General features: G+C 42.5%; 5 protein-coding genes across 7 annotated transcripts; 3 read left to right on the forward strand and 2 right to left on the reverse strand.

Annotated features, from left to right (window-relative positions):
- Positions 1-33,477: 33,477 nt before the first annotated feature.
- Positions 33,478-39,557, reverse strand: gdf6a (growth differentiation factor 6a). Of its 2 annotated transcripts, XM_071527478.1 has the most exons (3): positions 39,197-39,557; positions 33,925-34,460; positions 33,478-33,861 (listed from the first exon to the last, which is right to left on the reverse strand). In XM_071527478.1, the coding sequence occupies exons 1-3, from the start codon at positions 39,555-39,557 to the stop codon at positions 33,478-33,480; spliced, it is 1,281 nt and encodes a 426-aa protein (XP_071383579.1). The 2 variants fall into 2 exon arrangements, with proteins under 2 accessions (XP_071383579.1, XP_071383578.1); XM_071527477.1 differs by having other exon boundaries at positions 33,478-34,460.
- An 8,612-nt stretch (positions 39,558-48,169) lies between these two features.
- sybu (syntabulin (syntaxin-interacting)) lies at positions 48,170-55,168 on the forward strand. Its single transcript, XM_071527479.1, has 7 exons — positions 48,170-48,193; positions 48,402-48,588; positions 49,312-49,509; positions 51,543-51,639; positions 51,842-51,991; positions 53,498-53,653; positions 54,016-55,168. Exons 1-7 carry the CDS (start codon positions 48,170-48,172, stop codon positions 55,166-55,168), a joined length of 1,965 nt encoding a protein of 654 aa, XP_071383580.1.
- Positions 55,169-57,140: 1,972 nt separating this feature from the next.
- ebag9 (estrogen receptor binding site associated antigen 9) lies at positions 57,141-64,817 on the reverse strand. Of its 2 annotated transcripts, none has more exons than XM_071527466.1 (7): positions 64,532-64,817; positions 63,709-63,803; positions 62,972-63,053; positions 61,999-62,154; positions 61,471-61,581; positions 60,148-60,239; positions 57,141-59,190 (listed from the first exon to the last, which is right to left on the reverse strand). In XM_071527466.1, the coding sequence occupies exons 1-7, from the start codon at positions 64,532-64,534 to the stop codon at positions 59,073-59,075; spliced, it is 657 nt and encodes a 218-aa protein (XP_071383567.1). In that variant the 5' UTR covers positions 64,535-64,817; the 3' UTR covers positions 57,141-59,072. The 2 variants fall into 2 exon arrangements, with proteins under 2 accessions (XP_071383567.1, XP_071383566.1); XM_071527465.1 differs by having other exon boundaries at positions 61,999-62,163.
- Positions 64,818-66,431: 1,614 nt separating this feature from the next.
- On the forward strand, positions 66,432-78,374 carry ttk (ttk protein kinase). Its single transcript, XM_071527468.1, has 25 exons — positions 66,432-66,512; positions 67,414-67,501; positions 67,610-67,832; positions 68,026-68,132; positions 68,247-68,390; positions 68,573-68,687; positions 68,782-68,863; positions 68,970-69,079; positions 69,565-69,652; positions 69,960-70,068; positions 70,212-70,434; positions 70,791-70,897; positions 71,674-71,817; positions 71,939-72,111; positions 72,745-72,890; positions 73,119-73,239; positions 75,154-75,246; positions 75,373-75,530; positions 75,715-75,866; positions 75,984-76,108; positions 76,646-76,720; positions 76,809-76,985; positions 77,456-77,552; positions 77,661-77,746; positions 77,855-78,374. The coding sequence occupies exons 1-25, from the start codon at positions 66,510-66,512 to the stop codon at positions 77,939-77,941; spliced, it is 3,033 nt and encodes a 1,010-aa protein (XP_071383569.1). The 5' UTR covers positions 66,432-66,509; the 3' UTR covers positions 77,942-78,374.
- Positions 78,375-79,581: 1,207 nt separating this feature from the next.
- Positions 79,582-120,352, forward strand: bckdhb (branched chain keto acid dehydrogenase E1 subunit beta; the record flags this gene model as incomplete). The annotated part of the gene is made up of 9 exons (XM_071527463.1): positions 79,582-79,786; positions 81,797-81,874; positions 82,644-82,712; positions 84,456-84,589; positions 89,892-90,047; positions 92,940-93,048; positions 96,261-96,358; positions 97,843-97,953; positions 120,266-120,352. Coding segments are annotated over exons 1-9 (1,038 nt in total), but the record flags the coding sequence as incomplete, so codon positions are not given.
- Between the last annotated feature and the right edge of the window lie 5,771 nt (positions 120,353-126,123).

Here is a 126,123-nt window from a genome sequence, read left to right on the forward strand (position 1 = left end):
CACCGTCCAGCCGGACCCATCGGGGAGCAGGCAGCAGCTACAGCCCGGGCCTGGCCTGGTCTGGTCTAGTCTGGGTCCGCAGCACTACTAGAGCAGGGAAGGGGTGGGGATGAAGCGGGTGAGGAGGAGGCTTCTGCGAGGGAGAACGCATGGGTGCCTATCTGGAAGCTCGGTGCAGAAAGATGAGGTGAGAGAGAAGGCAGAGGAGCGGTGAGCGATGGAGCTACAAAGGAGAGGTGAGAGGGGTCTAAAGGGAGAACGGGATAATCTCTCTCTCACAGATTTATGGACCCCTCACTGAATCCCATTGCAAGGCCAATAATAAAAATCATAAATAGGGAATCCTTTCTTTTCTGGCTAACCACTTGAAGTGATGTCATTTCTGTGAGCAAAATCTACTGTGCTGACTTGTGTAGACAGATGCAGCCTGTGAGCTACAGCTTGAGCTGTCGTGCCACTGATTTTTTTTTCTCAGAGTCGACGCATTTGGATGAGCTGTACTGCACTTTGTATTACACATAGTCTGAGGGGACAAACAGGACATCACAGGTGAGAATAATGCTGTGATGTGGGTGAGGCACGGGCCATTACATGACAAAGTGCTATTCATCATCCACTAACTCCATTCAGGTTAAAGCCATTAATAAAAGACAGTCTGGACTTTGAAACTCTGACTCACTCCATCTTTGTCTGTCTCACAGAAGAGAAGGCACAAGGGCACGGAGATAGTCGGATGGGTAAAACAAATCACAGAAAAATAGTTCAGAGTGAAGGAGAACATAAGGGGGAATTTTTTTTTTAAAACTTTTATCCCCCAAAGAAAACAGAGAGAAAGAAAGATATTCGAGCTCAGACAGAGATAAAGAGGTTGTGCTGTGGTCCCCCAATCGAGCCCTCGCCCAGTGAGTTCATTCCTGAGATTCCAGCGAGAAGCAGGAGCAAGTCCCACCAGTGGCTCATTTGGCATGATTGACATTATTTGCTACCATTAGCCACTAGTATGCGGTTGCCCTCTGACCCCCCCAGCAACCACGTTGTTTGAAACAACTTTAAACAGTACGGTTTAATCTGCATGGGAAAAAAGCCTCTGGAACTTGCCAACCCAGGGCCTCTCAGATCAATCAACAATTAGAGGTGAGATAATAGCGGCCGTATCTCCAGGGTCAACGATTGTACTCTCCTCCCAGCCGAGTCCAGCCCGCGTTGCTGGCTCCCTCCTGCTCCATCACCACAGCCATAATAACGACCGTGAAGGTTATAGATGCAGGGTGTAGTAGGCTGTGTGTTTCTTTTACCACTGCGGTTTGACAATAAAAAAAGCAGAACCTCTCTCTTTTCCTCCAAATGACAGACAGAGCCGTTGCAGCCAAGAAGTTCCTGCCTTTGCCTCATCAGACTGACGTAAGTGTGAATGAACCGGCGCAACGCAGAGGCAAGGCACAGCGGGCTTACAATATGAGTTATGGGCAGGAGCGTTTTGATTGACAATTTGATTCCCGAGTTGAAAGCATGTTTACCATCTACTGTGCACGGTCTTTGGCAGCGCTGAGACATTTATGCTCAATAAAAGAGGTTGCAGTAAGGTAGTGGTGTTTCGGTGAAATGAGGGATACTCCAATGACCGTGACAGATTTACTCAGCTACACAGTCTGAAAGTTTTAAAGCTTTATAGAAGACTTATTTTATACTTTCAAACTTGTGGTATTTTGTACGGTGTATATAATGCACAATATGGGATTCAACTACCTGTACAAGCATTTTTTCCAACAATATTTCCTTGTTTTAAGTGTAACATTTAGAGTGACCTCTTCTGTGCCCTCCCTCCCTGCTGTAACAAAATGCCATTATAGAAACATGGTCACAGTGTGGCCAGTGTATGTCCATGTTAAAGGGGGCCGGCGGTGTAAAAATGAAGAACACCTGAGGTATATTAAGTTTGCAACAGGCTGAACTGTGACCCTCCCGCATTGAGCAGCTGGTGTGAAACAAGGGTTAACAACATCCACACCCCCACTTGCCTGCCCTGCACCCCCCCCAAAAACCCCGTATTCAGCCCCCAAAAAAAGACTGTGGAGGTGGTGAGGGCTGTGGCCCACATGAGGCGAGGAAAGGGAAACATGGAGGGGGGCACAGACGTGGGGAGGTCCCGCGTTAAAAGCAAACAATAGTTGAATGGTATAGGTACTACAAGGTAACCGCTACAAATGTAATTAGAGGTGATTTCTCACAATAAACAAGTGTTTCAACTCAGGGAGAGACCATCCATCCAGGTAAATGTATGTAGTAGGAAGGCTTTCTCTGACATGTGATATCGATTTGCTCTTGTCTGTCAGTAAAGTGAGTCATTGTTTAATTAACTTCCTCTCCAACACCCAAAACCGTCATCTTTCTCCAAGGGATTGGGAATGTTTGGATGTTGAGTGTTAGGAGTTCTACGGTAGATAATCCACTTCTCTTTGTTGGGCTGAAATAGCACATTAGATTTATACATTTATCACACTGATGACAGCTGAAAATCATGTTGAAAGGAAAGGAAAACCAAGGCACTCTTTCACTTGGTCAAAACTTCAAGCAATTTACCAGCAAGGATATTTAAACACGTCCAGTCAAACCTGAGCATTATGGCTGTGAAGCCCTCATCAACAATAAATGAAGCCAGCTAGCATCTGATCACCAGTATAAACATGACTGTTAATAATATTAAACAAGGCAACAATAAACATGTAGTTCCCTACTAACGATGCAGCCCTAATCTGGGCCAATCAGTAACAAATATGGCACCTTGTTTTGACCTACAGTTGTAGCACCCTTTTGAGCCCATCAGTGTAATTTTGAAAACACTTGAGTGCAGTGGTGAGATGCATCATTCCTCCAAGTTTTGTCAAAATCTGATTAGTGCGATATTGCATGTGACACATGAACCAACAAACAAATGAACAATGTAGCAGTCAGTTTAACTTGAAAATGTCAAAATGCAGTGATGAGATGCGTCATTCCCCCAAGTTTCGTCAAAATCTCATCAGCGGTGTCTGGGAACGAACAAACAAATGATGTAGCACCCCACTTGGACCAATCAGTGTCATTTTGAAAACGCCACAACACAGTGGTGAGATGCAGTATTTTGTTTGCTTGTCATTTTGCCAAACAAACGAACAAACAAACTAACTACAGGAAGGTTCGGCGAGTTCCATAGTCCTCGCCTCGATTTCATCAAACAAACCGCAGCTTCAGTCCCGAGGGATAAGCTGGTGGAGCGACCGCACTGTCACACTGCACCACAAGGAGAGGGAGAGAGGAGCCTGAGGTGGTTATTTATGTCATGCTCAACATGTTCCTTCCTTGAGGCATCCGCACATTTTCTCGGACAGTTTAAGCACTGTAATTTAGGACGCGTCTTTGTGCGCCATGAACATACAGTAGCCTGATAATTGTTTAAGTCTGTTTTTTCCCCAGTGAGCCCTCTGCCTTCTGTGTGTGTGTGTGTGTGTGTGTATGTGTTTCCGTATTGTAGGGAGGTTCATAAAATCCCGTTTCCATACTTCGGGGTAACATTCCCCAGTCTAAGGAAGTGTTAATAAGAGCTCTTAATGCCGCTGTGGAGCATTTCCCAGGTGATGCCAGGCAATCGCTGAGCATTCACCAGACCCTGCGCAACAACCCTTTGCTGTGCCTTTTCTTTGATGCTAAGTTGTCTCTAACACATCAGTAATGTTTCAAGGATTTCTCAGAAAAGATTTTTAGGAACATACAGTTGATTCTCCTAAGTTATGCTTCGAGGACAGCAAAGCATCATCAAGACACATACAGTACAGTGATAGCAGTGTGTCTTACAGCTGATATGTCGAGTCATATACAGTAGATGTGGATAGCTGCTGGGAATACGGCTGTGTGTCCCGCTCCAGACATGTTTGTCTCCTCTCTCTCCGGTGCCAGATGCTGTGCTGATGTGTTCTTCCATATGGAACCACTCGGCTAAGCAAACAGAGAGGAGGCTGGATCACCACAGTGGGAAGGGAACCGTCCCTCTGAGTAATAATAATGAAAAGTAGGCTAACCATACGTCAACTATCGCACATATACTACAGTCTCCTTCTCTTGAGCCCTCCTTTCTTCTCCTCCTCCCCAGCCAACCTTCATCTGAAAACCTCCCTCTCTTTTGCCCCCTACCCGCCATAACCCATAACAGGTTCATAACAAGTGTAGCTCATAACTATTAGGGTTCGACTGACGTGGGTTTTTGAAGGCCCATGCTGTCGACAGCTGCCATTTTTTGCTGATTGTCAATATCTTTAAATATGATTTAAATTTGATTTAGATTAGATTTGATTAGATAAGAGGGATTTTCATGACAAAAAAATCCCCAAAATGTCCCAAAATCATGTTTTTCCTGAGAATTTCTCTCTGAATGAGAAGAACATTAGTAAAACATATTTAGGCATACTTGAATGGAATCTGATCAAAATGTCACAACAGAATCAATTAAGGACCTCCCATAGACAACCAGTGTAACATTGATCCATTATAGCTTACAATAACTATGTAATCAAACAAACTGCATCATTTTCATCATATTGTAGGTGGACGACAATGACTGACATTTTTAACAAAAGACAAATATCAGTCCAATGTATCAAACTAACCCTACTGTCTGTCTATCTGTCTATTGTCCTCCAGTATTTAAGAGATCAGTGTTCTCACACACATATCAAAAAACGGTAATGGTAAAAAACAAAACAAAAAAACTTGCATCTCCAATATGTCAGCTTTCAGACTACAAAATATTTTAGTTTATATTTTTATCCAATATGGGTTTTGAGAGGGTTTCATAAGCCCAAGGGTTGTAGAATTTCTCACTCCATAGAGGAACATGTAATCCTTCAACTGAAGTTAAAACAGGAAAATCCCCAAAATTGGAGCTATGACGTTTTCACATGACAACAGTAATGCACACACACACACACATACACACACCACTGGCTATATGAAATGTCCAGATGAGAATGTTTATATCATAATAAATGATGATACAGTAAAGCAAAGTCAATTCCCCATGGCAGCAGCTCTTTGATCAGAGGATTGGCCTCTCGCAACCCCTGGTGACACACAGGTCCCCCCTGTCTCTCTCTCTCTCTCTCTCTCTCTCTCTCTCTCTCCATCTGCCCCAGTGTCCCCTGGGGTGTAAATGAGACGGCCTCATATCAAGACCCCCCCTCCCTCCGCTGCACTCCCAGCCAACGGTCCCCCTATCCGCCTATATTACAAAAGATGATTTATAGCCCCTAAATACAGCCATGAGGTGCTTTAATAAGACAGGGAGCTTATAAAGAAGGACATGTGATTAAGAGCAGATCCCTTATCCTCTCGGGTCAATGAGGAGCATATAATGTGGATGGGGGTGGGGGGGTGGGGAGGGGGTAGACCCAGCAGAGTCTCTGTGCCCCAGATGTACAGAGGTCCCGAAGGTAAGGCCATGAGATCTGGAAGGCTGTCGGACACAATCCAGCCAGCGCTCTGGGTTTCTGAGCTCTGCAATGATCCTCCTCTGTGGGAGAAGATATTACAAAATAGAGAAGGAATTCTCCTTTTTCATCTCTGTTGTACAATTGGAGCGGTAGTATTTATCTCCCCATGTAATGAACACAGACATAGAATAATACGCAGGGTCAGGGATTTCAACTAGACCGCTGAGAAATAACTAAACCTTCTCTGTGCGGCCCCTCCTGACCGGGCCAGTATGGAGCTGTTTAGAAACCGAGGCTGCGTTTGCCGCTCAACAATTACAAACGGCCCTCGTGATGTGATCCAGGCTGCACTTGCACTAATTGTGGCATTTTAGTCAAAGGGTGGGGTCTCGCTGGGATCTTCAGAGCGGCTTGAAACACACGCACACACACACGCACCGATCCCTCCCCCTGCTCTATGCCTATTGGGAGCAGGGTCTGGCTCTGGCTTCAGTCACATGTGAGAGAGTGTGATGTGGCCATAGAGCTGGACCAAGGCTGGAGACGGCACCCTACCTGTGCTGTACATAAAGAGACAAGAAGGTAGAATGGAGGTTAAGTGCAGATGGAGATGGAAAGACATGATCTGAGCCAGCCAGTGCATAATGTCATTCTGGTTGTCAGAGGTCCAGCAGAGAGCAACAGCATACAGTAATTATAGGACTGGGTGGGCTTGGATCTGTTCTGACTGACTCACAACACTTCCAGAAGGATCAACAGTAAGGTCTGACATCCCAGAACCAACCCCTTCACACCCGCTCAACACTAAACAAATGTATATTCACCTACACCGTGTCTGTACACTGAGGCTTATAACCAGTTCAAAACATTATTCAGTAGTTTCTAAACTTGCTATCTGGTGTCAACAACAATAGGCTAAAGGGATGGCTGACCCTTATGGCGTGAAAAAGCCCGTTCAGCAGTTCAGAAGCCAAATTCTATCAGCAAATAGTTTTATTATGAAAGAGAATTAAACCAGGAGCTGATAATGTTGTATGACAACTCACTGCTGCTATCATAGCTATGCCATAATATGACAGTAGCTACTCCTGTCTTACTCATGGGATAGATTTGGGATAGATTTCCATATTTTGAACAACATGATAGTAAAATATTGAAGATGGTGTGTAGCTTCTTTAATTTGTCAAAAACTTTATACAGTTGAAAATGCTTGCAAGTAAAATCCGCCAATTTCAAAATAGGGCAAAGAAATGTTCTTCATGTTCAGGTCATCATGCTGTTGTTTTATTTAATCCTCCAGATCCTGGTTTTTATGTCCCTCCACCATGATACATGGTATGCGGAACATTATGTTGTCATGGTGACATCTGTCTGTGTAGATACATTCTTAACTCAATAACAATACATGATAGAAACTCCATACTTACACCACAGGTTCCCCCTATAGAGTAGATGCTCTGATTAGATTTAGGAGCACCTGCTGCATAAATCTGCATATAAATGAGGAAAAACTGATTTTCTTGAAACTATTATAACTCTAATGATTATAACTTAATGTTTTAAGATATGGAGTTCACATTAATACTGCCCATCTCTTGTTTAATTTTGTCTCCATCTTTGGTGCTAAGCGCTCATTGCTGTGGTGTTTCTGCACTGCAGTTCCTAGAGATCACCTGTCAATCAAACAGTGTGTCCAGTACTGTGGCGTCTTTTTTGTCGAGTTTCTGTAGCCAGCGCTCTTTTCTTTGTCTGTTCAGCCATGGTGGCTATCACAGCTCATGCTAACTACCCAGTTCTACGTCTGTTTATTCCAAACAAATTGCTGTTGCTGCTGCCAGAAACATAAAACTTAAGCTTAATAAACCATCTTAATATAAAAGCTTTCATGAGCTAGCTATAGGTTGCATCACTATTGTGTTATATCAATCAGCGATAGATAGTAGGAAAACAAACATTTATTTATATGAAAATGTTGCAGATTATTGCTTTAAAACAAACATTTGAAATGCTTTCAGCTGCTATTTTGCCAGGGATGTGTGCTCTGTCCCAGTTCAGTCTAGTCCCAGACTGTCCATGCTGCTCAGCTGTGGAGCTGGGGAAGCCATTAGCATTAGAGGGACTTTAACAGAGACGTCCCTGCAGCTCTGAGGGCTGTTGCGGTCCAGGCTCTGACTGGGAGTCGATCGAGGCGTGTGTCGAGCAGGCATGGTCATATCATCACCAGCGCTCCCTCACTCACAGCCTCACTCGATCTCCCTCTCCCTCTCTCTCTCTCTCTCCCTCTCTGTGCGGTCCAAAGTGTTGACCATCTGGGAGAGATGGAAGAGGAGGACAGGGTCCCAATCCAACTAACTCTGTCAGCGAGGCAATGCATTTTCCCCCCGTCTGTCTGGGTGAAAGACAGAGAGAGGAAGAGAGAGAGACAGACAGACAGAGAGAGAAAGAGGGAGAGAGAGTCTGTCCTTGCTATGACTAACAGTGTCTGCTTACTGCAAACCTCCCCAGGTCCTGCATTGCCTCATCCTATATGAGCTCAAAATGGGCTGGGACCCATGTGTCAAGGGTCGCACTGTGGGGACTAGGCTTGGCCTGAAAGCCTGGGAAACGTGTAGATATTTGGCCCTATACAATGTAGTCGACAAGAGCAAATACTGCATGCATGCATGCTTGTGCACAAACACGGAGACACACGCACGCATATAAAACATATGGAAAAGTAAGTGGGTGTAAAACTGCGAAAAACGGGAAGGAGGACCCGCTATAGGTAAGCAGGTTGGGAGCATCGTAGTTCTGCAGAGGGGAAAATCCCCCTGCACTCTCCCATCCCCCCATCCTCCTTCCACCACACACACCTCACAAATCATAGCAGCTTCTCACCAAAGTCCACATTCCTCAAGATTCAACTTCATGAGAAACATATGGCTGACGTGAATCACATTATTCCTGATTAAGTGAGTATTGGGGAAAAGCATCCATAATAAACATTTTAGGTATTAGACATGAATTCATTAGATCTTTATAGTACAGTGTATGATGAAAATAATGTCCTGCCACAGGTTATGTACTAGCGTGGGGATTTGCATTTCCTGGCATGGGATCTATCCAGCCATCCCAATATGGCGAGATATATGTGAACATAACTCTAATGAGGTATTTACTTCTAAGGCATGTAAATGGCAGCTGATACTTTTCCTGAGTGACTTACAGCATGAAAGAGTGGAAGAAAGACAGCATCTGCATTTCACCATCAACATAAGGAGCCTGGGTGAAAAAGTTCAAGAGACAACAAAATAAAACATAACTGAGAAGCCACAATCACAGGGACAAAAGGGCTAAAGCACCCAGGTTTCTATTGGTATTTTTACTGGTATGAAAATTATGCTAATGTCAGCGTATAAGAAGTAACTCATTTAAAATTTAATGAGGGAAAAGTTACTGATTTATTTCATAATTCTACTTAAAAGTGAGTGAGCCTATATTGTTACCTTCCCTATGCAATGTAAAATCATATTGCATGTTTTTATAGACTATTTTGAATGTTCTAGAATTGTCACCTTTAAAAAATAAAAACACATAAAAAGTAAAATGCCCATCCCCATTATTCAGTAACATTAGTACAATGAAGTTTCTTTTGCTAGCTATCCAACTAGCTAGAAGGGCTAGCGAACTAGCTAGACAACAGCCAGGCTAGCACAAACCAAGAATACTGTAGCTAGATGGATGCTAGCTAAGCTACTAACATACATATGAGCATTTAATGTTACTCATTGGTTAACTTAATGTTACATCTACATTTTTGTGCTGGTTTGATGCAGATGCAGTTCAGGATTGGGCATTTTCTGATTCAATGCTTATGGAGAATCTGCAATATTTTTAGGCTACTCTGTAATCGGCACATGATTGACAGGCAGCAGGTACGCCTCCTCGCAGAGAGCTCGCCTGATTGGTTGAGGCCTACCGGGAGCGATGAGATTTTGGAGAGCCTGAAAAGAGGCAGGGGCGATCACAGAGGCCTGATCTTCTCTCAGATCATTTAAATTACTCATAGCTGAAAAGGTGTTATGACATTTTCACCAAATGATACAAAAAGAAACTTTAAGTAGGGCTTGGACAAAATCCAGACAAAAATACAGGGTCAGGTCATGGCTGCCATGCCAGGCCAAGAAAGACGGTTCTTGGCAATCTGGGAGGGTGTTGCCCTGGTGTTGTGAATGGTGATGGAGAGGTCAGACTGGGCAGGGTTTGCTAGGAAGGAACAGTAGTCAGACTTGCTACGGTTGAGACGCATGCCTTAAAATATAATCCCAGTGTTTTTGGTAAATTTGTGCCAGTGGTCTAGGTTGCCCCTCTCCTTTCCATTCCTCCTGCTGCTGTCTGCACACAGTCAGCATAGTTGGCGATATCAGTGCTTGTTTTCCTGCCTTCAGAAGAACCCATTCGCTGCCATTCATTCTTGTACAGTATGAAAAACAACTTCCACAGAGCGAGAGAATCCATCACAGCAAACATGAAGATTTCATTTGGTTTTGTCAAAGTTTCCGTTTTATCCTCATTTCATTGTGCCAAGTTTAAGGTTTTCATATCAGCACTGCATTACGTTCCGCTCTGCTTACTGTCAATCACCTGACACCCACAGGAAGAAATGGAAGACTCCGCCAGGAAATAATCCGTCAAAAACATGTAGCCTTACTAACTTCTGTCTTTTTATTTAGGGTGTCTTTGTTAGCCAGGACAGCAGTTGATTTCAATCTAGGTTTGATATTGTATTTTAAAAACAACAACAAACAGGTAGCCTAAATGTTAAAAAAGATGAATTCCACAGTATTGCATGCATTGCAAAATATTGGGGGGAATGTTAACTAGACATAGATACCAGTAAACTCTAAATGACACAGATGTTCTCCTTTAAACTGTGTGTCAGAAAGAGTTGTATTTTTTGTGTCTACTGTACTAAATATATACCTATATAGGGTAACAGTTTCAGGCTTGTAACTCAAAAAATAATATATTACTAATGACTCGCTAATCATTTCAAAACGAATGTTATCACTTTACTTAAGGCAGCAGTAATTTGTTACACTACACAACACGATAATCCCACAATTGGTGGTTGCATCCTCTCAATCGTTGATGTCCAATATTCTTGTCATCCTTTTGTTCCATTAAATCAAATTAATGAAAATACTTGTATCCAAAGAAAATGTGCTTTTCTGCCATTTCACATCTAAGATAGCTGACTATGAGAGGACGACTAATTATGAGGAACATGAATCAGGAGAGGGGGCTGGGATATCGTTTTTAGATAATTCAACTTCAATCTGATTTAGACAAAAGTAACAACTTTTGTTTTTCTTTATTATTATTACAGAAAATGAAATAGTAACACTACTCTTTACTGGGAAAAGTAATAACATTTCTGTAATGCATTACAAGCTAAGCAAAACTGATCACTACATCCATACCTGTATTTGTTGTTTCCACACTTATGGTTGCCTATACTCTATAGTGGATTCTCCACTGCTTATGCTTTGACTTGTCAGATATGAATCATACAGATTAAATGGAAAAGGGGGTAGGGGGGGTAGACAGAGAGATAGAAGGAGAGTCAGTGGTTTTGTGCCTGTGGGGACGTGGATGAAGGCTTGAAGAGTCATTACATGGAGAAGAGAGTGGCGTGTAAGTGACGGCATGTCATTTGGTCATTGAACATGCTCTACCCTCAAATTCACACCGTCCCACAATCAGCTGAGCGTGCAGATGAAAGGAGTGAGACAGCGACAACCCAGGGAGAGAAAAAATAGAGATAGAGAAAGAAAAGAAAGAGAGAAAAAAAACTGCCCCAGCAAAAATTGGCGGTGGATAATTAGAGGGCAGGATCTTGTCATGCCATGCGATTACTCAATTCCTGTGATATCCCTGAGAAGCTCCAGCCGGCCAGGTCTATAATCTAAGACGCTGCCGTGGAAGAAGGGAGCAAGCAGACAGACGGATGCATCGAGAGGAGGGCTGTGAGTTCATAATGTCATGAGTAAATCATGACCACAAGAGGATATGGGGAGGTGTTTTTCCCCACTTTCAGACGCTCATTATACATCCTGCAAGTTCATATTTACAGCAATATTGTGACAGAAAACAGTAAACCAGATTCGCAAGATACAAAGATTTGTATCCAGCTTTTATGAAATAAAATGATTTGAAGCATCCAAGTTCAAAGGTGAATACCAAAGTTAAAATACAAATCGCTGAAGGAGTCAAACCACAAAAAGTATTCAGTGCATGAGTCATGTTGCCTGGGGGAGTATGGGAGTATGAAACCTTGTTAAGAGCCCCGTAAATCTGGAACATCTAAATTACACCTTTGATTATTAATTACCCAAAAAGAAGCCATCTATTATTGAAACCACGTCATCCTGCTATTGGCGGAGCAGCCAGCCAGTGATTCAGAATGGTGAAGCACAGGAAACTACTCTGGCAAATTACACACAGGGCAGGAAGAGTGTGAAGCATGCAAAACAACGAAAGCCCCAGTCACACAGACTGGATGGAAACAGGAGGGCTGTGCTCTGTGTGTGTGTGTGTGTGTGTGTGTGTGTGTGTGTGTGTGTGTGTGTGTGTGGAGATGTAGCAATGTAGCATTGGCTTCATTGGCTTCGATTCTACAATAAATATATAATCAATGACTGCATCATATCCATGATATCAGAGGTGGATGACACTGACTGCACCATATTCTATTTTTAATAAACGGCCTATAATAGCAAACCAATATATCTGTCTAGCCCTAGTGTGTATAGTTTTAGTTTAGTTAGTTTATTTTTATTTCTGTGTCATGCCAAACATCTGGCCCATCCCACATGGGATTACAGGACACCACCATTTTACAAAACATACATCTTCCGGTGATAAATTACCACATTATAAAGTACTACTATATTCTTTCAAATAACATATTTGAAATGATAGGTTTCAAATGAACAATACACTGAAAAGAACTGCTACAAACTTACAGTTTATACTGATAAAGAGCTTTTTTTCTCATCTTCCAGGCTTTCTCCAGGTAACTAGCTAATCTAAATGTTTCATAAGCGAACAGCCAACTCAATCTTTGTGCATCATCCATATTTACAAAATCAATATGTGATTGATTATATGTGTATATATGTATTGTATATGTGTATTTTTGTGTGTGAGAGAGAGAAAACAGAGAGAGCGAGAACAACCTACATCAAACAGCGCTGCTGCTAGTTTGCCAGTGACAGCATCTTATACACATCTGCTGGTTTGATTCAGAACGGCCCGACTTCTGTGGATCAATTAGCACTTTCTCTGAGTAGCTGCATCCGCTCCGTCTGGCTAGAGATTTATGCCTGGGAGAGAGAGAGGGAGAGAGAGAGAGAAAGCGCTCTCTGATTTCAGCCTCTCTCGTGTTTTTTTTTCTTCTTTCCTCTTCCTCCTCTCAGACCAAATCCCACCTCCTCTACCTTCCTACCGCCTTCCATTTCGGCGGTGATCTATGAAAACATACAAACATGACACTGAGCCTATGATAAACACCAGGTCTGTATTTCGGGAGGAGAGGAAATCAACTCCAGTTCAGGATGTGACCGCTACCTCTGCCCAGATCAATCATACTTCAGCAGACCTGCATGTGGGGGGCAACCATATCAGTATAGGCGGGGGGGGGGGGGGGGGGGGGGGGGGGGGTTGGGAGGTATACACACACACACACACACATGCACACACACAAACAAAAGCTCTGGTATACACTTCTCTGTGCGGTGCAATGCACACACAAACAGTTAACAAGTCTCCCAGGCAGGCAGGTAAAGAATGAGCCCGCTGCAACTGGATTCCAGGGCCACGGTGCTCCGTTTACACTTTCAACTCCCCCTTCCTTATCTCCCAGATTAGCTCGATAAGAGAATTATGAAGCCAGACGGACATCTAAAGCTTCCTGGGGGGTCAACGGCGTGATGAGAGACAGCCAGGGAGGGGAGACGGCCGCCTCTGAAACGCTTAACCCACCCACAACATACACGCGCACACACACACACACACACACACACGTACACTCGCGCACAGACCCCCACCCAAGGGCCCTACTCATTCCTTGCCCCGTCATCCCTTCTCTCCTTTATCAGAAAGAGAAGGAGAGGGAAACAAAGCGGCGGGTGAAAGGAGGAGGGAGGTAAAGGAAGGGGGTGCATGCAGATAGCCTTGCTTCTGTGACTTCCTTCCTGAACATTCCAGGTTTTGTGACCCTACTTCAAGGACAAAGGGCTGAAACCCGCTTCCCTCCTTCTTCTCGAAATCCAGAGGAAAGGGGGGAAAAAATGAGAGTTTCTCTCCAAGTTGCAGGATGTAAAGAACGATAAATCAGGGAGGTCAGGGAGTCACCTGCACACAAGAGCAACTCCGCACTGTGCAGGTACAAACATCTGGGGATGAAATGTCCATGAAATGCATGAAACAGCGGAGTAAAATATCCTTGTGCTGCTTTAGTAGGTCTGTAGTCCTATTTAAAGCACTCAAATGTAGATGAGCGTTATAATATGGAAAACTACAGTAGATTTTTTATTCAAAGATAAACAAAGTAAGAAATCATTGTCTCTAAGAGGATAAACAAATCAAACTGTAACCTATACTGACATAGGTAAAACCATAACAAATAACAAATCCTGGATGAAAGATGAATATCTACATGGCAGTATTTAAAGTTTCTAAAACATGTACTGGGTACATTGGGAGTCAAATCAAGCAGGTGACCGTTAGCAGTTAGTTAGCAGAATAATAACATCTACTGAAACACTAAATCATTTCTGCAACATGTTTTAGATACTCAAAAAAGTATGGCCGACAGTGACATGGTCATCTTCCTGGTCATGAAATCGCATGTCAGTGAAAAGGTTAGCATTTTCCCGACCACAGTGCACTCAAACCCAGCAGAGAGCTACATCTCATCCATGGTTTTCTCCTGGCAGTAGGGAGCTGGTGCCCTCGCCCATCACCCCTCCCTCCCCTGGGCACGCTCTCACACCGTGCCAGAACCCGAGAGTTTTAAAGAGCCTCTGAAGGAACAAACACGTCATGCGAATCGCTACCACCGCAACGTGCGCTGCTACCCCACCCTAAACCCCAACCCCAACCCTCTCCCCCCGTTTCCCCCAACTCAAAAACCAGTGAGTCTCGGGCGTCTGTCCATCCCGTGATTCATCCTCCAGCTCTGTCATCTGTGACTGGTGACGCGCCCTGTTGCCCGGGGCATAATTAAACCTCTTTCAGAGATTGCAGCTGTATCAACACCTCCGGTTTCTGGTCTCCCGCTCTTCACCGAGTCGTCGGTGTCATCTTCGTCCGTCGACCGGGCACAAAGGGGTGCGAGTGCCCCCCTCGACCCCTAATCTCCAACCCTCGTACCTCCACCCCTGGCCCGGACCAGCCACCCACCCATGCCATGCTAATTTAATCCAACAACACTTCCTATAGCAGCCTGTTAATGTCAGAGTGGATTTCCTCTGCGTTCTCGGTGACCCAGAAAAGAGCACCACCCTGCCACTTCGCCAGGAACCTTCCTTGGTTTAGTGTTTCCCAACAAACGGCAAATATGCTTCAAAACCAATAAACCTACCCCTGATATTTATTAGGCTGTTATTCAAGTATTCCCTCCCTACTCAGCCAAATGCCGACACACACATGAATGCACGCACCTCGCAATTGTATGCACACGCACTCACACACACATGCAGGCAGCCGCGCACTTTTTCCCATACGCAAACACCTTTCATCGGCCACAGAAATATTAGTAATTCTAATGAGGGCCAGAAGATTAAAGAGTAGCATTGTCTTGGGTGTTACAGTACACGGCTAGCCTTACTATGAGGAGCAGAGGTCAAGCAGAGGAACACGGAGGGAGGAAATTGAGAACACGGCTTGATTAAAGGCCTCTGGAACATCTAACCTTTGACTGAGCAGAGACTCACGAGCGCCCCGACTGCATATGCTGCCTGGCCCAGGTCATTTATGTGTATTAGGGTACACTAGGGAACGGGACCTCCAATATGACCTGGAAAGAAAAGAGGAGGTGGGGATGGGGAGGATATTCAGGGGCTCCGTCTCACATCCCTTGCCCAGACATCTGGGGACAAACCGGTAAAGGCAGCAGCCAGCTTGGCAGCGGCGGTTATTGTTTGGCTCATGCAACTCTGCAGAATGACATTGGCACGTAGGGAACGTACCGATCCGGTTTTGTATGGAAAGAGCAAGCACACGGTGAACATTGCCTTCCCTCCTTCCCTTCCCGTTGGTGTTTTCCTCACCAATTTGATTATTTAGTTTTTGTGGTATGCAGTTTCTGATGCGTGGTACCTGAACATGGTATTTGTCCCGAAAACATACGAAAGATTATGAATTCTGAAGAAGAGTGGAGACTTCCATGAGCAAAAAAACATTAAAGTGAATCAGAATATAATTTTGACCCCAAAAAAAGTTCTAATCAGCACCATCAGACTCACGCATTACAATTCAATCTCTCTTTCAGCTGACCAAGGTGTAAAAACAAGCAGGTTGCACACCAAAAACAACTTTATTGCGGCACATCTCCACCTCTTCCTCTCATTCAGTCAAGAGACTGTTTCCTTGTGTCCCCTGACCCCCACCCAACAGTTGCTTATCAATCCTCCCTCAGCTCCGTCATCAATCTCTCAGTGAAAATTCCTCGTTTCTACCCGGCGGCAGTTGTTTCCTCGGCTGCCAGTGTGTTTGCTAAGACCCTGCGACAGCTCCCCCTTTCCTGCCGGGTTGGTCAGAGGCTAATAAAACTGTCCTGGTCAGTCATAAGACACCCTGAGAGAGAGAAAGAGAGGGGCGTGGGGGGGGGTCCAGGGTCAAGGCTCAGAACAGGACCAGTCGGACCTGACTGGCTCAGCCGAGGGGAGGGTCTCGCTGCGGACCTCCAAACCTGGAGGATGATAAATGGCATTTAAAGGAGACAGTAAAACACAACTATTGCATAAAGTCATCAGTTAAAGTTAATTACAAAATATATGGGGGTTTGATTGAATGGGTCCCCGGGGAGTGATCAGGGAGAGAAGCCGCAGGCTAGCCGTAGACAGTCGTCCGATGAGCGGCGGTGACTCACACACATTCCCTGGACTGAGACCTGGACTGTGTAAAGGGCTTCAGTGAGTGGGGATGATTCATTCTGGGCTGCCATGAAAGCAAAACCTATGAGCCAATGTTGGTCACTAACCTAGTAGAGTCTTGATGAGCAATCTGGAGATATTCTTGCACTGCATTCAATGGCATTTTTTCTGAATATTTAAAGCTGCACTAGGCAAGATTTTTATGTAAAAATACATCTGTCTCATCAGTCTAAATCACAAAATGGGGCCACAACAGAGAGGAGTGTCTCATAGATTTGCTGTATTTGCTCAAATTTTTACTTCTATTTGGATGCCAGGTATGGTCACCGGCAGGAAATTCTCGGCACACACAAGAAGTGACAAATCGAAACTTAGCAAAATACAACATTTTCTCCTAAACATCAGTGACTGCGCGCTCTGTCCAGAGAAATCTGGACTCACAAATGATGGCTGAACTTTTTCACCACTTCCACCCACACCACACACTAAGAAGAAATTTATGTGGGAGGATTGTGCAGTTTACAGACACGATTTCTGGGTACTGAAGTCCTCAAAATCCAAACAGTTACCTCTTGCTGCCATTTGGGGCCGCCACTGTGCAAAATTACCTAGAGCAGCTTTAAAGTTGATCAAAATTCTAGTGATGCTCATTGCAGACTTGCATCATATGAATGGGAAATGGTCTTCGGCATATTTCAGTTGATCAAAAGCATCTTATCCTTGCAATTGCTTTCAACTGCAAAATTTGTTGGGTTTTTTTTCTGAACATTTTATGTTTATCAAAATTGTAGAAATGCTCGAAGCAAAGCTGTATCATCCAATCAGCTTATCACAGCTGATTACAAGCATCTTTTGATCAGCAGGCCCAGTGAGAATAGATAATGAAAACATGGTAACGATGGCATGGAAGTTTGTGTGTATGCCTTTGTGTAAGTACATGCTTCCGCGCATGTGTATGTGTTTGCGTGTGTGTGTGTGTGTGTGTGTGTGTGTGTTTAGTGTGTGTTTAGGGGGATCTGCTATGTTTCAGACAGCAGGCTTTGTTACTGCTTCTGAGTGTTGGGGTGCAGCCGTGTGTGCAATCAGTCTGCGTTTCTTTCTAATTTTCAATAAGTCTGTTTTTTGGCCTCTTGTAACTCAGCAGCAACTCACAGACACAATCATACATTCTTAAACGCACACACAGAGATAGAGAAACACGCACAAAAAAACTTTTGTACTCCTTTCCAAACCAAATGATTTAAGCCGGATCCACATTCAACCAGTGGGCGCCATGTGTTTCTCATGTTGGCCCGACGGTCCCTTTTCATGAGATCTTCATGTTTTATTTCAGAGTAAAAGGCACAGAAAGTATAATCTCTGTGTATCATGTTATAATGTGCAAATCACGCCGAGGGAAAATGTTAGAAAAGAAAAGAACGAAGGGGGGGGGGGGAAAGGGGGTAGGGGTGTATAAATCTTCCTGGGGTTTTTGCAGGGAAGGAAACTCTTATGCTGAAGAACAAGAAGCACATGTAGCGAGCAAGCTACCAGGAAATTGGTATAGTCTTGTATGATTTTATAGGGATCTTGGGCATGCCCTTCACATTAATTAGGATGTGGAGTGCGGAGGTATTTTTTACAGGAAACTAAGTATGGAACCCCTGCTGTCTGCCTCGGGGCTCAAACTCCTGAGTCAAAAACCTAGAGGACTCTGTAACCAAAGTAAAGCAGGATAATGCAGGTCATATGCACACAAACATACTGACACATGAGCATGCACGCACACACACACACACACACACACAGAAGCATGCATACTGTATACACACACATACTCAAGCCCACATTCTTCGTTGAGGACAAACGAATGAGAGAATGAGCTTTAGGAAGGTTTAGCGGCTGGTGCAGGTACATTTTTTAAGACTTTATAACGTGGAGTTTCTAGTTAATCTCATTTGCGGAATCACCGCACACGTTGTTTGTTTTGTTTTCCGCGTTGTGGTGATGTTGTTAGGGAAATGTTTGCTAATGACAGTCTGTGCTACCCCTCTGTGGGCAGATAAAGACTAAGTTTGTGGTAGAAAATATCCTGAAATTGGTTTATTCCGATTCTAAATCAGTGTGTGTGTGTGTGTGTGTGTGTGTGTGCAAGTGTGTGTGTGTGTGTGTGTGTGTGTGTGTGTGTGTGTGTGTGTGTGTGTGTGTGTGTGTGTATGCATGCAAGTGTGTGTATGTGTGGGTAAGGGTGCTGGTTTTTAATGCTGTAACTCTTAAATTCTTACCCCAGATCCGCATTCCAGCTCTGGTCCCCCTCTCTCTTCTCTTAGCCCTTGGTGTGTGTGTGTGTGTGTGTGTGTATGTGTGTGTTGACTGCCCATTTGCACACTCCTCTCCTCTCTGCCCACCCAGGTAGTTCTTCAAAAGTACACAGTGGTAACTTCATCCTCTGTCTACTCAAATATGGCACTGCTGAAATGCCTGCGTTCAGTCGCAACCTAAACGGAGACCAAAGGGAACTCAGAAAACATGCCAGCGAACCTCTAATTTGACATCTCATTCTGTGTGTGTGTGTGTGTGTGTGTGTGTGTGTGTGTGTGTGTGCGTACATGCTTGCGTATGCACCGTACATGCCGATGTGTATTTCTGCATAAAGCAGTGGCTGCGGGAGTGGAGGGGGTCTTGTTTGACGACAAAGCGCAGATAAAATCCCGCTGTTCCTCCCGTAAATACTTTTTTTTTCCCGTCCCTTTTTTGCACTCCCATGCAGAAGAACCCGAAGGTAGATCCGCAAAACGGCGAGGAGGAAGAGCCGTCGGAGTGTGTAGCACAGTGTCAGGACAAGCTGTGTCTAAACGTCTCGATGTATGTTTACACAATCTAATGCACAAGTTCAAAGGTGAAGGGGAAAAGGGCTTTTAATGTTTCCGGGTTTATTTATTCAGCCTAGTGTCTGGCTAAGAACTCACTCCCCCACTGCCCCTCCACCCCCCCACACACACACACCCCCCTACACCCCAACCCTCCCCCCCGACCGCCTTCACTTCGGGCCCTCCTGGAGGGGTTCCCACCTCGAATGACATCGCAGAGCCCCCGATCCGATTGGTGAAGAGCACAATGTGGTCTGTGTGAGGAGGAAAAAAGGGCCGTAACTTCTATCCACATGTTTTCCAAGGCACGTTAAGTACACACAGTAGTATATAAGGGCAATAAATCACCAAACAGCTCCACCACAACAGTCCCACTCATATCTGAGGGGGGAAAGGGGGAGCGAGGAGGGGAGGGGGTGACCTCTGTTATCGATTTCAAATAGCTCGTGTAATTTTCTTTACATGCAAAGATCACGGCGGGTATAATGATAAGTTGCTTTGTTCTGAAGAGAAGTGAAATCTGAATTATGTGTGGAAACCTGAGCACATGAGTGCATCTGTATCACATATGTAAAAATGAAAAAAAAACAACAACTTTGAGCTAAATATATGTTGCTCTCATTTTGAGCAGATGTTCAAAGTAGCATCCGTGGTGCACGCGCGTGCGCACACACACACACATACTATAAAAATTGCTTTAGGTAAGCAAATACAGTATGCCAAGCCTTAACTGTTGTTCCTGTGAGCACAGTCAATCATAAACAGTTGAGCCATTTTATTTGGCCAGCTAGCTGTTAGTGGATAGTGTTGGTACTCTGGCCAGAGAGTTGTAAAATTGACATGTCTGTAAATCCATGCATTTATTGACACAAATTAAAAGATGCAATGCCTTTCTTCGCTATTTCATTCTACATATTTCTCTGCCTTCTGAACCACTTGGACAGATTTTGGACAAGACTCCCAGACTAAGAGATGTGCTATTTTAAAGAGGCAAGTTTCAAAATCTTCTACTAGAATGTTGCAGCCAGACTAAACAGAAAACAGAAAAGTTTACTGTGCACAGATGCACTCGAGTTCAGTTTGAGTCCAGGAATTCAAGCCAAATAGTCATGGCTGACTGTATATTATTGCTATCAAGGGCCTCTCTTCTTCAGACAAGGACAAACCATTACATTATGCAGTGGAGGGAATATTTTAGAGGGGACAGCTAATGGTCATTACTTCTTGCAGTTTACTGGCTAACATCACCTCACTACCTGATGAAGTCAAAATAACATTACAGTCATAACAAATTCCCACCATGTGCATCTATGAGGAGGACTAAAGTTGACAGATCTCATATACAAGCATAAAGCCAATCCGAGACCAGACACAGCAACTCTGTCTCCAAAGGCTTTTTCACATCTAGAGCAGTGACTCCGAACCCTGGAGCGGTTTCCCCCTTAGTTTGGTTCACTTAGCCATATGAGAACACAGCAATCGGACCGAAACCTTGTTAAGAGGCTGGTTTCTCACTACGTTTCCAAACCAACCTGTGTTTGGAGCATGCTCCGACCGTGATCACGCCAAACTAAAGGAAGCACTGTGCATTATGGGCCAAATGCGGCGTGAATTATGGGTTAAGGATGAGGTTCACCCCAGAATAAAGTCCTTTCACGCACCAAATTTCTGACTAGCAAAGGAAATGGCTGCTCCCATGTGGCTTTTGTTGATGAATAATATTTTGCTTTTGTAAATGCTGCAAAAGCACCAACTCCTTCCCTGATTCGGACAAAAGCAAACGGACTGTAGCTCTGAAATCTAATTTTCTCACGTCCCCCCCCCCCCCAGTCTTCCCCTCCTCCTGCCCATGTTAACGAGATGTGCCAGTCACAGGACACCCTGCTGGCTGCGCAGAGCATCGCCTCAGAGGGACAGATGAGGAGTAGCCTGTGCCGATCAGCCTGGCTGGAATTCAGGAATGCCCTCCTTCTCCACCTCCTCATCCTCCTCCTCCGCCTCCCTTCCTAATAGCTCATACCAAACTCACCAGGAGATCTGTGACCGCACCATCCTCAGAGCATGAGAAGACTGCCACCACCCTCCCCAGAGGTGGAACGCTATGAGTGCAAATGTTTTGCATCTGTGCACTCTCTATATGTGCATGCCACACTACCATTTCTGCATAAGCTGAATGTAATGGGCTGTTTGGTATTCTCCAAGGTTAAAGTTTCATATAGTAGTATGAGGTTTTCACCTTGCAGACAGGAAAAGACAAACAACATTAACTGCTGCATTGTTCTTTCTCTTTCAAACATGTCTGTCATGTAGAGTTCATTCATATTTCATAGAGAAACTATTGATTATGCCCAGTAGGGAAGCCATGCAGCATCTTGTGCCCATTTGTTAACTGGTGTAATTTAAAAGCAGTAAATGGCGCAATGATATGAAACTATTCATTATTGCTTGTTATGAGGTTTTATTAAAAACAGTGAAAAGATGTTTCACTACTGTTCTGGTATTTTTATGATTTTATTTTTATGAGAACTTTATTTTTTCCTCTTTCCGTTTTGCTTCTTGCTTCAGTTTACATCCTCTTTACTGCCTCCTTTCTGGAGTTCAGCTGGAAATGCTCTGTTTCTCTCCGCAAGAATTTTATTACTCTCTTACAGAGTGTTGAGACACAAAACACTTAACCAGTGCTGGAAGAGATGGCAGGACGGGACTGACAAACAGGAACACAAAGCCTTGGAGGAATGAGGGGGAGAGAGACAGCAAGGGAGAGAGAGAGAGAGAGAGAGGGAGCTTGTGTACGGCCAACACATGTGAATGTGATGACCAAGCATAGTTGAATATTTCTTCTTCTATTTATTTTTTTTTTAAAGTCATTGCACAATATTACAGGAAGTATACATGGCCTCTAAAGGACCTATATGGTGTTAAATGTACCTGTTCTGCCCGATTCTGTGTTTTGCTCCAATACAGTTGTGACGAGTTACATCTCACATGGCTAATGCTTTGCAGCGCCTCTGCAGCATCTGTTCAGTGTCTGTCTGAGGGTGGCTGTGCGTTTTTAGGGCCAGTAAGTGGAGAAGCGACAGCGGTGGATGGGATAGTTTGCCCCAAATTAATCAGATTCAGTGCAATAACCCTGCAATCCTAGAAGTTTGAAGAGAAGCTCAAGATCTTAATTCAGACTTGCATTTCAAACCCCTCTGAAGTAGACAAAGAGGTAATTTGTGAAGGCATCTGGATCCTGTGGCAAAGCCGGCGAGGCAGTGGAGTGCGTTCCCATCCCAGCCCTCTTCTAACCCCCCACCCCCCCTGCTCCCCCAGCCCCCTTCCCCTCCAACCGCCACCCTAGTCTGTTTATCATAGGATCTCCAACACACGATCAAACATGAAAGGATGAGTGCTCGCAAGAGCCTTTTTAGATTTTGTGGAAATGTGACATCTCTGGAAACATTTAGCCTGTCATAGCTGCTGCTGCTCTTCAAAGAGCTTGGAGAGGAATAGATTAATGCTGCTTCTGTAACAAACCTTCTTCCTGTCTGTCCTCCCCTCCTACTAAACAGACCGGCTCCCTATATCTACTGTAACCATACAGAGAGATTAGAGACTTTATAGTAATAAGGCAGCAAATCATTTTAAGATGGCATGTGTGCGTGCATCAGCATTGTGTTGGCCGTGGTTTCAAACTGATAAGGCATTTGTGCTTAATTTCTGTGTCACGTGTTGGCTTCTATATTCCAATATGTAATGTAGATCTAAACTAATCTAAAGGTCTTAATTTGATTTTTGCCATCTAAATATGAACAGCATGTGAACACATACAACAAATTAAGTTTTTTTCATATAGACAGTCTATGCCAAGTGTCACACAGTGTTTCCTTTTCCTACTTTAGAACAGTGTTTTATAGACCAATAGGTGTGTGTAGTATGGTTTCTGCATCATTATAGGTGAATGTGAATACATGTAAATGCAGTAAAGTATCTCTGACAAAGTGGGTACAAACTGGGTGACAAAGTTACACAAAAGTTTCTGCTCAGTTTAGCCTTTAACTAGATCCATTCCATGCCAGTCTATTGGAGAAAAAAGTTATTTTGCTCACATCCCAGCTACACTAATTGGTGCAAAGTCTGAGTTAGACCCTGTGTCTGCAAAACACCCGTCCTGCTGAAGTGTCCTTGAGCAAGACGCTGAATCCCCACCAGCTCCAGTGTTGTTGTTCTGCAGCTGAGCCTGACCTCTGACCTCCCTGTGGAGACAGGGAAGAACAAAGAGAATTTCCCTACAGGGATTAATAGAGTGTCACATTATTATTATGTTGACATTTCCTCATATCATCCTGAATACTTGTATACTGTGCTGATGCTGGTTCAACTTGACAAAACTAAATTTTAAGGGTTTCATTCCAAAATGCTATGTATCCATGTTGGGAAATTTTTTTCAAAATCAAATATGATTTTATCCTCAAAAACATAGCTGATTTGTAAGTAAAGGTAAATAAAGGCTCCTGACTTTAATAGTTGCCCATAATGGACATTACTTGAATACCAGCCATCATGTGTGAGATATCTCATTTTGGAATGAAACTCCTCATTTGAACTACTTCACACTGCGCATGCAAGAACCCAATTTTGGTCTCTGGGTGGAGAGAACACCATTTTATTCTTCATGGTAATCTCGTAGCTGTGGACTACCAGGACATTAATGCAGTTCATTGACTTTGAAATTATGTTTAAAGCTGCACTAGGCAACTTTGCACATTGGTGACTCCAAATGGCAACGAGAGGTAACTGTTTGAATAATTTGAACTTTGTGGTTTAATGTGGTACTTCAAATTGATACCATACAATACTGATTCAACCTATAGCCAGTTCATGAAAACTTTTACATTTGCTGTTCTAAACACCTGTGCAGGGATCCTTTTTTCCCATGAAAAAATCTTCTGCTGCACATGAAGTAATGCCTTTTTTTACTTTTACAGAAGACACAACAGCAGTTTGTTTGGAATACATATTAGAAGATAGGTAGAAGAAATATGAGAAGCTGCAGTCTACACTGAGGGTCTTTATTACTACAGTATATTGGACCGGTGCCGACATTGAGTGCGAAACACCAAAGCAATGACCGCTTTTCACCAAAGATGTCGCCAAAATCAAGAAAAACAAGAATCTCGCAGATTATCACTTGAAGTTTAAATTTGTCAGTGATCAATCATACCTGACACCAGAGTTTCATTTGGGCAAATAGAGTGAATCTATGTAGAGGGACGTTGTTCTCGCTTCCAGAACTTACTTTTTGATTTAAAGAAAACGTGTGCATTGTTGATTAAAATCTTGCCTAGTGCAGCTTTAACTCAGACTATTGCTTAAAACGTGCCTATGTGTTTTTTTGGAATCTTGAGAAAATATACCTAACCTAGTTAAATTAATGTTATTATCTTAATGAGGAGGAGGTAGGTCAGTCAGAGCTCAGGTGAGAAGGGTCTAGTGCAAATCAGACACCAGATACAGGCTTGGAGGTGAGTGCTTTTGCTAATACTATAGACAACTACAGAGAGAAAAAGAGACACACACACAGAGATAGAGAGAGAGAGAGTCAGACAGAGAGAAAGGAATGCTGTTTACTCATTGCACTCATCCATAAGAGGGCTCCATCTCAACAGTCAGTCAGCCGGACGTTCCCTTGTGTTCAGCACCGCATCCAGCCAACCCCCCCCCCCCCCAACAACCCCCACCCCTGCCCCCAACCCCCCCCCCAAACCCCCCAAAACCCTAAACCGCTACCACTTTACCAACACAAAAAGATGCAGCACGGCACTTTCCTTTTCACCCTAGCATGCAACTGCTCCCCCCGCACCCTCCTCCCCCCCGGCCCCCACCCCCCCCTTTCCCACCTTTGTATCAGTTGAAAGGCATATGGTTACTGCCATCCGATTCCCCCCGGCTGAAAGTGCCTTTCACTTTACCGCAGTTCACAAAGAGGTCAGACTACGGCAAACAGAAATATTGTGTGAGAGCTCACTTTTTTTGTGCCTAAGCTAAGAGATGTGAGAGACACAAGAATAGCCGGGGAAGGAGAGTCCCTGATAAAGTTACATCTGGTCAAACAAACCTCACTCCATTCCTCATGCCAGAGAAGGAGAATTTATGTTGCAGTGGATAAAGAGCGGTATTTGCAGGAATTGACAGAAGCTAACCTCGGACATGGTCGGCCATACATCATTCACTCAGCTCCACATCCACGCACTGAGTTTTGAAGCCAGGTCGGATTTCCTAACGTAGCGCAAAGTGCTGCCATAGAAATGTTCTGTTTGGAACCACAGCGAGTCGAATGGTGACGAATTCGGGAAGGAGAAAACGAGGGCATCCTGTCTAAAGTAACTGTCACAATGGGAAAATCAATCAGCAATGGGACGGACAGGGTTGATCGGAGCGAGGTGTCAGAAATATCACAGCGGCCGGTGTGTGTAACATGATGAGGCCGTGTTTCGGTCACAAAGCCCTGGGTCCTCTGGGCTATCTAGTCCCTCCAGCTCTCTTTGTGCTCCTCTGGTAAATGATTAATAATGAGTGTTCCTCTGCTGACCTTGTTTGTTAAAAGACTTGTACCTGACAACGTTCCACAGTTTGTGCACGAAAGGAAAACTATTTCTGACACAGACAGGGACCTACTCCTATTTCAGAATGTCTCCTCGTGCCGGTTAAATGAGTCGTAAAATAAGTTGAGCCCTTTGAAGCTTTTCAATCTCTGTTCTAGTGTCCTCATTGTTAACCTTAATAATTGTAGCCAGAGTTGCAGGGGAAATTTTCAGCACGCAGCCCTGTAATTACGCTGCCTATTCATGCACCAATTTATGACCAATATTTTTCTAGGCATAAAAGCTACTGAACTGAACATTTGATTTCCAACAGGAACTCTGGGGAACCACACCAAAACAGCCTCTGGAAAGAAACCGCGCAGCCAAAGAGACTTCAACACTTCAAACACTTCACTGCGAGCTAAAAGAGATTAATTCTGAAAAGCTAACTGGTGTTTACTCTGCCCTTTATGATGGTTACTTTCAGTAGGATAACATTTGGTGAGAAAGTGTCAGACTCGGTTTGACTCTGGGCCTGCTGCCTCCCCACAGACCGGGGACTCTTCGAGGAGGTCTTCCCCCAGCGAACTCCCTCCCCCCCTGGGGAATAGGCTGACGACCGGCCTGGAAGCGTGCCTTGTTCCACGGGGCCATCAAACATTTATTCATCTCATAAGCTGCTGCCAACAACCTCAGTTTACAGCCATGGGCACAGGCAGCGAGCTGGGAGCTGAGCGAGGGAGGGCAAGTCAGATGCACAATTATGACAGTCATATAAAAGATAATGCAGTCACATTTGAATTTATAAGCCTTTCTGTTTTGCTGTGTGTAAACATGGGTGTGCATGCATGTGTGTGTGTGTGTGTGTTTGTGTGTGCATTAGGGAATACGGGAGGGGGGGTTGCATCCTTGAATGGAAGACTGACTTGCACCATAAATCTGTCCCTCATCGGGAAGACAAAATGAAAAGGGCCCCGTCATAAAACATCTGTAACGGCTCCATCCACCACCAACGCGTAATGGGGCAATTACCAGGAAGGGGGCTGGGACAGCATGAAGCCTTTTACTCTCTTTGTGCGTGTGTGTTTCTGCTTGTGCCTGTTCATATGCATACATCTGTGTGTGTATACATATATAGTGTTTGCGTGTGCATTCCAGCTAAGCACCAACACATGAAAAGAGCCATAAAAGAGACAGACTGAGCGATAATCCAACAACTTCCACTTTCACATGATTACTGACCCTGGAGCCCAAAAACAAAAGACTCTCCTCCTCTGTCGTGACCCAGGCAAACGGTCAAAAACAAGCCGGTGTTTGTTCCCCCGAGTGGCCACTCTCCGCTCTGTACGGCTGACAGACAGGCACATCTAATCTGAAATTGCATTATTGATGCCTGATCTTTCGCGAGGCCGAGCCTGGGCCCTGTGTCTTCCACACCTCGTAATCAAGCATAATTGAGGTTAACTGTACGGCATGGCTGAAACGCTAGACAGGTAAGCCGCAGCCTCTCATGATTAATGTAGTGTGTTAGTGCTCCGGGCTCTGACCTTTTGAGATAGGCCAGGCACCATTTTTAAGTGAAAGCTCTGCCTCTGCTGAGTTGTGGAGTTGTCCATCAAGTACCCCCACTCCCCCCCCTCACACCCCACCCCACGCCCCCCACCCGCCATCATCCCCTTCCAAAGTCAGATCCTTGTCTTGCTGCCTCATTGCCCCTGACCCATGTTTGTTTGCCTACATGTCTCCTTTTACAATACAGAACCAAAACCTCTGTTTACCACTCGGGTCATTCCTTAAATTAGGGGCCTATTCTTGTGGATAAAGGAGAAAACAGTTACTGGACGTGGATGAAGCTTCTTCTGTGTTGTTCCAGACACTTTTTTCTTACCTTTGAGACATAAAGGTATTGGCTATTCTGGGGTTTGTCTTGTGATTGAATTTCTGTCTTATCCTTTTGTCAAGTTACACTGCAAGTCAAAGCCTGTATGGTTGGCCTGTTTTGTCCTCCAGCTGGTTGAGTGGCCACAGCAGTGAATGCCATTGTCCAGGCCCTATTGGTCAATGACCCTCCCTCTCCTCTCCACAAGCCTCCACGGATGTGAATTGGCAGGGAGGTCATGTCCTTGGTTTGCTCCCAAACATAAGCATTGTCAGAGTTAACTAAGTAAATTTACTTTTGACTCAAGCTCATTCAGACTCTCACACAAACACACACATGCACACGGACACTCGGGCACATGCCCAAACAAAAAGATGAACTATAAGCATACAAAAAAGACAATCTCCCCTTCTGCTGAGTGTATGGAGATTTGCGGGGGAATCTGAAGGTGTACTTGTGAATCGGGGATGGCTAGGACACAGGTCACCATCTGTAACATAGACCAGGGGTAGTAAATGGATGAGGAGGGGTGAAAGGCCACCCGGAGACATTCCTTTAGAAAATAAACAGAAAGAAAAGGGCTTCGCCGGACAGGTACTTCAAGCAGATCTATCAACTTGACTTCATGTTTTGCTGTTTTCTGGGTTTCCGATGCATTTAATGCTACATCTCTAGATCTTCCCCAGGTATAAAAAACATAAACAACTTCTCTAACCTCACAGCCCGTGAAAGTAAAGTTTCTACTGCAATTTGCCAGAAAATACACTGGCATTAGTGATGTAGGACTGCTGTCTCACGTTTCAACAGCCCAATTGGGAGTGGGTTTAATGCAATTAGCAGGTTATCTATGGTGAAGTTGAGGTGTCCGTTGTCTCGCTGTTACCGTATGGTCTGGCTGGAGGGTGGGATGGCTTGCTGCAGGACCACAGAGGTAGAGGCAGAGGAAGAGACAGGCAGATGCTCCATTAGAGGAAACACCCTGCTCTTTTGTTATGCCGTGGCTGCTCCATCCTGGTTTAATTTCTGTCTCTGCTTAAAGAGCAGCTGCCAAGGGCAACCGCCACTCTCTTAAACCAGAGATCTTTACGTTTTTGGGGAGTGATTTCAAAAGTTTCAAAATCAAGCTCTGTTTCATACCGGAGGGTGTCAAGACGTGGAGTTTTTTGGGGTTTTTTCAACTTGAGTCTGGAGAAAAAAACAGAATTGCAGGAAAAAAATGTGACCTCTGGCATTAAGGCACAAGCAAGTGTATTTAATGTTTGGATCCGCCCCTGCCTTTGTGTTGAGGCCAGTGGTTCAATGAAAGGCGGCAGTAGGGGTCACTCCAGGCATCTGCTGCTCTTCTGCACCACTCATCTGTCCATCTGTGTATGCTGCTGCCCTTCTGTCCCTGACACACACACACATATACAGTATAAATAGAGAGAAAGACACTCTCTTGCTATCTATTTCGCGCTCTCATGTTTGTTTGTGAACACATGAGTTAGTGAAGGAGCGTGTGATGAGTGTGTTTGTATGTTTGTACTCTGTAAGTCTGTATAATCTGGAGAGGAAGCACCTTGCGCCAGCCTGTGGAGTGCAGGATGGTGGCCGGAGAAAGGTGTCACGCTTTATTACAAGGGGAATAAACCGTGAACCATAATGGAGAGCACCAGAAGAAACCAGAGAAGGAGAGACCCCTCGAGAGACCAAAAAAAAAAAAAAAACAAATCTGTGAGAAGAGAAACAGACACTGAAAATCGTTGATAAATAAATTCCTGTTGGATGTCATCAATAGCAGAGAAGGCCAGTTCCAAAGTCCGGCCTCGGCTGCGTCCAAGCTGTTCCCTTTCTCTTCTCCTGCTGCATTCAAATTTCAGCCCGTTCAACAGATCAAAGCGCGAGATCTAATTCCTCGCAATAAATTTTCTAATTCTCTTTAATGCCCATTTAGCAAATTTTTGCTTAGAGGTCCTGGCTGTCTGAAAGATGAGCTTGATTTATACCCTTCCTGTCGTTGATGAGGACATCACTGATAACGGCGAGGTTAAGTATGAGGAACATTTATGTCTCCATACGAGCCAAGACGTTCTTGGAGAGGCTCCCGGTCTTTCCACTAGGAGCAACACCTTGTAGATCTTCACTCATGCAGCCTACCAGTGCGTCACAGATCTCCAAGAGGAGCCTCCACGCACAGATGTGGGGTGTCAAGACTATTTGTGTTATACATTCTCCACATTTCTGATGAAAAGGACCTGTCCCTTCGCCAATTTCAGTTTGCTTAAACTAATATATTAGGAAGAAGTTTCAAATAAACACAACTCTCTTTTGCTCTCTCTCTCCCTCGGCGTGGAGAGACAATAAGGCAGTTGTGATGAAGAACTTTATAGGAACATTTAACTTAAGAGTGAGGGATTGAGGCGCGTAAACAAAGCATTCCTTTCCCTTTCATCACCGTTTAACTGTTCCCCTGCATTCGGTCTCACATTCGGGCCAGTGCCCACCAGACCGGGGAACTTGTCAAATAAATATAAATCAAAAAAAAAAAGTTTACTCCACAAGTTACCATGGAGTTGCATTTCATGTCTATACGCTCCCTGGAGAAATGTAACGAGTGCCTGATCAAGCCGCATTATAAATTAGCACTATTTCTAATGTGGAATCAGCCACAAAGAAGCCCTCATCTCTCCCTCTGGAGTGACTCAGGGTGGCGCACAGTATCCCACAAAGTGCACTTGTGTGTGAGCCAGAGGGATAGCATGGCTAGTAGTAGCACATAGCATCCTGATGATGCTGTTCCAGACATAGCCTGAAGGGCCATTTGGTTATACTCAGGGGAATGGTTGTTGTGTCAGTCATTTGCAGCAACTGCTAAAGAGTGCACTTAGCATCCTCTATTTCCCCCTGCAAGCATGTGGGGAGTGACATGATACTGTACAAGAGCCTGGACAACATATAACATTTCAAAGCAATTTCCTAATTGTTTCCAGGCCAAGGTCGATAGCCTATATGGAAGCAATCCCTTCTTTCAAACTTTTTCATCCGCAGATTGGGAAACATTAAAGTGTTAAGTAAACTTGACCCAGGCTGGCTAATTCATTGGGAAATAGCTGTGGTTCATACATTCAGTGCCATATCAGTGACAGTCAGTGTAATTCCTTCTACTTGGATGGTCACCATATGTTTACATAGTTTTTTGTGGAGCAGTCCTGAGCCAGACAGTCACTGAACAATGGCATTTGTTGTCTATGATGAGAGAGTGGACTGTTTACAGAGGGGGAGAATAGTGGATTAACCATTATACCTGAAGGCAAAGGTCTCTGAGAGCTGCGCTCCATATGCACTGTACACATCTTATGGGCAACAGGCATCAGGAAATTAACCAATCCTCTTATGTTTATTCCAATAAAACCCTAAGCTTGTAAAGTTCCACATAAGTTCATTAAATTGTCACTATATTTCCTGAAAAACTGACATTCAGTATAGTTTATGAATGTCACAGTCAACCTTAAAACAAATAAAACACAATGCTTTTCTACAAGCTAAGCATGTCATTCAAGCATATTTAATGGTTAATTGAGAAATATATCACCGTTTTCAGGAAGATTTTTGTAAGACTGATGTTAAATATGCATAGATATAGGCTCTAGAAAAAGAACAATATACAAAATGATCTCTTATCTCTTAGTTATTTACAGGCTTTAAAAAAAATAGCAATAATGTGGTTACTTCTTTTTCTCATACTTAATCCACAGATGAAAAGGAAACTTTCTTGACCTCTTATTTCAGTCAGAAAGAAAATGCCCTTCAATTTTCTTGTTGGATTTTGAACTGGCAAGGTTTTGGATAATTCAAACCCTCATTTGCAACTTGACTGACGTTGATGATACTTCCTCTTTAAAACACTTGAAATAAAATGAAATTATGTTTTCTGCCACAGAGGCTCACAGCACAGTTTTGGAGAGAAATGAGGGTGGAATTAATCAGCAGAAGTACAAGACTGGTGGATTTGTTTTGGATTGGATTTTATTTGTACAGTAATGGTGTGGAATATTATCCAATAATATATGTATATAAATGATTTTATATATCATTGTAAAAGCTCTTTACACTCTAACTGAATGCACCTCAAAACTCAGATCCTATATGCAATTATGAGGTAGACATTAATAATGGTATTTCCACCCTCTGCAAAAATATTGAATACACCTTAAATTACTCTTATCAATGTAAGAAATATATGATTATCATGAAACTCTGTACATCACAAATAATAAAATAATTATAGAATAGAAATTATACCGATTTGAGTGCATTTGTATATTTACAAAGAAATGCCTTTTCTCATTTCTCTATTCGTTGCACTTTGTAAAGTTTTCGACTGTACAAATATTTACAGCTCAAAATAACGAACAGCAGTGCATTCAAAGCTAATGTGCATTTAAATATCGTCTCGTTTGCGAGTCTTTTTTTTTCGTCAGTCGATTTATCAAAGAAGACAAAACTCTTTCTTGCTGACCGCATGTCCTTGGCGCAGTCAGTTGTGGAAGTGCATTTCGTAAAGATGCAGACTTTGAGCAAAAAAGTTCGCCTCAGTAATGTGTGCTTTTTTTTTTTTACAACAGGGTCCCAATCAGTCCACTTTGAATGGAGGCACAATCTGGTTTTGTGTCCGTTACGTCCAATGTCCATTCTGTCCGCAAAGGCGCGCGACGCTTCTCCCCATGCAGCGCCTCGCCCGGTGAGCCCCTCTCCGCTAAATGGGAGCAAACTGGTCTCCAGTAAGGGAAAATCTCTTGAAGGCATTACCACCGCCGCGCTATCTCCTTTCCTCAGACCAGTGTGTGTGTTTGGTAGATTAGACATTCACCTTCTTTTTTGGAAAATAGGCACTTGCTCGGGCCTGTAATGGCTCCAGCTGGACAGTGGCAATTACAGCCTGGATGCACATCGCCAAAGCAGTCCGCCTGGCAGAGCCGCGACAAAGCGCTGACAGGCAAAACCCAGTGTCCTCTGGCTTCGGCACGAACAGGTGCACCGGTCAGTAGGCTCCCATCTCGCCTTGGTAATCAGTTATAGAAAACAGGCGATGATGCGCCACACACACCAAGTTCCCATTCCTTGTGCCATATGGACACGTCTCTCTCTCTCTCTCTCTCTCTCTCTCTCTCTCTCTCTCTCTCTCTCTCTCTCTCTCTCTCTCTCTCTCTCTCTCTCTCTCTCTCTCTCTCTCTCTCTCTCTCTCTCTCTCTCTCTCTCTCTCTCTCTCTCTCTCACTGTCTGGGCATGGGAAACAAAAGCCTATGTGATGAGTGACAACTTGTTGTTGCATGGTTGGAAACGTAGGCGTAACACTTTGAGACATGGAGTGATAATTATTGTGACTGTAACTGAGTCTGAACTGACAGAATAAATAGCAAATGTCGCCTCTGTGCGCATCCCTTTTGAATAAAGACAAGGCATTGCAGACCTGTGAGGAAAAGCACATGCTTGCCAAACTTTATATCTTCGACCTGGGACCCATCTGGACTTATCTTTGACTTCTTGACTTTAAAGGAGGTTCATTTATTTTGTTTTTTTGACTTGCAGGAATAAGGGTCGCTACCTGCACCCGCACTGCTCCACCACCATGTCCTCGTACTGTTTGTACACCACGTTATTGCCCGAGTCGATGTACAGGATGCTGATGGGGCTGAGTTTGGTGGGGACGCAGCAGCTGGGCGGGGTGCTGTTGGGGTCCATGGAGTTCATGAGAGTCTGGATGATGGCGTGGTTGGTCGGCTCGAGGTGCGACCTGAGGGGGAAATCGCACACCCCCTCGCAGTGGTACGCCTCGTAATCCAGGGGCGCGATGATCCAGTCGTCCCAGCCCAGCTCTTTGAAATTCACATGCAGCGCCTTTTTGCTGCACCGGGACTTGGACTTTTTCCCGTGTCTCTTCCCGTGCCGGTTGCTCAGCGCGGTCCTCCGCCGCCGCCTCGGCCCCTCTCCCTTCACCCCCCTCATCGGCACCCCCGCCGCCGCCGCCCCCTCCTCCTTCGCCGCCACCCCCGCCTCCCCCTCCTCCTTCTCGCCGACGGACCGCCGCGACTTGATCTTCTCCTTCATCTCGTTGAACAGGTTCTCCCTCTTCTTGGACCGGGTGTAGGCGACCAGGATGGCCTTCTCCTGCTGGGACCGGCCGCTCCGGTCCAGCCCCAGCTGCCTCAGGTCCACCTCCGTGTCTGATTTACCGAGCGTGACCCTCAGCTGGAAGCAGAGCTGGTTGCCCTGCTGGTGATGATGGTGATGATGATGGTGGTGATGATGATGGTGGGTTTTAAACATTTCCCACACGTCCAACACCTCCCACCCGGGCTTTGCGGAGTCCAGCGGGTCCAGCGACCTGGAGTCCAGCAGCCTGTCGGAGCGGCAGGGGAAGAGCTGGATGTCGTAGAGGCCCGGCGTCTGCAGGGACGTCTGGAAATCCCCGGGCGCTTTCCTAAATATCCTTAATTCCGCTCCGACCAGCTCCTCTTTGTCTGAAAGGGTTGAGACATCAAACAGATACTTTTGTCTTCGCAGAGGAGAGTGCAAAAGATCGTCTGCAAGGATAAAAAAAGAAAATAATTGCAGTCAGATTCACTTAGGGTGTACAGTGTTCAGAGGGATGGAGGGAAGGAGGGAGGGAGGGGGGACTCACATTCTCCCACAGAGGAGAGGCCTTCCCTCTCTCTCTCTCTCTCTCTCTCTCTCTCTCTCTCTCTCCCCTCTCTCTCTCTCTCTCTCTCCTCTCTCTCTCTCTCTCTCTCTCTCTCTCCTCTTTCTTGTTTTTCAGATGTCCACTCTGAGTCTGGCCTGAGCCAAACTGCAGCTGACAAATCCTCAAATTGGATAAACATAAAAAATAAAACTCACGGTCAACATCATGCTTGGTATTATCGTTGTTAAAAAGCTTTGTTGGCCATCCAGCTTTATTCCTAAATTGTACTAACTCTCTAACAGGGAGTTAAGCCCATCTTGGCCATTTTCCTCCTGTTAGAGAACACTGATAATTTGATTTGATTAAATTGATCAAATAGCAAATTAACTTCCAGATCTATTTGATAAATAAAATGGTTTGGAACATATCTCGATTATATAATATTAAGGTTAATTTAGGGAATGAAATTGATTATATTCGGTCTAATTTTACATCCAACAAATTAAAGTTATTAGCTTATGTAGCGAACATTTTAAAATGTATGCAAAGCACACAAGGTTCATGTCATATAAGGGAACCATCCATTCCAGCATGTTCCCAAAACACATGGAAACCTTTGAATGATCACCTTGTAGGCTATTATTATATTTTCCCGCTAATCACAACTGTAGTAATAATCTAATTAAACCTGCTGATATTTTAAGACCACGTCACTTTTAAGCAAAGTCAAAAGATTTTAATGAAAATAGTTCTGCTTTAATTTTACTTGATGACAGATTAATTATTAATTTCCCCCTCTTTGGCAGAAAGGAGGGAAACTTTGCTCTTTACTCTTTCAAAATGTCTTATATCTTGAAGCACCGGTCAAATCAGAATAACAGAAATGTGATTAGTTTTCTTCTGTGTGTTGGAAAAGTTTTTGGAGGGCTCTTGCAGAGTTGTGAGGCAGAAAAACAAGGGGCCTAGTGATGTGAAGGCCCCTGGGTGCTGCCAGACACAACGGACCAAAGGCGACATACTGTACACTCAACTGAACAATACACAATTAATGCATTATTCCCTGCTGGAGACCCAGGAGGCCTGCAAATATTTCATCAAGGCGAACCAGTGAGCCTGGGATGTAGCGTTATGGAGCAACGCATAAAAGGCGTTTACAGTTTTATTGCTTCACAAAATATCTTCTAAATATCAGTTTGACAAATAAAGGCAGCAGCTTCTCCAAATGGCATTTCAAAAGCGTTTTCGATTAGGACTATTTATATTTGTTACATGTTATCATGTATAGGCTGCATTTTAAAGGTGATGAAAGAAGCCTATAAATAAATGTGGGTTTCTTCAAATGGCTCCACTGCAAAACAAATGTCCATTTTAACAAGTCGTTTAGGGTTTGGGTCTTAAATCTTAATTTTCTGAAAACAAGTGAAGAATTCTGCCAATAGGAGTGAGATTTTTTGCACTTTTTTTCAATGCAGTTTCACTTGTTTCTGGAATTTTCTAGAAACGAATAGAAATAAGGCAGCACAGCTCACTAATATAAAGAAAATGTCACTTAATTTAACACAATTATTGAAACAAGTTGATTTACACTGGAAACAAGTGACACACAAGTGTCTCACCTCACTGTCAGATTTTCTCTCTAGTTTCAAGGAAAATAAAGATTTTAAGATTCAATACTGAATCAAGCGACATATTTTGATATTTAATAAAGAGATTTTTGCAGTGTTTGTATAATTAACACTTGTTGCCTCGGTTGAGCGTCACCATTTCTGGCTGTATGTGTACAGAGTCATTTTTAAAAAAAGAGAACGGTGACATGGCTACACTTAAACACGACTGTGATATCCTAATTTGTAAAGTTATTCCAAATGGATATTTGAATCCGGTTGCCAGTTTCCCCCCCTGTGAACCCTGCGGAGTGAACCAGTAAAAGCAGATTGAAACCTGGTGCTATTTCACTAACTTTGCGCGTATGGTCTGCATTAGGATTTTTTTTTTTATAAGACCTCAAACAAATCGAATGCAAGGTCACCAAATAATTAACAGTTCTGAATTCCCATCTTCCTCATTAAAGCACTTCCCCTCTTATATTTCATCTCATCTTGCCAACGACAACACTCCCGGTCAAACGGGCCTGTGCTGATTGTACAGCCTGTTAAAATTATTGACAGATACTCGCGTTGACAGTAAAAAAAATTATAAACTTTTTTTATTAGTGATATTATTTAAAAAGACGATTTTTTTCCACTGCGTGTAGATGCTGGACGGTAGGTCCGTCGTAACAACGGAAAAGGTAAAAGCCCAGTAGGTTTTATTGCTTGGTAACAGCGGCGTCCATGCACTTTTGTTTGACCTTGTTGGTTGTATTTGAACAAATGCAAAACATGTTTTTAATTGTCATCTATGCCTCTGTTTAGAGAGAGAGAGAGAGAGAGAGAGAGAGAGAGAGAGAGAGAGAGAGAGAGAGAGAGAGAGGCCAGCCTGCACCATCTGCGCTTTAATGAGTTACCCCAAGTGCCAAAAGTAATTTTCTGATTCGGGTTATTCTTTTCTGATCTTGCCTTTTCTGACCCCCAGGAAACGCCCTGCCTGGTTTTACAAACAATCCTCATTTACCTACATATTGTTAGGGTGAAAGCCAAAGAACTAGTAGATCATGGATGCACTAAAAAGTGTCTCTGGAGGAATAATGCGTAAAAGACGCCAACCTTGTTTACTCTGCGCATCAAAGCCGCTCCCAATGTATTTCTTTCCTGGTGTATTTAAGCAAAGAATAATCTCAGCTGAGGTTCACTCTGCAGGTTAATGCAATACAACACTTTGGGGATGCTGGGAGGAATCCCAAAAGAAACCAAGGCACTGAGCTGAGAGAACGGGAAGAAAAATAATTTTCCGTAATTAAAGTGGCGGTCGCACAGGGAGGTTACGCAGTAAAATACTAACCACTTCATAGCGGAGGAAGTGCTCTTTCATTTTTTCCCCTCGTCGTTTTTGGTGATGTGCCATTATGGCTGAGCTGGGTCATTATGGGAGAATAGACAGTGTTTGATATGTTATGACATGAACACTCAATTAGATCACCGAGTTCAAATACTCCAATCAGCGGTTCGATGCCAAGCAGCTCTCAGAGGGTCCAGCTAGGGGTCAGAGCCAGTGACACATCACATCAAAATCACAGGAGAAAGTGAGGCGTTTTTCCTATCAAATCACTTCACGCTGCAAAAAATATCCATCCAAGCAAGCCATGTAGCCCCATATTCACTCTTAAAATCAATTTCTTCTTATAATAAGCGAACAGTTATGCCAATAGGGTGAGAAAACACCACTCGTTTCCAATGCAGTTTCATTTATTTTCCAGAAACGAGTGTCAATATCTTGAAACAAGGCAGAATGAGGCAGATTATCCCACTATGCATCAGGAAAATGACACTTTAGTCGACAAAATTATTGAAACAAGTCGATTTGCAGTGGGAGCAGGTTAAATTACCTCACCGCCTCGGTAGACTTTTTCACTTGCGTCAAGAAAAATAAGATTTTACGAGCCGACAGTGGATTAAACAACCTGTCAAGACGGATATTTTTTGCAGCGCGCAGTTTGTCTGTGAGAGCTGCAGGCTCGGCGTGTCGCGGACAGGAGGGAATGCAAACAAAGATAGCTTTTATTTCTCCTGCAAAGATTAACTCGGCTTATGTCCCCCTGTGTGTGTTCGATGTGTTTGTGTTTATCAGTGTGTTTGTCCTCTCAGGCCAGTCACATCACTTGGTTACACATGTTAACTGACCCAAACACCTGCTTCTCACACCGACCCGCTCTGCCCCGGCCCCCGTCTTCCTTTGTCATCCCAGTTGGCCATACTGGGCACCATCATGGAAACAGCTTTCACTGTAATACGTGCCAGTTTCAGCCATTCTGCACAGTTTGCACTTTAAAAGTCCCCGCCGATTCAGGCACTGTTTGCGTTTGGAGATCAATGCAAAAAAAAAAAAATGCAATCCCCCCCACCCCACCCCCACCCAAAAAAAAAAAAAAAAAAAAAGTTTAATTTCCATTCAAATGGAACACTAACTGTTCCCAACTAGTTTTTGGTGCAGCCTGCACCGACAGTGATTTACAACCTTCATTTAGAGAAACGCCTCAATTAGTGTTTTATTGTCGTGTTACCTGGGGGTTAATTTAAGTGTAATATAACTTAATACTTTGCAAAAGTTACGTGCTTCGGCGGCTCTTTAAAATGCGTCCCATGTGTTCAAAGAGCTCCGAGTGCGCCAGCAAAATTTAATGCAGTCCTTATAAACAGAAAACAGCCCTGCAGCCTCCGAAATCGATGCATTTTTTATTGAGGCTCAGGGCGCATTGGATATTGGACTTTTGTGCGCATAAAATTGCGTGTTTGCATATTTTATATTTATTTCTCAAGCGTAAAAGTAGCCACCGGCAACATGACTCAGTTTTTTAAATCTCGTGATTTTAGAGGAATTATCTTTTACACTAGATTTTCTCAAGATTTGCACAATATTTTGTCACGTTGTGGAGGAGTATATTAGGCTACTCAGATGAGAAAAACGGTGCCACACGCAAAAACAAGGCAACACAGTCATACAAGATTGAGTTGATGGAGCGGGCAGCCTACTGAAACCAACCTGTTCCTCTGTCCACAAAACTTGTTATGGTGTTGGCAGATTTAGAGGAGCGGAAAAAGCTTGCGTTTAGTCCGAGCTTCTCTGCAGCCGAGTATGTCCTGTATATAGAGAGCATGTAATCGTGGGGCACAACAGCGTCCTTTAGGTCTTCTCGGTGGTGGCCCACGATAGGATGCGAAGACGCGAAGATCTCTTTTAGAAATTTGGTTGACCTTTGTCCGTCCTGATGAGGGATCCTGGCTCCCTTGTTCCTCCTCGGCGCAGAGGGAGAGAGGATAGCAGCTGACTGGAAACACGGTATATTCCCAAGAAAAACGAGGAACAGGCCCAGATATAGCGTTACGACTCGAAATGCGTCCATGGCTGGAGAGTCACCGGGAGATGTTAAGAAACTCTTTCCCTCCCCACACACACACGCACAATGAAGTCGGATTTCGGGCCGCTGGAGCCGGAGACGGTGTGCGCGTCAGGGTCGGAGAGCTGCTACTTTTGCGCTCCCCCTTGCCGCACCAGAAGAAGTGCGTTTTGCGCTCTGGACTTCACACAAGAGCGGAGACTGTTGGACCGACAGAAACACGCCCACATGGCCGCGCAGGGCTTGCCAAACCATTTCTTGTCACGGACCCCCAAATAGACACACACACTAGGCCCCACGGACCCCCACTGGAGAAGAGTCAGGCCCAAGGACCCATATGGGAAGGTTTTTGTTGTTGTTGCTTTAGTAATGATTTGTAGAACTGTCTGCACTGTGCGTGGGAGATAATAGTGGTGAGATTATTCAATTCTGTGAATAGAATAGCCATTATTAAACTTTCTCCAGTTGGGATATCAGTTATAGTGAATTCAATCTTAGTGAAATTAAACACTTCCTCATTTTTATGGGATCCCTAAGAACTCCCCCCCCCCCCCCCCCCCCTCAGTCTTTAGAGAGCCACTGCTTCAGACGGAGACATTTCTGACCAGCAAACAGACGCTTCCCAGTTTACGCCACAGGAGGCCAAGTTTAAAAGGTACAATAAGATGTTGACCAAGGTCAGCAGGTCGACACAGCTGAAACAGAGTAGAAACCACACTGATCAGAAAGTCCTCAACAGGCTGAAAGCTTCCAAAGACACATCAAATCAGATCAGATAAGATTTTACGCACAGAGAGTTTTGGCTACACAAGGGGCCACTGTGCCCAGTTTGCTTCTAAATTAAAAAAAAAAAAAAAAAAAAAAAGACAATTTTTGTAATAGAACTTTACACACTTTAGTAAGAATTTAATACAAACCTTCAGTACTAATTGATGCTGTAGAAATATAAGGAAGTTATAAAATGCGGTTCTTACTGGGTGAATTTGTGTGTTGAATCGATGTCATTTGAATAATGAGTGACAGGACAGAGAAACAAACCTCCAGTATCAGAATGGCTAAATAACCTGAGGGCTGCAAGTCTCATATTCAAATGTGGTGGTGTGAACACAGCTACAGGCAAGACAATTTGCATCAGACGCCTTTTGAATGACTCCAGCGACATCTACTGGCGACGGGGCTGAACTACAAGTATAGAGCAATAATGATGCCTGCTGTGCCTCTGTGAAGAAATGTAATGCTGCATTCACGCCGTCTGGGGAAAAATAAGATTGAAAGGACTTGATGTTTAGCAAGTAGTTGTCCTGTCATGGCATGTTAAGAGTTGTGAAACGTTAGTGAATCAAAATTATACTGAGCAAGAGCAGTGTGCGGGATTTTGTTCCTTTGAAATAAGACATATTAATTTGATGCACCTGCACAAGTTTGGAGGTGTGAATATTTTCTCTACTGAAGAGTTGTCATCACAAAGTGACTAAGGTAATGAAAATCGTTCATTTTATTTGTTTTATTTGAAATTAATATGTCATTGCCTACGTGTGTGATGGTATTTCCTTGTTGGTGAAGGTCTCAGTTCAGTAAGTTGGAGAAATCAGCATCCATCACCAAACCCCAAGATCCCAAGTATTTACCACCTGAAAGCTGCTGTGAACTTCATGTTCAAGTAGGAAGCTTGTATCTACCCTCTTTCCCATGTGGCCTGAATGCAGCAGTAGAGTCTGCCTGGATCACCAGCAGGGTACCTGCCTGGGGCCCCGGACCACGAAGGTAATTTACTTGTTAAGTTTCCCTCTTATTGCATGCTATCTCGGTCCTCTCCACCAGTTGTACATTGAGAATTGTTTGGGCATGGGCAGCAACTGTGGCACTTGTCATACTTTAACCTGAATGAGACCAAATTTGATCTTGTAGTCCAGTGAAGGGTCAGCAGCAGTGACACATCACATCAACATCACAGGAAAGTGAGACCTTTGATCAGGTCACACTGCAAAAAGTCTTAACAAATCATTCAGTCTCATATTCAGTCTTTAAATCTGTTTTCTTTTTCTTAGAACAAGTGAAGAATTAAATAATTCCACTACAATTTCACATGTTTCAGGTTTTTTCTAGAAACAAGTGTGAATTTCCTGAAGCAAGGCAGAATACAGCAGATCTCTCCACTGGTATCAAAAACAATATTAGGCTACACCTGAGTGAGTCCTTTTTTGATCGTTTGATTTTGATTGTATGGGTGTATGTTTGTATGTGTGTGTGCCTGTTTGTATGTATGTGTGTGTGTGTGTGTGTGTGTGTGTGTGTGTGTGTGTGTGTGTGTGTGTGTGTGATTTCAGAGGAAAAAAGTATATAGACTACTAACATGCATCAGATGCAAAATAGGCTTGGTGTGTAAAATACTCTTGCTGAGAGATGACACTTTATACACTTGAAGTGTGGTGCGCAATAAATAATACCTGACAGAAACAATTGATGAGGGTCAATGATTCCTATAAAAACACATAGGAAACTCATAGGGTTCATTTTTGATCACCTTGGGGTAGTAATTCAAAAGTTCTGTTTTGTTAAAAAGTAAAAAGAGTAAAGAGTAAAAAATCTGAATGGAGGGTTAGCCTATGAAAAACAAGATTTTTGAGGAATAGCTGGAATAGGAAATGTTTTAATTAAATTTTTGACCCCCTTATGCAGATGTCTTTAGCTTTGGTGACTTGCTAATACCTGCCACACCTCTGTAGCTCCAGCAGAGGGCGTCAGTTCTACATTTATGTGGCAGGAGTTATGAAGACGAGCGGCTCCTCTCTGGGTCACATGCTGAGATTTTGTTCAATATTTCCCAGCGGCCAGTGATTCTTCAGGAATCCACTTTCACGCACTTGTCAATGATGATCCCCTAATAAGTAAGTATGTGAGGCAAAATAAAAGACTAACGTACTCACTGATTACCGAGGTGTTGTCAATTAAATCTGATTTCTTTACACTGACAAGGTAGATGTGTGCAACTGCGTCACTGATTCAAGCCTCTCTTAACGCTCAAAAGTGGTAAATTTATTCTTGTAAATTACAGAATCTGTTAATATAACTCTGTTGTATTGCCATTCAAAGTGCAGGCGTTGCGTTTTTATATCAAAGAAACACCAATTAGGACAAGACGGTGGCGCCCTGCTGGTGACCTCTCTGGTTTCAGCACCATGGAGAGCCGACACTCACTCTGACTGACAGAACTGAGTGACTATACTTCAACTGCCATCACATGTATGTATAATGCAATTTAATGCATCTGGCATATGTATGTCACGTTGTGCATTTAGTTGCCATAGCTCGCATTATTATAACGTGACCCAGTGAAGGCTAAATATAGCCTAGAGGGAGGATTATATTCCACAAATCCAGCCATGACTATAAAGCATTCCTTATATTAAATTCAATGTTTTTATGAGTGATAGCCTACAAGCTATTTCAAAATGTAAATACATTGTATCCTGGGGATGAGCACATAGGTTACAAAACAATAATAAATGTATCCATGAATAATGTATCCTGGAATAAGGTCATTTTAAAAAAAACAAATACACTCTGGGAGATGATATCCAAGGATAAGATGCATTTAAATGTATTTCTGTATCATGGATGTAAATGATGCACATATAAAATGCAAGATTTGTGCATGTACGTATGGAGTATATGCCAGTATCTGCTTGATGTTCCTGTGGCTTAGGTTCTTCCAACATACATGTCAGGGAGCGGGAGAGTCCGTGTTTTAAGTAATGCCGTATGCGTTATGTAACACACTTGGGATGGTAGGCTAGTCATATTGTACGTGCACTGTCAGAGGTCTCGCTTTTTGTCCAATCGTGTGTGTCCACAGGATGAACGCACGCGCTTCTCCGCCCGACATCAAAACAGGCGGAAAGGAGCCAGTTAGTTTCTCCACAGCCAGACCGCAGGAGCAGAGGCGGCGGAACGACCCTTTGTGCTTCACCGATTTGCGCGCATCCTTCTGCGACTGGAGGAATCACCATCAAACATCCAGGTAAGGTTTTCTTTTTATTTCACTTTCAGTTAGAATAATTCTTCGGCGATCCATAGATGCTATTAAAAAAGAAAAACAAATCAGATGTGGAGCTGTCGCCTTGGCCAGGATTCTCGGATGGAAGCAGGTGGATTCTGAAATACTGTTGACAAATGAAGTTCGGTGATGCTTCTATAAATTTGGATATTTGCGCACTGAACAAATGTTTGGCGTGGTTCTGGGTGAAATCTGGCAAAATGAGGTTTGAACTTGTTTTCAGCATCCCACACTTCATCTGCCTTTATTTCTGGTGGCATCCCAGCTCCCCCCCTCCCATCCTATTCTGGGTTTTTGGAAAAACATCCCCAATGTAAAGCAGGCAGTGGGGGCGCTAGATGAAACAAAACAAAAACCCACTGCTGATTACTAGCCTATACAAAATGACAAATTGTAAAATCAGCCTTTGGAATGCAGTGTGGGGAAAAATATCAGGCTGTGTATTATCAGAATACAAAAAACTAAAAGCCTTGTTACCCAGTAAAAGATTGCTCTGAAGTGAATTAGGGGAAACAAAGGGAGACATGAAAACATGTACACAGAAAAAGGAGGGTTCTTCATGGGTTCTCTGGCTAGGGTAGTTATTCTATATCATGACTTAAAAGGACCATCTGATTTGTTAAAATTTAAACAAAACATCAGAATAAATAACCTAGGGTGGTTCTTAAAAAGTTCATCGCAGCACCAAAAAAAAAGGTTCTGCTATGGTACAAGATAAAAAAAAACATTTTCTGGCACATTTTTAATTGTTTAATTGTTTAATTATGCTTAATGCATATTGGAATGTTTAGACCTACTGAAAGTGGTGTTACTCATACATGACCTCATAAGATGATAGTGATGATGATGATGATGATGATGGTGATGGCGATGATGATGAAGTACTATGCTATTGTTTAAGGTCCATGCAATGATCTCAGGACAAAAGTGAATAATAATATTTCTGAGCTGAGTTGGGCAGAAAAGATACTTCACACCTCAGGTCAAATGAAATTTGAGATGAAGATCAATTTCATATAAAAAAAAAAAAAAGGTATAAATCCTTCAAATTTCAGAGAACAGTTAATCCATGCACAACAGATCCAAGCGAGAAAAAAAAAAGAAAGAGATGGAGCATATGGACGTACATGCCCGGTTAAGCTCATGTTCTCAGTAAAGTAGTGTGTGGCTTTCAGTTCAGATGTCGTCATCGCAGAAATTATATAACTTTACACCTCGTGAACGATCAAGTCAGCAGAACAAATGGACTGAACGCATTATGGGATAAATATCAGATTTGAATAAGCGGCTTCAAACGACTCCATATGCATGAACAGCGTTAGAAAGCAAACAGACTGGGATGGGATGGATTATGAGAAGGCATCGGTCACACCCGCTCCATGCTGTTTTTATCGCAATTGTCTGGATAAAGGAAATAGATTCTGAGTAGATGTATACCAGTCATGAGCACATTCTCTCAGCAGTATGCATCCTATAGCTCTTATCCTCTCCATGCTGAGATGACCCAACTGTCCCTTCCTCAGTACAACTACTTCCTAAAATAGTCAACAATACTCTCCCTCCCCCCAGGCTTATGTTGTTCTGTTTTATAGACCATAGCGTACAGTGATGCAGGAGTTTTTGGGGTGATTGTGGATCACCTATGCAGGCAGTTTGGCTCTTCATCATGCTTATAGTGAGTTGAAAATCCTGTGTTTGCAACTTAGATAATGCTTAGGCCTTCGCTCAGCAGGTAGCCAATTAACATCGTCTGGAGTCCAGCAGAGGATCCGGGTGGGAGACCGAGCTGATTGCATAATCCTGCTTTATGGGGGTCTGGGACGGGGCAGGAGCCGGGTGAGCCGCAATCACAGCAGACAGAAGCTGCGTGTTGAGAAAAAAAAAAAAACACTTATCTATAGGGAGCAGAGCACGCATGGGCAGGCTTCTGTATCAAAACATCTCACTGGGTTTCAGAGGCTGACAAATCTCCCTAGACCTTCAGTATGTGGCTCACGCTGCTGTGGGACCAGCAGCAGCAGAAGAAGAAGACAGTCAGGCACTGGAACAAATGATTTGAGACATTCCAAAATACTCCCAAAATACTCCTACATCTCATCCCGGATGCTGCAACCCACCTCATCTTCATTCCCAATATTTTTTATGTCATCCCCCTCCTGCCCCCCCCCCCCCCCCCCTTCTTTCTTTCCCCTACTTGCTTTAATATGCGTTTGTCTTGAAGTATCAACCCTCTCATCCTTCTCTCCTCAGCTCTTATTTCTTTTCCTAGCACTTCACTATCTTACAGTATCATTATAGGCTCACTGGAAGATTTTCTTACATCCATTGTCAGGGAACTATGAATGTTAGTGGTCTAGGAATTTAAGCTTAATCTACTGTTGCACTCCTTGTAAATCGCTCTGGATAAGAGCATCAGCTTAATGCCTAAAATGTAAAAATTGTAGACGCACTGCTAGAATTGTCTGAAAATTCTAGGCAGTAGTACTTGGTTAACTATATACAGAAGCTCTGTCTGTTTGCACACACTGGCTCAAGGACAACTGTTCATTGAGAATGAGAAAAACAGTAGAAAATGGATTTAGCCTTGTAAGACTGAATAGTAACACTCCCACATCACCTCGGCACACTCCGGCTATTTGCAAAGTGAAGGACAGCATCTGAGATGAGTAATGGAAGCTTGCACTGTGTGCAAATTTAATTGGCCCCATCTAGCCTGACTTGTTCATGCAGCTTTTTCCCTCTGTTGCTAAGACTGTTGCTAGGGTATGGGTTTGGTTGCTCTGCCCTGCTTGTGCTTAATCTGATTCTGTTGTGAGGCAGAGTGCCAGTCTGCCAAGCAGCCTCAGCATCGCTTTGAGCTTTGATGACACTGTGATGGTTTCGTTGTCTGTGGAAATGCAGATGGTGAAATCTCAGGCAAGAGAGTGCCGCGCAATCTATAGGTCAGACAATACTGAAACCTATATGTGAAGGTGAAGGAGTTTGATTCCTATGTTCACTCTCTGGTGTTCGCCTGTCTAAAGAAAAAGGATATTCAAGTATACAGTCACACTGTAGGTATTTCAGTGTCCTCCTTCAGACAATATATTGTGAAATGAAGTTGCTTTCACTCACATTGCAGCTGGAGTGGGAGCTTGCTTGTGGAAATCAGATGATCTAGTCGGGACTAACTTCCATCAAGGGTGGCAGCCAAAATGTAAAAAAAGATACCATCTGGACTAAGGGAGGGAAGACGGGCTCAGATTCAGTGATGCGACGGCAACACGCGGGCCTTAGGGTCAATTACATCATTCCCAGTCCAAAAAAAGAAAAACACGGCAAACACGTATGCACTTACGTAACTGACCCCCTTAGGCGAGGATGCTAAGAGGCACAGCATTCAACAGGCAGGAGAAAGTGAAATGATTGTGTAAAATTCAGTCAAGCATGAGAGGAATTTTGAATTATTTAGCCCTACAGCATCAATAAAATATCCCGCTTCTGTGTTTGTATGTGCATGTATAAAATGGAAAGTACAGTGTCAGGGTGAAATTCATTCCCACTTTTTGAATTCAGTTATCTGCTTTTGCCCCATTATTGACATAGGATATTGTGGGTATAATACTGTTCCAGTCATTATATCTCCATGACAGCAGCACTTCATAACCCTTGGCTGGCAGCCCCATAGTTTTGGCACAGAACTGTCCTTTTGGCACAGGATGCCAATAAAGAAAGTTAGCCTACTTTTGTCATGCATCGCTTAGCAGAATGACAAGCTGGATACTTCTTCTCTGGTACTATCTTCATTTTGAGATGACTCTGTGATGAAAAGACAAAATATCAAATGCATATTAGACATCTTTTTTCATTATTCCAACTATATAGGCTCCAAAATCTGAACTCCTGTGATACCACAAGCAGAAGTAGATTATTAGAACAGCCATGCTATTTGAAATCACCTCTTAAAACTGATTTCTATTGGTTTGCTTTCATGCAATGACTTTTATCCTACTATTTTTACTATTATATGTTTTTTCCATTCAATTCTTATCCTTTATATCTTGTGGCACCTTCTTGTTTTTACTCGTGAATTAATTTTATGAGTATGAGGTTTGCTTCTATTTGATTGTTAAAGCACTTTGTAAATTTTTAAATTTTTAAGAAGTGATACACTTTTTAACACATTCAAGTTTATTATTATTAATATTATTATTGAACAAATGCTAGTATGCAAGCCTAAAACACAATGCAGAACAGGTCAACTTGGGATGCTTGGGAAGGTTTATTTGTAGGAAGAGATACACAGGGTTTGTTTCATAAGGTCATGAATTCATGGTGCTTCGGTCGCTGCTGGCTCTGTGCTTGTTGTGCCATCTGTACCAGGCGGTGTGTGTGTGTGTGTGTGTGGGAGGAAGGGGGGCATTAGTGGCGTAACAGATTTCAGACAGACTCTGCCTTGTTTGTCAGGGTTTGAGTGCCACGTCAAGACGATGCCACATGCACAGTTCACAGAAATATGACTCACCTGGTTTCTCTCTCCTTCTCCATTCCACCTTTAGGGGAAAACGCGGCGTGAAGCACAATGGGACCGTTCCAGGAATATGAGGTGAGTCTTTTCATTGCACCTGGTCACCGGTGGTAGATTTCTGCATGCTGATTGCTTTTTGATACTACTTAGTGATGTATACTATGAATTTAATATAATAAACATTTATATCAGCCTAAAAAGGTGGGTAAACTCTATTCTGTGGTAAACTGAGTTAAGGTGGTTTTACATCCCTGCCTGTAGCTCTGACACATGTTGATTTGAACAGGAAAAGAAGTCACCGGAGAAAGGAAGCCCCCGCAGCCGCATCCCACGCTTGGTCCTCCATCCCTTCCCGCCCAAAGACAAAGGATCGCCGCTGTCCGATTCACCTTTTTCGGAGGAGGAGGGGAAGGAGTGCGACATCAGCTCAGATCACTCCAAAAGGACCATCAGCACCAACAGCTTTTGCTCCGGTAAGATATTCAGCTCCAATCGAAAGACGGCTGTGTTCACACCCGATATCTCAGATATGTGGCTGTGTAAACCCTGGCACAGGACACTGTTTTTTCCCTCCAAAAACCATAACGTTTGTCACTTTTCTGAGAACCACATTAATCTGGTACTCTAATTAAAATTGAATTTTTCATTAATCAGTTCATGAACAATCACTACTATTTATGGGCTGTCAGGTACAAAATTGTATTAGTCCTCTTGGTCTTACTAGGTCATATTATGCAAACATAAAATCCTTGTAAAATGGATATGGATGGAATGGATAAAAAGTGAAAGCAAGTAAAACCCAGAATTTGAAACCGCATGGTTGGCATGCTGGATTATACAAACTCAAATATGAAACAGCTCTATAATGTGTAAATAGACATTTGCCACCTTAACAGTTATCAGTTACAGCAAATTAGAGCCACAGATTACAGGTTACACTGCAAAATGCCTGTGTGTACGTGTGTGTGTCTGTGTGTGTGTGTTTGTGTGTGTGTACACTATACAGACTACAACACAACAACCCCACCATTCCACAACCACTTGTGAAAGTGATGAGCCATTGTGAAAGCCGTTGTCGGAGTTATCTCTCAGATAACGCCGAGGCTGAACCTTGAGCTTTGATTGACTGCTTGTGTTCGCTGCCTGCCTGCCTGCCTGTTCTTGGCTATTACTGTCTGTGTGCCTGTCTACAATAGATGACACCGGCTGCCCCACTAGTCAGTCTGTGTCCCCCTCCAAAACCCCGTCAGGCTCAGAGCACAGTCCCCACGGCTCGCCATTAACCCCTGAGCGCAAGACCAAAGTGAAGAGGGTGAGGGTGATGGCGGAGTGGAGCGCTGAGCGGACCGCCCCGAGGCACAAGAGGGAGCCCAGATCTGCCATGAAACCCAGAGGTAAAGAAGGATTCGGGTTGGGGTGCTTTAAAATTGTCACATGACAGCTTGCAGACACAGGTTAACATATGTAGGTCCATCAGTATTGTCCACGTTTACAGCAAGTCTCTCAGTTTAAATAACTAAAAGAAGAAAAACAGGTGTTTACATACACATTTTACAAAATAGGCGTTCAGCTGATTATCTTATCCAGAACATCATTAGAATAAACAAGCATATAATCAATTCCTAGATCACCTAAAAATGACAAGCAACCAAAATGAGGTGCAAACGCCTTAGTGCCATTACATTATATCACATTACATTACATTACGTCATTTAGCAGACACTTGTGTCCAAAGTGACTCACAATAAGTGCATTTTGTCAACAGTAGTCAAACCAACTGTATATCACAGTCCTCATCAGCTCAGCCTTTAATAGGAATACGTAGCATTTGTAGAATCAGAGTTGTTGTTTTTTTTTATTAACAGTAGAAGGGGAAGAAGATCAGAAGTGCCCTTACAATATTCCTGTGACCATAGAGCCATTATATAAAAGCAAAGTGCTAGGAAAAAATTTTTTTAGAGCAAGCAGAGAAAGGAAATCATTCAGTGATCAACAGTGTAAACTTGAAATCTTGACTTTATGTCTATATGTCTATATTATATTCTACATGATCTGACCTTATGTGTAAATAATTCATGTACGTTGATTGTATTTGAACGTATTGTACATGGACAGACTTATGTACAGCACGCTGCTCATATATGTACTTCTGCATACCAATGATTCCCTGAAGACCAAAGTACAATAAGTGTGTATTTGTCAGATGTCAGCAGCTAGCAGCTTCCCAGGCATGTTGAGCTCAGCAGACACTGGCTGGGAAGCAGCTGCTTGGTAAAGGAGAGAGTAATGACTTGAGTGAGTTGCTGTCTGTGCATCTGTGCTGTGTTAACATATCAGAAACACTACACTTCATGTTTATCCCCCAGCGAAATTACCTTCCTCTCTTTTAATCTGTGCAAATGAAATCCGCCGGCAGACAAAACTGCTTGATCATAAGTCAGAAAACTTGAAGTAAGCTGATTGGTTGATGAAAAGGTTCAGGGGCTTAACCAATTAGGCTGATTAGCAGGAGTTTACTAGTCTGATTGAATGTGCACCCACTCTCAGTTGACTCACCAAGTGCTAGAGGATCACTTAGTTTTACATTGTTTTGTTTGTCACAGTCACCAGTGTGCACAATACTATGGTTTTATTTGATGGCAAGAGATGCTACTCAGGTATGGCTTTAAATTTAATCTCCATTAATTGCAATGGAACAGTATGGTGAATGTGATTCTCTGCACAAGCAATTTGGGTGGCTGGTGTTCCAGGCTTCAGTAAAGTGCTGAGGTGTTTTATATTAAATGTCTGTGCTGCAACATTTGGGTTGATTGCATTATTTCAGTTGTACATTTGCTTTGTTTCCATAGCTGATGTACTTGTGATGTGAGTTGACCTTTCCTTTGCAAAGTTTTGGACATTTGCAGCATTACACATAACTGTGGGGTGTTATTATTATATTATTTGTTAATTTTGGAGTGATGGCAGCATTTGTAACCCTATGAGATTAGCTCATTTGTATGTCTGCCTACTTCAAACTCACTTTAGTCTAACAAAGGGTATAGCATATGGGGAGCAGTCCATCAGACAGCTGCTGTATGAGAGGTATCTGTTTGAGGCTCTGCTTTCTGGCTTCAGGGAGACTTCCTGCTTACGGAAACTGTAACATGATAGTCTCTGCTTGATCCTGCACTTGATCCTAACAAGGCAGGATGGGGCTGCTGGAAGGTGCTTGTTAGTTTGGTCATCATTTCAAACTGTTGTGGAAAAGAGAAGCTAGGATGAACAGACATGACGGGAAACAAGAAAATTGGTCACAAATGCCCAGTGTGTGGCCTTGAAAATACAGAATGTTAAGCGTGTGTGTGTGTTTTCATGTGGAGCTCGGTGTGGGGGTTTGTTGCTTAAGTCCAGCAGCTTGGTAACACACTGATGCCTCTCCCTGCAGGTAGTGAGGCAGACTTCAGCTCTTCCAGCAGCACAGGCAGCCTAAAGACCAGGGAGAGCCTTGCATCCAGTTCTGCTGGAAAGAAAACTCCACGCAGGTATGTGGTGCATCTATTCTGTTTGGTTCAGTAGTGTGATTAGTTTCCTTACTGTGCCAAAGATGGTCTCCGAAACAGATGGCTGCATTTAGGCTGAGACCTGAAAGGGAAGCATTCACCATGCAAAAAAAATATGTGCATTTAGTCGTAAACTCATCAAAATGATCTATATATTTTTTTCTTGTTTTACTGCTTTATCAAGTCGTGGCGCTCACATCAGACCCCTCCCAGTGTTCAAACCAGCGGGGAGTCCTACAGCCAACCGCGATGCAGAGCTGTACGCTCCCTACCGGACTCCTCCCAGAACCCCCTCCTCAACCAACAGCAGCAGCAACTCCAGCCCCACCTCCAGGTACACAAACATGTTTAATAATCATTTAACAAGGACTGTGATTTGAAATTTGCGGGGCGAAATGTTATATATTGTGATCAGTCATTACTACCTCTTCATCATGTCTAACCTTTCAACATTTCTCCACTTTTCATTTATTACACTTCTTTGCTCCACTTGAAGGAGAAGTGAGTACATTTTGGAGATTGGGAGGTTTGGGCCGTGGCAATGTGCAGCATAAAGTGAGTGGGCGGGTGGTTGGTTGGATTAGGCTCAGACTGTTTTATCATTTCCTCTCTTGCAGCTGCCTGGGATTATATATCGGTCATGATTTGGCTGTGGATGGGATTATTGAGGATTTAATAAAGCAAATGTCTGAATTTGGTACCCAGACAGTGACCCTACCGACTGCAGCTGAGTCGAAACTGAATTTGAGTGTGCATGCACCTTGGTTTGGGGGAGAGGAAAGGGTCATAAATATTTCAGCATAACTGAATCAATAGATGAACTGAGCAGCCTGCAACTCTGACTATTTGGGTCTGTCTTGCATTTATGGCATGGTGCTGCTGGCTCCTTGTTACTTGGTGACAGAATATTTACTCCATAGGCTTTGTGTTTCTATGGCAGCTAAACCCTGCATAAGGATAAACCCAAAACTCCTCTATTAGCCTTGTAAAATAAAAAAAAATCCAGCCCACAGCTTTTTTTGACTTCTTTTTATGCAGCAGCACAATCGACCCTCTTTATCTTGTGTTTACAACATCCATAAATGCATTATAATCTCCACTCTCGTCACTTAAGGACATTTTCATCCCTCAGTCAGCTCTCCTCTGCCTGGCTAGGTGTCATGTGACATGTTTCTCACTAGCTACCTTCTGCGGGGCTGTTTCTATTTCTGGCAGGGATGCAGAGCGCTCACATCAAAGCCTCAAGTATCCCAGGTTGCTAGGATATTGTGCTAGCGGTGAAGCCTGCTTGGAAGAGAGGGACTTGCTGCTTTGCATATTGGCCAAATCCACCCACTCATCCTCAACAGGAAAAAAAATCCTTTTATCAGTTCTCTTTGAACATCATAAAATATATGATCACAGGACTTTCCCAAACATGCACAGGGCATTTGAATGTTAATACAGTTAGTGTCTAGAATTTGTAAGACAAATTAATGCAAGTTTTTTTTTTTTTTTTACGATGCCGTTTCCTAGCTGACTCTGCTAGCATTTAGATAACCAAGCATTTTAGTTTATTTTTTGTCTCTAGTCTGCATGCTGGTAATCCTGTGTCAGACAGTAATTCCAGGCTTCAGAGAGCATCTGCCATGACAGCACTCTCTCAGCCAGACTGAACTAAGTAATTACCTTCTGCAGGCAGGGATTCGTGTCAAATTGGGTTGTTTTTGTTTTTTGCTGTTGCTTCAAAAGGGCTAGTTGGCGACTGATGAATACTGTTGGTCTTCAAGAAGTGTAAAGTTGGCCCTCCACCAAGAGAGTTTATCGAATGTTTGTGCATCATCATCTTTCTGCCCAGCAGAAGGGTGAGCCTGGGCCGCTACCACTCCTGTGGAGACAACCATGGCATCAGACCCCCAAACCCCGAGCAGTACCTCACGCCTCTGCAGCAGAAGGAGGTGGCCATCCGGCACCTGAAGACCAAGCTGCTGGAGTCCGAGAACAGAGTTCATGACAGGTTGGTTAATATTCTGCAACACAGGAGCACCTCTAACTGTATCTTTTTATGACTTTAAGGTAGGAGGGCGGTGGTTATACCAGGAGAAGGTGATAACATTGTTGTGACATAATCGCAGTATACTGCAGATGTTGTGGTCAGCTGTTTAAATCTTCTGAAGCGTGAACCCAATGTGAAAGTGCTATTACGTAACATAATAAATCGGTGTGATGCTTCTAGAGTCATTTTTCACAGGGAACTTGGACTATATGTGACGACAACCCATCCAGCTTAGTAAAACATTGTCCTTTAGGGATTTGTCTTTGCTACCCTTTTATCTTTGAGTAACTCTGGGTGTGTTCTTTCTCCCTTTTTATATTTAGAGAGACCGAGATCGAGGAGCTGAAGTCCCAACTGGGCAGGATGAGGGAGGATTGGATCGAGGAGGAGTGCCACCGGGTGGAGGCTCAGCTATCCCTGAAAGAGGCTCGCAAGGAGATCAAGCAGCTGCGTCAGGTGGTGGAAACCATGAAGAGCAGCCTGATGGAGAAGGACAAGGGAATACAGAAGTACTTCATTGACATCAACATCCAGAACCGGAAGCTGGAGTCCTTGCTGCAGAGCATGGAGCTTGCCCAGAGCGGCTCCAACCTCCAAGACGAACCCACCCTGGACTTCATCTGCGACTCCCCTGATGGCGGTGGGAAGAAGATGGAGGAAGAGGGAGGGCTGGAGCTGGGGGACCAGGCGGCAGAGGAGATGGCGGACAGTGGGCTGCTGGTAAACGACGAGATGGCCAACAGAGCGGACATTTTGGAGCAGGTCTTCATGTCCACTGCGGTGGATTTCAGTCAGGACTCTAGTGGCAAGCTGAGGGCAGGGGCAGAGCCTGGGCCTGGGGTGTCCGCGGTGCTGGAAGAGGGCGAGGATACATCTCCACCAAATATCGTTTCCACCACCGTCACCATCTCCTCCAGCACCTCCCCTTTGACAGAGCAGCCCGTCACGGAAGACAAGGGAGTGCAGACCGACGTCATGTCCATGTCTCCGGACCTCCAGGCTCTGCTCCTCCAGCTGCTGAAGTTCCACGGGGGAACAGTGGGGGACGCAGCGCTCTCGGCCTCCAGCGGTCTCCTGGGACCCCCAAACCTCCCCACCCCTACCAATCTGACAGACTCGACGCCTACCAGCCCCGCCCCCCCAGAGAGCCCCGACACCTCCACCGATTCTGGCATGTGCTGCTCGGAGCCTGCGGAGAGCCGAAGGTTCATGGAGGAGTTGGATTTTGGCGTCGGCGAGGAGGAGCCGTGCGTGCCACCTGGATTGGCCGTGGTCGGCAAGCGCTACTGGAGCAACAGCTTCCTGGTCGATCTGGTTGCCGTAGCGGCACCCGTGTTGCCTACGGTGGCCTGGCTGTACTCGCGGCACGGCGTGGACGGAAGTGCTCCGGTGTACAACATTGCTGCTCTCATCAGGGGCTGCTGCATCATGGGATTGCACTCTCTTCGTCACGTCACTCACAGGCCAGATGTGTAATGGCCTCCAACCCGCATGCACATGCCTAACCTTCAACTAAAAGCACTTCAGCATCTTTTCAAGTATTCGTGAGATTTCTTTAGTTTTTCTACACTTGATTATATCAATGCAGTAATTTTGGTTCCCACACTGTTACTTTGCACTGTACAATTGCCATGAGTTGAGGCAAAATGGTGACATGAAAGGGATTATTTCTGAAAGGGTTATTTATGTATTTATTTTCTTTATCCTTTATGTGTGTATATATATGCCGATCATCTGGGTAGATGGTTATGTGTTATCATTGTCCTGTGCTGTCCCTAGCTCCCCTTGTGTACAAAAAAAATCTATTTTGTTTTTTCTTAAAGTGGTAGGATGTATGAGATTTTAGGAGGTGTAAGATTGAATGTTAGTTTGAGTTTATGATGGGTTCTGAAATTTCAGCGGTTCGAGTCACTGTTCAAAAAGAAACCTTAAACCTTCAGCCAAAGCTTTAATGTCAATTCACTGTTAATGTTTTGTGAAGAAGTATTTTTCTCCCTGGGAGTAGAGCTTTTTATGGTACAGCCTGTGTATTGTTCATAGAAATAAGTTGACGCTTCAAAGCAATTGACACTTGTTACGTGCCTGAGCTATGTGCAATACTGGTGGTTTACATCAAATGTCCTTGTATCTTTATTATTAAAGCATGATAACCCCAGTCACGCTTTTTGACTCTTGACATTTTTGATCTGGGATTGAAAGGGAATTGGTTAGCATGGAAAAACTATTCAGTAAAGGAAGTAAACCAAAGATATCCCAGACTTGTCCATTAATCTTTATAGACTTTACAGAGCATCTGCACTTGAGATGCCTAAAACTATCTAAATAATGTAGGTGGCAGTACATCTTGTTCAAACCGCTGCCAAACATTAGAACAGCCCACGTTTCTTCATCTGCACAAGAAGTTCACATGAATAAATAAAAAGGAAAATATCTTCCATCTGAACCCAAGCGCAGTGTTCTCATGACAGTGCATGTTATGTAAAAGCTTTCTCAAGCAGCATTTTCAAATGTCCCTTGGGTTATGAAGCTGACAATGTGAGTGCATTAGATCCACTTTAACGGAACCTCTGAAGCTGTAAAATGCTGCTCCATGCCCTTACACCAATAAAAACTGGGTCAGTGCCAGAGCAGCTGTATGTCTGCCTATACCCACATAACCTACTGATGTTTTCTTCGCTCGTCATGACATAACATGTATCCATATTCAGCGTGAACATGATAATCTCACGAAAAGACTGATTCATTTAAAATAAGCCAGCTGAGACTTGAGGCCTTTGCTATGCCGAGGCTACATTTCCTCTCTGCCATATGGGGATCTATCCTCAGTTGCATAACCATGACCCCTTGGTTCATTAAAGCACCAACAGACTAATGAATCATCCCAGATGCTGTAATCCCTACACCCAAGTCTGTTAGCAGCCAGTGGAAGGTAGATTAAAAGGAGCAGGCAGCAACGGGCTTAGGAGAAATCAAACCAGCTGACAAAATACCAGTCGAGTTAGATTGATATATACTGTATATGCTTTACAAGCCTTTGATGGGAATTGTTATTCACACAGCCTTCACCAGACAATCTCATTATGAACTGCCAGCGATCTCTCATCGAGCTCGCTCCCTTTCCAAAACACTGATGAACTGCCTTTTCCCCTCTAGAAAGTGGGTCAGTCTCTGGGAGGTTTTGTCAGGCAGGAGAGCGTCTTCAGTCAGATGGTGGTGACAGTATCAGATGAGAGTGACGACAACCATCCATCAATGTAGGTTAAGGGCCACCTTTAAGCGTTGGACATTATTAATGTTATGCGATATTAAAAAGCCAAAACCTATATGTAGTGCCCACATTAGGTCTGAATCATCCATATAATCTTTTAACACAGTAGGTTTTGATAGTGTCTTCCAAATTACATAACAGCCAACTGAGTCATGTACCAAATTAATTCACCCCTAGAGGGATGAATCACATCATTTTATTAAAAACCTGTCTAGAACTAATACAGCAGGTATACAATCTCCTAAACTTTTTGGATTGAGTTTGTAGCCTCATACTATTTAAATGTAAGTCCTCAGTGGTGTTCAACCATGCCAATCCTTATAATCCAAGGTCATACTCATAGAGGAAAAAAGAAAAGAAAAAGGGTTCCAGGATTCATTTTTGGAAAATGTGCAAAAATAAAACAGAACCTTTATTGACAAAACGGAGCAACATGCAGCTTTTCCCAGTGATAAAAATTGACAAAAGAGCATTTCCAAAGAAAAATCAGGGAAGATTCATGAAGACTATTTGGGACGTTGTCCCAAAGAATATTTGCTGAATTCCCTTAAGCTAAAAACCTCCCTTCAGTTAAATTCTTGAACCTGATCATGCACAAATCTGTCACTTTATCATAATTACTATTTTCAGGAATTTATCACCTCTCTGAAACTGTCAACTAATCATTTAACAGATAAGCTCAACCCAGTATTACCAGTGTAACCATACGAGCACCGCACTGCTTCCAAAGCTTTGTTAATTGTAACATTCAGTATTAAAAGCAGCCTCCCTTGCCTCCCTCCTCGGCATTTACTGGAACAAGTCCTAAGAGACCAAGACCTCATATCATTTCTGCACATTTCAGTTCATACAGCTCTTCCTCCACATGCCAATGTTTCCATGACAACAACAGCTTGCCGATCGGCACTGCAAACCAATCTTACCAGCACTGGCCAGTAATTTCATTACAGAGATGCATAACAGGCTGCTCAGTCTAAACCATCAACTTCAGCTGTTAGCTTTCCATTTTTAGGTGAGAGAGGGAGAAAGACGCACCAAGTGTCATTTCCCATCCTCTTACTGATCTTACATTATACTGTAATGATGATCCATGTTTTAAAAAGACAGTGTGTGCAGTGATTGCATCAATTATGTAAGAAATCATCGAGTAAAGCAAAATTCCCTTAACCAAAAAACAAAACAAAACAAAAAAGACGTGCGCAAGTTTAGTGTCTATGCTTGTGTATTACAATGCAAGGATAAAACTGGGTAGTAGGATACTTTGATTCAACATCAACAGTTGACAAAGGAGATGAACGGCAGATCAGTAGCCATGAGATTACCATAGGAACCCACAGCTAACTTTTGTGGTAGGACTTAATTCCAGTCTATATCTTGAGCCATTTATCCATACTCCTTGTGAAAATCTTCGGCCTTCATTTCAATGCAGATTTCCAGTGTAATAAGGGCTGCACAGCACAGGTAGGTACATGGAATATTAAGCAACATCAATTAGAAAAAATGTGTTTTCAAACAACGAAAGAGCAATTAAATATAAAACACAATAATCAAGCAAACCAAAGGATGTCGCTGGTATACAGTGACGCTTAAAATTAATTACACCCCTTTGTCCTTAGAGGTTATAAATAAGACAAAGAAAATAAATTGCACTCCCTATTAGAGAGTCAAGGTGTACTATAGGTACCAGTTTATTTACAATCGTTCCTGGGAAAACCAAAATAGAACATTTTCCTACGCAATCTAATAGATGAAATCAGAATCTGAACGGTATGCCATCTAATGCTGCATCTCATTTTCAGCCTAATCTAAGATGAATTGGCATTGTACAAATACTACTCTCCCTGAAAACCAAAATGACCAGGCCACATGAACTGCTAGTACACCAGGTACGTTATCTGCCCTCGAATGTGGCATTTCACATTGCTGTGGCTGGAAAACAATGACTAAAATGGCTGCTGGTGGAAACGGGGTGGAGAAGGAGGACAGTTGGCTATCAGATGACTAGTGTAGGGAGATAATCCTGGTTGGTTTGATGATTTTAAGATGAAGTAACGATTGATTCAGCGTCTTTCCCCCCATCCCTCAGGCTCAAAATTGAGCATTCCTAAAATGTTACGAGAGCTTGACGGCAATCTTCTGCTCCTTCTTCATCATCCTCTGAGCATCTTTCTCCATCTTCTTCCTCTGCTGCTCCATGGAGCGCTTTTCTCTCTCTGCCAGCTTCTGTTGTCTGGTACACAAAGACAAAACAAACGCAGGATTGCAAGCCATGTCATTACAGTGCACATCAACAGAAGCTAGGTCAGCTTGGCTTGGAGTAAAAAAAACATCTTGTTCCCCTCTCATGTGTTATAATAAAATCATACACTGACACCTGCTGGGCATTAAGTGAACCTACAGCCCTCTGAACAAAAAGTTGACATGTTAGCAGACTGTGAATGCCCATTTGTACAATTTAAATTCCGCATAATAAGTCTAGTCTCCCGTTTGTGTAGTGTCAAAAGCCCAAGCAATGTAGATATCAATAAAATGTGCCAAAATGACACTATAACAGCAGTGCCAAAGCTTCAGCATGATAGTCAACTGTGTAGGCCTGTTGATATTCTACTAATAGTCTCAGCTGATTCATCTCCCAGGCACTCATCCTTGGATCAGCAAATGAAGCTGTCCCTACATCGATACTTAACTGGCATGCACTTTGGTGCTGTATTAAATTTCTGTCAAAATGCTGAAATGCTGCAATTTGTGAAGTTCATAGTCATAGCACCTATTGTTTAGAAGAGGAGCCCCGGGTTATGCAGGATAAATGTCATTCTGTTTTAGGCTTAACCTACTGTACCGTTATTTATCTGTTATTATGAATAAGATGTTATCTTGTTAACCTATTCGGAATAAGCTGCTTTTATCTGTTAATCATTTTTCTATTTGACTGAGGATGGTTATACAATGGCCAATGCATAATTTGATCAAATTAGTAAAAAACAAACAACTGATACACTTATTCCAGTAATTGTTTTATAATAGGCCAATACTAGGCAGCATAAATTACAAAATTGAGTAGCACTGGGAACGGTACTCAGATTGGCCGATCGAATTATAAAGGACTCATATAAATTCGGAAAAATTGGTATCGGTGCACCTCTATGTACTACAAAAAAACATTGATGAATTCTTGACATGTCGTTACCTGAGCACCTCCTCTGCCTCCCAGGCAGCATCAGACTCGTCCTCCCAGGCGTTGGTGTCCTCCTGCCAGTTGTCCATTTCCCCGAGCTCAGCCTGCACAGCACAGAATAATTTCCCATTTCATTCATGAAGACGGTGCAACGAGCGAGCGGCCAGCGTCACAAGACATTTCAGCTACAAAGCCTAAAAAAGCCTTGTTCTGAAGCCAAAACAGCAAATGACAAGTATTTTGCAACATGTATTTCCTCTTCACGAGACATTTCAGTTGCATCTCTGCTGTAATTAGCTAGATTATTTGTCCCTACTGTGGAAATGTGACTTTATTGTTTGTGGCAATCGCAGGCTTGCGTATTTCAAGGGGACGGGAGGGGTGGAGTTTGTGTCAGAGACTTGTGCAGGAGATTGCTCTATCAACGTTATTGCAATTCCTACTGGTCACTGAAAAAGGTTATAGTTTACTTAATACCCCTTTAACTGCAACTACTGCACAATCTATAAGCACCAGAGGGAGAAAGATTAGTCAAAGCAAGTCGTCTGTCAGAAAGCAGTGAAAGCAGAAAGCACTTTGCGATTTAGGCTGATAAGACAGGTGTATTTTTACATGAAAGTCTTACCTATTGCAGCTTTAACAAACTCTGGTAGCTAGATGGCTCCTGAAAGTTCTGAGTTTACAAATTTGCACTCTAGTGAGAAGAGAGCGGAGGCAGAAGAACCTAATGGTACATTCAAGACAAACTTCCCACTTGGAATTTCTTACTTCCAACCTCAGTTCAAATGGTTGAGGTGAGAACCATGGAAGTATTATATTGGTGGGAACATACAAGAAGCCCGGCCAGGAATTATAAAGTTGATATAATCTAATTTCTTTATGTTTAGTCAAATTAATAACTTCATAAATAATAATGTATAGCTTTGTTAGACCAGTCATCATCTTTGCAGAAGTTAAAAGGTCTAATACCTGGCATCCTGGCAGCTCAATGGTCTATGGTATCCACAAATTTGTCTGACTCCGGGTACGTAGAAAAAAAAATAGCCAAATTCCCCAAAAACTAAACTATCCCTTTAATTTCTTGACTTGGTTTGAAGATTTAAGTGTGCCATCACTTGTTATCTGATGATTACTTTTTACAACAACAAGTACCATTAGGTGAAATGGCTGTGTATAATGTGTAGCTGTGTATTTGGACTGAAAAGCAATTTCTTTTCATACTTTTGATCATATACATTTTCCATATGTTTTCAGACCTTCCAGACCAGTGCATCAACCCTGGATGTCTCAGTGACGGAGGAAGGCCTGCCTGAGGCTTCAGAGGGTAAGACTCACTGAGGGAGGAATGAAGGACATCATATCCTGAGAGGCTGCCAGTCTGCTGGAGAAACCTGCTGAGCCATCGGGCACCAGGTAGTTTAACGGCTCCCTCTTCTTCAGCACTATCTGTAACATGGAAAACCAAGAGACAGGAGGAAACACTTAACTTCAGCAGATTACAAGACCATTGAAACCATAGATAAACTTTTCTTGCAAAATAATCAAACGTAAATTGTAAATTAAAACATCAGAAAGTTAAGTTCAACTTAATGTCATATCATTAACTTCAGTGACTATACACACGCCCCATTGTGTACATTATATCATGCTTATAATGGCTATGAGCACCATTTCAGATGTAACCGGAAAAGACCAAAAAAATTGGCGAGGACAGGAGCGTTCCAATTGATCTGCTGACATTCACTCTAAACAGGAGATTGATGACTGGTCTTTTGGTTACTGGTCTCACGCTTGAAAAAAATTATACATTCAGTATATCAATAATTTGGCATTTGATCAATAATATCGGATCTTGGACTGTACCTTCTGTGTTTTCCTGATGGTGGGGGCCATGTCTTTGAAGTAGTCAGGCTCTTCTTCTCCATCGCTGGGTGAAGGGGGAACGTTTCCGTTGCCACCCTCAATCTTGATACTAGTGGGAGCTTCTTCATCCCAAGAGCTCCATTCTTCAATCTCTGCCTGTACAGACTAGAGAATAAAAAACAATGGGACCCAATTTCAGAAGTGGAAATTAGGAAATTGACAAGGCAGGATACTTTGACTGAAACCAATGACACAAATTTGATATATCTGAAGTGTTTAGAACAGAGGTTGACTGATGTATACATTAGGTGATAAATTACATCAGATTAGAGCTTTTTGCAAATCATAATCTGCTGTCTGCATGAGTTTGATAACAGGAATAGTTTTGATGACAAGACAATTCTGCCATCCATTACGAAATCAGGAAATCATCTCGCTTAGGGTGTCAAAAGGGCCAGAACCGCCACTGCTCTTAACTGTCACGACAACCAAACTCACTGGGAAGTCATAGCAATGCATTTGAAATGGCTGTTCAAGGTTGAAAAAACAAGGTTTAACTGTCATTTGGGGGTCCAAGATAACATTTTATGGGGAAAAGATGTTATTTCAAAACACTGGCAAATATTGGTTATTTAAAATAATCTGTATCACCACATTTATATGTTCACATCACAATATTATTAAAAATATGTGAGCGTATATGTTTTTAATTTTGTTCCATTTCTCCCCCATCTTCAGTCACAATACTAGCTCATAAAGCCATACCCATCAATCCCAGAATTTCAGGCTTGCTCTGGATTACTCTGATTAGATGAAATACATGCAAATTTTGAAATTCTGTCCATTAATTCAGTCTTCAGTTTGACTTGCCAACTGGCCAGTGCCAGATTTCTCTCCTAACGCTTCCACTGTGCTAAAACGCACATGGAGAGAGGCCTACTGGGCAGCTCCTGTTGACTGACACAATACTGACCTGTTTTGGTACAGATGATGAAAAGTCCACTGTGGTTGGGAGAGTTATTTGATCACCACTGAGCTTACGCCCCCTTCCAGTCCTATAGAGGAATTAAAAACATAAAGAATACAAAATTATTATTTTTTTTTTACAAATAACCCATTTAATGCAAAAGAAAGTAGCAGCAACCCAAGGAACACCATTACCAGACGTTTATTCCCTTCTCTCGTGTGGGGACACCAAACTCAAAAAAAGTATGTGTACAAATCTGGAAATTGAATGCTGCTTTGCTTATCATCACACATATACACATTGAACACATAGAATATCAATTAAGATCCTTTCTAAATCGCTAGGTCCCACTGGTAAATCAGCATACATGTAATCCACCAAGCACCTCTTACTTCAAAAAAATGTCAACATTTAAAATTGGTTTAATTGTTACTTCCACAATCTACTTCCACCAAAATACACCATGGCGGGCAGCGGCAAGCAGCGTGAACCAGTTCTCAAAGCCGAAATTTTATTGAAATAAAGTGCTGCTTGGTGGATCAGATGTATGCCAAATTTACCATTAAAAATCTCACAATTTCTAAAAGGTCTTAGGTCATGTTAAAGGAGGTATGCATGTTTGTCAATAAGCAATGCAACATTAAATTTCCCGAAGTTTGAATAGAGTTTGGTGTGACGTTCTCTCCATATAAGAGAACAGCATGCTTTGGACATTATTTTCCAAAGTGTTCAGTTGTGCTTACCTGCATATCAACCGTTTAAAGAAAGAAAGCAAGTTGGCTAGACATGTGCAGATCTTGAAAAGGCGGAACTGAGTGATGGCCATGATGAAATTGAGCTAGTGAGAAAGAAAAGAGAAAATATTAGGAATTGGATTGACATTGATAAAATCTCTTAGGGTTACTTTGCCTCTCACCCCCATGCTATGTATTATGCCACGTCTTCACTAGAGTAATAGTTTGCAGGGTTGCTTGAAATCAGCAATAGCTGTTCAGCCAAGAAGCGTCAATCATGCTATTCCCTAGCTCTTGCATGAAGAGCCCGTAAAGCCAAACTCCATAACACAAAAATGTGAATTGTATGTGTCCTTGCTTGTCGGCAAAAGGGCATGCATGGTGTACATGACTTAAAACCTGAATCATAAAAAGCAAACGGCACTCATTTCAATGACATTTTATAATGGGCTCGTCACTTATTCCTACAATTTCCTTCTATCAAAATACATCATGGAGGGCAGTACTGACAAATGTGAACCGATTCTAAAAGTTGACATTAAAAAAAAAAAAAAAAAAGTGGTGCTTGGTGGATCACTTTCATGCCGAATTTGCCAGTAGACCCTGAGGATTCCTAGATGACCTTAAGTCATGTTCTAACGGGTATGAACGTTTGCCGATAAGCAAAGAAATATTAAATTGACAGATTTTTTAATAGCGTTTGGCATGACGTTCTCCATACACCACAAAACGGAACGTATCGAGCTAGTTCCAAGGATGCATTACCCAACTAATCTAGCTATGTCTCAAGATTAGCTTTTTGCACATCTTTATCATTGGTGCAGATACTCACCATGCACGGTGTCAATACACAGTATGCAGAGCAGCTGGTTTTGATATTTTCTTGAGTGTCAGAAGAAACGAGTTCATTTATTTGGCTAACCGTAGCTTGCTAGCTTAGCTCACAGAAAAACATTATATCTCTATATCCTATAATTGTCTTTGCAAGACGACACATTTGCAGTAGCTATATTGTTGTCATGTCAAAAGCATGGGAGAGTCGGCTGCTGACTCCAGTTAGGTTTCATGATAAAACCCCCAAAAATGTGTCGTCGCTTGTTCACTGTCCCATGGCTACCATCTTTGAACTGGGAGGAGCAGGAACAGGGAAGTACAGCAGCGGCGTGGACCTGCTACCTTCAAGTGCTGTCAGAAAAATCGAAATTAAATAACTCTATGTTTAGAAAATGTCAGTCAATGGTAAAAAAAAAATGGGCCCAATTCCAGCCTGCAAATGTGGACGTTAACCCTCATATGTGCGCTTTCCTATTACTTTGACACAGAGCAGTATGAATGGTGGACAGTGCCAGAATTAAGGAGAAGCAAGCAAATGTGTCATTTTGACTATCCACACTCCATCACGTCTGTTTGTGCTGTTTTGCATGCGCACCTTTACTGAAGCAACCATCTACAGACCTGAAACAAAGTTGTTTTTATAAGAAACAACTCACCACGAAAAAAATGTTTTAGCTGTGGGTGGATACTTTCGGCTTGAATGCCATTTGGTCCTAAACGTTTGAAGTTTTTCCACAGAAGATATAGCCTATGCAAGAGAATGCCACCTCTTACTACGTTTCTATTGATGCCAAATTGCCAATGCATTGAGAGACTCTGGTCTGCAATTTTCTTTTTTTCAACACACAGTAACATTTGTGGTACCTGGAAATAGAGTCGGGCTGTGACATTCAGGGGGCATGTCTTGAGGGATAGGCATATGGTGGAGAATATGGAAGCCATCAGCCAAAGTGCAAATAACTTAATTTAAATGTAATTCCTCTTATATCTGTTGCTGCAGCACAAAGTAACTCTAAGACAGTGTGACTTGATTTTTAAAATAAAACAACAGCCACCAACTACTTTAGTTAAAGGATCAGTACGGGATTGAGCAAAGTGGGAAGTGGGTGTTTACGAGGAGCACATGAAGGTAGCAACCTACCCATGCTCATGACAGAACTAATCTCAGAACTAACATTCAAAACTCATTTAATCACCTGTGTACATAGCTTTGTATACTTGTGTATGTGGTTCCGTGTTTAATTTGCAATTATACAAAAGAGATAAACAAAGAAAAAAACAATAAGAAAACACAAAAGCACAGCAGCAGAAACTGCAAACTGCATCCATGACTCAACGGAAAAAAACAAGTAGGCTATAATATAGTAAGAACACAATACAAGCGATATGCGATAACAAATGAACCAGTGTCTGTCTCGAATGTGCACCCCCTTGAAATGCAGAAGACTGTGTGGTTTGATCTGTACGCAGGGCTGAGCCGGATAAACCGGGCGGGAGATTAGTTTGCCCTTAATGCATTGTATTCAATGATCAAGTTGCTTATATGACTATACGAGTTGAAATAAAATACAAAAAATAACTTGTATGGTCAAAGACTCTTGCCTGTCAGACATTTTATCCCAGTTATCCACTCGGTGGTGGCTAGTTAATAAATATGTCATATAATGTATCAGACAAAAAATGAAATTACATAATTTAATTTGCGTAGCTCATAAATAACCGCAGGTGTCGCAAGTGACGACGTTTTACAAGAAAATTGCCCTCCGTTTAAGCTTTGTTGGCTGCAATGAAAGCAGGAGTGAAACGCTGGTAAATAAACTTAACGCACCCGTGTCGTCAGTACAATTCATCCAATCAGCTCACTACGTGGGTGGAAGTGGCTGATTTGAAAACCGAGTAAACCCAAACAGGCAGTTAAAATTGAGTCTTTATCGTGCCGTAAACGTAAAACGAGATTAATTTGTGACACCGTAAACATGGTGAGATGGATTTGATAAAAAAATGTTTTGTTAGAATATTATTTAGGGTGTGTTTAGATATGTTGAACTTTGGATATCTGAATTCCGGAGTGAATTACGAGGGAACTAGTTTGCTAACCTAGCTAGTTAACCTTTAGCCAGATCGCTACATTTAAGCTAACATAGATGGTAAACACAAGAAATACCTCGTTATTCGGCTGGTTGTTAGAGTTATTTTGATCGGCTAACTTAGTGATCTGAAACAAACAACTAATGTTACCGTTGACGTTATATTTGACCCAGCTAGCTAACCAAATATTAGTCATTGCACATTTACGCAGCATAACCGAGCTAACGTTAGTGTTACCACAATATTGTATTGCTGTAGTGTATGAGGGATAACTAAATCACAGCCCGCAAACTGTCACTGTCATTCCCGTTGACACATCTAGCCCCATACGTACAGTTCTCTTTTGTATGGGAAGATCTGTATGCCACACTCCATTATAAATATGGCAATTTAATGATGTCTTGCTTTTCGGCAAATGTACGTACCAGATAGAACATAGGCTACGTTAAGCTCATTTATTAAACATTAGGGTCTAACGTTACTGGTAAAGTCGGCAAACAGATATTCGCCAAGCAGCACTTTATTTTAATAAAATTTCAGTTTTTAGGATTGTTTTACACTGCTCGCTACCTCTCTACCCCTGGACCAATTAGATGGTGGGAATAACGGTCTAGATGAAATACATTTCATTGAAATAAGTGCTGCTTGGTGTGTTATGCTGAATTGAAGAGAGGCTTCTAAGGACATGTAAAAGTAATTTTTTAAAGGAGTTTTGGTGTGACTTTCTCTCCATGCAAGAGAGGGCACATATCTGGGCTAAATGGTATGCTTTCACCTATCCCTCAATTTCAGATGGAGGAAGAGGAGCATACGGACAGAAAGCAGCAACTTGCCATGCTTTATCAAAAGCTCAACAAAATTAAAAAGTATCTCAACGAAGGTAAGTGTTTACCCGATTATCCTACTGTCATTGTGAGATGAAAATACATCAGTCTCCATTTGTCAGTATGGGATAAACTCATCTTAACACCTCACATTTTTGTTACAGATGACACCGACAATATTAACCAGGTCATCGGCTCAAACTCTCCCGAAACTTGTCTGACATATCTGATGGACCTGGAGAAGAAAGGTGACCCTCACCTGGATCGTAACCATCTCACCAGGCTCATGGACTTTTATACCAGAGTGTTCTCCAATATGCCACTGGGAAAGCACTGTCAAAATGAGAGCTATGCCAGGATGTTGGTCAGATTTGCAGAGCTGAAAGCGTGAGTAGCTATAATGTTAGGCTACTCTTTCAAGACCTTCTTTAACCTCTTTCCGCCTCCGATTGCATTGCAGTAGATTGGGTAGGCGGAAAGCTGAAATAATCAATCAACGTAAGTCATTTTGATATGCTTATCAATTGACAGTTTGGTGGATATAAAGTCTTCCCCCCCCCCTTTTTTTTTCTTCTACTAGAATCCAAGATGTCAATGAGGCAGAAGCCAACTTCAATGTGGCAAGATCTCACAGCCAGAATTTTGCATTTGTCCACATTGCACATGCACAGTTTGAGCATTCTCAAGGTAGAGAGAGATGCCTTTTGTTGTTCTTGAAAATATGAAGGAATATATAAACTTATTCTCATGACTTGAGGTATTATGTGGGATGTTTCAGTGTCTGCTGTCTCATCTTTCCAGGCAACACAAAGAGAGCCATTTACATTTTGCAGAGGGCAATTGAACTGGATGCCAAACCAAAAGAAGTGCTGGAGGCTGCCTTACAAAGCCTGCAGACAGGAAAAGCACAACTTGTCTGTTCTGAGGATAAGGAAAATGTACCAGGTCACTATTTATTATGTTTGACACCATGGCATAAAACACATTTGACCCACTTAATTGATGATGTACAATTAATTAGTTCTGAAAATCACTGTTATAACCAAACATTTTTATCCTTGTTCTTTTGTTCGTAGTATGCTTTTCCCAACTCATTTCCATACTTTCTTATGTTTTCTCTTCACCAGTATTACCCAACAATAATTTGCACGATTCTGCCAAACATGGCTCAGAATTCCAAAAGGTCTGCAGGAACTCAGACGGGACAGGCGACTTACAGCTCCCCACTATTTTTAGTTCAGGGTAAGAATAAAACAAGTGCTTTCAATTTTATCCAGGTATTTATTTTGTTCTAAAACATGAAATCTTACATCTATCCCTCTTCTCCGGCCCTCAGGACAGAGCCCCTGAGTGGATCATCAGATGACCAGCTGCCAGGATGGAGGTCTGGATCTCAGCGCAAGAGAGCTGTTGGCTTGGTGAGAGTTGGCTTTCATCCTGCCAGTATTAATTCCCTATACTTGTCCAAAGGGTAGATGCAACTGATCAGTCTTTGAAGGTGTGCTCTGACCTTTTGCTTTCCAGCCAGGGAGAGTTCCCATAGTTCCCTTCTCTATCCCAGAAATGGATGTTGACGACAGCGATGGGATACCCTCAAAGAAAAGTGATGCATTCATCCCCAGCAGCTTGTCCAGGTAATTATGTAGGACAGGGATTTCCAAATATTTTCATGACAAGGACCCACAGATAGCTAGCAACAAAAATCTTCTCAGATGCCATTCCTCAGGACAAAATCAAATATAACAGAAGTCCATGGTCAAATGCCTAACTATGGCTTTGTACATAATGACATAACTGTCTGTACTGGAGGTGGGGAGGTAGCAGTAGGTATACTGAAACCTAGGATGAAAATAGTCATCACTGATGTAGGAATTACAATGCAAAGTATATTAAGCAGTTTGAGACAACATAAAAGTGTGTGTCCACTTTTATGTTGTCTCAAACTGCTTAATATACTTTGCATTGTAATTCCTGAGTATATCACTCCACTGTGTAATTGAAAGTATTGTAATGCCTTTTTCTTGGCATTGCATTGTTGTTACCTAAGTGGAATTTTAGTGTGACTGTTTGTAGTTATGTAGGCCACATTATGGTCTTAACTGGTTTCATTTTGTTTCAGGCAAACATCTGGTTCAAGTACCAGCTCAATGTTTGCTTTATCGTCCTCCAAGAAAACTGCTGTTGATGGAGATTTCCTCAGTCTTAAAGTGAGTAAAAAGTGAGCTTGTTTTCATGGTTACTGGTTTTGGTGCCTAGTTGGCCAAAGAAATACTAAAGGAACCCTTCGCAATTTTTTAACCTTATCGCCATATATTGGTCCTCACTAATACATGCAAATTCAAAAAGATTTTTGAATTTTGGGACTTCCCACAGCCCGTCTCCAAGACACAGAGCGAGTAGACAGACATGATGCTGTCTCATAGCATGTATTAGTGAGGACCAATATATGGAGATATGGTTAAAAAATGGCGAAGTGTTCCTTTAAATCTGTCTTTTGCATTGCTGTGTTCCCAGCCAACAACTACCAGTCCAGTGCCTCGCCCCTGGGAGGACCAGACAACGGTGGACTCCACCACCACACTCCTTCACAGGCAGGACAGGAGGGACACCTCTAGGATGGAAGGTAGTATATCATCGAGAGAGTATGGCACACCGTACATCCAGCGCTGTGTAGTATTTAGACATTCTTACTGCAGAGCTGTGTGGACAATGGGACATTTACAGTTATTTTGTGTCGTTTTGATAAGTTTTGTTTTTCCCTGGCAGATACAACTTACAATTTTGACCAGATCATCAATTCAAATTCCCCTGAGTCGTGTCGGACATATCTGCTGAACCTGGAGAAGAGAGGCAACCCTCACACAGACGTGAACCTCCTTACTAAGCTAAAGGACTGTTATTCTAAAGTCTTCTCCAGAATGCCAATAGGAAAATACAGCAAGAACGAGAGCTACGCCAGAATACTGGTCAGATATGCTGAACTCAAGGGGTGAGTGTGGATGGAAATATCTACATTATAGTAAAGGCATTTTGGGATGGGTTTGTGGAGGAAGTATCAATTCTAGGTGTGGTATTAATGGTATGGGGGTGACTAGTGCCCGAACAGGTATGCTATATCCATTAAAGATAAAAATGCATGCCATGTATTCATACATAGCCTCAAGTATACAAGTGTGTGTGTGACTGGATGTATTGGCCATCTGATCTTGTTCTGTAGGTTCAAAGAATATGCGTGTTTTCCTGTAACCCTGACCAAGGCTGTTGCAGCCAGAACATGTTGGCTTTTAACATCAAAGCTTTGTTAGTTGTTCTCTAAGAGTAGCTGCTTTTTTCATTCTTCTGTAGATTTGAAGACCCAGACGAAGCACAAGACCACTTCATAGTTGCAAGATCCAACTGCAAAGGCTTTGCCTTTGTCCACGTGGCACACGCCCAGTTCGAGGTTTCTCAAGGTATACTGCTCCGTATACAATATTATTAGTTATTGTAGTTATTTTACAGAAACCTGATATGTGGAATAGATACACTCAGCACATTTTGTATTTGTGAGTTAAAGCTCCTGAGCTAGTAATTCTGTGTGTCTTTCTTAACAGTGTTCTTAAATGCATTATACATTTATTTACAGTCATTTGGCAATAGTGACAGCAGGTGCTCTCACAACAGGCCACCAACAATTTAAAGATGTGCACATGTCCAAATGCTCCTCCACTTGTCTAGTGGCTGTTTATAACTGCAGTTTTCAGTATACTGAAGTGAAAAATATTTGTGCAGACAGCCCGTGTGTAAAATCAGTATTTTTAAAATGCCAGGATGTTATACTGTTTTTTTTTTTTAAGTTTATATAATTAGACATTGACAAAATGCTATCCAAGGAATAGTTTAAAAAAAACTACTCATAGTGTAGTGCATAACTGTCAAATTAACCATCATCAGAGAAAGTTACAACAATGTGACACAAGACGCGTATCAACATTATGTCCTCAGCTTGTTTTAAATGTAGTATTTTTAAATTGTCATGTTTACAATATAATTATCAAGATATAACGCAGTTAATTTAGATTATACTTACCGCCAGAATTGCATATTGGCAGTATTTAGACACAGTGACTGTTTTTGCTGTGAGCAGGGCAAGAAATGTGCATTTTATAGGAGCATGGTTGTGTAAATCCTACCGAAACTCTGCACCACATTGTGTATATGCTCACTTTTCTTCCTGGTTCCCCTTAAGGTAATGTGAACAAAGCAACTTCAATTCTACACAAAGCCCAGGCCTTAAATGCTAGACCAGGCGAGGTGCTGGAGGTAGCCATGCGTAACCTTAAAGCTGGGGAAAAACAGCTGGTACCCACCGAGGAGGAGGAGCGCTCCCCAGGTAGAGTTCAGAGTCTGCTTCCTAATGGTATCAAACTATTGACCGTATGTCTGATTCATTCTCTAGGTCAAACTAGTGGGTGTAGTTTGTCAATTTTTATAACCATCTTTCTTTCTTCTAGATTTGCAGAGCCATGGTCCACGAAGTGTGGCAACTTGTGGGGGGAAACAGGAGTTGCAGATTCCTGCTCGGATGTCTGTGAACCGGTCTGTGGAGCAGCCTAAACCTGCCAGCAAGGAGCCTTTATCGGCGTGGAAGATGCCAGCTCTTGTTGGCCGGCATTTTTCTCCAGAGGTTAGATACATTATTTTGGGGTTTCAGTCAAAAAATCTGTCTTGCTAGCTGTGTTTCCATCCAACTGTTAAAATGAATTTCAAGCAAGCTTTTGAAATGTCGTAAACAAAAGTGAATTAGGTGAATTTCCATCAGCTGGGTTGAAGCATCCATAAGAAAAATGGAATGGAGTCTTTTATTAGTAGTATTTGGCAAGCTGTTATAGTTCTTATGTGTCAGCTAATGTTGGACATATTTAATGCGACTAATGGCCAAACAACCACAACGGGCAACCTTATACATGGGAGATACAGTCAGCAGGTATAATATTTCATGGTATTAGAGTGACACTTGAGAACTCTTGAACAGTTGTGCAATGAGATCGAACCAAGCTTGCATCATTATTTATTCAACAAATGCGGTTCAGTCAGAATTTATCGGATAATTTCTTTATCGATAAAAAACTTTTCCTCTTTTTAGCAACATTGAGGAAATTGATCAAAATTTGCTGTTTCCATTCCAAACCCACCTACTGTCTGTTGTTGTTCCTCCTACTTTTATGACCATTTCAAGTCATTTCTACAATTAAACTGATTCTATGTATTTTAGTCTCCCAACCATACCCCCGTGTTCACTAAATAATTTTCTTCCTAGGATAAACACACTACACCTCCTGACCCTCGACCTGTTCCCCGTCTGCTGGACTCCCTCCCCACTCCATCCCTCCCTCTTCCATCCAGACTGAACCCACCTATGGTCTGCCAGACGCCTAACAACTACAAAAATCCCTGTGCTAACAGGTAACATCTTGACTTGTGTCTGCAGGTCCTGAAAAAGCTTTAAAATCAAGGTTGTAGAAGTTGTTGCATACAGGCATTTTGAGTCTTTAATTCACTTTTTCCGGTGATGCCTATTTGAAATAAATAGTTGTCTGAACAGAAACTTTACTCTGTGGGTTAAGTTTGGTTATCTAGTTGGGAAAATTAGGGGAGTTATCTAGTTTCCATCTTTCTCTGTCTCCCCCTCAGTTTTATCACCCCGGTTGTAAAGAGAGACCCTGAATCAGCTTCTTCTGCCGCACACAGAGCCGGACCCACCCAGCAACCCTGCACACCTCTAAACCAAGTGTCCTACTCCCAAACCCCACAGGTACCAGATAGGGATGTGCGCGATTTGTCGACTAGTCGTTTAAACGTTTCTACCCTCGCTAATCGGCACCAGAAATACTAGTCGGTTAAACGAATTATTAATAATGTACAATGCCGGTTAACTGTTGCGTCTAAGATGTTACGCAGCCACCCGCCACTAGCCGGGGCTGCTGCCCGGATGTAAAGGTGGAAAGTGGGACCAGACAGAGATGACATCTCGTAAAACCAGCGCGGTTTGGCAGTATTTTGATCTAGAAAAGGAAAATAAGGTTGTAAACCTGTATCCCACCTAACGAAGATCCACTTGTGTGGTGGTGCGGGAAGACACGACGCTTTCCAAAACTATGTCGGCTTGCAAGTCACTATCTCTGTGTGCCTGCAACATCTCTGCCAGCTGAGAGTTTTTTCAGCTGCTGGACTTATTGTTAATAGACTGAGGTCTCGCCTTTCACCCGAACATGTTGACATGTTGTTTTCGCTGAACAAAAATGTTTCGTCAGTCGAGTAAGTAGGCCTACCACGTTGTGTGTGTGTGTGTGTGTGTGTGTGTGTGTGTGTGTGTGTGTGTACCTGCTGTTTGAAGCTGATCGCCAACAGCTCGCCGTTGTTGAATAGCCTAATAATCTAATGTCACGTCGATCAGTAGGCCTAGTTATTATTTTTTTGTAGGCCTATTATTGGTAGTTTTTCTGATGGCAGATTATTATTTTTTTTAAATATTTTTATTATTATTTTGAATGTTATTTGTTAACTTTTATTTAGTGAGTTGTCATGTTTTATAATGTACAACTTTCATAATAAACGGCGCAAAGTGCTACAGTTACTGAAGAATGTGATTAACGGTTTCAAATGGCTCTTAAATACATGCAATATTTTTTCAGACAAAGTTTTAACCTTAAAGATTAAATTGTGCTCATTTTTGACTGTTTTCTGAGTGTTTTCTTACTTTTAGACTAGTCGACTAGTCTAAATTTAAATTTTCGTTTAATCGACAGGGAAATTAGTCGTTAGGAACATCCCTAGTACCAGATGCCCTGTGCTTTTGCAGTCATTGAATACATTGTTTTATTTTGTGACACAACAGAGCTGGAACGTCACATGGTACTGTGAAAAATATTATTCCCATGTCACCAACCACCTGATGTTATTCTATAGTGGATGACTTCCTGACAGTATTAAGAAGACTAAGTGACTTCTACTGGATTTGAAACCTTTCCATTGTGTGACTGTAATTGTCATTGATTATGAATATTTCAACCTCCTTATAGAGAAGTAAGCTTTTTCACCATCAGGTGAAATGAATGTTTCCATCACAACTACTACAATACCCATAAGCCCAGCTAGCTTCTTATCAGTCAAAGTAAGTGTTAGCAGAGGCGAAAACCATTATAAATCTGGACATGTAGAGCAGTGTAGCTTGTCATGCTACATTATATGCTCTGTAGAGGCTCGATAATGAGCAAATTAGCCAGGCTTGTCATGTCAAGCCAAAAATAAGTTAGCAGCTTGCAAACTGGCACAAAACATTGCAGCATTGTTGTGAGTTTTGACCACTGTGTCTGTGGCTCCTTCCAGCCGACTAGTAAACATTTAAACACACTGTGGCATAAAATTCTGGAACTTGTACCTTTTGACTTTTTGCGTTTTTCTTTCAGAAATATAAACATGCAAATGCATTTAGTTTAGCTGTTTTACTTACCTGGTACATTCTCGGGCTGACTGAATGTGAACCTGAACCTTAGTGATGTTAGGATTATATGACATTCCAGCTCTCTTGGTATTAACACTGTTTAGATGAGCATTGCCACTTTATCATTGATACTTTTATCTTTCCGTTCACTGCTTAAATTGCCTATAGAATGAATGGTATAAAACTGTGACGATAGGATATATTTTTGTTTGAATCCTATTTTAGGCTTCCATCACTGCTTTGTCAAACGAAAACATCACCATTAAGGGCAAGCAGTTCTTCATCCTCAAGATGATTGGACGGGGTGGATCTAGCAAGGTAAATGCCAATGAATTTATATGAAGCAAAAAGTGCTGCCTTTTGTTTAATGATGTGGGTTTTTTTTAACTGTAACATAACTCTTTCTTGTCTGTTGTTTGACTGTTGTTTTCTTTGGTCTTTCAGGTGTACCAGGTCCTGGACCACAAAAAGCAGTTGTTTGCTGTGAAGTATGTAAACCTTGAGGAGGCTGACGCTCAGACGGTGGAAAGCTACAAAAATGAGATTGAGCATCTGAATCACTTGCAGCAGTACAGCGACCAGATTATCAAGCTGTTTGACTAGTGAGTACATGGTCCATTACATGTATGAGGATTTGCATAATAACTGCAGAACATACTGAGATCAAGATGAATGGATTGAAATGAATGCAAAAATATGTATGATATGAAAACATGAAATATATTCAGTATGAAATTGAAAAAATGCATATGTTCTGATAAGGATTTGTTGTGTGTGTGATTGCAGCGAAATAACCAACAGCTACATCTACATGCTGATGGAGTGTGGGAACCTGGACCTGAACACTTGGTTGCGAAACCGTAAGACTGTGAACCCGCTGGAGAGGAAGTTCTACTGGAAGAACATGCTGGAGGCTGTCCGCACCATCCACAGACATGGTTCTCTCCCTCTGGCTCTCACTCATCCTTCACTCATTGACACACTAATATAACCTCAGTTCATAACTATTGTATATTTCATTATGTGAATATGTGTCTGTTGTGTCTTCTCTGCAGGAATTGTCCATAGTGACTTGAAGCCAGCCAATTTTGTCATTGTGAATGCTTCGCTCAAGTTGATCGACTTTGGCATAGCTAACCGCATCCAACCGGATGTAACAAGCATTATGAAGGATTCACAAGTAAGAGATTTATCTTAATAACAAGTCTCCATACATTTTGATGATCAGTACAAGCCCCTTTACACCTGGCATTGAGATGCGTCCTGGGTGATCGGATTGTAATCGGTTAGAGCAGAAACACATCAAGTCCAGATGTAAATGCACCCAAGACACATCGAAGATCTGATCATGTGAACCAGCTCCAGAGATGAACAGAGATGCTTTTGGCCCCATTTACAACAAAGTGTAAATGCAGTGTGTCTCCACATATAAGAGCTACGGAATGGACTCTAACCGTAACAGAAATAAATATTTGCGTTCTAATCCAACCATGAAACACGCAAAAGCAACAGGCAGCTCCAATGGTAACGTGTGACATTCTTTGGAAAGAGAAATCTGATTTCAATGTGTATATCAGAGATGCATTTTAATGCTAGGTGTAATGTAATTCAACTACATCTAAATACATTGCGGATATGTGCGGCTATGTATCTCTGCATGTTAATGCAATGTGAAAAGGGGGCTTGTGTGTAATACATTGTTGTTTGCTAAACACAGGTGGGAACCCTGAACTACATGCCCCCCGAAGCCATCAAAGACACTTCATCCAAGTCAGGGAAAGCAAGCTCCAAGGTACTCTTACTCTGCCAATTCAGTGATCAGTGCAGTAATTTATGATTGGAGAAGAGTGGTGAAATATCTTTCAAATTTTGTTCCTAAGATCAGTCCGAAAGGTGATGTGTGGTCCCTTGGTTGCATCCTGTACTGCATGACTTATGGGAAGACTCCATTCCAAAGTATCACCAATCAGATTACCAAGCTGCACGCCATCATCGATCCTTCCCATAAGATCGAATTTCCTGACATTTCAGAGAGGGATCTGCTGGATGTGTTGAAGGTGAGAGAGCTCGACTGAAAGCTGGGATTGCTGCATTGATGTAAACACAATGGATACTGGATGAGACCATATGTGGAATGCCTTCACTTTTTGGCAAACAAGCTCTCTGATTAACTAACTGTTGTGCAATGAGAAGATTGGTAGCAGTATCACCTCAGTATAACCAGTATCAAGTGCTTTTGAAATGATCCAAAGCTAGCTTATACTGTCTGAACATTAGACTTAGACATGCACCTGCCAAATATACAGTGCTGATTCATCAGTATTTACCATAGTGAATTAAATAGTGTACAAACTGAAACGGTCTACCACTGTTGTTGCACAACGGTAAGCAGATGGAAAAGCTTATTTTCCAAAAAGTCGGTGTCTTCTTTCAAGTCTGTGGATTTGAACAGTGGTTGAAATGTGATTGATGTGACATGAAAAACATGGATAACCTCATCTCATGTTCTGTTGTCGGATTCTGCCAGAGATGCTTGGTGCGAAACCCCAGAGAGCGAATCTCCATTGCTGAGCTTCTGGAACATCCATACCTGCAGCTTCAGCCACAGCCATCACCTGAACCAGGTATACACACACACTCGACAATACTGTGTGTCTGTGTGCTATTACTTAAAGCCAATTTTGGTGATATCATGTGACATTGAGCTTGATTTATTCACCTCCTTGCTTCAGAAAATCCATGTAACAGTGATCTCAGGAAAATCCTAACAGACCTTGCAGCCCTCCAGTCTCCCAACAGCATCGTCAGAGCTGCTAATGTAAGCTTAACCTGATAGAACTGCAAGTTGATTGAGAATTAGCAAAAATACATTTCTTTTCTCCAACCCTTCGTTTCTGCTACCAATTCTGCTTTCTGCAATCCACAGAATTTGGCAAAAATGTGCAGCAGTGGCAGGAAGCTGGACGTTGCAGAGTGTGTGAAGTCGTCAAGCCAACTATCCGGGAAAATGTGATGGGGAGGGGTTTTTGTCTTGTTTTTAACCTTTTCCTGTTTCCTATTTTTGAGAGCTCTTTCACTTTTTTTTTTACCACTGAATTGCAGTAGCAATATCTTGTATTGTAAGATGTGTTACTAACAAGTCTGTATGTTTTATTTCCTGGAATCAAAATCATTGCATTGCTTTGATTGCTTCATCTTTACTTATCTCCTCTGATAACACATGTAAGCAAGCAGTATACTCAAATAAACGTATTGTATCTTTTAGAATTGGTCTAGAATTTGCGTCAGCTGAGGTAAAGGTATTGGTGAATGTAAATGCTGACAAAGGACTTTATTGTAACGCACATTCCTGTTTGTGAGAAGGGCAAGTCATGTTGCCGTACTGAGAAAGGCTTTACATTGTGAATTTATCACATATAGAATTACCTTACAGAGCACACTGAATTAAACATAATCAGGATTCTATTTCCATATGAAAACAGTCTTCCTTTACTGGTTGTAAATCCTTGTGTCCTGCTAAGACTAAACTGTTTCTTTTGGGGAAAAAAATGCCACAACATACATATTTCTGGAAAGCTTTTTATTAGGACAGTGTTTTCTTTGGGGATCTCTAGAGTCTAGGACATTCTGGTTATGGATCATTCTGGTCATCTTCACCTGCTTCAACTGCAGTTTAGGATGCTGGTTTTTGGTCGATCACTCATCCTAAAACTTGTCACAAATGGCCTATAGTTGAGCAATGTCATGGCATTTGAGGCTCTAATACACAAGTTTAATATACATTTTCACACTACATTCCAAAGCACAGCACTGCACCTAACTAACTACAATTTCCCAGGTCTTGAATCTGGTTGCACCACATTTTTGTGGTCCCAATGCTACGTGGGTATTGGGTTATCATTCCGGATAATCAACTTAATGCTGCCTTCAGGTCCTCCTCATAAGATCCTACTTCTAAGTTTTAAAGAAGAGAACATGTGTAATGTATTAACCACAAGTTATTGGATCATACATAAGTGTACAAAAATGCTACAACTAAAAGTTAAACGAAGAGTGAAAATATAAACATGCAACAATAGGCTAATAATTATTTACACAGAATGTCAAATAATGTAACATCACTTTCCCCGTGCCACTACATGAAAATTCCCACTTTCGCAGTTGTGATAAATTGTTGAGTAATGTGCACACAACTGATGCGCACCGCGGACTCTTTAAATCTCTTCCACGCGCACCGCCCTCCGTTTTGACCAATCAGAGCCTTTTTCAGCACATAGTCGCTGACAAGAGGAAGAAGAAGCTAGAGCTCTCACTCTGCCACTATTCCCGGGTACCACAATCGTTATCGCGACCAAAAGGGTCTGACTGGACTGGTGTGGCCCTCTGTTAGATGTCTTCCGCAGAAAAAAACTATTGCATATTTGAACCAGATTAAACACAAATTAGGAAAGCATTATTAACATCCACAGCTAAAAATGATGATCTATAAAGAATGCTAAAATGCTTCGGTACTTTTCTAACGTCAGCGCATGCGTGAGGGTTACCGCCCACTTTTGAAGACCGGAAAGCAGCCCGTTGTTTGCAACTGCGTGATGAATTGTCTTAATAGACGATCTTCGGATGCTGTCACCTTGTCCTTCCTGGTCAGTCACAACAACAGACATGGCGGCCGCTGCACGGTTTCTTGTCCGAGGTGCAAACTCGAAAGTTTCCATCGCTAGTGTTAGCAGCGGGGCTCAGAACTGTTTCGGTGCCACTCTGCTGAAGTTATCCCCGAGCTGCAACTCCCATGCAAAAACACAACGAAGGCATGCAGCCCACTTCACCTTCCAGCCTGACCCCGTTGTGACAAAATATGGTGAGTTGGTTAATTTAGCTAGCCGGTTAAGCTAACGTTAGCTAGCACCTCAAATTGACCTATCTTAACTGTCAAGCCAAATGGGATAAAGACAAGTGAATGACCATTATCTCTGGAAACATTTCTAGCTAGGTTATGTGAATGACTTGTTATTTAGTTCACTGTCCATTCTATTTTCTAGCCTACATAGGAGACCTGGAAAGTGCACACTCAGTTGGCCACAGAGGCTTGATAACGCTCACCGTTTTTCAGCCTAGCACCGCTAGCACTAGTTAGCTAGTCGGTGCTGTCTAGCCCTGATAACGCGTTGTCCTCTTTTGTATGGAGTGACCGTTACGCCAAACTTAACTTTAAAATCTGCCAATTTAACGCTGCCATGCTTATCAAGGTCACCTAGCTCGTCAACGTGACCCAAGACCATTACCATATTGTTAGGATGTACTGCTGGTAAACTCGGTATACAAGTGATCCACCAAGCAGCACTTTTCAATGAGTTTCAACATGTACAGTTGGTTCACACTGCTCGCTACGGCCAACGAATGGTTGTTTAAGTTGAATAAAGTTGTGAGCTACAGCCAATTCTAAATGAGATGAACTGCTGTTGTAGTTTATTCCAAGTGCTGCTTCGTGGATCACTTTGCCAAATGCCGAATTGTAGAGTGGACTCAGAAAATACTTTAAGTTTTGTTCTACCAGGTATAGGCTATACGTTTGCCGATGAGCAAGGTAGCATTAAACTACCTGATTTTTGAATGAGTTTGACGTGACTTTCTATACATGATCGAGGCCAATATGCGTCTTACATGTCCATTCTATGTAGCTTGTAACTTAGCCAACCTGGGGGCAACTCTATATTAGTCTGCGCCCTCTATTATCCTTCATATAGGCAGATTTCACAAAGATGTTCACACGATAACAATTGTTAATTGTTTATCCAAAACGACAACCCAGCACTGATACATTCATATTGTCCGCTGTTCCATGAACTAGGCTATGTCTCTACTGACTGAGAATAGCTTGACATCAAATAATGCTTATAATGCAAAAAAGTTCAAAAAAAATATTGCATACATTACTGTGGAAGGGAATTCCAGCTTTTCATTGCTCCATAACTGTACGTTTCATACTGTCCGTTTTGGCCTTTGGAAGTGTAAACAGTTTGGCTATTGCATGTCTTGTTGTGTATGTATGTACTTTGTGACTGTATGCCAAGTGCTTGTTAACCTTAATTCTGAGATATTCTTCAGAAATCTGAGAAGGGATGCACTCAGTCTGTCCTCTACCTCAAGCCAGGATAACCTGTTATGCATGGTATCAACATTACTGCTATTGGTGCTTTGCAAATCAAGATGTGCTGCTCTGTTTTGGAGTAGTTTTAGTTTATCCACATCTTTCTTAGCTGCACTAGACCAAATGGCAGAAGAATGATTTGCATTTTTTAATAATAGCCACTAGCCAGGCCTCTTCCCATCTTTGCTACCATCTTGTCAGTATGTCAGTCAGTAACCCTAACCCATCAGAGTCTACTGTCCAGAGTCACACCAAGGAGCTCAACTTCATTTAACTGATAAATTTTAACATCCCCTAGGAAAAAAATTAATTGTGGTGTATGTTTCAGAGAGTGACTTGTTCCAAATATAATACTCTTTGTTTTTGACACATTTAATACTAATTTATCATCCTAATTGTAGATGATGACATGTACATGGTGGAATCATCCTTGCACTCATTAGTTGTTTTTAAGAACAGTGGTAAGTCATTGGTAAAAACAAGAAATAGTAATGTCCCAAGGCAGCTCTCCTGCAGTACACCACATCTTAATTGTTGCACATTAGAAAGGCTGCCATTGAAGAACACTCTCTGTGTCCTAGTGGATAATTAACTATATGACCACAGCCATTCTGTACTAATTGTCATATGCAAATGCACTGTACACATTTGCTGAGCACTGTATGATTGTTGTTAGTGTAAAATCCTATAAAAATCTTTTCTCATCCAAAACCTTTGCAGGCCCAACCCAGAAGATGAACTTGTTCCAGTCCGTTACCAGTGCCTTGGACAACACCCTTGCGAGTGATCCTACGGCAGGTAAGAGGCAAAAAATGGAAATCATTGTATTGCTGTTACTGGATGAAAACTTCTAAAAAGTTAACCCTGTTCCCTCATTAACAGCCATGCTTTTTTTTTTTTTTTAATTGTATTATATTATTTATTGAATTATTTCCATAGACCCTTTAGCCTAAATTACCTCAAGATGTTGCTGCATTTACATACATATTTGCATCCTGTATCTGACCTGTGCAAAACCTTGAGGAGGAAATCTTTACCACACAGACACACACATCTTTACCACGCAAGATGCAACTGGTCAAAAACGGGATCTGATGGGATGCCTTGTTCCTTGAAACTGATACCAAATGCATTTATTTAAAAAATAGGCACTAAAAGATTTTATTTGATTATCAAAATCAACTTGTAACCCCTCCGAATTGGATTACTCTGTCCAAGTCCATGATAAGGAAATGGAAATCTTGTGTCACATTGTTTCACAGCAATGTGTTTCATTGGCTGCACATGGACTCAAGATGCAAGTTAATATAAATGAATTGCAGTGACATCTTGAGGCTGTTTGGGCTAATAGATGCTAGGATCAGGAAAAGTTTTCAGCACTTCCACCTTCAGCTTTAGTAAAAATGTCATGCTGCAGCAGCAACTGAATACTGTTGGATCTTGCCTGTTCTAGTCTTGCATGTAGAAAGCATTAATGTAGAAGAATATGGAAGTAGCTGCAATTCAGTCTATCATAAGTAGACGTGCACTGACATCACTGAATGTCTGTTGTGTTTTTGATCTGCAGTCATCTTTGGGGAGGACGTGGCCTTTGGAGGAGTATTCCGATGCACAGTGGGTCTGAGAGACAAATATGGTAAGAAGCTTGATCTCCCTTCAGTCTCTCCTTCCAAATATCACCATTACAGAATCTGTCAGCAACTTGTGCCTGAGTCTGCTTCACATGATTTTACCACTAGGGAGCAGCAGAGCACTTTAAAGAGCCTCCACCTCCTCTCTTGCAACCTCATATTAGTGTTCACTGTTCACCTAGAGGTCCAAAAGGATCTGTTTGCACTTATTTGTCCATTGTAGTTTGTCAGACACCTTTAACCAAATTACTGTGAATTATTGGTTTGTTTTGCCTATGATGTACTTTTATTCAGTGGTTTTTCTGTCTTTTTTTTTACATTTTGTTTCGGAATTGAGTATTGCCTCATCTGACAATCTGCTTATTGCCTCCAAATTCATCAGAGCTGACTCTGTGCAACCCATTTGTGCGCTATGGTTTTGCCGTATTATTTATTTAGTTATTTTCTTGGAAAGGCGTCACAAATCACCCCGGTTGGCTTTGCCTTTTTGTTTTCATTGACGTCAGAAGTGTTGACCTTCGGAGAGGGATCATTATTTTCCATCTCATCCATGTGGCGAGCACAAAGCTGATTTTATCCCTCTCACTCCTGAAAGGGATGGTACCCACCTCTGCTACCTCCAGTCATTATACAACACGGGGCATAATGCAGGTGGACAGCATATGAAAGGCTTTTTTACAGGGCTGATGCATTCACCTCAGTGATACATCTCTTCCACCGCTGGGTAGTGGCTAATGCCGAGTGCCGTTCTCCTGAAAAAAAACAGTTCACATTGACTCTGTGCTCTGGCTACCACCTTCCCCTCATCGATGTTTAGCTTATTTCACTGAAATGAGCATCGGTGTCAGATGGCACCGACTTCTAAAGGTCACCAAACACAGGAAATACGTTTTGTGTTTTTGTGAGAGCCAGCTTGTGTTGACCATTTAGGTTAGCAATCTAGATTTGGGTAAAAACCTTTAGGAATACATTTTATATTTCATACATTTCACAGATGTTATTGTAACACGCACACCTAGGTTATTTATTTTCACATTCACATGAAATGGATATTTGAGGTTGTCTGTAGACTGAGAGGCGAGCAGCTAAGTTTTGATCACTTAATTGTTCATTCCTCCGAGGGCTTGTGGTGCTGTGGTTGTTAATAAAGCTTTGTGGGCACAGAGCAGAGCAACCGAGGCCAGGGTTTCACTGCTCAGAAGCACACTTCCCATCAAAACAGAAAAGGACTTGCTTGGCAAATACACAAAGGATGAGAGCAAAAATAACATTCCTAACCCAAATTTAGAGTCCCAGTCTTGCGGCTCTTGGTCAGATTATAGGGTGGAGAATGGAAAAATAGTTTTTCTTCTGTTTTTACTCCGAGGGGGTTGAGTATGCGTCACAGGCTTGGTTAGCTACAGCTGAGGAGGAGTCATCAGCTTGTCACTTCACTTATTTTAGGACCGCATGGCATTTTAAGAGAGAGTATACTTTGCACTCTCATCAGTCAAGTGTGTGGTGTGAGCAGTACTCTCTGATCTGACAAATACTGTTATTTCTCAGGTGTCCTTGTACAAATGTACTCAGTGGTCCCACTAAATTAAATTATTTATTTGCAGGGCCATTCCGTTTTCTTAGCCAGGATAGCAACCAACATATCTTCAACCTTTTTGTGAACTGAAGTTGATATAACACCATTCATTCTATCAGCCTCCTTCATCTTCTCTTTTTTCCTATTTCCCCCGTCTCCTGCACTTTCTCCGTAGGTAAAGACAGAGTCTTCAACACTCCTCTATGTGAGCAGGGGATTGTGGGATTCGGTATTGGTGCAGCTGTTGCTGGTGCCACAGCCATTGCAGAGATCCAGTTCGCTGACTACATCTACCCTGCTTTTGACCAGGTTGGGCACACTCTCTGTTCTGTGGCGTGTTGTTGGAGACTAACACATTGTTGCTTTCTGGTGAATGACACTGGAAAATCTCAACATCAAAAGCTACCTTGAGTGCATCTGTACACCTTAAGTTAGAGCAAGGCTGTTTGGCCCTGCCTACTCTACCTTCAGATGTCCTTATTTTCTGGTGAATACATAGACAAAGAGGTATAGTGTTTGAATGGGTATAGATCGTGCAAGACCAGAATTTGGACCGGGCAAATTCTCCTTAGTGTCGTGACAACATCTCCATCAACTTTTTCACCAGCTTGCAAAGTTACATTTAGAAATAAAAAATGTCCTGTGTAGCCATTTTTAATCACCGGGTTTCAACATACAGTAGGCTAGACCTGTTTATGTGTTCTGTTTACTGTGTTGGTGCCTTGTCCAAAATCTTAGGGACCAGTAAGAGTAGATTTCACAATGAATGACTGCCTGCCATCTTTCTATGGGACAGATTTTGTGTTCCCAGTATTCTCGTCAGTTCTACCTTATGTGGATATTAAGTCCCTGATGGGCGATACTTTGTCCAGATATTCAATATCTTTAAATCTGTGTTTCCCCCATAATGTCCTTGACGGCAGGGTGGTTAAAGCCTCTGAAACAGCTTTTAGACCATTATGGGACACTAAAACTCTCCATTGAAAACTAAACTAATGAAATTCTTTTAGGGTTAGAAGCTCTGAAAGGCAGGGTTGCCTACCTCACCTATTTAGTGGTAGGGGAAACTCTGGGATACGTTGGGCCTTTTAGATTAAGAATTAATTCATAAAAATCAGAATTGAACTATTAAATTAATAAATAAAATGTACAAAGAAAATAAAATTCCATTGCAGGTTCAGTGTTTATCATACAATGTTAATATTTGGTTAGCTTGCCAGGTAAATTAACTACCCGTCAAGTACTTTTTTTAAATTTATTTGTTTTTATTAATTTTGGGTGTCACGATACATGAAGCTGGTAGTCCTCGTCAATGTAGTTTTCAAACAATCAAGATTTAATGCTACCGAGGGGGGTGGGGGGGTGGGGGTGGGGGGTAAATGTCTGATGCTGTTTGTATTGATTGCCTTGTATCTTTTCTTTGTGGGAAAAAAAAGAAAAACTCAATAAATATATTGTTTAAAAAAAAAAAAAGATTTAATGCTACCAAGCACTAAAAGCGTGTTGGTGAACTACAATGACCATAATTCATTGCACCTATGATGCAGTGCATTTGTGCTCCTTTGCGTCATGGTGTGTCTTAGCCAACACAAGCTGAATGGAGAGACAGTTTGAAATGTAGCCTTGATAATCAGATGCAAGTATAATAGTCAGATAATGTTGCAATGCCAATAGTTTATACTCGACTGAGAGACTTTAGTGCCTGAAAAAATATGAGTTACTGGGCTCGCTAAATGAAATATCAGCAACAAGTTGTCAGCCCCTCATCCCCACCCGCTTTGCTGAAGTAAACTGACAACCTGTGGGAAACGCTGAGGTTTTACAGACAGTCTTTATATAGCTGTGGTCAGGGAGGAACATCTACATCGGCAGTGGATGACATGAGTGGCCGATATCCAATATTTAACAAGTGCTAGAGCTTTCTAGGTGCTCGGGTGGAGGGGTATGCATGGTTGTAGTGAGTGAAACTACATTGACTTTAAAAACTCCACCTGTTAACACCAAAGTGCTATGGTAGCTCAGTGTTGTTGGAAGTTAAGTAAGTAAATAAATTCCTTTTGTTGACTTACCCGCTATATTTGGGGAATCACAGAGCTACTTCCTGGTATGTGACTGCATCACTCACCAAACTAGAGCTGGGTCCTGCTTGTTTGACTTCTACCATACTGCCTGGTGTACGAGCGCACACTGTATTTCCTTTGTGTGGGATTCCTAGGGCTCTGCGTAGCCTAAAGCGCACATACCTTAATTCCCCTAAGCACTGTGCATTGAAGAAAGTGTTACCCACAAACCAACTAACGACAGAGACTGTTTAGAAACGAGACGGCGCAACTGCGAGTCATTTCCTGTATCTGTGTCACGCGGTTTTTGCCACTGCCCCGCCCCTTTAGGAGATTAGCGGCAGGTCCTGAGTCTATTCACTCCAATGGGAGAAGTGAACGTGAGCACAGATTATGACCAATTCTTTAGCCCCATTATCACTGAAGTAAATATTGGACCCATTTTCCACAAGCCACATATCTTCCGAACATTCTGACACTAAAATGGCATTTTTCAGACAGACCAATCAGGAGAAAATTAACTTTGTTCGAGACCTGTCTCTGTCTCAGCAACACACTCTTGCGAGATCTGGCAACATCATCATATATCCCGTCGGTCTGGTTTCACTGCAGTCAGAGACGGTTTAGAAACATTTCATGCGATAAAATAACGTTGCCAAAACTATATTGAATGTGTACTTCCGTTTTTTCTATACATATTTCGGATTAACGTTGTTTATTTCCCACACACGTTATCTTGTTCAAAACCAAACGAAACGTTACTAGTTTAGCGTTAACGTTAGTCAAACTGTGTTCAACTTTTAAGCTAACGTCAACTAACGTTCGCGAACGCCACGCGATGTTCACAACACTTCCAAATGAAGTGGGGGGATGGGGGAGAGAGGCGACCACGCCCACTTAGGAGACAAGAAGTGTATACCATTTCATACCATTGGCGCAGCTTGTAATGCGTCATCTTGTGTGTATAGAGCATCTTTGCTAACAAACCAACAAACACACAGAGCCTGGCTCTTACAGAGGTACGGTGCTCCTCCCGAGCGCCTAATAGGCCAGTATCGGCAAACGGATATATCAGTCTAACCCTAGTGGATATTTTCTGTAACATCTGATTGATTTGCATCCATGTCACACTCCTATAATTGCTGGAAATGTAATCATCCCCCATGCAAATTTGCTCATGAGTGATGAGGCTTCCCGACAACAGGTAGAAAATTAAATATCCTCAAAAACATCCAGCAGAGAAAGAGTTGGAAAAATTGAAATGCACTTTGGCTCTTTGCCAGTCAGGCAGCCACAAATGTTAGTGATTTTCTGACTGTTCTTCTGTCTTGTTTGTGTAGCCTGTTCTTTGTAGTGTGCCGATGTTAAACAGACCTCAAATACATACTGTACCATGTTCCACAAACTGCTTGGAAAAATCTGCTAAACAAAGAGAAACTCTTTTCCATGTATTCCTGCACTGATACTCACCTGAGGAAGATTAATGTGGCGTTAACAGGCTGACCAGGAGAGCGGGCAGCGCTGCTGTTTCACCATGCATGCACATTGGCACCCGTGTTGCTCTGTGTGTCCTCGCTCTCCACAAGATGAATGAGTTTTCTGCTTTATCAAGGCAACAGAAAACAGCACGTGTGATAATGGGGCAGGTTTCTCAGAAGGCTCCTGCGGTGCTGCACAGCAACAATAGATTTAATCTGGTGTCAGGCCTTGAGTGGGCTCCCTCTCTCCTTCTGCGCTCTCACTTAAAATGACGCAGTCCAAACTGGCCTTAGAGAGACATAAAACTAGAAATAACGGCCCACCTGAGTTTGAGGGAGAAATCTTGGGACAACTTCTTGGAGGAAGCCCAGTTTCAGAAAATGTAGAAGTAGATAAAAAGAAACCAGAGACTTAAGTTGTTTTTGTCTGTTCAGAAGAAAATGGGATTTTAATAGCTTTAAGATGAATAGCAGAGAGTATGGGTTGGCAGATAAAGTCTAGATCCAATGTCCACTAGTGTGGTCTTTAGTAGTTTTTAAAAATTGTAAGCTATAATTTCTTTCTAATGCCTTTTTGTTAAATATAGACGCCTTTTAACATTTTACACAAATGTAATATGAATATGCATTTTGAATGCATATTCTCAGGCCAAATTTGAGAAAAATAATGAGTTTTGAGGGATTTTTTTCTGCCACGGAAGAGTTACAAAGGTGCTGTATGAACAGTCATGGATTTCAAGTTCTGTTTATTTTATTGCCGAAAATAGTTTCTTGATATGGAAAGGCTTTTAGTGTAATCTAGAACTGAGTCATTAAGCAATTGTGACAGCTAGTAATATCTCTATGTAACAACTGTAAGAAACTGTAGTAATAAATGTAATTTAATCCATAGATGCTGGTAATCCATAATCTTCCCTAATTTATACAACCAAGACAGTCTCCTTAACATGTTTAAATTGACACCAGCATACTTGTATAGAACCGCATAATTGTTTACATTCTATTTCATTGCTTTATTGTAGGGATGCCCCGATAACGTTTTTTGCCGGCAATCGTCTATGAGCCATATCTGCCGATACCGATCGGCCATACCGATAGTTTTTTTTGTTTTGTTATAGCAGCTGGTATAGCAGTATTATAGGTCTAGCAGTTTCCATTTTACATACATTTCATCCATCAATTTGAGTCCTGGTTAAAAAGTATCCACATTTTCTTTTTTTCTACCTCAATATTTACTTGATCATTATGTAAACAAAACCATGTGCGTTCTAGGTCGCAACATGATTTAGTGAGATAACAGAAGCACAAGACTCAGACTGTTGCCACTTGCCTGTGTTGTTGAGTCAAGTTAAATAAATGGAGACACCCTCCAAAGATATATATCCGTTTCAGTCTTTGTTTTTGTACAAGTGAATGTTCTTAGAGAGAGAGAAATGAGACTTTTCAGTTGCCTCTCCGCTGTTAGGGTCTCGACCGCCGTCCAGTTCAGCACCGCAGACAGCGGTGCAGAGTGCAGACCATTATGTAAACAAACGCACATGGCATGTGATGAATTGATGCATTAAATAAGCAGAGAATTAAATGAAGGGAAGTAGCGGGCGTGACGGACTGTGACGTTACTGGTTGTCCATGAAGATTTGTGTTTTTAATTAACATCCACACCGCCGACATGTTTTGAGGTGAGTTAGCATGTGACAATGACACCAACTCCGCTGAGAAATTGCTCACGTGTTTTGCATCATTGATCGTTTTTTGCAATCGGCGACTATAAAGCATTGTCGGAATTCTCCGATCTCATATTTATACTGAATATCGGCCGATTCCGATTGCTGGCCGATCGATCGCGGCATCCCTACTTTATTGCTTTATTATTTTTACTGTTTTTTATGCTTATTTTATAATCTGTTGGTGTGCTTATTCTAATTGTCTTTTTCCCTGCTGACACTTATTACTTTTGCTGCTGCAACGATTTAATTTCCCTACAGGAATCAGTAAAGTTTCATCCTATTATCTTATTATTCTATTATCTAATCAGTCATCATATTAATCTCAATTATCTTGGTCTTTTTTCAGATTGTCAACGAAGCAGCCAAGTACCGCTACCGTTCTGGCAACTTGTTTGACTGTGGCAACCTCACTATCCGGGCTCCATGGGGGTGTGTTGGCCACGGATCACTTTACCACTCTCAAAGCCCCGAGGCCTTCTTCGCCCACTGCCCGGGCATCAAGGTTAGCCAGGCAGTTTACACAGAAAAAAATAAAAGGGAAAGAAAGCTCGGTCAGAATCTGTCTTTCTTTCCCCCCTCTTTCATCCTGCTCCCATCCCATCTCGCCTCCCTTCATGTATCCGACCTCTGCGGTTCTCCACCACTTTGCCTCAGCAATGCAAAGTCAGGCTTATTTGCATTAAGCACATATCAGACAAACAGGTTGTTACAATGCACTGGACAACAGACAAACTAACACTAGATAAAAACAAGAAAGGAAACTATTACACCTTTTTCTAGAGAAAATGTAGGGGAGATTAAAAAAAACAATCGAAGAGTTGACAAGGACAATACTTGGACACAAAAACCACACTGTACAGCAGCAGCAGCATTAAAAAAAAATGATTCTGGTTCTTTTCAACCTTGGCCTTATTTTACTAGTTTTTCGATCACGCTGATTCATGTTGATCATAAATTGCGTCAATAAATTTTGGGTTCAACTGTTTGAAGTACTGTTGGCCCCCTTAGATTTTATCGGAGAGCAGCTCTCCCTGCAAACTGAGAAGTACGTGAAATAATTCATGAAATTTTGATCAGACTGTTGAAACTATGAAAATAAGGCCCAGGTTGAAAATAACCAGAATTATCCTTGGACAACTACAACAGTGAGGAGTCATAGGGGAAAAACGGGTCCAAGTCCCATACCAACACAGATTTGGTTAGGTGGGGGAACTACACTGCAAAAAATATCCATCTTATCAAGTCATTTAATTTAGCATTGAGTGTTAATCTTTCTTAAAACAAGTGGAAATTCTGACAATGTGGTGAGATTGTTCTACATGTTTCCAGTGTAAATCATCTTGTTTCCAGAATTTTTGTGAATCGGGTATCTTTTTCTTGATAGTAGTGAAAGCTCAGGAATTTGAGAAAAATAAACTAAGGCTTTAAATGTTTTTAAATGAAAGGATGGCCTTGAAAGTACCTGATTTTTTTTTAAATTCAAATATAGCACCCAAATTCATCAGTGTGCCTCAGCACACTGGATCTCTCAGTTCTAGGATCAACACGTTACTTCCTGAGGAAAATTTGTGTTGATATGGCAGCGGTTTTTAAAATGAATGGTTTCACCATGATTTCTTGACTTGATAAGATCATGAGTAAAAAATGAGGCCTTTACGATGTCCAACTTTGATCACTGTCATGTCTTGCCCCAAAACATGCCAATTGTGAGTCAAACAATACCTTGCAAGTCATTGAAAAGCCCTTGAATTTGATGTTTAAGTGAGTGTGGGAACCGTGTTTAAAATCCTGATAATTGTTTTTTTTTGCAGTCTAATATCTGGGGATGAATTTGAGGACCAGTTTACAAGGAAGTGCATGTGTTGGTGACTGTGTTAATAGGTCTCAGTTGGTGCCACAGGAAGAGATTAGTTGGTGATGTTTAGTTGTACAGGACTTAGAGGAATGAGGAAAGAAGACAGGAGGGAATGAGGAAAGAAGACAGGAGGGAGGGAGTTGTATGGAAATGAAAGATCAAACCGGTTTTGAGTAGAGATTTTTACAAATGGGACTCTCTGCCTGCCTCACGTAGAAAAATAAAACTACTCCCAAGATGTGCTGCTCTATATGAAAAAGAAAACCCACCAGCAGCACTACTGCCAAAATGTATTTTTTTGTTGGCTGACATCATATTGGCTCTATTGCACTTAAAATTCAATGTGAATCTATATTGACTTAAAAAGCAAACAGTGCTTTGACTTTTGCTCATTGAACTACATTTTAATGGGTGTAGAATGGCGAAACATTTTGACTACAGATTCTCGTTAATGCTCTCGACCCAACCATGCCGCTCGCGCTCCTCTTTCTCCTGTAGCTCTCTGCTTCTACGTTCAGTGAAATAGAAGAGGGGAAAATGAAGCTCTCACACTCCAAAATCAATGCGTGACTCATGGTGGGATGACCATGGGTTCAACATGCACTGCATTCATCTGAAAGCGTGTGTCATTAAGCTGGAATTTAATACATATGCACAAAGTAAACAAGGCTGTGTTAAATATGCCAAATGTAACATCCCCCTCCGCTCTCCCTCCCAAACATATACACACAGTCATCATCATGAAAGTTACAAGTGTTAAAGTTTCTCATATGCAACAGACTGGAAACGACTGTATGGTTTACAACTGCGGTTCATCCGTCGTGAGTATCCATAGCTGATAGCAATAAACATCCCTGGCTGTCTCTCAGCAAAGGTCAGGCTAATAAATGTTATCTTCCCTCACCATGCATACTGTCAGCACAGTCAGCTGTGTTTGACTGACATTTCCACCGTACGGTTTTACAGATTTGATCAAGCTTGGGCCTAGTGTTGTCATGATACCAGAATTTAGACTTCAATACCAATTCTAAGTTTGATATCTAAAAATTCAGTACAAGTATGATAACCATGACAAACAAGAAAAATCATTGAGCCATGAAGCCGCTTTTGCATAGCGGTTTTGATATGTTGGTTTTGTGTCTTTGTTGGCTCTGTAAGTGAAATAGTTCCATATTGCGTTCCTGGCACCAGTTTAATTGGGCTAGCATCCAGTTTAAGACATGGTGGCTTATTTGACGTTGCCATGTTTTCAGCTGTTTGACACTTGAATTTTTCTGCTGTCCACTCTCTGCAGCTCTGTTTATTCCAAGCCGCCTTCTTCTTTCATCTATTCAATCCATGTGCCATCTGCACATATACGCCTTGTGGAGGCAACGTTGAAAATAATTTTTTGGTGAAAATATTGAACATTTATAAAATGTAGTATTGAAATTAATATTTTGAAATTAATATTGTGCAATGGTGTTGAAGTAGTATTGAAATTTCAGTTGTCATGACAACGCTACAAAGCCTTATTCAAGTGTGTTGTGTGTTCCTCAGGTTGTAATACCTCGAGGTCCGGTGCAGGCCAAGGGGCTGCTCCTCTCCTGCATCGCTGACCAGAACCCCTGCATATTCTTCGAGCCCAAGATCCTCTATAGAGCAGCAGGTAAGCTGGATTGTGGGTAGAAATGAATCTGGAGTTGACGTAACTGTGAGTGCTTGTTTGTTTGCTTTCTTTGTTTGTCTCCCCTCATGTTCAGCCTTCTCTAGGATCCTCCATCTCTGGCCTTTTATCCGTTTCCCTGTATCCCTTATTGAAAGCAAATGTCGTCCTTTTTAAGAGATCTGAAGCAAAACAAACAAACAGTGTGCCTGGCTGTGAGTGAGTTCAGCAGGATCACAAGTGTGAAGCAGCCGGTTCAAATGGGCTGTGAACTGTTGACAGTGCAGGGCTGAATCCTCTCTCCCCTCCCCTCCCTGGCTCGACCGCTCTGCTGCAAGGCGGCGTTGGTGTTCAGAGTAGCATGGTTAAACTTGAGGTCAGCAGCGTGGCTTTGGTCAGGCTGTCATGCCAAACGGTATCCAGTAAAGTCTTAGTCCAGTCTAAACAGTTGTTGCCATATGTTGCCAAACCAGTGCTGCAGTGGCTGGATGTTAATCCTGGGCATTAAAAAAAACAAAAAACTGTTTTATTTGTTGTGTGAAGACTCGATGCTGGCTACCGACTCTCTTCTTGCATTGCTGTGTTGTTGGAGCCCATTATAGTAACGAAAGGCAGAACCCGAATGGATTGGCACCTCCAGCCTCAAAGAGAAGCCTCTGATTTTCACAGGTTTTGTTAGTTTTCCCTCTGTGATAAGAGCCAGATGAGATTGCGAAATATTAAAATGGACTGCTGAGACTGTTTTGATTATGGCGCTAGATGAGCGATCATTGCCCAGAACATTTCTCATGTTACAGTGTAGTCTGATATTAAAACCACTCATCTGTTGAAAAGCAGTGATTCCATCCATCACATCTCCCTCACTGTTTCCTGAGATTTTTACTTGACTTTTAGTCAAGTAAAGTTTTAACTTTTAGTCCTATAGGGACTCAGTGATGATGAATGTGGTATTGTGTAGTTTTACAGCAGCACATAATGTCTCACCTGTTTCAAATGTGAGTGAAAAACAGAAAATATATGTATAGAATACATAAACAAAATATGTAGGTAGGTATTTGATACAGGCCTATTTTATTACTATTGATGTCTTTAATATCTCAAACCTGTGGCCTAATAATCTATTGAAGAACAATATGATTCAGTGGCTAAGAAAAAGCTGGGCTCAAATTCACCTGATGATTGATCTGTCTCATGATCGTATAAAGAGAGAGGTTGGATGATGTGTAGCTTTGTGTCAGAGGGAGACATTGATAATAAGATTGATAAACATAATGTCCCAGATTGATGTGGTTTTTGCACGCTAAGTAAAACAGGGCAGCCAAGAGCAGGTGTCTGGGTTCTTGGGAGTGTTTTTGTTTGCGTTGCTGCTGAATTGTTATGGCTCTTGACAGGCTTGGTATATTAGCTTCTCAGAGAGTGATGAGACAGTAAACCAGTAATCGGCTTATCTCTCTAAGAAAGGTCTTGCTCTCCATGTCACTTTTTTTTTGCTGCATTTTCAGCTGGACCAGTGCCAAATATAATACATCCACTTTTTTGAAGAGTCTGTGACAAGATATGGGTCGGTTAAAGTCAGCGTAATGTTGAGAAATGCCATATGTTTGCAAGAGGATGAATTTACTGACCAGGTGGTTTTGTCAAGCTAAAATAAAGACATTACTTTCCAGTACCACCCACATTAATGGATATTCCCCTCCTTTTTTTCAGGTTTAAAGTTTTTTTTCCCCCATTGCTAGGTATTTTCTTACTGTATTGCCAGCTGTGTGACAAATCACTCATCTATTTCACACACAGGATTCAGAACTGGTAGCGTTTAAGGAGTTATTTTGATTTCGTAAAAAGGGCAAAGAGAGCCAGCTCTCGTGCCGGGTCCACATGGCTCTGAGTGATCTCTGTTTGGATTATGAAGTCATGTTTTTAATTGCAGCGGTCTCTCTCTTCTCTTGCAGGAGTGGATAAAAACCACACATTTGCCTCATCTAGGCCATACTGTTATGTGGGGGCTGATATTCCACTTATTAAAGCATAACCATTAAAGCATAACCTAGTTTTCATAATTCAATTGTAACATTCTGCTAAATGCTATTATCCCACTGAAATGGCCCAGTTTCTGTCTGTCTGGAAGCCTAAACCAGGATCTGAGTCACATAGGACTAGCCCAAGCTCCTCAAGCTGTTTTAACATCCTGAATTGTGGAGATCGTCAGTCTCCTCCTTTACAGCTTCTACAAGGTTTGCAAGGATGGAAGTCATTCACGAAATTTCCAGAAAGGTCTCAAACCCCACGTCTCCCTTGAGTATAATTACTGTGTCTAATTGCAATTTGGAGTTCATGCGTTGCCATGCAGGAATGCTTTCAAGACCACATTTCCCCCACTCACTCAATCCACTCACACTTTCTTAAGATCCCATATACTTTGTTTTTTCTGAGTCAAAGCCATAAGGGTGAATGAGATCCAAAGATATGGTTAAAATACTACGTTTTGTTTTTATGCCTTGTGTTCATGCAGTAGAAGCGTTGCTAATAGGCTGCATGTTTGATAGTGACGGCAGTTTGAGTTTATGATAAGTTTTTGCTTTGTAATGAATTCCATGACTATGCTGGAGTGTTCCAAGATATTATTAACTATTATTCAAACCATGTACTTACATGCACTTTGTCTTGGACTTTGGTTCAAAGAGAGACTGGCGGCACGGCCCCCCTATTTGGACTAATGTCCCATTTATGTGGGCCCTTCTCTGAACCATATCCCATCCCACCAGTGTTTTCTTGTCAAGCTTGATCAGGGTTATGTGCCTGTCAGCTGGCAGCTGATATCATTACATCATACATTAGATTTTGCTGATAAAAGCACACTTGGCCTCTGGTGAGAGATGAGGTTCTGGAAAAAGCATGAACAGGCATCTGGAACGGGTCAGATAGTGTGTTCTTGACTGGGAATTGTATTTCTAACTGTGTCTGTCATTTCACCAGTTTGTCATACACTCTATCACAGAGAGGTATGGGCAGTTTGGGACCTTATTATTTTACATGGAGACCACAGGCTACATAATGAAATGATTAATGAATGTGTTCGGAATTGACCCTCAGTTATTTTGTGCATGAGCATGTGCATAATGTACTTGCATGCAAGCGAGTGACAATGCTGATGGAATATTAATCTGTTATTGTCACTGTGTGTGTTTGTGTGTGTGTGTGTGTGTGTGATTTCTCAGTGGAGCAGGTCCCAGTGGAGGCCTACACCATCCCACTCTCGCAGGCCGAGGTCCTACAGGAAGGAAGTGACGTCACTTTGGTTGCCTGGGGGACACAGGTAGGAGATTCAGAGCATCACTGGCAGATTCTCAATGGGTGTCCTGAGCAGTCCTAAGTTGTCGTCTATCTGTGGCACAGTGCCTGCGGCCAGAGGAAAGAGAACCTCGTCTCATCTCCGCTCAGTGACATTTAAAGCCACAGAGATGAGCAGTGGATTAACTCTAACTCCATCACAAGCCCCCTGTCTCTCAGCGGGGTTTCCCAGCCAGCGGTCTGTGACTGTATCTTCCCAGACATCTCCACAGCATCAAGTCTGTTCTTGGCTCTCCACATGTTAACAGTACATGTCTGTCGAACACTTTCCATTGTTCCCTTTCTTTTTCTTTTCGTCCTTGAGATTTTATTTTCCGCAGCTTAGTATCAAGGTGTCTATAGCTCTCCGGGAGTCATCCCTGACGTAGCTTGTGCCTAGCCACTTTAACAGGCTTATCCTGGCCCGGTAGAGGGGGCCTAATGTACCTGTAGCAGAGGGTGGTCAGAAGGCATTGGAGGAAAACGGCTCCATCAAAGCCGGTATTATCGTTGAAGGGTGAAGGGCGGAGAGAAAAGAAAGAAGATCCAGTAAAGTAGTGGAAACCATGGCTCTCCTTTTTGAAATGCCAGTCTTCTTTCCCACCCCATTACTCCCTCATCCGTCAGCTCGGCGCAGATGAGAGTAAAGAAAACAGCTTCCACAGTGGAGTGGTAGGAGCAGTGCCCAGTGCTCACAGTAAAGGTTTCTAATGAGCCAGACAGGAAGGTTTTCCCCCTAGTCTTCGCAATCTCTATCTATTATTGAGTGTTGCCTCAGAAAGATCCACTTTATCTGCTGGCAGTAATGTAACAACAGCATCATTGCATAATGAATGCTTACAATTATGAGCTTATTTGTTAGGGTTAGGCCTGTATCTTTCAAACTGGTTTGACTGCTGACAACTCCTCCAGCTGTGAGATTTCAGATTTATCACAGCCATTGTTAATCTGGGAGCAGCCAATAGGGCCTGCCAGTAAACATGGACTCAACGAACCCAAGTGCTTCATTCATTACTCAAAAGATGATTTGAAGGGACTAACTCTCACTCCATGCTTTGAGGTTGAAATTGCTGTTTTTGGAGCTGCATAAATGCCTTTTATTAATTAAATAATTCCAGTTATTTTCAACTGGGTCCTTATTTTTCTAGTTTTTGCCATTATGACGATTGATTGTGTTCAAAATTCCGTCACTGACTTCACTGTAGAGCATTATATAGCTTCAGTTTGCCAGTAGCACTGCTCTCCAATACAGTCAAGGGCCAAAGTACTCTCCAACTGTTGAACCCAAAAAGTGATTAAAACGTGTCCTTTCAACACTCATAACACTCACATTGCAGTTAAACATGTCTTTAAATAATTGTGATCAAACAATTATCACAACATTCACGCATAAAATCCCAGCCTAACAGTAAAACTGTAAAGTAACAGTAAACTGCATTATGTGTTCCTCCTTTGATGTTTTCCATTCAGATCCATGTGATGAGGGAGGTCGCCAACATGGCTCAGGAGAAACTGGGAGTGTCCTGCGAGGTCATCGATCTACAGACCATCCTGCCCTGGGACACTGAAACTGTTTGCAAGGTGACACAGAAATACACATACAAACACAAATCTACAGCACCTTTCACCCTGAGTGAAAATGAGACCAAAGTAGTTGCAAAACAGTGAACAGCACAAGTAAAATTATTCTTTGCTGAGCACATTTAGAAAATTATTTTTTTTTATTTGGAGGCAGTTGCTTATTTTCAGTGTCTGATGACAAATATTCTGAAATTCTAAAAACAATTATTGTTTGTGTGCTTATCTATCTTTAAATCTCTCTCGATACAGATACATTGATATATATGCATAGATATATATTTTGGGTTCATCTTTGCCAAGTGTGCCAATAACTGTGAAGGGCACTGTACATCTGTCAGTGCTACGAATAGTTTTCGGGTGATACTTGCACATTAGATTGACATCTATTCATCTTTGCTCACAGACGGCAGCCATATTCTGCATTCCCAAGTGATTACATGACACTCCTGTAGAATATTTTATTTGGATCACTTACACTGATATTATCGAGAAGATTAAATCGTTGTTCAGCAATGGACTCATCCCCTTATTCACATTTTATTTAAGATTTGCTTTATTGTGGCGCAGAAACAATGTTCTTCTCGACAGAGTGGTTCCCTGTGGTGTGTGATAAACAGGATTCCTTCCACAGCTGGTAAGATTTGACTGCTAGTTTATGTTGCCTCGGCCTTACACAGGCTATGGTGCTAACCAAAAAAATGTTTTATTTGGGAGGGTTTTGAGAAAGGAGTGTGCTTTCCAGTGGGGATTCCATCGTTCTTTATTATGAGATGGGGGTGGTAGCTGAAAGCAAGACAAATTGGGGAATAATGGCACAGAAACAGACGGCAGATGCAGGATTCTTTCCTGGTCAGCAGGGGCGATCCGCACCACAAGTGCGCTGAGTGTCAGTAGACTAAACCACCAGGATACCAGGCCGGCAGACAGACGGAGAAAGTCTGATGTTTTGAAAAGCTCTGTGGAAATGAAAGTCCAGCTCTGTGTTAAGGCGAGCCTCTAGAAGCTTGACAGTGGGACATGAACCATGTATATGCATCCTCTCCACTCTCGGGATGCTGCTTTATAAATGGCCCTCTTAGAATATGTCACGCGCCGTCTTGTTGTGTCAACACCACTAGTTTTTGCAGACATCCTTCAACTGAATTGCCAGATTCATTTTTATTTTGCATATTTATTGTCCAATTTTCATGTCCCTCTGGTGGAACACATGACACAGTCAGTGAGCACTGTGCAGCTTCGGCTGCCAAGCAAATCTTATAACCAACAGTTAAGGCACAGGATGAAATTGCGGTAGGAGGGTAGTAATTTAATAGGGAGTCGATTGGAACCAATGGCATAGACTGTAGTATTCTGCTGGCGCTGAGGGACTTGCAAGTTGAAGTGAGCAATAGTCTGTTACAGATTGTTTATTCCAAGAGGCGATGTCTCAAATGTGAAGATTTTTTTTTTTTTTTTTGAAAATGCTGCCACATTAAAACAACTGCCATGAAATTGAATAGTGTGTTTATGTGCTGCTTAGTGGGCCTATGGGCAGGCCTGCCGTCTCAGGCTTGTCAACAAAATCTCTCCTTGACATTTCCTCCACCCAAATGCCTCCTTGGATATGTGTCATCTTCACACCCATAACCTGATTCCTGCCTTTCCATCGCTGCCCTACCCCCACTCCTGCTACTAATAATGCCACAGCCTTTTATCCTCTTTTATATCTGCCAATTTAGTTACTGTCATATTATATTGGTGTCCTTAGACAAGATGTTTCACCCTTTGAGATGCTTTCTTGTGGCATGTTCTGCTGACTTAGCACAGAAAAAGCCTTTAATCAAGCTGTTGGTGAATAGCGATGAACAGAATTAACACATTTCAGACTAAATCATGATTATTAGCACCAGGGCTAATGCATATGAATACACATTACGATCTTTTATTTTATCTTTTAATCAATCTGCAGCGCAGTGCCAAATTTTCCGTCCAGATGTGCATTAGTCAGAACAAAAACAAGCGTGAGTCTCTGGTTCTGTTAAGCTTATGTAAGACTTCCAGTTACTTTGTAAAGAAAAAGCAGAGGAGCTCTGTGTTTTCGTGTTTTGAAATGGCGAGAAACTAGGGAATGGGAACAGCACTGACTTGATGAAAAAAGGACAGCGGGATCAAATATCTTGGCCTGTTTCTTTTATGCATAAAAGGTGCTATAGACGTTATGATGAGATAGTGTTTGGTTGTCAAAAAATAGAAACAGACATGTGTTTTTACAATGGTAGATATGATCTTTGCTAATTATGAAGCGAACACATTGCAGAAGATCAAAATGAATCTAAATGTACCACTGATGCCTTTTTTTTTGTTAACTTGAGTAAGTATGTGTTATTGATGTGTTATGTGTGTGTTGACATGTAGGCCGTTCACTGTATGATGGAATAATTAAATCAACATACTTGATAGGATACCTTGACATCTTGAATTGTAATCTGTTGCTTTTTATCAACGAGTCATTTGTCACATTATAGGAACAAGTTTCTAAAGCGCTTGCCATTGGTTTTATTGATAAACGCTAACAACGTTAAGGGGCTGTCGTCCGGGTAACTGCAGCGCCATTTGAAAAACCTTTTCACCACATTATGACTGGTGAAGACTTCCTGGCGAAGAATAAAAAATAACTGTCTAAAATTCAAACTATCAAGGTTTAATTTTTATAGCTGCCATAGACACACAGACTGCTTTCTATTATTTATGAGTCAGTGGCATAGTCAGATGGAGAATTATTCTCTCAGTGAACTCATTACTGGCTGATGTGAATACCTCTCTAACATATTGCCACCAGTGGAGGTCCTCTTTTGAGCTATGTACTTTTCATTTGTGCCGTTAAGGCTTTCAGTCTTAAACCTCTACATATCTCATTGAAAAATATTACACACATTCAGAGCTCTGCACACAATTACATTGTCTTGATTTCCCAAAAAATAAAATTTATTCTCAAAAACCTCAGAAGAAAAACATACGCCTACTAACTATAGTATAGCAATGACTTTTCTGCAACAATGGAGAGCATTTAGACAAATGAATGAAATGATGAAAAGGCCCTGCGTGCCCTCAGTCACCCCAAACAGTGGTGCCCTAACTACTGGGTGCTCCCCGACTGCTCCCGGCCCCTGGGCAGGCCTGGCATCTGGATGCTTCTGTGGCTGCAACTCTGCTGATGCTGAGACTATTTCTTCACACAAGAAAGCATCCATGCAGAACTGCTATGAGTGGAATGTCTATATACAATGCTATTTACATTTTATGGAAAGCCGTCAGTTGTTTCTGTGTATTGTGTTAAGGTCAGTGTGTATGAATTTTATTGTTATTTTTCCCAGGCCATGCGGTTCTTCAACATGGCCTCGACCTTTTCTCAAAACAGTTGCCCAAGGAAATAACCAGGCTATGATCAATAAGTATTGGCAGGAACCTAGCCTGTATTTTCATCACTGCAAATCAAATCATCGCATAGTGTGCCTTATTCCCGAGGCATGGCGTGCTGTAAAACATATTTTGACCACAAAATGAAGTTGAGTTCTTATTTTGGCTTATTAAATACATAGTTAAAGGTGTAGGAAACTGGATTTGAATACATTTTGCTTTTGTAAAAGCTGTTCTCTGATAAATAGATTCTTGGAGCGAATGCTATTCTTGACTTTAGAGAGATAGTAGGCAAGTAATCGCATCGGCTTCTTAATTCAAAAGATTGCACACCTGGTGTCCAGCTTTTCCGACATGCTTACATCTCTTTAAAGCTGGCCTTTTGAACCGTTGATTAACTCATGGGCTGATGCGGTGAGTGTACAGACAGCGAGATAGGCCGCAGACGCACATCCGGCTGCTGGCAGCCAATTAAAATCTTTCATGTGCTATGAGTCACATTTACCTTTTGCGTCTTTCAGTTGAAAAAGCGTGTGCATATGTGTGTGTTGTGCAGTTGATTTATATGTAGCCTGCTTGTTGTTTTTGAGCATGGTGAGTAAAATAAATGAAGAATGATGTGTCTTTCAGCATGAGAGATCATTAAAGCAGCGCTTTAGAGGAACATGCCATCTTTCCGTTTCCTGAGGGATCCATTCTGGCAGCAACTAGCTGTACTTGGATCTAAATATATTCAACCCTCTTGTTGACAAAGGGAATCATGGGCAGAAATTGCTGTAAAAGTAGAGAAAAAGTGAGTGTATTTTATTTTGTCCCACTGTCTGGAGCGGTCCAGTAAATGTAATAGTCGTTCATTTAAGGGATAAACAAAATGGCTGGTTTGCCCCTGCCAGACCCACGGCTCAGATGATATACTGTGGAAAGTCTCCCTGTCTTACTTGGTCAAAGTATGTGTGGAGTTTTAGTCCTATAAAGATGCCCATGTTATCAAGAGCACACACTGCAGGAGAGCTTTTTGATTCTTCTCTGAGTGGGGTGCTTCATTCCCTATTGTTTTACTACATTTTAATGTTTTTCAGATGGCCTTTCAGCCCAAATTTCTGCCCATCCTTCCATGGCTCCACATTTGTATGACTTGGCTCTGAGTGGGCCAGTCAGCAGTATAAAACATCTCTGCTCCCGTTATTGTATTAGTGCATCGTTAGTGATTCAGCTTCGTTCTCAGGTTTTCCAGACTCCAGATCTAGCCAGTGTGGAAACGGGGAGAGCGGGCCGCAAGGCCGGTCTGTAATAGAGTTGTTGGCTCTTAAGCCATGATTGGAGATGGCACTTCCCATAATGCCTCACATAGAGTCTGTCGGGCAGCAGCTCTGGGACCTGGAGTGCCTTATGTCCCTCCACAATGGGCCTCTTATATTCTCCCATGGCCCTCCACTCAGCTCCCCAGTTATTTGACTGCTCTATCCACCATGAGGCACAACTGCCCTTCCAGACACGCCTGTCCAAGACAAACCTGCTGGCCTCAACCGGCTGATGTGATCAAGATGTGGCTGCTAGTTTCAGGGAAGCCCCGCAGATGGCCTCCAAGCTCCTTGCGCGCATGTCACCAATAAAATGCTTTCCAGAAAAATGAATGTCAAATTTTTTTTGTTTTCCAGGAAGCTTGTGGATGGATTGGCTCACTTGCCCCCTTTACCTCACCTAATCAATTTGTTGGAGCGCTGGAAGTGAGCGTATAAGCCTAGCAGTCATACATTGTTCTCCACTAACCTTACAGTAGAGTTCATGTATACTTTTCTTCGCCGCTGTCCTGATGGATGGGTTCAAAAAGTCAACTTTTCATCACCAGAACATGCTTGTACTACGGGATATGCGCACTAGATGGAGGGGGCCAAGAAGCTGTCACTATAAAAAGTGGTAATATCTGCTGGGGGAAGGCTATTTCCAAAGTTTGGTTGGTATCTCTTAGTCTCTCGCCAAGCACAAAGCTTGGTCTGTCATATTTCTGCCTCTCTCCCTTTATCTCCTCTCTCACTCTCTCAGTATTACAGCAGTCATCCCACCCAGTGTTTTTTTTGTCTTTTCACCCAGAAAGACAGAAAGACTGAATAAGTGTGTTAGGGTTTGTCTTCTTAGCAAGTCTATGCTGGTCTATGAGTTTGCAAGTCTAATCTGCTCCTATAAAAGATACACTGTTCCCACTTTCAGTCCAGGTACCGCACATTCCACTCATCGTATGGTGTCCCTGAATGAACCCCAGAACGCATGTGTACATGAGGCCGACGGTGCTAGCTTGAATTCATGTAATCTTATGTTACTCATTGTGTTTTATTTGTTGTATATAATTTATACAAATTGCACTACTACTATTAGCCTTGTCATTAGGGTTAGACTGATATCAGTTTGTCTATCAGTTTGCTGGGATAAGTTGAGCCAATATTTGTGTTCTGTTAAAACCGGATATTGGCCAGGCAGTGTCATCCAGCTCTGATATGATATGGTTTATTTGATTACATATTTATTGTATAATTGATCAGTATGACACTGGTTGTCTATGGGAAGCCCTTAACCTGAACTGATTCTAATCTGACCTTTTGACCGGATTCCACAAGTATGTGTGATGTGTTATTCATTTATTGCCTGAAAATGGTCAAATATAAATATATTGAATATCGGCACAATATATCCGATACCAGTAGCTTCAAGTCCAAAAGTATTGGAATCAATATTGGCTATCAAAAACTCATATTGGTCGAACCCTACTTGTCTCTGAAGTTCACTGTGATAGGCTGAAGTGTCTTGCTGTCCTGTCTTACCCTTGTTAGAGTATCAACTCTGGCTGTGCTCAGCTACCTGAGGTTGCTGGAGACAGTAGATGCTGCTACCGCCGCCATTTGCTTTGGTAACAGGCGTGTGTTGGCAGATGCTCGCGGTGCCCCTGGTAACTCTGTTTAGACTAGTTCACTGCCAGAGTGGAAGCTATTTACGTCTGTCTGTAGTAGATTAATGAAGATGAATCTACATCTAGCCTAGCTGTCATTCATGCTGCCCAGTATTGGCCTATTAATAAACAATTACAGGAACATCAGGAACATCAGCAACAAGTGCATCAGTTGCGTTCATTTATTTGCTGAAATTATGCACCGACCATTGTATATCAATCCTCAGTAAAAAAAAAAAAAAAAAAAGGACAAATGAAATAATAAAATAGCAAATATGCTACAAAATATATAGCTTCTCAATTCCGTCTTTTTTTTTAATTTTTTTATTTATTTATTTTTTTTACATTTGTCAAACAAGGCTTATTGACAGACTCAAAAACGGCTTGTCCAGCTAAACAACAGCTAAACAACAGTGCGGTAGGTAGAGTCCCAATAAAACAGAATGGCATTTAGCCTGCGCCAGCCAAGCCTTTAAACAGTAGCTGCTATGCCTATGAACTTAACCAATAGTAGCATTTCAGGATTTTGACATGTCCATGTTCCTCCCCTCAGAAAAGTTTTATATTCCGCCAAAGCGCTTGTCACTCAAGTATCAATATCGGGACATCTTCATTTGCTGATCCAAGTACGAATACTTAGCTGGATTGGTCCTGATTCCGATACTACTTGTAACTCTCTCTTCTCCAGCTCATTGTCTTGTCTTAAATGAGTGTAAACGTAAAGTTCAAGTTTGTTTATCACAAGCATGTCTGAGAGGACTTTACAAAGAATGTTTCTAGCTAGATCTAACTAAACACAATCAATGGTGAACAAAATTATATAGGACAAGCATAGCGAAAAACACAAGGTAGGCAAGAGCAGATTTTAGCAAGACAAACAATCTACCTATTCTACATAGCCTAACCTACCCGGCACCCCCAGCCTTAGACCCTAATGCACACAAGGAAAAACTCCCAAGAGAAACCTTAGTAGGAAAACTTGGAAGAAACCTTGGGCGGGCTGAGGCAAGGACAGGAGAAAACCGAGAGAGACAAAAAGAAGGAGAGGCGGCATGTAGCGATGAGAAGGGGCTGAGATCAGCGCTAAAAATTCAGTGAAATGAGGGCAGCAGTCGTAATTCAGCCTCCAGGTGGGAACAGCAGCAGGGAAGAGCAAGGCCAGCACTGACGACGAAGAGCCAGGGCAGCACCCGTCACTGCCAGGTAGAACACTGCACTGGTCAGAGAAGAGGAGAGAGGGGAAGCCGCGTACACACACACAACACAACCAGACACACACACACGTACAGAGGAAGGGTAGAAAACAGCTGCACACAGAACACACATGGTCAGAGACACAATAGGTGGGAGCAGCATCAGGGATGGCACCAAGGCCGGCACCGACGACCACTGCACTGCACCGGAAACTGTCTCTCTGTCTTGACAGATGTGTCTCTTGGCCTGCGCTCCCTCTGGAGTCTTAGTGACTCCAGTGCTTCCAGGGACTCAGCCCTCCTGGTGATGCAACCAGTTTGGCTGAACCTATTCAACTCCACAACACATGCAGGAGGAGTCATCTAAGGACTGTGCGCAAGTGCACCAATATCTCAAGTCTTGCAGCATATGAATTAATTTGTCAGTGCCAGTAACGAAGGAAGAGATGGGTGTATGCATGACGGTAGAAGAGGAGATGAGGTGGGGAGGTAGGCAGGGGTTTAAGGAGGAAAGTAAGGCACAGGTGCAGCAGCGTCTGTTCTGCAGCGCTGTGATTCTTGGAAGTGATGCAGGTTGCAGTGTGCGAGTGTACCAAGAGCTCGGGGGTCTGTTGACTTGCTGCACAGATAAGACCCTCTTATCAAGGCTCTGCTTACCTCTCAGTCTCACTAAGTGGCTCCAAGCCATAATGTGTGTCCTAGTCAAAGACAGCAAGTAAATACAGTATGTGGAAGCAGCCAGGAGTCAGGTAGGACACAGTATGCTCAGACATGTTTGTTTGTCATGCACTGATGTGGAAAAGGACATGAAAGGCAAATGGATTCAGGGAGCACCAGTGTTTTCCTGCTCAGTGTCAAGTTTAACGTACTGTTCTTGTTTCGACGGCTGTGGTTGTTATTGTTTTCAATACTACCTACCATAATTATATGGAGTGAATAATATGTCATTTGGGAACGATGAATAAGTTTCAGTTGTTTTGAAGTAGCCTATAAAGAGAAACTGAAGTTGGGCAAAGACTTTAGAAGAGCTGTGCAGGATGGATAGATGGATGAATGGAAAATATCCCAGAATCGCTACCACACTCTAATATGGAACATGATCATTAAAAAGATGATTTTGCAAAAAAAATATTTATTCGATTTTTAATGTTTAGGCAATGCTAATCCTGGCGCCCCCAAATGGAAACCATCTTTTGATAGCGATTGCAAAAAAGAAGCCGCAAAATTTGTTTTGCTTCACTTCAAACATTTAAACCATAACCTCAATATTTATGATTAATAAATGAGTCTGGCTGTTGCTTTCAGGAGGACAGACAGTGAAACCAAACGAGTGGAACATGCATGCACTGATTTTACCCCCTGCCCCCCTCCACCTTTCCCAAGGTTTTTATTGTTGTCATTTTGGAAAATTTGATCTAATATCAATATGTTCTGGTTCTGTTAGGATGCTGTGGTTCAGTCGGCTTTCTGTTTGCCTTATGGCAACACCAGGGACTGTTAGACACTAATCCTGATCCTTTTTTCCATTTCCCTAGGTTGCCAGATGCAGCAGAACAGGACTGTTCTGCTGCATCTGGCAGGGGCATTTTTGATAATGAAACTTTATAATAAACAGAGTTTTACTCGGCTCCCTTGAGCTAACTTGCAGAAAAAAGGTGATGATGTCAGCTTATTAACCATCTCACAACTTGAGACATGTTGAGTGCCGTATGAGTCGGTCAGTGGAAAAAATAAACTGATTCAATTTTGGATTTTGATTGTTTAGAAGCCGAGAAAAATGAGACATTTATATTTTTACAAGGATTGGACAAGATCCCGTCACTTAAGCAGGCTACTTTGACATCAACCACTCACTCATAGTAGCCTCATTCTCCCAGTGGGGCCTGAAGGAGCAGGCCAGTGTTTCAGCTACGATCATGTTGAGTTATGAAAATGTGTGGAACCCATCCAACCAAGTCAGGTCTCTGAACGGCCATATGGAAATGTGTTGAAGCAAGTCTGCTGGCAAACACCCACTGAGCACGCTTACTTGATCCTGATTGCCTGTTGCATGTGAACATGCTTGCAGGAGACTTGAGGCCCAGCGTGGCACAGCAGGTTTTAGTTAAGTTGTTGCAAAGGCAAACAAACACATAATCTGGAGCCTGCATTATGTCAGCAACATCACTTTTAAATTAAATTAATTTATTAGGTGCTTGCTCCAGCAGCATCCTGCACCTTCCAATGAACTATGTAATTCCATGAAGGCCAACTGTAGAATATAGAAATGCTGGCCCAATCTTTTTGCTCCATTTCCCAATTTGAAAGATAAGCCTTGAGCTTGTCACCATGATAATGATGTAGAGCAATGAATCATGGCTAAGGTTATAGGATAAAGTAGTGTCCAAAAAATACCTGGACAGTGCTGTAACAACACATAAATACACCCAACCAGCTAAAGTGGCATTGGCACCCATCATTTGTGAAATTTCACTTGTAGCCACAGGTGTGTAGCATAACTTGCTTATAATATTAGGTAGTCTGTAGCTAGCGTTTTTTTTTTTTTTTTTTTTTTTTTAAGTAGATGATGAGGATAATGATGAGAATAATAATATAATTATTATTAGTTGTAGTAGTATAGCTGACTTTTTTTTTTTTTAACTGTTTACAAAGGGCCTTAACAATCATAAATCAACCACCATCAAGTGAAAAAAAAATAAGGCACCACAAGATGGAAAATAAGTCAAACAATAAAATGCCAAAAAATAATGGGATAGAAGTCATCAATTAAAAGCAAGACTATAAAAATAAGTTGAAGTAATGGCTGTTCCAAAGCCTAGGAGCCCAGTTGGCAAGAGCCCCATCTTTTGTCGTAGAGTGGCAATCCTCAAGTTTCTTGTTAAGTTTTTTTTGTTGTTTATTGTTTTTTTGGCCACATCTTTGCTGCTAAACGGTCATTGCTAAACTCTCATGAACTGGCTATAGTTTCAGTTGTCGTTGACAGGTGTTATATCTATCAGTGATAGTTTACAAAATAGACATTTATTTATATGATAATGATGCAGATTATTACCTTAAGTGTAGATATTATTGGGATTCATATGGGGCCATTACAGTGCAGTGCCTTTGCCTTGGCGATACCTGGCCAGATTTTACACCCAGTCCAGTGGCGAGCTGACTCTGCCTTTATCTGTATCTGTGGTCTGGAGCGGGGCCAGGGATGGGGCAGGCCTCCTGCTAGTGATTAGCACACAGACAGACTGGGACTGTGCCTGTGTTTCCCTTGCAGTCCAGAGGTCTCAGCCTGTATCTGCTTACTGGCCCACCACAACACTCCTAATATCTTTGGCCCACTGTCACCAGGCACTGGAAACAATCAAAGTAGAAGAAAATGGCACAGGAAGAAAGTGGCCAGAGGTTTGGGCCCCACTCCCTGCATTCTTATTATTGTAGCCCACGTCTGTAATTACAATGTTAACACTGGGCGCTGTGGACTGAACCAGCAGGACTTTGTGGAGAGAGGGAAAGCAAGGGGGGAGAGAGGGAGTTGGATAAAGACTGGAGAAGGGGAGGGGGGGGGGGGGGTCATGCATGCCTTTTGGCCAATGTGCATGTCATAACTCTGTCATGTGTCGTACAGCGGCAGTGTTTCGGCGGTTATATCAGTGGAAAATTACTCATGGTTGTTTTCGGTGGTGGATCCAGCTCCCCTCTCCCTCTCTTCTGGTGTTGCTGATGAAAAGTATGGCGTAATGCGACACTGCAGAAGCAATATGCTGTTCTCTAGCTTTTCAACCCATGGCATTTAGGTGATTTATTTGGTTAGGAGGGTATATTCACAGTTTGAGGTTGAGCAATCCTATGTTTTTCTTTCCTGAAATCTTAAAGGTGTAATAACGTCTATCTCTGTCGTCTAACTTCCCCCACCACTTTGTCTCTGTCTCTCTCTGACTTCTTTTCCATTCATCCTCCAGGCATCAGCCAGTGCTCACATTCCTCAGTTAGGCACTGGAGATTTCTCAAATTCCTCCATGTGTCACTCGCTGGAGAAGTATAGCCTTAAATTTTCTAGATCCACACAGAGAGACACGGTGAAAAAGCGTATAGGCTTATGCTAGTTCTGATAGACGCTCAATAGAGATTAAGAGAAGAGAGACAGACGCACAGTGAGTATCGAATAGGGTTGCTCTGTTGATGAAAGAGACAGATTAGCCTTCGGTTTGCTAGATCCACGAGAGACCAAAAAAAATCCTTATCCTTTTCTGTCAGGGGTTTTTCTTGGAGGATATTTGTGTTTGTTTGTTTGTGAGTGGATGCCCACTCTGTACCAGCAACACACATCTGCACACACTAGAAAAACCTTGCAGCCTTGCCAAAACATCATATACGGCACCGACACTAAAACCTTTGCACACAACATAACATCACTACAATCATTACCATAGATCAACATACTGTGTCACTCACTGCAGCCTGTCTCCCATAGAGATTAAACAGATGTGATTAATATATTACCACAGAGTGCTGAGATGATGGCGAATAAACTAAATGATGCAAGGAAGCCCCGCTTTTACTCTTAAGTATTGTTTTTTTTTTTTTTTTTTCATACTGCGTTTGCTGGCTAAACTCTACACTCGCAGCAGGGGGATGACGATGACGATGTTGTCATGAGAATGAACCCTCTAAAGCAAAAGGCACTTTAGATCTGATGGGCTGCTGCTGTGCTGGGCCGGGTCGTCGGTTTTCCACTGAGGAGAAGAAGGGTTTAGTTAAGGAGCCTTGGCCACAGGTCTGGGCAGATTGAGATCATCGAGGTCAGCCTGGAGGCCGATAGCAGGCCTGAGTGGAAAAGGCAAAGAGTCACGAGGATGCTACAGACATCCAAGAGCTTCACAGACACTAACAGTGATTTTCTGTTGCCCCGGGGAATCTACGGGTCCTTAAATAGTCATAAAGTTGTAAAATAAATTATCTGAATTTAAGGGCTTAAAAAGTAATAAAATGTCTTAAATACAGCCTTTTAGAGGTCTTATTTTTTTCAACATGCAATGATCTTTGCGCTGCATGCCCAAGCTTAGATTAATCCAGAACAGGGTTAGTAAAGCAGTATGAATGGTTTTTTTTGGGTTTTTTTTTTAGCTTTTTTCATTGTGTCTACTGTATGAAACACAATTGGATGTCCCTTAACATGTCCCTTTTATGTTTTGGCCCTTTTCTTAGACTTTCCATTTGTAGTTCCTGAACTTTCATTAGCTGTGTTCAATTGGAGATGGGCTGGTTTTGTGAACTTTGTTAAAAATGGTCTTAAATCCATTTCCAGGTACCATCACGACGGTCTTAAAGTGGTAATTTGCAAGATCCTTGTTTTTTCATTCCCTGTTTTGGCGACAGTTGTGGTGCTAAATGGTCATTGCTGTGTTTTTACACTGCACTTTCCAGAGATCACCTGTCAATCAAATAGTGTGTCCAGTACTGTGACGTGAAGTCTGAGTTTCTGTAGGCGACGCTCTTTTCTTTGTTCAGCCATGGTGGCTATCGCTGCACATGCTAACTACCCAGTTCTTCTTCTATTTATTCCAAACAAACTGCTGTTGCTGCTGCTGAAAATGTAAAAGCGATAGAGAGTAGCAAAACGGACATTTATTTATATATACAGTATATATTTAAAAAATAAAAATGGTCTTAAATTTGGCTTTCTGAAACCTGCAGATATCCTGTACTCTGAAGCCTCCTTTGGGACCTGCTGGCTTTGGCCAGGAGCTGTCCTCTGACAGGTGGTGAGCTCCTCTGTGTCTACAGTGTGATGGTTATTTGGCTTTACAAAGTCACACTCAGGAATTATAGTGCCATTGGTAATCATGATGACAGACATGTTGCTTGGCCTGAGAAGGGAGAGGGCAGTGAGCTATTGAGCAGACTAGGACACACCAAGATTGTACAGACATTGGGTGTTTGCTAGGCGATTTCTATTCATGTCTTCATACATGGTGTAGGATATGGTGCACTGAAAGATCCACTAGAAAACTTGACAATAAAATTTGATTCAGCTCCTGTCCAATGTGATTTGAAACTACATGATAGGATAAAGAATTGTTCAGTTAAATTTTACATTTGTCTGAGTTTTGAGAGATGGGGGAAACCAGAGATGCTGTGGGAGATGTGTGTTTGTATGCAAGGGTAGGTTTGTGTGTTTCCATATGAGCCAGCCAAATAACCAGAACAACAAAACAAACAGACAGCAAAAGGAGAGAGAGAGAGAATTGCAACTTCAGCAAGTGCACAGTAGTGTGATTCCCCCATCACACATCATCACAGTTTGTACTCTTGGAGAGCGCAGACTCTCTGATTCTCCAGACATCATTCCTATCCCTAATTTCTCTAAAAGTCTCTATCTCTATTAGTTTCATAGTTATGGCTAAAAATGATGATCGTACAATGACAAATCCTAGATCCGGATCACCATCAAAATCAAATCAGTTGTTCCTCGGCCCAATGCCTAACTGTCCACAAAATTTCATGGATATCCATTCATACGTTTTTGAGGAATCCTGGTGACAGACAGACAAACTAACAGGGGTGAAAACAAAACCTCCTTGGCAGAGGTAATAATTACTGAATTTCGAGGCGGGTATGTTTGTTTGTGAGTTATCCTTCCCTCCCTTCACTGCAGCTGTAGTGTCGACATTTAGCTGAATCCCTGATTTATTTTATTTTATTTTTTTAACACAGTGAACTCAAATTTTCCATTCCATTTACTTCGAATACTATATACTTTACTTCATCTTATACAGGTTATCCTGTTGTAAATAGAAATCCTCCTTACAAGAAAGTCCTAATATTCATTTTATATTATTATTACTAAGTTATCCCCATTACAGCCTCCATTTGCGCTCTTATAGACATAGCTGGGATGTTAGACGCACAGAATCCACCACTCGGTTATGTTATTCTCCGTTTTATTGGGCCTTAAAAGAAAAGTTGATTGTTTTTACTGCCTTTCTGTCTGTGCTCATACATGTGGTGGCTGTGAGATGCTCACACTAAGCTGTCATCACGTGTGTGTATCTTAGTAGTCGTGTGTGTACATACTGGTGCACAGTTGGTGGTACAATATGGTTGCAGGGCAGAAAGGTAGAGTGTGTGTCTGTGTATATGTGTGTGTCAGGGTGTAATTGAGTTGAATTGGTTTTAATGGGTCTTTATGGGATGTTTGGAGTTATTTCTGTCTGAGGTCTCCCCTGGCGTCCTGGCTCCTCTGGAGGATGGCTTGGCCACAGTCCCAGCGCTGAGGCTGTTCTCTCTCTCTCTCCCCCTCTCTCTCTTTTGCTCTCTCACTCTTGTGCTCTCTCGTCCTCTCTCTCTCTCTCGCTTTCTCACTCTCACTCTTTCTCTCTCCCTTCCTCTGTCGTGAGAGAGTAAGTGATTGTATGGCACTGAAAGAGCGAGTGAGTGTTTGCGTTTCCTCCTCCCTCTCCCTCTCTCTCTTTCTCTCTCAGCGCTGTGATTTAACGGGGCCTCCGGTTCGCCGAGCACTCACCCCTCTCGCTAATCGCAGAGCGCCACTTTAAAGGCCCCAGCAAGAAGTCAAGCTGCGTCTCGACTCTCATTTGTCACGGAGATCACATGATGGCGCATGAGTTAGGACCCTGCGGTGGCAGCGCAATTACAGGGTCGGCGGAAGGGAGCAAAGCCAGCGGGCCCGGCGGCGAGGACGACTCCTCGCTGGCGGCACAGAACTAAACTTTCTCTTCCTGTCGCATTTTGATGGACGGCCTGAGAGAAGAAGAGGCGTACTGAATGGGAAGGCTGGGAGCCACTTGCTCCCGCGGCTATGGCAGTCCACTGTGTGTGTGTGTGCGTACACAGTAAAAGCACGCCAGATTTTGTTTTTGTCATCACTGCTATTTTTACATTATTCTTGAAAGGTTGAACCAATTTAGCGGCATAAAAATACAGATCCAACAAATATATGAACCCTTTGGCAGCTTCTTCTGTTTTTTGAGTACTTGGGTCATTCAAAAGCACATGATGTGTTTCTGCACCAGTCAAACCACAGCCTTGTTTAGCTGCAAGTATGAACTGTTTTTATTCACTCCTCATCCCCATAGTCTGTACACTGTCCTTTTAGAATGAGTTAGTGCCCTATGATAACTGTCTACTGTATAAATATGGCTCTGTCTGTCTAGATCTTTCCTGTCTGTCTGCGTTTGTGTCTCTGGCTTCCCTCTGGCTCAAGCAACAACACTTTAATGTCAAAGCATCGTGACAGCATCGGCAGCAGGAGGTAACTACCTGTGAAACTAGCTCCCTATGGCTGTCATAAAACCTAAATCAATCGGTTCTGAATAAGCAGCTTATGAAAAGCTCTGCGTGTGTTTGTGCACAGCATGTGTGTGCGTTTGAGTGAGTATATGTGTGTATGCTGAGTGTGTGTACACGTGCTTTTGTGCCCCCCCCCCCCCCCTGTGTGTTTTTGTGTGAGTGTGTGTATGCCATGGGAGAGTGACCGCTGTGACCTTAGCCTCTGAGGCCATGCCAGGTTGTTGGCGGCCAGTCTCTCAGCGGTCAGGCCCTTTAGTGGGGAGCGCTGTGATTGAGAGCGTAGGCTTGATGAAAGGAGAGTGGGATAGATGGATGGTTTGATGGATGGAGGGAGGAGGATAACGGTTGAGAGGGCTGAGATAGATAGAGAGGATGGGATGCGTGGAGGAACGACAGAGTTGGGGAGGGTAGGAGGGAGAGGGAGCTGGAGGGAGAAAGGGATGGTTCGAAGGGGGAAGGATGGAGTGCAGGCGGGAGGACGAGCTCCATGCCGCTCATTACGTTTGGGTGTGTATGGGAATGGCAGTAAACATGACATTTCCCCTGTAGCCAGCGGAACGACTCTGCCGTCTAATGACAGCCCTGCAGCACAATGAGTAGTAAAGCTGCAGCCACCAGCGCTGTCGCCCAGCCCAGCCCAGCCACCACCAGCCACCACCAACCAGGAGCCCTCCTCCTCCTCCTCCACCTCCTCCACCTCCTCTCTCAGAGCCAGGGCAGAGAGGCAGGAAGCAGGATTCATCAAGCCAGCGTCTCACAGAAAGTAGGAATGCTGATCAAAGGGTGTTCACACTATTCCGCTTATTTTTTTTTGTAGAAAAAGCATTGCCTCAACCACACTTTGTACTGATAATAAAGCTGCTCTCCAATACACACTCAGACGGCCAAAGTAATGTCCAACAGTTGAGCCCAAAAAGCAATTAACACACTCTTTCTACATAGTAACACTCACACTGCAGTTACACATGTTTTTAAATAGCTGTCATCGAACAATTATCACAATATTTCAGCTATAATAGTCCCTTTGATACTTATTTTTTAGTGTTGTCACACACATCCTTGTTTACTTTGCCGGCTGCCGGTCTTCTGCCACGTTCACGTCATATCGGTAGATAATGAAATTTTCGAAAGCGTTCTTTGTGTTTTACTTGTTGGAACGCCCACATCCAAAATCATTTGTATTTATGAATTTAAAATCAACCATAAACAAACTACAGCAGATATTTCTTGCTATTCCTGTATGAGTATGGTTGATTGTATTAGTGTATTAGTGTGAAACTGATCATTTTGATTTTGGACTACTGACATCAGTGGATTGCCTGCTATGTTTACAGCTTGTGTTGACACTTATGCAATACGTGATGCCAGGTGAGAGATATCGGAGCCTGTGAAAATTTCCCACATATCCTACTTATAATTACTTCTAAGGTTGACGTGAAAGTTTTTTCCCAGTTGGCAGTTTGTATTTGCATATTTACAAAATGCAGTACTTGAATTGCCCACTTGCCAACTAGCTAACGCTAATTAAAATAACATCTCTTGTAACGCAATATGTGCAAGTTCCAGGCAATGGATAATCGGAAAATCAGATGTCAGCAGGTCCCATTACAGTGTAAGTGGTATTGTGTTGAAAGGATATAGTTAAATCGCATTTTGGGTTCGCCTATTGGAGAGCAGCGCATCCTGCAATTGGGGTACATGAGGCTCTATAGTGAAGTAAGTGACGAAACTTTGAACACGGCAAAATGTCAAGGGAAAATAAGACCCAGATTGAAAATAACCAGAATTATCCTTTAAATTAGATGAAACTTTAATGATTCCTGTGAAGAAATTAGATAATCGCAGAAGCAGCAAGTAGGATATAGATAAGAGTAAGACAAATGGAGAGTACTGAAGATAATATAGGCAATTATAACAATGGAACATGGAGAATAATAGAGCACATAAAAATGCAGCATCTTATTTGAGAGATTTACAGGTATACAGATGGGAGAACATATATACAAAAATGTGTCCAGACATAAAATGTGCAAGTTAATGACATTATTAGCTTTACAGATGGAGGTAACACATGTACACATCTCTTGAGTTACAGAAATCAGTCAAGACATGCAAATATGCATAGTTGGCATTTGCAATTCTCAGAAGCTGGACACAGTGCTAGGAAACAGATTCAGTCAAACTCGAGGCCTTACCCAGTCCAAGAGTGATGTGCAGGCCAGATAACAATTACCAGGTGAAAATGAGAAAAACAATCATGAGAGAAATAAAAACAACAGACCAGACCACAAATGTGCTTTCCCGTTCACTAGAATTGAGCAATGCAGCAACTCCACTGCTTTCTCATTTGCTCTCTTTACCAATTTCATCCATCCATTTCCCCACTCCAGTTTCCATTACTCATTCACCTGTAACCTTTGCTTTAGAGTGAAATTTCCCCTCAAGCTGAGCCACCGTCTTTGAAACCCAGTTTGGCCTAACTAGCAGGATAGTCTTACCTTAAAGCACCAGAACTGAACCAGGATCTATTCCAGACTGAACCCACGTTCAGGACCTATTCAGAGATTAAGAGACCCCATTCCAGATCCAGCCTCACTGTAGATTTGTATCCCTAACTCTGTTCTTCACTAGTGTCTCTTTTTTTCCCCCTCTCTTACCCACTCCATCCTCTCCACCATCACTCTTACCTTACCATTTGTGTATAGCCTACTGCCTCCTCCAAGCAACCTCATTTCACTATATTTCAGTGAAAAGATGCTCTTTGATGCATTACTTAGGTCTGTAGTCCCAAAATGGTCATTATTTTAAGAGGAGCCTGTTGGAAGCACACAGGACAAGAGCCACTGTGTAATAAACTCATCAGGCACGTGTCCAAGTAGTAAAATCGCAACAAAGAGATCCCCCTGCCAGCGGGCCTTTTGTCTTTCTGAGGTTGTACTGAAAGATTTATTGCATGTTTGTTTGTACTGTCCTCACTCAAGGCATATAATTTCCCTCTTGGATTTGTCTGACTGATCATCTTCATATGGGGGCCCTCTCTCTTCCTGTGGCTCCACCACTGTCTTTACAGTAACGGCTTTGCCTCCCTTCTGAGCCCCGAGTCCCAAGTTTACCAACATGAAAGGCTGGTCATGATGGGCAAATAAGAGGACTGGTTGACTTTTGAGAAAAGGGTCAAACCGCACGATGAGAGTGGATGGTTCATCCAGCACCGGAAACAACGGGGTTAAAGGCTACAGCCACAATTACTATGTACAAGTTACAGTGCTGTCAGTGTGTCCTGTCAAAGATGAAAAAAAGACTGTGTGTGTGTTTTCAGGCCTGTGTGTGTGTCTTCGGACCCCAGGCAGCGAGATGAGTTGAATGAGTTGGACAGTGCTAGTGTTGAGGCCGGCCATGAATAGGTCGCAGTCTGACAACAGAAGCCACTAGATTTGCCCTTTTGTATAGACGTGAATACTGCACACTGAAACAGACAGAAATGAGCACACAGATAAATCTGTGCAGAGACAAATGTCAAAAATCTGCCTGTTTGTGTTTTTTCTCCTGTGCACTGTTCTGTTTTTTTGGGCATCCTTCCTTACACCGCACAGGAGATGCAGCAGTATAATTCCTTGTCTAAAGCATGGATACATAGGGATGAAACCAAGTCTCTCTGGTTATATAGCCCATTACAAACCAGCTCATAGGGAAATGTAATAAGGTATGATTATGTATGAAGCAATAGTGCAGAAAGGAAATGGCATCGTTTTAATTTAACGGTGTGCGTACTTTTATTTGTTTTTTTCTTCATCCTCTGTGACTAAATGGCAGCTCAACTCAGCATTCAAAGTGCATTACCTACTGTACCAATGTACCCAGTGGCCATGTGCATTCCCAGACATTACCACATTTTGCCATTTTTCAAACATATTGTCATATTAGGCACTGGCATGCAGCATTACTCCGAGAATAGCCTACTGAATTAGCTTGTGCCAGCTAGCAGAGGCTTTCCCAATGACTGTCGCTTCTGTTAAAGCAGCAGGCTTGTGGAGTGGGTCTCCTAACTGGGTCGCAAGTTTCCCCCGGCCCCCGGGGTCCAAAATTCTATCCCACGATATTGTAATAACAGTGGCAGGCTCCTTTTGTGTCAAAAGCATCTGAAGAATGTGCTCCCGATGCAGCGAGTATGATGATGGGTCTCCCCTCCTGGTTGGTTGGTTTCTGTAGAGGGAGGTAGAGGCAATGCTGGTGTCACAGGGTGAACTCAAACAGTTATGTAAACACATTCTGTGTGTGTGTGTGTATGGAGGAACTGTGCGTAAGATGAGGAATGGGTTCAGCATCAGGGCGTGGCAGAGCGTTGGGCGGCGGTGCTGTTTGTTCGTCAGACCTGTATGAGTCATCTTGCTAAGGCGAACTTAACAGCAACGTGTCATATCAAGACATCGCCCCAGTCTCAAACCCTCGCTTGATTCCTCCGCACTGTGCAGCTTGCCAGGTGTTGTTATTATCTTCCCATGTTGTTATAAACTTCCACATTCCTGAAGATGGTGTCATATGATCACTGATTTGTGCAAATTGAACTCATTCACCTCAGCTGTTTAATGATTCCTAGCTATTCAGGCTCAGTGAATTGACATGAGCATTCAATTTTGTTTTGCTACACTAATGTTGTTGAATTCACAACTCTTAAAATCCTTTGCATTCCAGCTTCTAAATAGCTCAGCATACAATACAATCCCTTCCAGTGTGCCCCACCAGGAAGAGGCCCGCTGGCATCGAATCAAGTATTAGTGTCTCAGAGTCACACACTGCTGACTCTTTCAGTCAGCTCCCATATTAGTGTGTGGTACAGTCTGCCAGAGTCAGTTCGTGCTTCACAGCCAAACCAAGGACCTCAGCAATGTAAACATTTGCCTCTTTAGCATCAGCATGACGCCCCAGAACGCTCCTGTGTTTGATGCTATGTGGTCCTCTTGGGTACAAATGTCAGGCCTAATTTGCAGCACCATATGGCTGTGTGTTGCATATTTTCAGGGGTTATTTAGATGCGTTGGCCATGTGCTGTTTGGCTTGTGGCTTTGAGGCAAGGGGGGAGGCAGGTGATATTCACCCTATGTCTTTAAATGAAGAGTGCTTTGAGTAGTCCCATTATTGCAGTGGAAACTCCACTCTCCTTCCAAAATATGGACCAGGGATTCCACTTCCCTCACTCAGCTCAGCCTAGGCATCTGTTTTTATGCCCTATTGAAACTTTGCCATAGCAAAATAGATCATTTAGGCAACAACAAACAAATCAGTATTGGTATTCATTCAGAGTTGACTTGTTCTTCTATTGTTACTCAACATAAGTTGCAATATAGTGTATAAACAATTTATTGCTGGATTAAAAAAGAAATACAACAAATGGATAGAGGAGGAGAAAGGTTTGCTGAAGTTGCAAAGAAGGGAACAGACATAGCCTTGGTCTGGACCAGTGGCGAGTGGATGAGATTATAGTATAGTATTGGTTTTATGCTGTGGTAGATAACGGGTGGAGCAGAGGCATCCTCCTGCAGTAATGCCGGGTTATAGAAAACCCAAATGCAAATGCCTGGGAGGCTGAGACCTCTAATGTCCATGATTGTCCCGCTGGCCCTGCGTACCAGCCTAAATCAGACCTCCAGCTCTTACTAGTGTGTGACATGCGTTTTATACACGCACGGACACACACACAAATAGAGCGTACGCGCAGCCAGACACACATACAGCCTGAGGGTAGTTAGCAGATATAGCGTACCACAGCGGGCAGCATGTGAACCGCCTTGACTTGGTAACGCCCTTCTCCCGGCCCACAGATGGCCTCACCAGAGGCACCTCCACTACTTTACCTCTCACCTCTGTATACACACATTCTCATACACATCAATCATACATGCACACAGACAAGACACACACTTTAAGAGACCGATGTGTCTAATTGCCTGTGCCAAAGCACACGTGATGACTTTGTTGGAGCGTGCAGTGAAAGCTGTTTGCGTGTTAGTAAGATCTTCCATGTCTCTTCCATTAGTCCACCTGTAATTATCATGCTGGCTGGAGATGTTTAGTTTCATACCCCTCTTTATTATTGATGCATTTCATACATATATGCAGACCCACCAATACATGCAACAATATGATGGGATGATCTATTGTAAACATATTGTGAATAAATGTAAAGTCATTTTGGGGGAATGAATTTGGACTCTGAATCTGAAGATGATGCATAGTTTATCAATATTTTGTTTTGCCACATTTATTGATCTTTGCAATCCATGGACCTAACACCATTAAATCTGTTCTCTGATGCACAAGGAAGCTCCGACTTCCTTTATTTTCATTTTGCAGGTGATGTGCGCTGCGTGTCTTTCAGAGACACCCCTGGTTTGACACAGCGAGTGAGCCAAATACTTGACAATAACCACTGAACAGAATGCTGGACCGATTGTAATTATCAGTATGTTTCTGTGTTTTTCAGTCAGTTGTGAAAACCGGGCGCTTGGTCATCAGTCATGAGGCACCAGTCACTGGAGGGTTTGCTGCTGAAATCAGCTCTACAGTACAGGTGAGTGTTTGCACTCTGTGTATCCATGCGCCTGGTGGATAGGATGTGTGTGTATGTTAGTATTGATTGGCAAGTTGAACATGTGATATCATGATTGACAAGTTGTATAGGTGTATTTGTCTGGGTATGGTGTGTTTGCTTGTATATTCCCATGGGAAAACCTACTGGATAGCATTTTATTGGCCCTCAGGAATGTGAAGTGGTGGAGAGAGGCATGGGCCTTGATGGGCTGCAATGGCTTTGTTAATAATAATCTTAATTTGTAACAAAACAGAGATAGCCCATGTCTTTCAGTAAACAGCCCAGAGCTACAGAGGTGATAAGCTACACCCTAAGAAGCACTGACATATCTGCCAGTCTATAGCCATCTATAGCAGTGGTTTTCAAAGTGTGGTCTGGGTACCCCCCGGTGTCCTTGTTGGAGATTCTAGGAGGTCCCCAGCAAAACGAGGAATACTTTAATTTCACTATAATTTAATTCACTAGAAATTATCCCAATCTATGGGGTGAAGTCTTAGCAATTGGGGTCTGTAGTTGGTGGTTTGTGGGATGAAACCTTTTGAGAACCCCTGATCTACAGTATACGACTGTATTGTAGTGTATAACTGGATTGTATTGTATACCTTTGAGACCTGGAGGAGTTAAGTAGATTATATAGAGCAGCAGCTTCATTCTCAACAATGATCTACAATGCTGCACACACAGGGTGTCTTGGCAGTGTACTCATCTGCAATCGGTGACACAGAGGGTCTAACTACCCATATAAGGCTGATGAAGTATTGCTTGTTGCTGGCCATGCAGAAGGCCTGGACACTGTAACCAAGGCATGCAGTGCCAGAGACGGGTGATAAGAAATTCTGAGCTAAAAGTGATCCGTGACTAAATGAAACTTTAGGTGTTCCCCTTTCTTCTTCCCCATCATCCTAATGAAGTCTATATTTGGGATGGTTAGATGATGATCTTAAGTATGTGTGACGTGTTCTCCCTTTGTGAGGCTCTTAGCAGTGAGCGAGTCCCACTCTCCTCTCAATGAGCGAATCGAGTGTCAACAACGTCAGCAACTCTCCCTCTCCCGCCCGACTCCTCAAAAGGCATCGGGCTAATGGTATGTAGGGTATGCGTTACTTGGAGTAGTTTCCCTGTGAGTGTGTGTGAGCTCATAGATGAAGCTGTAAAAACAGTCCATCCTCTCCTGATTTACTGTCAGTCAACTGTTGTTCTCTCCCTCTCTCACTGAGGGCTTAAATGGCCGGTGAGTCATCCTCTTCGTGTCCATGTTTCCATGTTTTCACATTGTGTGCGGGTGATGTAAGTTGTTGGTGCATTCACTGATTGCCATGATCTGCAGTTTTCAAGTGGTAAGGTTTTGTTGGAAAGAATGCTTTAGGATGGTTGGTTTTTATATTTTAAAAGTACACAACCTGACCTAAAACCTGACCCATAGGCTTCTATTCATGTTGTGGAATACTTTGGCCTTGGATAAGTCTGAAGCTGATAAAGGCTACCAGTTACAGGAAGTTTTGTCCCTTATCTTAATATAGGCTTTTGCCTGTTAAAAGTTGGAAAGTACTTGTACTCCATGTACTCACAGTAGCCTGTCCAGGTGTATTCAGTGAGCTCATGGCATGTTGTCCTCCACCTTGGAGCAGGACCCACTCACACAGCTAGGTAACCCAGGAAACATAATACATACTTACCCCCTGTCCAGATGGCAGAGCGGCAGCGAGGTCGCAACCACGGTGACTCACCCGGAAATAACGGGGATGTGGTGTAGGCTCGGCTCTGATAATGGGATGGAACGGAAAAGCCGCTAAAAATAGGGCTTTCAGCGGAAAGGTGCTGAGCAGCTACAATAACAACAATAATATATGAAATGCACTTGGGTCTCAAGACGAAAGAGTAAGAGTGGCCCAGAGCAACAACAGAAGTGTGGACAATAAAGGTCTTGACCTGTTATACTTCTTCCTGCTGACTAGTGCAGCCCTGGAATTCTTTACAGTCCTCCAGGGCTCAAAATCAAGGGAAAAAGGTTGTCAATAGCAGACTGGTTGACAATATAGCTTGTATAGTCTAGCCACTGTTGTCTGAGAGCACCATTTAAACTTTTGTCTATTATTTCTGGATAGAGAGGCTTCAACTAAGGGACTATTAGACCTAACCTATCCACCTCAGGCCTCTGGGGCCTTACAGAAAGATCCATTTATGGATTAGATTTTCCCTTTTGTATTAAAAACAGCAGGGAGTTTGGTAGGGTTTGGCAAGTTTCCATCGTCAGCATTTGGCTGCAGCTCTCATGGTTTGATAATGTGTCATTGGCTGGCCTCTTGCTGAGTGTCTCACTGCTGACTGGATAGGATAGAGTAGGGCAGAGTGAGATGGGGCTAAAGACAATGCATTAATGGACCTCAGGGATGCACAGAGAGAACTGGTGAATCATCCTTCTTTCCTAAACTCTACTAACTACTCTCCAACCTCGCCTATAGTTTTTTCAGATTGGGAAAAACTTTGGCGTGTCCGTTTTTGTTTTGGAGAAAAAGACTGCTTGGCCATCAGTTTTTGTTTTTATCAAGAGTGAAATACTGCATCATATTGACTGTTAACATGCGGTGTACTAAGAGAACTCTTGCCTGCTTAGGCAGACAACTGCAGATCACAGATGCCTGCATGTAGGCTACCATTACTAAAGATGGTAGTTTAGTAGTTCAAGCTGTGCCTTCTTAAGTAGTCTTGTCTACAGTTCATGCCCCATCTTCCCCCTGCAATCACACAACCATAGATCACGCTACAGTCAATCATGCAGTGTTCCCTGAAGACCCACCACAGTTTTCTGAGGCGCTTGAATTGCCTGATTCTAGTTCCACTTCTAGTGCTTTCTGCTATTTGTGTGTAATCCGAATCAAGGAGAATCCAGCATCCAACTACAACCCAGCACTTACCGCTGAGTTGTGGTACTGTTTTGGGACACGCTTCAAAGACTACTGACTCCATTCCGGCCCGGTTGGTGTTGGTCGAGGAATGAAGGCTTGTGTGTTTTCTTCCATAAATGTCTTCCGAATCAGAACCAGAGCACTAGTTGCCTGTCAGTCTTGTTTGAATGGGAGGCAGAGTCGGCCTGATGTTTCCCGGGGCGTTGTGCTCCGCTGTAAAACCATGTCTGTCTCCCCATGTCTCTCTCTGTCAGGCGATACACTAAATTGCCTTCAAAGGATGGTGTTTATGTAAGAAGGCTGCTGTTAAGTGATACGGAATTGGATACAGGTACCGCTACACTACAGTATAGGTTGTAATGTCTCGGAGGTCATATAGCGATGGTATGCTGCTGCTTATACCACCTCATTCCAGGCGATTGCTGAAATAGCCCGGAGCCTGATTCACTCATTAGCCACTCCTGCCGTTCATATAACTGCAGGGTGTCATGAGGAGTTATTTCTCAACTTTGAGCTAAAATCACGAAAGTATGTCTTTGTTATGTATGTTTTTTGGCCAATGCCAACATCACTAATTCAGCAAGCTAAATCCCTAAATTATGGAAATGCAACTTTGTTGTAGAAGCAATAGCAAGATTGTTTCATCATCAATTTTGATAGCATAATGGCTGTAGAAAAATGAGACCACCTTGGTATAAATTGCACAAACTTTATTTAAACTAGAAATTTAAATTAAATGGCACAAAGATAGAGCCTCAACCAAAAGCGGAAAGAGGACTCACTTTGAATTGCTCTACTTGTTCATACAGAAAGAAAGTCCAGATGCTGTCCAGTCCCACAATGCCTAGCTAGGTGTGCAACATCAACTGTTGCTGTAGTTGAAGTTACTATGAAGAAGAATAGATCCACTCTATGTTGCTACACTACAGTAGGTTAGCTGTCTTTCAGTATCATAGCCTGTTAGCCAAAATATTTAGTTACCATTGCCGAAACTTAATAAATCCCATATCTGTTAGGCAAAGCTGCTTTGTTAGCTCAGTGTAGTTGTAACTATACATGTAATCTAAGCATGACAAAAATATTTTCCCTGGCAAAGCCACCGCAGTTAGAAACACATATTGTGATAGGAACACTGGGCAAGCCAGCATCACTCAATACAAGGTGAGAGAGCGTTTCATTAGCAGTGGGCACACTTAAAGGGAAACTTCGCTGATTTTCAACCAGCATTGTATCATTACAATATGGGTAGTATATGCAAATGAACAATGTTTAACTTCCCTCCATGTTGCCTGCACCCAGAGCTCCCCGCTCATTTGCCAGCAAAAGTCCGCCGGGTGACGCAAAACGCAGCATCTGTCGGACTTTGGAGATCGGCCTTAGACTACAAACTACGTTTCCACATTTTCTGTAGTGGTGCCTTCAAGGACGGTGAAAAGCAGACACTAAAATATCATACTACTAAATACTTTAAAATATCAGTATATTTGGAAGAAAACTAGTTTCATGATACGAGGCCGAATGTCGCGCTGTTGAATCAGACACAACAGAGTCTGGAAGAGGAAGCGACCACCGGACCGGAACGACATTTCAGCTGCAGCTAAGCTAAGCTAAGCTGCTAAGTTTCTCTGTGATTCATCCAGAAGAGCTGAATCTAACACAAAAAAATAACTAGCTTTACAATATAATGTCGGAGCAGAGATGTGGCGCCACTATTACAACTTATGAGGCCAAATATAGTGCTGTGGAATCAGACAAAACAGAGTGTGGAGGAGAGGGCGACCACGGGAGCTGTAACAGCGTCAGCCGAGAGAGACGCGCCTACAGCCGGGGAAGGCTGAACACCTGTGCCCGGTGATAGGGTTAGAACTTCACGGTGCTTTGGTGAACCTGACTTTGTTTTCTGACAGAATATTATATCGGACTTTGCCAACTCTGAATACAGAACAACAGCGAACAGCGACTGTGTTAACTTTACCTGTAACTTGCGGCTACATCCAGCGGCACTCTTCAGCACTCGGTAAGTTGATCCACATAACGTAACTGACTCCAGTGCGCTGGTTTGGCTCGAAAAACGTTTTGTAAATGAAAATAATCCTCAGTAAAGAGATATAATGCTGCTTTGTCTCTGCTAACTTTGTCTTTGGTGCTACACTGACCGTGAACACACCGGTTGTTGTAGGATTCCCCCTTAAGAGCGATATGGGGAATCTACAGCCGTTTTCTCAGTTTTCTCTGGTCATAGGGCTCCAATTTCAAAAATAATTGCACATTTCTACTACATGGGTGACCTAGTTTTAATAAATCATTATATTCACAGCAGTGAAATAGGCCTTTAATAAATTCCACACCTGTTATGCAAAAAACAGCTTTCCAAAATATTCACCAACAAAAAATAAATATTTGTTTGCCACACTGATCAGCCACCGCAGTTGCAAAGCTAAACCTAATATAGGCCAAGTAAGCATTACTCAATACCAGGTAAGAGAGTGCCGTTTGACTTACTGATGGACTGACTGACCTGAATTTGGTTCCTGATGAATATGTCTTGTTTTGTGGGAAAAATAACTTGCCTCCTTCCACAAGTTTATTCCCGCTCCATTATTCAGTTTGCATTGTGGCAGTTTCATGTCACGTCTCTATATACATATTTGTGGTAAGTCTTTGCGACAGTTGTAAAACACTACCACTAAGGGACTCGAGGTCATCAAGTTTTAGATTCTACTGGTAGCAGCTTAAATAAACAAATGTTGGGTGGCTGTGGCTCAGGAGGTAGAGCGGGTCATCCACTAATCAGAAGGTCGGTGGTTCGATCCCCGGCTCCTCCAGTCCGCATGTCGAAGTGTC

The sequence above is a fragment of the Centroberyx affinis genome, unplaced genomic scaffold (genome assembly GCF_046629955.1).
Source record: "Centroberyx affinis isolate AG114_WGS23_722 - 3 ecotype Tasmania unplaced genomic scaffold, CSIRO-AGI_Caff_v1 ptg001541l_1, whole genome shotgun sequence".
Taxonomy (NCBI): Eukaryota; Metazoa; Chordata; class Actinopteri; order Beryciformes; family Berycidae; genus Centroberyx; species Centroberyx affinis.

Coding starts and splice junctions, on each gene's coding strand:
- sybu (XM_071527479.1), top strand. CDS start 48,170: ATGGGACCGTTCCAGGAATATGAG. Junction 48,194..48,401: donor GACCGTTCCAGGAATATGAG/GTGAGTCTTTTC, acceptor TGATTTGAACAG/GAAAAGAAGTCACCGGAGAA. Junction 53,654..54,015: donor GAGAACAGAGTTCATGACAG/GTTGGTTAATAT, acceptor TTTTATATTTAG/AGAGACCGAGATCGAGGAGC.
- gdf6a (XM_071527477.1), bottom strand. CDS start 39,557: ATGGACGCATTTCGAGTCGTAACGCTATATCTGGGCCTGTTCCTCGTT. Junction 34,461..39,196: donor TTTTGTGGACAGAGGAACAG/GTTGGTTTCAGT, acceptor TTATCCTTGCAG/ACGATCTTTTGCACTCTCCT.
- ttk (XM_071527468.1), top strand. Junction 68,133..68,246: donor ACAGTTTGAGCATTCTCAAG/GTAGAGAGAGAT, acceptor TCATCTTTCCAG/GCAACACAAAGAGAGCCATT. Junction 76,721..76,808: donor CAGGGAAAGCAAGCTCCAAG/GTACTCTTACTC, acceptor TTTGTTCCTAAG/ATCAGTCCGAAAGGTGATGT.
- ebag9 (XM_071527465.1), bottom strand. Junction 63,054..63,708: donor TTTAAACGGTTGATATGCAG/GTAAGCACAACT, acceptor ATTCCTCTATAG/GACTGGAAGGGGGCGTAAGC. Junction 60,240..61,470: donor TGTCCTTCATTCCTCCCTCA/GTGAGTCTTACC, acceptor TGTGCTGTGCAG/GCTGAGCTCGGGGAAATGGA.